This window comes from Callithrix jacchus, chromosome Y (genome assembly GCF_049354715.1).
Source record: "Callithrix jacchus isolate 240 chromosome Y, calJac240_pri, whole genome shotgun sequence".
Classification (NCBI taxonomy): Eukaryota; Metazoa; Chordata; class Mammalia; order Primates; family Cebidae; genus Callithrix; species Callithrix jacchus.
Window position 1 is genome coordinate 11930949 of NC_133525.1, and position 144179 is coordinate 12075127.

The 144179-nt window shown below is 41.3% G+C and overlaps 3 pseudogenes; 2 read left to right on the top strand and 1 right to left on the bottom strand.

Annotated features, from left to right (window-relative positions):
- Nucleotides 1–6658: 6658 nt before the first annotated feature.
- On the top strand, nucleotides 6659–7322 carry LOC118150881 (testis-specific chromodomain protein Y 1-like; annotated as a pseudogene).
- Nucleotides 7323–12489: 5167 nt separating this feature from the next.
- On the bottom strand, nucleotides 12490–107842 carry LOC118150882 (tyrosine-protein phosphatase non-receptor type 18-like; annotated as a pseudogene).
- A 3787-nt stretch (nucleotides 107843–111629) lies between these two features.
- LOC144581300 (vacuolar ATPase assembly protein VMA22-like) lies at nucleotides 111630–120873 on the top strand (annotated as a pseudogene).
- Nucleotides 120874–144179: the final 23306 nt, after the last annotated feature.

Below are 144179 nucleotides of genomic sequence, written 5' to 3' on the forward strand. Positions count from 1 at the left end.
TCCTCAAGAAGAGCAACCCCAAGGCACATAATCGTCAGATTCAACAGGGTTGAAATAAAGGAGAGAATACTAAGGGCAGCCAGAGAGAAAGGTTGGGTCACCCACAAAGGGAAGCCCATCAGACTCACAGCAGATCTCTCGGCAGAAACACTACAAGCCAGAAGAGAGTGGGGGCCAATATTCAACATTCTTAAAGAAAACAACTTTCAACCTAGAATTTCATATCCAGCACAACTGAGCTTCAGAAGTGAAGGAAAAATAAAATCCTTTGCAAACAAGAAAGTACTCAGAGACTTTGTCACCACCAGGCCTGCTTTACAAGAGCTCCTAAAAGAGGCACTACACATAGAAAGGATCAACCAGTACCAGCTATTCCAAAATCACACTGAATGCTAAAGAGCTTCAACATAATGAGGAATCTACAACAACTAACAGGCAAAACAGCCACTTAGCATCAAAATGGCCGTATCAAATTCACAAATAACAATATTAACCCTAAATGTAAATGGACTAAATGCACCAATCAAAAGACACAGACTGGCAAATTGGATAAAAATCCAAAACCCATCAGTGTGCTGTATTCAGGAAACCCATCTCACATGCAAGGATACACAAAGGCTCAAAATAAAAAGATGGAGGCAGATTTACCAAGCAAATGGAGAGCAAAAAAAAGCAGGAGTTGCAATTCTCATCTCTGATAAAATAGACTTCAAAGCAACAAAGATCAAAAGAGACAAAGAAGGCCATTACATAATGGTAAAAGGATCGATACAACAAGAAGAGCTAACGATCCTGAACATATATGGACCCAATGCAGGAGCACCAAGATACATAAGGCAAGTTCTTAATGACTTACAAAGAGACTTAGACTCCCACACAATAATAGTGGGAGACTTTAACACTCCACTGTCAATACTAGACAGATCAACCAGACGGAAAATCAACAAGGATATCCAGGGCTTGAACTCAGACCGGGAGCAAGCAAACCTGATAGACATTTACAAAACTCTCCACCCCAAATCCACAGAATACACATTATTCTCCGCACCACATCACACCTACTCAAAAATTGACCACATAATTGAAAGTAAAGCACTGCTCAACAAATAAAAAACAACTGAAATCATAGCAAACAGCATCTCAGACCATAGTGCAATCAAGTTAGAACTCAGAATTCAGAAACCGACCCAGAACCGCACAGCTTCATGGAAACTGTACAACTGGCTCTTGAATGTTGACTGGGTAAACAACGAAATGAAGGCAGAAATAAAGATGTTCTTCAAAACCAAAGAGAACGAAGACACAATGTGCCAGAACCTCTGGGACACATTTAAAGCAGTCTCTAGAGGAAAGTATATAGCAATAAGTGCCCATATGAGGAGAACGGAGAGATCCAAAATTGACACTCTATCATCAAAATTGAAAGAGCTGGAGGAGAAAGATCAAAAAAATTCAAAACCTAGCAGAAGACAAGAAATAACTAAGATCAGAGCTGAGCTGAAGGAGATTGAGACACGAAAAACCCTTCAAAAAATCAATAAATCCAAGAGCTGGTTTTTTGAAAAGATCAACAAAATAGACAGACTACTAGCCAGATTGATTAAAAATATAAGAGAGAACAACAAAATAGATTCAATAAAAAATGATAAACGGGAAATCACCACAGATTCCACAGAAATTCAAACCATCATCAGAGAATATTACAAACAACTCTATGCGCATAAACTAGTAAACCTGAAAGAAATGGATAAATTCCTGGACTCCTGTGTCCTCCCAAGCCTAAACCAGGAAGAAACAGAAACTATGATTAGACCAATAACAAGGTCTGAAGTTGAGGCAGCAATTAAGAGCCTACCACACAAAAAAAGCCCAGGTCCAGACGAGTTCACAGCCTAATTCTACCAGACACAAAGGAGGAGCTGGTACCATTCCTTCTAAAACTATTTCAAACAATCCAAAAAGAGGGAATACTTCCCAAATCATTTTATGAGACCAACATCATCCTGATACCAAAACCCGGCAGAGACCCAACGAGAAAAGAAAACTTCAGGCCAATATGCATGATGAACATAGATGCAAAAATCTTCAATAAAATATTGGCAAGCCGATTGCAACAGCAAATCAAAAAACTTATTCATCATGATCAAGTAGGATTCATCCCGGGGATGCAAGGCTGGTTCAACATACGCAAGTCTATCAACGTAATTCACCACATAAACAGAACCGAAAACAAAAACCACATGATTATCTCAATTGACGCAGAGAAGTCATTTCACAAAATTCAACAGCCCTTTATGCTAAAAATCCTCAGTAAACTCGGTATCGATGGAACGTATCTCAAAGTAATAAAAGCTATTTATGACAAACCAACACCCAATATCATACTGAATGGGCAAAAACTGGAAGCATTCTCTTTGAAATCTGGCACTAGACAAGGATGCCCTCTCTCACCACTCCTATTCAATATAGTACTGGAAGTTCTAGCCAGAGCAATCAGGCAAGAAAAAGAAATAAAGGGTATTCAAATAGGAAAGGTGGAAGCCAAATTGTCTCTATTTGCAGACGACATGATAATATACCTAGAAGACTGCATCGCCTCAGCCTAAAAACTCCTGAACCTGATAAGCAACTTCAGCAAAGTCTCAGGATATAAAATCAATGTGCAAAAATCACAAGCATTCGTCTACACCAATAACAGACTTAAAGAGAGCCAAATCAAGAACGAACTGCCATTCACAATTGCTACAAAAAGAATAAAATACCTAGGAATACAACTCACAAGGAACGTAAGGGATCTCTTCAGGGAAAACTACAAACCACTGCTCAACGAAATCAGAGAGGACACAAACAGATGGAGAAACATTTCATGTTCATGGTTAGGAAGAATTAACATCCTAAAAATGGCGATACTGCCCAAAGTAATTTACAGAATCAACGCTATCCCCATCAAGCTACCATTGACTTTCTTCACAGAACTGGAAAAAAACACCATGAACTTCATATGGAACCAAAAGAGAGCCCGCATAGCCAAGTCGATTCTAATCAAAAAAACACAGCAGGCGTCATCACACTACCGGATTTGAAACTATACTACAAGGCTACAGTAATCAAAACAGCATGGTATTGGTACCAAAACAGAGATATAGACCAATGGAACAAAACAGAGGCACCGGAGGCAACACAACATATCTACAACCATACAATCTTTGATAAACCTGACAAAAACCACAAATGGGGAAAGGATTCCCTGTTTAACAAATGGTGTTGGGAAAACTGGTTAGCCATGTGCAGAAAGCAGAAACTTGACCCCTTCTTGACACCTTACACTAAAATTAACTCCAGATGGATTAAAGACTTAAACATAAGACCTGACACCATAAAAACCCTAGAAGGAAATCTAGGCAAAACTATCCAGGACATAGGAGTAGGCAAGGACTTCATGAACAAAACACCAAAAGCATTGGCAACAAAAGCCAAAATGGACAAATGGGACCTAATCAAACTCCACAGCTTCTGCACGGCTAAAGAAACAGTCACTAGAGTGGATCGGCAACCAACAGAATGGGAAAAAATTTATGCAGTTTACCCATCTGACAAAGGGCCGATATCCAGAATTTACAAAGAACTCAAACGGATTAACAGAAAAAAAAACAAACAAGCCCAGTCAAAGTGGGCAAAGGATATGAACAGAAACTTTACGAAAGAAGACATATATGAGGCCAACAATCATATAAAAAATGCTCATCGTCACTGGTCATCAGAGAGATGCAAATCAAAACCACATTGACATACCATCTCACGCCAGTTAGAATCGCGATCATTAAAAAATCTGGAGACAACAGATGCTGGAGAGGATGTGGAGAAAAAGGAACACTTTTACACTGTTGGTGGGAGTGTAAATTAGTTCAACCATTGTGGAAGACAGTGTGGCGATTCCTCAAGGCCTTAGAAATAGAAATTCCATTTGACCCAGCAATCCCATTACTGGGTATATATCCAAAAGACTATAAATCGTTCTACTACAAGGACACATGTACACGAATGTTCATTGCAGCACTGTTTACAATAGCAAAGACCTGGAATCAACCCAAATGCCCATTGATAATAGACTGGATTGGAAAAATGTGACACATATACACCATGGAATATTATGCAGCAATCAGAAATGATGAGTTCGTGTCATTTGTAGGGACATGGATGAGTCTGGAGAACATCATTTTCAGCAACCTGACACAAGAACAGAAAATAAAACACCGCATATTCTCACTCATAGGCGGGTGATGAAAAATGAGAACACATGGACACAGAAAGGGGAGTACTAAACACTGGGGTCTATTGGGGGGGAAAGGGGATGGCCAGTGGGAGGGGGAGGTGGGGAGGGATAGCCTGGGGAGAAATGCCAAATGTGGGTGAAGGCGAGAAGGAAAGAAAAGCACACTTCCATGTGTGTTCCTACGCAACTGTCTTGCATGCTCTGCTCATGTACCCCAAAACCTAAAATTCAATAAAAAATTTTTTTAAATAAAATAAAATAAAAATAAAGGCAACAGCATTTAAAAATTTAATTGCCCTTGATAACCATTAATAAAATCACAGAACAGAAAGTGAAAAAGAAAACTGCAGTGCATTCCCCAAACAAAAAATAATATCAACCACAAGGTTCTCCTAGACAGCCCACATAACAAGTTTACTAAAAAAAATTTTTGCAAATTAATGTTCATACAAATATAACAGAATAAGCTAAAGAAGCACAGAATATTCATTAACATAATAATTATTAATAAAGTGTGTAAAATTATTGTAATGATTTCACAATCATAGAGCAAAAATTACAGCAACTGAAATAAAAATTCGATATAGAAAATTAGAAGTAGTCTTGAGTAGAGAAAAGACCAAAATATCAGCAAAGCTAAAAAACAATTAATTGAAATTATTATGTCAGGAAAGAAAAGGGAAGGGTTGAAAATAAATGAACACTGTTTAGCAAACTGTGGGAAGGCATCAGGCGGCCATACTCGCACATTTTGGAGGTTCTAAAAAAGAGACAGATAAACAGAAAAAGTATTTAAGAAGCAGTGGTAAAAAATGTCACAAATGTGGGCAAATAAATGAACATCCCAATGCTCAACAAACTTCCAATGTGATAAACTCAAAGACACACACATAAACTTACATGATAATTTATCCATTTTGAACAAAAACAAAGAGAACCCTGAAAGCAGCAAAAGAAATGACTAGGTATGTACAAACACCTTTCAAATATAATCAATTATTTTTGTGTCTGAAAACTCAGAGACCATAAAGCAGTAGACTAGCACATTTGAAGTGATGAAAGAAAAAATTTCCAACAGAAAATTTTGTGCAAATATTGTCCATCAAAAGTGAGGGAGAAATCATGATATACCCAGACGAAATCTGGGGCCTTTTCTAGTAGACGGCCATTTAAGAAATGCTGTATAGGACACTTTATGGTAAAACAAACAGACACTGAATAACAGTATAAATAAATACAAATTAAAATAAAGATGAACTTATAAACAATTATATTAGACAAAAAAATTGACAATGTGTAGCTCCACCTTCGATTCTACACATAATTTGGAAAACTGATACATTTAATAAAAAGTTATCACTAGAAGTTTGCATGTGTTGTTGACATACAATAATTACAGATATAATTTTGAGAACTGTATAGGTAAAATAACAATGACCAACATAAAATATATAAGTTTTAATGCTGTTTCAGGTAAGCTCGTATGACTAAAAATGTTATAACTATAAAACATTCAATATAATTGCCATGGCAATGACAAAAGAGAGTAACAGACATGTAGAATGCTTTGTGCACTATATAAGAGTCAAAGCTGTGGATTTAGCTAATCTTACCTAAAGCTACCTAGCCAGCTTTCTTGGCATCATAAGCCCAAGTCCAAGCTGCCCCTCAAAGATTAAGTGTGAAGAGGCTAAGGCTTTTTGACTGCTTCTTCAAACATCTTTTACTACAACAGTGTCCACGAATGTAAGAGACTAATCCATACATAGCAGCTGGTGAAGCACTGGAGGCGGAAAGAAGCGGCTATGAAGACACAACACTGAAGAGAGTTTGGCACAGCAACTGCCTCAATTCTGTCTCTTTCTTCATGGCTTTTCAGGAGTTTGAGGTTGAAGCTATTATTGACAAAAGACAACATAAAATCGGGACAACAGAGTATTTGGTTTGGTGGAAAGGTTAAGACAAACACGATGACACTTGGGAAGCAGAGCCGCACCTCACAAACTGTGGAAAATTTATTTGTGACTTTAACAGACGACAGATGCAAAAGCAAAAATATCGACATGGATCAGAACAAGGACGACTTCCTCAAACAATGTCAGGAAACGAACTTCCAGAACTTCCACATCCAGCTTCCCGAAAAACTTTACTAACAGGCCATCGACTGGCAACCACCATAAATCCAAAAACAACCAGTTGTCTCCTGCCAGATAGAACATTAGAATAAACATTTCTGCACTTCTCATTGACTCAAAACATTTGGAGCAAATAAATTCAACCATCAAGACACCTGTCCCTCAGAGCCCAGTTACCGGCCAGAACACGATTAGTGCCATTTTGAAACCTGAGAAACTAGATCTTGTTGCACCAGTTCAGGAGGACAAGATGGTGTTTAAAACGGCAGCAGAGGAACCCATCAGATTTTCATCAGATCATGACACAGAAAAGGATAAAATGAAAGACAGGACCCACACACAATGACCAGTGTCTCAGACGTTTGACTCAGTTACTGCTCCCATGGCCACAGAGTCAGATAACAAAGAAGGTATAGTGGTATTGATGGACCGTTCAACAGCCAAAAAATCACCAAACAAGCATGCATCTGTTCCAAGAGTGAAAGCTGAAGAAAGGGAGATTATTGATGATAGTAGAGACCAGCCTTCTATCAAGAGGATGTATGTCACCATAAGCTTAAAAGAAACTGCCAACAGACACAAAGTCATTGTAGTCAAGAAAGACAAGGGATTCACCCACATATTGCTATCCACTATATCAACAGAGAAAAATGCACTAAGCATGAAAGGTATTAAGGAAATCATGAATGCTCTGGAAAGGGCTGCTGTGGATGACAGAAAGCTTGTGTTGTTCAGCACCGCTGGCAGTGTCTTTTGCTCTGGTCTTAATTTTGAGTACATTGTGAAGAATTTAAGGAATGACAGAAACAGAATGAGCACTGAAATGGTGGACACCATTAAGAGCTTTGTGAATGTTTTCATTCATTTTAAAAAACGTATCTTTGTATCTGTCAATGGAGCAGCCACTGGGCTAGGTGCATCCCTACTACCTCTTTGTGACTTGATTTGGGCAAATAAAAAGGCTTGGATTCAAACTTCATATATGACTTTTGGACAGAGTCCATATTGCTGTGCTACTGTTATATTTCCAAGAATCATGAGTGAAGTATGGGCCAATGAAATGTTGACTGGTGGGCGAAAGCTGACAGCACGGGAGGCGTCTGCAAAAGGCCTAGTCTCTCAGGTGTTCTTGATATCAACTTTCACCCGAGAGGTGATGATTCAAATTAAGAGGCTCGCCTCCTGTAATCCTGTTATACTTGAAAAGTGTGAGGCCCTTGAGTGCTGTAATATGAAGATGGACTTGGAACAGGCCAATGAGAGAGAGTGTGAAATGCTGAAGAAAATCTGGAGCACAGCAGAAGGGATAGAATCCATGTTAAAGTATGTTCAAACAAAAGTTGATGAGTTTTAATAACCAGTCTGTCTGCTTAGGACACAAAAATAGAGCGTAGCAGAATATATTATTACCAAAACATGCCCTAATTTATTTTCATAGCCCACATAACTTCAATAAGTGCTACAACTTAAAGGAACAATTGAAAATATCTGAGCTTTTTATTTAATATTATCAAGAAATTGTTAAACACTCTAAATTTAAAATAAACAATAAAACGACTTCTTTCCTCCAATATCCTTATTTTATGCACACAAGAGCCGAAATTTCAAAGCGGACTGGTGAGCACGAAATTGTTTTTTGAAGCTTGAATTGTTGTCACTACTAGAAGTAAGGTGAGAATGGTGCCCTATTTGATTTTAGTAACATGAAAATCTATGCTAATGTTTGCTTTTCTTATTTTTGTATCCTAGAATGCAGAGTTAATTGAAGTAAGTGTCAGCTTCTGCTTCTCTCACCCAAATAATATTGGAGATATAGCCTTTGACTTTAGAGTGCACAAATACCTCAGAGACACAAAATTCCAAATTAAAAAGACATAGGTATGTGTCAGAATAAGAATTTCCAACAAAAATTACACTCGTGATAATTACTCCAAACTAAACATATGTTTAGAATTTATGCTGAGATAATAATTAAGATTTATACCTGTCTAGTTATTACTCAGTTACCATAAATAAAGCTTTCTTTTTCTAAAGTGAAATGTCCTGTACATTATTAGTAAATCATGGATTCATTTAGGTAGAAGTATCCAAGTTGTTTGATGTGTAGCTTTTTATTTCCCCCAGAGCAAATCCACTTTTTTTAAGAAAGTAAAGTGGTAATGAAAGAAAAGCTGTTTCATAGACAGAGTATGACATTACTCAAAGTAAGAAGAGGAATGCATCCACCCTATGTACGGTGGTTATATGTATGGGGTGATGTGGTCTGCTGCAGGGTTTTGTGGTAAAGGATTAATTTTATTAAAAATTTTCCAAGAATCAACATTATCTTTTATTTTTTGGAAGTGTTTTTGTTTATTTTTGTCTAATGCTATATAAAGTTAGTGAGAGAAACTCAGTTCCTGGAAGCATATCATTTTCATCTACTGCAAATAAGCTTATAATACAGTGCCCTTTGCATACAGCTTTGAAGTTGGGCTCTGACTTTAGGGTGTTTAGCAGTGTTCTCCCACAGTCACCCAGAGAAAACTTACAGAAGAGGTCATAGCTAGGACACTATTAACGAAAACCCGTCTTGTTAGAAGTAGAGAGTAACAACCATTTCTCAACTCTCTTCTTTTAAATACTTAAACGCACATATTTTACAGTTTTGCTTTCGTGCACAGCTGTTAACTCCCTGTCTCTGGAGAAATAAAAGTAATTGACCTCAGAAAGTCACCCTGTATTAGGCTTGTTGGATATTGAGGGGAAATTGATTCTTCTTTGTAATTGCACTTTAGCTTTTGGGGTACATGTGAAGAATATGTAATATTGCTGCACAGGTACACCCATGGTAGTGTGATTTGCTTTCCTTTTATTAGTTGCCAGAGGTATTTTCAGGAGGACGTCTGAATCATGTAAAAATCAGGAATGTAACCCAAAGATGGGCTCCAGCCTGTACTGATAACATGCATTTCCAAGGCTTTCAAGGGTAATGCATAGCAGACATGCTGGAAACCAAAATGAGAGTGACCTTCCCAGTCTATGGACCTCATTATGACCCAGTCATTGGTGTCAGAAAGCTGCCTAAAAAAAGGCTTACAGTCTTTGCTATTTTATTTACTTTTCACCCTTTTTGCCATGCAGAAGTGAAAATAGGAAGGAGGTGGAGTCAGATAAATGGAATGCCTCCATTTGAGAATTTTGCCTTTCATTTTTTATAGGACGTTCTTACTCTCACCTTCACCCTTTCTGTCAGGGTTTTCTCGTGAGACATAGTGCTTCCAGTTTATGTAATAGGAATGAGTTGTTGTTTCTTGTTTGTTTCTTTGTCGGTTTCTTTGATTTTCAAAATGCAACAGTTATAGATTGTTTTTAACTATGTGAAGAACCAAGGGCATTAAGCAGGGAAGCAATATGCATGCTTCTATTATAAGTGACACATTATGTCAAAAGTCTTGTGTCCTCCTACTTCAGGAAACCAATTCCAAAACATTGATTCAGAGTCAAAACAATTAGACACCTACACAGATATATGTACCAGTTCTCTCATGTTCTTCACAAATTTTCACCATCTTACCCTGATCCTGGTTATTTATTTGCAGAAAACAGTTGGTAAATTTGAATGTTTTACACTCCCCTCTTATAGCTGCTAATAAGTAATCTAAACGCAGTCGCTTTTGTACATGGCATTTCTTTTCTTGTTCTCTTGTCATGTCAGAGTAGCTGGAGCCTGGCCAGTTATGTTGGCCAGGATTTTTAGGACAGTTTTCAACCAAATTTTTCAATTCAGCAAATATAGCAGAAAACACTAGCCCTGGAAGCCATTTACTGACATCTTGCTGGCACAAAATATTGTATCTCTACCAGGGGCCGTTTATTGTTTGTTTTAGTTACCTATACCTAGGCTTTTCTTGTCTCCCAAAGAGTAGACAGAAATACCTATCAAATCCTCACTACTTATGACTAACAGAAAGAAACAGAGTATGATATTGCCAAGGACAAAACTGCCTCTACACTATGCACTTGTCTGGCAGTTTGGTTTAGGTTCTGTGCCCACATAACCAGTACAACACATAAGGCATTACCCAGTCCTGGTGGAGTTCTGGGTGCCTCTGAGAACTGTTGGAAAGTTTTTGTCTCAGTCGTATTTAAACTCCACCACGGATTGTTTCACTGCCTCCATTATATAACTTCTGTCACAAACATTCCAGATTTACTACCAGGATCATTAAATGCTTTTCTATTCCAGTGAGGTAACATTGTTTAATAATGAAAGTTTCTGAGATTCAGAAGCTGTTATTCAGGTTCTTTTGCACATAAGTCTAATTAAGGAAAGGGTCAGCAGGTACAGGCTTCTGTGTTTCCCATGGCCACCAGTCCCCCATATTATTTCCACCACACATAGCAAAAATGTATTTTCAAAGCTTGGCCACATTCACAGCTAACTGAAAGAACAAGTTTCTTTATTTCTGGGAGAGTTCTGAAAGTGGTTCATTTAATATATCATAAGAAGGCTGAAACACTGGGTAGGGTGATTGTCTCTGGATACTTGAACGAATGAGAGTGGCAACTCAGGAGTCCAGTCCTGTTTTACTAATTTCCATTATTACATATTCGCCTTTCCTCTAACAAGGATCCAGGGGATTACAAAGGCCAGAGGTGCAGGAGGAGTCACTTCTCCTCTTTTGGAGATGAACTGACTTATTTTTATTATTTCTACAGTGGCCCAGATGACACATGTCAACTTGCCAGAATGACTGGTGCATGGAAAATATTCATGGCAGATGTACTGATGCTCTGTCCTATAGCCTCTTTATCAACTGATATAACCACACCATCCACCTGTATTGGTGACTGTAAAAGCATCACATTTTAAGGTGATTTTCTTGGGAGTCCCCTTCTTCTCAGTTCTGGAATGTACATTTTTCATATTACCAGAAAGACGTCCAGTCCTCAGCGTTATTTTGAACATTGTGGGAATGTTAGTCTCATATGTGTTAAAACACACATCAGGTTGGTTGTTCCTTCAGTTGCACAGCCAGCACTGGGTAGCACTACATCAAGAAGTTCCTTTGAGCATTCTAGTGCATTCATGGTAAGTGTAAAACAAGAGAACTCTAGTAACCCTTTTTCCTACCTTAGTAATCTTGCATATTAACCAGAAACAAATTTCGGATGGGAGGTTTACATCTACTGGGTTAGCAAAGATACAAGTTCACAGTACTAAAAAAAGAAATCCTCCACGGGGTAGTCCTCATGCTTTGGCCATGCATAAACCAGTCGGCTTCTGGGATGTGACTGGAGCAGGGCTTTTTTCCGTTACTTTTAAGGTGGTTTTACTTGGGTTACAGAGATCTGGCTTTACTTCCCAAGTGTCTGATGCTGCCTGTTTTGCATGGATGTGATGAACCCATGCAAGACACTGGATATTCACGACAGTTGCAGTTATAATAAAGAGAGTTTGAAGTGCTTTCTCCCTTGGCCATGGGGGATCTGCATTTTTAGTCCCTGAATTAATCTTGGTCATTTGTTGAAAATTGTGAACTGGCAAAAACAATCTACCAGGGCATTTTTCATTCACAACTTCAGACACTTTCTTTGTCTCCTTTTCCATAGCTTGTAATTGCTAACATAATTCAGTTTTCCCTAATATCTGGGGAGTCCCTGGGTTGCCAGAGAATGGGAAAACCTGTTATGGGATATGATATGTGAAATGTCCAGTTTTCTTAAAGGTGTACAACGAATCTTAAACAAAACCACACAAAAAAAAACCTTTAACTTCTTTAACGCTGTTTCTTGGCACAGTTTTCCTAAACTACTTTCAAAAGTTTTGTTCATTCACTCCACTTTGCCTGAACTCTGAGACTTATAGGTGACATGTAGTTTCCAGTGTATTCCTAATATTGTTGCTCTACACTGCACCAGGTTGGATGTAAATTCAGGTCCATTTTCTGAGCATACTCACAAAGGCAGTCTCAATCTGGGGATGATGTTTCTTAAGAGAGCATGAGTCATTTCATGGGCCTTCTCAATTCTTGTTGAGTAGTCTTCTACCCACACAGAGTAAGTACATACCAGAACTAATCGATACTAATTACTTTCTCACTTAGGCATCTCGGTGAGATCCACTTGCAAGCCTTTAAAAGAAGCGATTTTATAAGCCTGAATTCCTGGAAGAATCGTCAGTCCGTGTCTGGCATTGAGCTCTCTGCATGTTAAACACCGTTGTGTCATTGTTTCTGTTAGTGAAGATCAATGGAGATGTAAAAATTGTGGCCTAACAATTTTTTAAGAGTTTCTTTACCAAGGTGGGAGGCTTCCAAAACAGCCAAGAACAGTCCAGGTCCTAGCAGGTGGGGTACTGCTATCTATCCATCCGGCAAATGTATCCATTCTCCCTTTACTTTAATACCACCTTTAGTTTAAAGAAAGTCTTTTTTTTTACCCCAGATTTAAATAGGTACTTTTCTTTTGCAGTGTCCTGCGTACTTGGAGAGTGAGGAATGCACAGTGTGAGTTAGGAAAGATATTAACAGTTTTACATTTTCTTAATTCCAAGGTACACATTAAGGCTATTAATTTTATTCTCTGTGCTTAGCTGCCTTGAGGTATTGTATTGGCCTTTAGATATGATTCCATAGAAATCACAGCGTATTGAACACATCTTTCCCCCACAGAGTTAACACAAATGCTTCTGTCCATGTATAGTTGCCAGTCACCTTGACACTATAGCTTGTCCTACATATCCAGCCAACTGGAATAAACTGAGTGAGGAGCTTATAAGCAATTATATGTTACCGGGTCGCAGACACAGGGAGTAACATAACGGAGCTTAAATTGTTGCAAACTTTATGATTATTTACAGACTCTCATACAGTTTTCTCTAGTACACAGTTAAATAGGCATTGGTTAGCCAGTGATGCCACTTCATGTTTCTTCAGGTTACCATGGCATGGAAAGAAGCTTTTATCAGTAAACTCTGTTGCAAAGTTAGCTTGTCAAATTGATGTGCCAGTAGGCCAGTGGTTTCCATGGCTGGTAGACATTGGGAGCATCCCTTGGGAATGCCATTCGGTTGTTAGAAAATTATGTGCCAGGTCATGAGCCCACATGCTGAGTCAGGGCTCACTCTGCTATTTTATTTCTCTCAGACACATACAGCATAACAGATTTTGCTAAGTCCAGCCGCCCCAATCTCAGGACAGACATCATCTTGTCTTTTAATTGTGAGAAGGCCCCCTGCCACTCTGAGCTCCACTCAAATGCCGTTCATTCCCCATAGCTGCCTTGAATCCTTAGGTACCAGTAGGTTTCTGTTAACCTGCTATCTTTCTATTACTAGGCTTCATAGTCCCTGCTAGATGGTAAATTCTAGATAGTGAGACTGTTTTTGGTAAACGTGAGCATTCCTTTTAGAGACTTTGTATTTACAAGTCTCCAGGTATTTGAGTAACAAGTCAATTTACCTGGCACATTCAGCTTCCACTGGTCATTCACATGCTGAAGCAGCACACAGCCTAAGGCCCTTAACACAGAACCTCTGGACGTCCTGGTTCTATGCTTCTCTGAAGATGGTTGGAGAGTTTCTGAACCCCTGTAGAAGGCAAGTCCAGGTGTGCTTTGTTGTTACACATGACTCTGGATCCTCCCACTGAAAATAAGCTATGGGTTTTCAGGAGCTGACCTGATACTGAAGAAAGCATGTTTTCAGTTTCAGCCAGTAAAGCAGCTCAGATTAGCTGGCAACAGTTCTAGCAACATATAAAGATTGAACACGTTGGAGTGCAAGGTCACAGTTACCTGTTTGACCAAGCAATTATTCTCCACCAAACAATAGTCTTTCATCCCTGGCAAGGGGAAAAGCGGGAGATGTGTGTTCCATAGAGACTGGCAAGAAACTATAAGGCCATAAATATTCAGATGTCTGAGTTGGACCTAGATGCCTTCAAGAAAATCGCTCAGTGTTGGCCTGGACACCTTCAAGAGCTTGTCTTGGTACTGGCTTCTGCCTCCCTCAAAGTGGTAGTGCCCTTGACTTTACTTTGATGACAACCTACATTGGTTTACAGCCAACCCTGGGGGTTTGTCTTGCGCCCAGACCAGTGGCCATCAGTTTACTAGTGCAGTGGCTGGTTCTCATTCAGTCAGAAAGAGTCTCCCCTTTTTCTCCTGTGAAAGCCACAGTCACTGCTGCCTATGGCAGTAATTGAGCTGCAGGGATCCCTATCAGCAAACATGATAGTAGCTCTCAGTTCACTCAGCAAGCCTCTACACAAAAGGAGTAGGGGAAATCTGGCATGTACAAAAGTGACCGTAATCTTGTGGGCTTCCACACAGCAGGTGAATAGTAGGTGAAAATTCTATGTTTCTAATACTCCAGTTGCCCCAAATAGTTCTACTGCCTTTCTGTACAAAGGGGTCACAGATTGAGTTACCAAGAATTGCTCCACCCTTGTGTTAATTAAGAAATTAATGTTCTTGCTCTCCACCTTCATTCTGACCATGGGTTCTTTGGGGACATCAGAGCTCAGTCCCCTTCAGGTTATTGGCCATTCTGACCGAGTAAAGAGGGCTGATCCATTCTTGCTTGAGTCTTTCTGCTTGGGTTAACCTTGGTTCCCTGTGAAATGTGAACAGCTATTATTCCAGTGCCCTACTTTTTACAATAAATCCATTGGTTGTGCTGTAGGCCGGGTCGGACATACTGGGTATTTTTTCCAGGACCTCCCTTGCCCTGCTCCTTTGAAGCAGTTCCTGTGATAGGTGTGCTAAACAGGTTAGCATTTCACCAGTTGTGTCACTCCTTCTCTCAGCAGCTTACCGTATCTCTCTATTCAAATACTTGACGAGCTATTTTCAGTAACTTCATGGTGCTCATGTCTGCAGACCCAACCTATTTCTGTATCTTTTCTTGATGTCGTTGGTCCTCTGAGAAATTAGTCAGATTTACCTTATCCTGATTTTCTAGGTTTTCAGGATAAAAAGGAGCATACATGTGGTAGACTAATATAATCTTTTGTAAAACTGTGCTGGACCTTCATCTTACCCTGCATAATTTGGGTAATCTTGTGTATATTTGCGACCTTCTGTTCTCCTTTTCTTATTCCTCAAGTAAGACTTTTCTGTATCCAGTCAACCTCTTCATACTTTCAGTGAAATTTGGATCACACTGGGATCAGTTTCTAGTAACTGGGCCTTCACATATCTTTGAGAATTCTGGTAATCAACTGGAACATGCTCTTCTAGCCATTTAGACTCTTGTTGTAGCACCCTCCATCTTTCATCTCTACTAAAAAAATACGTGACCAACAAGTGACAATCAACCCAACAGGGATTATGAGTTAGGATGACGGGTGGAATTCGGCCACCTGAAGCATGTGTGCTTTCAGTGTAGGATGGGTTTTTAGTCTTTCAGTTCTTAAAAAGAGATGAGGTTAAATGTATGTATGTGAAGAAACCGTTTTCTAAAATATGCCTGTTTTTATCTACTCCCTCTTATAGCTGCTCTGTCAGGGGCACTAACATTCCAGCCTTTGTCCACAGACAAGCCCCCAGAGGAGAGGATCCTCCTGAGATGTGGACTGTGATGGAAGGGATGCCAACGGAGGCCACACTTTCTTTTATTTTTATTCTGGGTAGTCTAGGAATGTTCAGACCCTGTGAAGGCATTCAGATCTCTGGCTTTGGAGTTGGGGCCATGCCTTTGGGAAAGGAGAGGGTAATATTGGATGGAGTCTTTTGGTGCTGAGTCAGCCAAAATCTTAGGAGCCAGCACGTATTGGCTGGTGGAGGAAAATATTGCCCTAACTGCCTGTTTGTTTGCTAACGTGGCTGCTGCTTGTCCCATTTATCATTGTGGGCTGTGGGTTAAACTAACCATAACCAAAGATCTATGTATGCAAATTGGTTAAGGTGCCTTGACTTGCCTTTAAACTTGTGCTCTATTTTGAAAATAAGAGACCTGTCTATGCTCCCTTCTATGAGCCAATATGCTTTTAATGCAAGCCAGGCTATGTCACCCAGAGTTCTGAGTCTCTCTAGTGTCGTGCCATAATCTCCACTAGATTCCTTTTGAATTTCTTTTGCATGGTCTTCAGTGGAGTGGATTTACTTTGGGTCTTACCTATCTACCTCTGTTAGATTAAGAACAACCTCTGAAAAAGGGAGAGGGACTGCTCACTGACTCTGCCTAATGTTACAGTTTTGGAATCAGCACTCCAACCTCATTCCGCAGCCCTTATGGTGCAACACACTCTCTCGGCACTTTTGCTTCAGACTGATAGGACCGTTTCTGTTTCAGAAGCTTCTTGGCATTGGAGAGTTTGTTATTCCCCCAACATTCCTTAGAAAATTCCTATAGTCTTAGGCAGATTGCCCCTGGTCTTAGCTGGCTTCTGGATTTTCTCGGCATAAAGGGTGCAGTGTAATTTACTTACAGATCCCACACGTTATAACCATTGAGAACAATTGGGCTCTTTCACACTTGCTCACATGCATACACATCCCACCATCCAAGTTCTGAGAAAACAAGATTACTGAGACCAGTTACAGAAAGGCAAAAATTAAATTCGAAGTTCCAAAATAAAATGGCATGTCATGGTTGATCAGATCAGGCTTCCACACGAAGAGAGGGCAAGTCAAGCTTTCCAAAATTAATGCTAATTGGTTACTGGCATCTGGACTACAAGCACTGGTTCATTCTCAGTGTTCATTGATTGAGCAAATCTGCTGCGGAATTTTGCCTGGCTGTGCTGTGGTGAAGAATTACATCGTGCTAATGTCTACGTGGGAGTGTTCTTAGGATCTGGGTAACTGAAGAAGGCTGGAGTTTCCTGTTTGGATGCATTGTCTCTAAAATTAATAAACTGCTATTTAATACCAAAAATAAAAAAAGACCAAGCTGTTTTTGTATGCTTAATATAGGAAGAAAGAGCAATGCAACTCAGACACATTCTTTGAGTAACGCACACAATGTGAAATCAGAGAATTGGCAGATATTAAGTGTTGTACAGAAGCCTGCACTATTTGTACAAACACAGACATTCAGGCCAAACTGGCAGCCAAAGAGGTATATTTATTGAAGTTCGTTGTTGGATTACTAAATTTTTGAAGTGCTGGCAGAGTTTTTTTATTGGTTACAGTGTTTCACTGAGAAAATTAGCCTTTGTAGATTACTTACATTTAAACCTAGCTTATATGACTACATATATAAAATAATTACAGAGCCAATATTTTCTTAATATTTGTTAAAGTTTAAAATTTCATTTACTAAAAAGGCAAAATGCATCTGTATTATTTTTTAACAAGTGATACCTATTAATTGACCACCATTAATGAAGCAGCTCTTCTGTTGTTGATTTTGCAGCATTGGCAGTAGCTAAACAGAAAAATATAGTACTTTTGGAGTGATTGTTTGACAAAGATCTTTATGAATTATTTATACATGCAAACACACACATGCATGTAGATATATGTATATTGGTATAGAATTAGTTTATTATATCTCTGTGAAATGAGATCACATATTTTTATTTACTTATTTTTCTTTAAGTTACAAGGTACCTAGGCAGATTGTGCAGATTTCCTACAAATTTACACATGTGCCATGGTACTGGTTTTCTGGATTTGTAGGCCTGTCATCTATATTAGGTATTTCTTCTAATGCTATGTCTCTTCAATTTCTACACTCCCATTTATCTCTTCCTAATTCTTCACACAAAGACCCCAATGGGTGATGTTCCCATTCATATATCCATGTGTTCCTTTTGTTAAACACGGACTTATGAGTGAGGACATGCTGTGTTTGGTTTTGCATTCTTCTGCAAGCTTGCTTACAATCATAGTTTCATTTGTTTCTGTGCAGATAACATGAACTCATGTTTTTTTAATGACTGCAAAATATTCCATCATTTATATGTGCTATATAAACACAAGTGTTCGTTCAATGATTCAGAGAGATTGAAGCACGTTCCTTCTAGGAGCTGTGTTTTCATATTCCCGTGTGAATGGCAGTAAATGCTGCATTGGAAAATATCTGCTTCTAAAACCAAAACGGAGCTACCAAACAGAACGGTCTTCAATGTGTGCATTCAACTTACAGAGTTAAACTGATGGGGGTTTTCAGAAGTTTTAAACTATTTTTGTGAAGAAGCCGAAAGCGCATTTCCAGAGCCAAATCCAAGCATTTAAGAAATAGCGGTAAATCTCCGCCTGAAACACAAAAGAAACGTATCTGCAAAACTAATTTGTTTTCTGTTTTTTCAACTAAAAGAGTTGAATCTGTGTTTAGATTCAGAAAGTTTGAAGCACGTTCCTTCTAAAAGCTGCGTTTTGATATTCCCGAGTGAATGGCAGTAAACGCTGCATTGAGAAATATCTGCTTCTAAAACCATAACGGAGCTACCTAACAGAACGGTCTTCAATGTGTGCATTCAACTTACAGAGTTAAACTGATGTGTGTTTGCAGACGTTTGTAAACCGTTTCTGTGAAGAATCCGAAAACAGATTTCGGGAGCCAAATCCAAGGATTTAAGAAATAGGGGTAAATCTCCATCTGAAACACAAAGCCACGTATCTGGAAAACTGCTCTGTTGGGTGTTCGTTCAACTAAAAGAGTTCAATCTGTGTTCAGATTCAGAGAGTTGAAGCACGTTCTTCTAGGAGCTGCGTTTCGAAATTCCCGAGTGAATGGCAGTGAACGCTGCTTTGAGAATTATCTGCTTCTAAAACCAATACAGGGCTACCTAACAGAAAGGTCTTTAATGTGTGCATTCAACTTACAGAGTCAAACTGATGTGTGTTTGCAGAAGATTGTAAACCCTTTCTGTGAAGAAGCTGAAAACTTATTTGCAGAGCCAAATCCAAGCATTTAAGAAATAGCGGTAAATCTCCGTCTGAAACACAAAAAAAACGTATCGGGCAAACTGCTTCGTTGTGTGTTCGTTCAACTAAGAGTTGAATCTGTGTTTAGATTCAGAGAGTTTGAATCACGTCCCTTCCAGGAGCTGCGTTTTGATATTCCCCAGTGAATGGCAGTAAACGCTGCATTAAGAAATATCTGCTTCTTAAACAAAAACAGAGCTACCTAACAGAACAGTCTTCAATGTGTGCATTACACTTACAAACTAAAACTGATGTGGGTTTCCAGAAGTTTGTAAACACTTTTTGTGAAGTAGCAGAAAACTCATTTGCAGAGACTAATCCAAGCATTTAACAAATAGAAGTAAATCTTTGTCTGAAACACAAAACAAATGTACCTGGCAAACTGCTTTGTTGTGTATTCGTTCAACTAAGAGAGTTGAATCTGAGTTTAGATTCAGAAAGTTTAAGAACGTTTCTTCTACGAGCTTCCTTTTGATATTCCCGAGTAAAATGCAGTAAACGCTGCATTGAGAAATATCTGCTTCTAAAACCAAAACGGAGCTACCTAACAGAGCAGTCTTCAAGGTGTGCATTCAACTTACAGAGTTAAACTGATGTGTGTTTGCAGAAGTTTGTAAACTGTTTCTGTGAAGAAGCCGAAAACGCATTCCCAGAGCCAAATCTAAGCATTTAAGAAATAGCGTTAAATCTCCGTCTGAAACACAAAAAAAAGTATCTGGCAAACTGCTCCGTTGTGTGTCCTTTTAACTAAAAGAGTTGAATCTGTGTTTGGATTCAGAGTTTGAAGCACATTTTTTCCAGGAGCTGCGTTTTGATATTTCCGAGTGAATGGCAGTGAACATTGCATTAAGAAATACCTACTCTAAAACCAAAAGAAAGCTACCAAACAGAACGGTCTTCAATGTGTGCATTACACTTAAAGAGTAAAACTGATGTATGTTTGCAGAAGTTTGTACCCCTTTCTGTGAAGAAGCCGAAAACGCATTTGCAGAGCCAACTCCAAGCGTTAAACAAATAGGAATAAATCTCCGTCTGAAACACAAAAAAAAGTACCTGGCAAACTTCTTTGTTGTGTGTTCCTTCAACTAAAAGAGTTCAATCTGTTTTTAGATACAGAGAGTTTGAAGAATGTTTTTTCTAGAAGCTGCATTTAGATATTCCCGAGTGAATGGCAGTAAACGCTGCATTGAGAAACATCTGCTTCTAAAACCAAAACGGAGCTACCTAACATAACGGTCTTCAATGTGTGTATTCAACTTACAGACTTGAACAGATGTGTGTTTGCAGAAGTTTGTAAACCCTTTCTGTGAAGAAACCGAAAACGCATTTCCAGAGACAAATTTATGCACTTAAGAAAGAGCGGTAAATCTATGTCTGAAAAAAAAACAAAACAAAAGTATCTTTTAAACTGTTTCGTACTGTTTTCGCTTAACAGAAAGTGTTGAATCTGTGTTTAAATTCAGAGAGTTTGAAGCGCATTTTTTTCTAGGTGCTGCGTTTTGATATTCCCGAGTGAATGGCAGTAAACGCTGCATTGAGAAATGCCTGCTTCTAAAACCAAAACGGAGCTACCTAACAGAATGGTCTTCAATGTGTGCATTCAGCTGCACAGTTAAACTGATGTGTGTTTGCAGAAAGGTGTAAACCTTTTCTGTGAAGAAGCCGAGAACGAATTTCCAGAGTCAAATTCAAGCATTTAACAAATAGCTGTAAATCTCCGTCTGAAACAAGAAACAAACGTGTCTTTCAAACTGTTTCATACTGTTTTCGCTTAACTGAAAGAGTTGAATCTGTGTTTAGATTGAGAGAGTTTGAAGCACGTTTTTTCTAGGAGCTCCGTTTTGATACTCCCGAGTGAATGGCAATAAACGCTGCATTCAGAAATATCTGCTTCTAAAACCAAAACGGAGCTACCTAAAAGAACGGTCTTCAATGTGTGCCTTCAACTTACAGAGTTAAACGGATGTGTGTTTGCAGAAGTTTGTAAAATCTTTCTGTTAAGAATTCGAAAGCGCATTTCGAGAGCCAAATCCAAGCATTTAAGAAAGAGCGGTAAATCTCAGTCTGAATCAGACAACAAAGGTATATTTCAAACTGCTCCATTGTGTGTTTGTTCAACTAAGAGATTTGAATCTGTGTTTAGATTCAGAGTTTGAAGCACGTTCCTTCTAATAGCTGCGTTTTGACATTCCCGAGTGAATGGCAGTGAACGCTGCATTGAGCAATATATCTGCTTCTAAAACAAAAACAGAGCTACCAATCAGAACGGTCTTCAATATGTGTTTTCAACTTACAGATTTAAACGGATGTGTGTTTGTAGATGTTTGTAAACCCTTTCTGTGAAGAGGCAGAGAACGCCTTTCCACAGCCAGATCCAAGCATCTAAGAAATAGAGGTAAATCTCTGTCCTAAACTCAAAACAAAAGTATCTTTGAAACTGCTTCTTTGTGTGTTCGTTCAACTAACAGAGATAAATCTGTGTTTAAATTAAGAAAGTTTGAAGCACGTTCAATCTCGGAGTTCCATTTTGATATTCCCGAGTGAATGGCAGTAAACGCTGCATTGAGAAATCTCTGCTTCTAAAACCAAAACGGAGCTACCTAACAGAACGGTCTTCAATGTGTGCATTAAACTTACAGAGTAAAACTGATGTGTGTTTTCAGAAGTTTGTAAACCGTTTCTGTGAAAAAGCCGAAAACGAATTTCCAGAGCCAAATCAAAGCATTTAAGAAATAGCGGTAAATCTCCGTCTGAAACAAAAAACAAACGTATCCAGCAAACTGCTTCGTCTTGTGTTCGTTCAACTAAGAGCGTTGAATATGTGTTTTCATTCAGAGTTTGAAGCACGTTCTTTCTAGGAGCTGCGTGTGGATATATTCGAGTGAATGGCAGGAAAAGCTGCATTGAGAAATATCTGCTTCTAAAACCAAAACGAAGCTGCCTAACAGAACGATCTTGAATGTGTGCATTAAACTTACATAGGTAAACTGATGTGTGTTTGCAGACGTTTGTAAACTTTTTCTGTGAAGAAGCCGAAAACTTATTTCCAGAGCCAAATCCAAACATTTAAGAAATAGCGGAAATCTCTGTTCTAAACTCAAAACAAACGTATCTTTCAAGCTGATCCAGTGTGTTCGTTCAAATAAGAAAGATGAATCTGTGTAAAGATTAAAAGAGTTCGAAGCACGTTCCTTCTAGAAGCTGTGTTTTGATATTCCCGAGTGAATGGCAGTACACGCTGCTTTGAGAAATATCTGCTTCTTAAACCAAAACGCAGCTACCTAACAGAAAAATCTTCAATGTGTGCATTCAACTTACAGAGTTAAACTGATGTGGGTTTGCAGAAGTTTGTAAACCCTTTCTGTGAAGAAGCCCAAAATGCATTTCCATAGCCAAATCCAAGCAGTTTTACTCTGTAAGTTGAATGCACACATTGAAGACCATTCTGTCAGATAGCTCCGTTTTGGTTTTAGAAGCACATATTTCTCAATGCAGCGTTTACTGCCATTCACTAGGGAATATCAAAACGCAGCTCCTAGAAGGAACGTGCTTAAAACTCTCCGAATCTAAACACATAGTCAACTTTCGTAGTTGAACGTACACAAATTAGAGCAGTTGGCCAGATACGTTTATATTGTGTTTCAGACGGAGATTTACCGCTATTTCTTAAATGCTCTGATTTGACTCTGAAAATGCATTTCGGTTTCTTCGAATAAGGGTTTACAAACTTCTGCAAAAACACATAAGTTTAACTCCGGAAGTTGAATGCACACATTGAAGACTGTTATGTTACGTAGCTCCGTTATGGTTTTAGAAGCAGATATTTCTCAATACAGGGTTTACTGCCATTCACTCGGGAATATGTAAACGCAGCTCCTAAAAAAAACGTGCTTCAAACCCTCTGAATCTAAACACAAATTCAACACTCTTAGTTGAAGGAACACACAACGGATTGGCCAGATACATTTGTTCTGTGTTTCAGACGGAAATTTACCACTATTTCTTAAATGCTTGGATTTGGCTCTGGAATTGCATTTTCGGCTTCTTCACAGAAAGAATTTACAAACGTCTGCAAACACACATCAGTTTAACTCGGTAAGTTGAATGCACACATTTAAGACCGTTCTGTTAGGTAGCTCCGTTTTGGTTTTAGAAGCAGATATCTCTCAATGCAGCTTTTCCTGCCATTCACTCGAGTATATCCACACGCAGCTCCTAGAAAGAACGTGCTTAAAACTCTCTGAATGAAAACACACATTCATCTCTCTTAGATGAACGAACACACAACGGAGCAGTTTAAAAGATACGTTTGTTTTTCTTTTCAGACATAAATTTACCGCTATTTCTTAAATTCTTGGATTGGGTTCTGGAAATGCGTTTTCAGCTTCTTCACAGAAAGGGTTTAAAAACTTCTGAAAACACACATCAGTTTAACTCTTTAAGTTGAATGCACGCATTGAAGATCCTTATTTGTGGTAGCTCCGTTTTGGTTTCAGAAGCAGATATTTTTCAATGCAGCATTTACTGACATTCACTCGGGAATATCAAAACACAGCTCTTAGAAGGAACGTGATTCAAACTCTGCGAATCTAAACACAGATTCACCTCTCTTAGATGAATGAACACACAACGGAGCATTTTGAAAGATACATTTGTTTCATGTTTCAGACTGAGGTTTACGGTTATTTCTTAAATTTTGGATTTGGCTCTAATAATTCGTTTTCGGCTTTTTCACAGAAATGGTTCACAAACATCTGCAAACCCACATCAGTTTTACTCTGTAAGTTTAATGCACACATTGAAGACCGTTCTGTTAGGTAGCTCCGTTTTGGTTTTAGAAGCAGATATTTCTCAATGCATTGTTAGCGGCCATTCACTCGGGAATATCAAAACGCAGCTCCTAGATTGAACGTGCTTCAAACTTAATTAAAAAACAGATTTATCTCTGTTAGTTGAACGAACACACAAAGAAGCAGCTTGACAGATGTTTGTTTTGAGTTTAGGACAAAGATTTACCTCTATTTCTTAGATGCTTGGAACTGGCTGTGGAAATGCGTTCTCGGGTTCTTCACAAAAACGGTTTACAAACATCTGCAAACACACATCAGTTTATCTTTGTGAGATGAATTAACACATTGAAGACCGTTCTGGTAGGTAGCTCCGTTTCTGATTCACAAGAATATATTTCTCAATGCAGCGTTTACTGCCATTCACTCGGGAATATCAAAACGCAGCTTTTAGAATGAACGTGCTTCAAACTCTCTGAATCTAAACACTGATTCAACTCTGTTAGTTGAACGAACACACAACGGAGCAGGTTGACAGATACGATTGTTTTGAGTTTCAGACAGAGATTTACGGCTATTTCTTAAATGCTTGGATTTCGCTCTGGAAATGCGTTTTTGGCTTCTTCACAGAAACCGTTTACAATCTTATGAAAACACACATCAGTTTAACTCTGTAAGTTGAATGCACATTTTGCAGACCTTTCTGTTAGGTAGCTCCGTTTTGGTTTTAGAAGCAGATATTTCTCAATACAGCATTTACTGCCATTCACTCGGGAATATCAAAACGAAACTCCTAGAAGGAACATGCTTCAATCTCTCTGAATCTAAACACAGATTGATCTTCCTTAGTTGAAGGAACACACAACGGAACAGTTTGAATGATTTTCTTGGTGTTTCAGAAAAAGATTTACCGCTATTTCTTAAATGCTTGGATTTGGCTCTGGAAATGCGTTTTCGGTGTCTTCAAAAAAAAGGGTTTACAAACTTTCGCAAACACACATCGGTTTAACTGTAAGTTGAATGCACACATTGTAGATTGTTCTGTTCGGTAGCTCCGTTTTGGTTTTAGAAGCAGATATTTCTCTATGCAGCGTTTACTGCCATTCACACAGGAATATTAAAACGCAGCTCCTAGAAGAAACCTGCTTCAAACACTCTGAATCTAAACAGAGATTCCACTCTCTTAGTTGAACGAACACACAACAAAGCAGTTTGACAGATACGTTTGTTTTGAGTTTAGAATAGAGATTTCCGCTATTTCTTAAATGCTTGGATTTGGCTCTGGAGATGCGTTTTCGGCTTCTTCACAGAAAGGGTTTACAAACTTCTGCAAACACACATCAGTTTAACTCTGTAAGTTGAATGCACACATTGAAGACCGTTCTGTTAGGTAGCTCCGTTTTGGTTTTAGAAACAGATATTTTTCAATGCAGCGTTTACTGCCATTGACTCAGGAATATCAAAACGCAGCTCCTAGAAGAAACGTGCTTCAAACTCTCTGAATCTAAACACAGATTAATTTCTATTAGTTGAATGAACGCACAACGGAGCAGTTTTAAAGATACGTTTGTTTTGCGTTTCAGAGGGAAATTTACCGCTATTTCTTAAATGCTTGGATTTGGCTCTGGAAATGCGTTTTCGGCTTCTTCACAGAAAGGGTTTAAAAACTTCTGTAAACACACATCAGTTTAGCTATGTAGGTTGAATGAACACATTGAAGACCGTTCTGTTAGGTAGCTCCGTTTTGGTTTTAGAAGCAGATGTTTCTCAATGCAGCATTTACTGCCATTCACTCGGGAATATCAAAACGCAGCTTCTAGAAAAAACGTGCTTCAAACTCTCTGAATCTAAAAACAGATTGAACTCTTTTAGTTGAACGAAAACAACACAAAGTAGTTTTCCAGGTACGTTTTTTTTGTGTTTCAGACGGAGATTTATTCCTATTTGTTTAATGCTTGGTGCATGCTCTGCAAATGCGTTTTCGGCTTCTTCACAGAAAGGGGTTACAAACTTCTGCCAAAACTCATCAGTTTTACTCTTTAAGTGTAATGCACACATTGAAGACCGTTCTGTTTGTTATCTCCTATTTGGTTTTAGAAGTAGATATTTCTTAATGCAGTGTTTACTGCCGTTCACTCGGGAATATCAAAACGCAGCTCCTAGATGAAACGTGCTTCAAATTCTGTGAATTTAATTACAGATTCAACTCTCTTAGTTGAACGAACACACCACAGAGCAGTTTGAAAAATACGTTTGTTTTGTGTTTCAGATGGAGATTTACCCTATTTCATAGATGCTTGGATTTGGCTCTGGAAATGCGTTTTCGGCTTCTTCAAAAAAAGGTTTTATAAACTTCTGCAAACACACATCAATTTAACTCTGTACGTTGAATGTATACATTAAAGATTGTTCTTTAAAATAGCTCCGTTTTGGTTTTAGAAGCACATATTTCTCAATGCAGCATTTAATTCCATTCACTTGTGAATATCAAAACGCAGCTCCTAGATGAAACGTGCTTCAAATTCTGTGAATTTAATTACAGATTCAACTCTCTTAGTTGAACCAACACACAACTGAGTAGTTTGAAATATACGTTTGTTTTGTGTTTCAGGCGTTAAACCAATGTGTTCGCGAAAGTTTGTAAACCCTTTCTGTGAAGACGCCGAAAACGCATTTCCAGAGCCAAATCCAAGCATTTAAGAAATAGCGGGAAATCTTTGTCTGAAACATAACACAAAAGTATCTTTCAAACTGTTCCGTTGTGTGTTCGTTCAACTAAGGAAGATGAACCTGTGTTTAGATCCAGAGAGTTTGAAGCACGTTCCTTCTGAAGCTGCGTTTTGATATTTTCGAGTTAATGGCAGTACACGCTGCATTCAGAAATATCTACTTCTAAAACCAAAACGGAGCTACCAATCAAAACGGTCTTCAATTTGTGCATTTTACTTACAGAGTTAAACTGATGTGTGTTTGCTGAAGTTTGTAAACCCTTTCTGGGAAGAAGCCGAAAAAGCATTTCCAGAGCCAAATCCAAACACTTAAGAAATAGCGGTAAATCTCCGTCTGAAATACAAAAGAAACGTATCTGGCAAACTACTTTGTTTTGTGTTTGTTCAACTAAGAGAGTCTTATCTGTGTTTAGATTCAGAGAGTTTGAAGCACATTCCTTCTATGAGCTGCGTTTTGATATTACCTAGTGAATGGCAGTAAACGCTGCATTAAGAAATATCTGCATGTAAAATCAAAACAAAGCTGCCTAACAGAACGGTCTTCAATGTGTGCATTCAACTTACAGAGTTAAACTTATGTGTGTTTGCAGAAGTTTGTAAACACTTTCTGTGAAGAATTGGAAAACGTATTTTCAGAGCCATATTCAAGCATTTGATAAATAGCGGTAAATCTCCGTAAGACACACAAAAAAGGGTATCTTTCAAAAAGCTCCGTTGTGTGTTCGTTCAACTAAGAGAGTTGAATCTCTGTTTATATTCACAGAGTTTTATGCAGGTTCGTTCTAGGAGCTGCGTATTGATATTCCCGAGTGAATGGCAGTAAACGCTGCATTGAGAAATATCTGTTTCTATAACCAAAACAGAGCTACCTAACAGAACTGTCTTCAATGCATGCATTCAACTTACAGAATTAAACTGATGTGTGTTTGCAGAAGTTTGTAAACCCTTTCTATGAAGAAGGCGAAAGCGCATTTCCAGAGCAAAATCCAAGCGTTTAAGAAATAGCAGTAAATCTTCGTCTGAAACACAAAATTAACGTATCTGGCCAACTGCTCCATTGTGTGTTCATTCAACTAAGAGAGGTGAATCTGTGTTTAGATTCAAAGATTGAAGCACGTTTTTCTCTAGGAGATGCGTTTTGATATTTTCGAGTGAATGGCAGTAAACGCTGCATTGAGAAATATCTGCTTCTAAAACCAAAACGGAGCTACCCAACACAAGGGTCTTCAATGTGCGCATTCAACCTACAGAGTTAAACTGATGCGTGTTTGCAGAAGTTTGTAAATCCTTTCTGTGAAGTAGCCGAATACGCACTTTCAGAGCCAAATCCAAGTATTTAAAACATAGCCATAAATCTTTGTCTGAAACACAAAACAAACCTATCTGGCCGACTTCTTCGTTCTGTGTTCGGTGAACTAAGAGAGTTGAATCTGTGTTTACATTCAGAGAGTTTGATGCACGTTAATTCTTAAAGCTGCGCTTTGATATTCCCGAGAGAATGGCAGTAAACGCTGCATTGAGAAATATCTGCTTGTAAGATTAAATCGGAGCTGCCTAGCAGAACGCTCTTCAATGTGCGCATTCAACTTAATAAGTTAAACTGCTGTGTGTTTGCAGAAGTTTGTAAACCTTTTCTGTGAAGAAGTTGAAAACGCATTTTCAGAGCCAAATCCAAGCATTTAAGAAATACCGGAACATCTCCGTCTGAAAAACAAAACAGAAGTATCTGGCCAACTGCTTTGTTGTGTGTTTGTTCAATTAAGAGAGTTGAATCTTTTCATAGATTCAGAGAGTTTGAGTCACGTTCCTTCTAAAAGCTGGGTTTTGATATTCCCGAGTGAATGGCAGTAAACGCTGCATTGAGAAATATCTGCTTCTAAAACCAAAACAGACTTACCTAACAGAACAATCTTCAATGTGTGTATTAAACTTAAATAGTTAACCTGATGTGTGTTTGCAGAAGACTGTAAACCCTTTCTGTGAAGATGCCGAAAATGCATTTCCATAGCCAAATCCAAGCATTTAAGAAATAGCGGAAATCTCTATTCTAAACTCAAACCAAACGTATCTGTCAAACTGCTTTGTTGTGTGTTCGTTCAAATAAGAGAGCTGAATCTCTGTTTAGATTCAGAGTGTTTGAAGAAGATTTCTTCTAGAAGCTGCGTTTGAATATTCCCGTGTGAATCGCATTAAACGCTGCATTGAGAAATATCTTCTTCTAAAACCAAAACGGAGCTACCTAACAGAACGTTCTTCAAGGTGTGCATTCAACTTAAATTGTAAAACTAATGTGTGTTTGTAGAAGTTTGTAAACTCTTTCTGTGAAGAAGCCGAAAACGCATTCCCAGAGCCAAATCTAAGCATTTTATAAACAGCAGAAAATCTCCGTCAGAAACACACAAAAAAACGTATCTGGCAAACTGCTCCGTTGTGTGTTCTTTCAACGAAAAGGGTTGAAACTGTGTTTAGATTCAGAGAGGTGGAAGCACATTTCTTCTAAAAGCTGCGTTTTGATATTCCCAAGTGAAAGGCAGTAAATGCTGGATTGAGAAATATCTGCTTCTAAAACCAAAACGGAGCTACCTAACAGAACGGTCTGCAATGTGTGCATTCAACTTACAGAGTTAAACTGATGTAGGTTTGAAGAAGTCTGTAAACTCTTCTGTGAAGAACCCAAAAACATAATTTCCAGAGCCAAATACAAGCATTTAACACACCACGGAGCAATTTGGAAGATACGTTTATTTTGTGTTTCAGACGAATATTTACCGCTATTTCTTAAATGCTTGGATTTCGCTCTGGAAATGCATTTTCGGCTTCTTCACAGAAAGGGTTTACAATCTTCTGCAAACACACTTCAGTTTACCTCTGCAACTTTAATGCCCACGTTTAAAACCGTTCTGTTAGGAAGCTTTGTTTTGGTCTTAGAAACAGGTATGTCTCAATGAAGCGTTTAACTGCCATTCACTCGAAAATATAAAAACGCACCTCCTAGTAAGAACGTGCCTCAAACGTTCTGAATCTAAACACAGATTCAACTCTCTTAGTTGAGCGAACACACAACGGAGCAGTTTGAAACATCCGTCTGCTTTCTGTTTCAGATAGAATTTTACCGCTATATCTTCAATGCTTTGATTTGACTCTGAAAATGCGTTTTCGGCTTCTTCACAGAAAGGGTTTAAAAACTTCTGCAAAAACACATCAATTAAACTCTGTAAGTTCAATACACACATTGAAGACCGCTCGGTTAGGTAGCTATCTTTTGGTTTTAGATGCAGATATTTCTGAATGCAGCGTTTACTGCCATTCACTCGGGAATATCAAAACGAAGCTTCTAGAAAAAACGTGCTTCAAACGCTCTGAATATAAGAACAAATTCAACTCTCTTAGTTTAATGAACATAAAACGGAGTAGTTTGAAGGAGACGTTTGTTTTGTGTTTCAGACGAAGATTTACCGCTTTTTATTAAATGATAGGATTTGGCTCTGGGAATGCGTTTTTGACTTTTTCACAGAAACGGTTATAAACTTCTGCAAACACACATCAGTTAAACTCTGTAAGGTGAATGCACCCATTGAAGACCGTTCTGTTAGGTAGCTCCGTTTTCGTTTTAGAAGCAGATATTTCTCAATGCAGCGTTTACTGCCATTCACTTGGGAATATCAAAACGCAGCTTCTATAATAAACCTGCCTCAAACTCTGAATCATTGAACGAACACACAAAAAAGTAGTTTGCCAGATACGTTTCTTTAGTGTTTCAGGCGAATATTTACTGCAATTCTTTAAATGATTAGATTTTGCTCTGGAAATGCACTTTCGGCTTCCTCACAGAAAGGGTTTTAAAGCTTGTGCAAACACACATTAGTTTAACTTTGTAAGTTGAAGGCACACATTGAATAACGTTCTGTTACGTAGCTCCGTTTTGGTTTCAAAAAAAGATTTTTCTCAATGCAGCGTTTACTGCCATTCACTCGGGAATATGAAAATGCAGCTCCTAGGAAGAACGTGCTTCAAAATCTCTGAATCTAAACACAGATTCAACTCTCTTAGATGAAGATAAGAGAACGGAGCAGTTTGCCAGATACATTTCTTTTTTGTTTAAGGCAAAGATTTACCGCAATTTCTTAAATGCTTGTGTTTGGCTCGGGAATGGGTTTTCTGTCTTTTAGAGAAAGGGTTTACAAACGTCTAAAAACACACATCAGCTTAAGGCTGTACGCTGAATGGACACATCGAAGACCGTTCTGTTATGTATCTCCGTTTTGGTTTCAGACGCAGATAATTCTTAATGCAAAATTTACTGCCATTCACTCGGGAATATCTAAACGACACTCTTAGAAGTAACGTGCTTCCAACTCTCTGAATCTACACACAGATTCAACTATCTTAGTAAAGCGATAACAGTACGAAACAGGTTGAAAGATACGTTTGTTTTTTGTTTCAGACGGAGATTTTCAGCTCTCTGATAAATGCTTGGATTTGGCTCTGGAAATGCGTTTTCGGCTTCTTCACGGAAACCGTTTACAATCTTATGAGAACACACATCAGTTTAACTGTTTAAGTTTAATGCACACATTGAAAACCGCTCTGTTAGGTAGCTTCGTTTTGGTCTTAGAAACAGGTATTTCTCAATGAAGCGTTTACTGCCATTCACTCGGAAATATCAAAACGCAGCTCCTAGAAGAAACCGGCTTCAAACTCTCTGAATCTAAACACGGATTCAACTCTTTTAGTCGAACGAACACACAACGGAGCAGGTTGACAGATACGATTGTTTTGAGTTTCAGATTTACGGCTATTTCTTAAATGCTTAGATTTGGCTCTGGAAATGCGTTTTCGGCTTCTTCACAGAAACCGTTTACAATCTTATGAAAACACACCGCAGTTTAACTCTTTAACTTCAATGCACACATTGAAAAGCGCTCGGTCAGGTAGCTTCGTTTCGGTCTTAGAAGCAGGTATTTCTCAGTGCAGCGTTTACAGCCATTCACTCAAGAATATCAAAACGCAGCTACTAGAAAAGCGCGCTTCAAAGTGTGAATTTAAACACAGATCCAACTCTTTCTGTTAAGCGAAAACAGTACGAAACAGGTGAAAAGATAGGTTTGTGTTCTCTTTCAGACATACATTTACAGCTATTTCTTAAATGCTTGGATTTGGCTCTGGAAATGCATTTTCGGCTTCTTCACAGAAAGGGTTTACAAACGTCTGCAAACACACATCAGTTTAACTGTGCAGCTGAATGCACACATTGAAGACCGTTCTGTTAGGTTGCTCCGTTTTGGCTTTAGAAGCAGATATTTCTCAATGCAGCGTTTACCGCCATTCACTCGGGAATATCAAAACGCAGCTCCTAGAAGAAACGCGCTTCTCACTCTCTGAATCTAAACACAGATTCAACTCAGTTGAACAAACACACAACGGAGCAGTTTGCCAGATAGATTTCTATTATGTTTCAGGCGGAGATTTGCCGCAGTTTTTTAAATGCATGAATTTGGCTCCGCAAATGCGTTTTCGGCATTTTCACAGAAAGGGTTGACAAACTTCTGCAAACACACATCACTTCATCTCTGTAAGTGGAATGCACACGTTGAAGAGCGTTCTGTTAGGTAGCTCCGTTTTTGTTTTAGAAGCAGATATCTCTGAATGCAGCGTTTATTGCCATTCATTCATTCGGGAATGACAAAATGAAACCCCTAGAAGGAACGTACTTCAAACTCTCTGAATCTAAACCAAATTAAACATTTCTAGTTGAACGAACACACAACGGAGTAGGTTGACAGATACGTTTTCTTTGTGTTTCAGACGGAGATTTACCGCTATATATTTAATGCTCGGATTCGGTTCTGGAAATGCGTTTCCGGCTTCTTCACAGAAAGGGTTTACAAACGTCTGCAAACACACATCAGTTTAACTGTGCCGCTGAATGCACACATTGAAGACCGTTCTGTTAGGTAGCTCCGTTTTGGTTGTAGGAGCAGATATTTCTCAATGCAGCGTTTACCGCCATTCACTCGGGAATATCAAAACGCAGCTCCTAGAAGGAACGTGCTTCAAACTCTCTGAATCTAAACACAGATTGAACTCAGTTGAACAAACACACAACGGAGCAGTTTGCCAGATACGTTTCTATTAGGTTTCAGGCGGAGATTTACCGCAGTTTTATAAATGCATGAATTTGGCTCTGGAAATGCGTTGTCGGCATCTTCACAGAAAGGGTTGACAAACTTCTGCATACACACATCTCTTATTTAGTGTTTCAGGCGGAGATTTACCGCAATTCTTTAAATGCTTGGATTTTGCTCTGGAAATGCACTTTCGGCTTCCTCACAGAAAGGGTTTTCAAACTTCTGCAAACACACATCAGTTTAACTTTGTACGTTGAAGGCACACATTGAAGACCGTTCTGGTAGGTAGCTCCCTTTTGGTTTCAAAAGAAGATTCTTCGCAATGCAGCGTTTACTGCCATTCACTCGGGAATATCAAAACGCAGCTCCTAGAAGAAACGGGCTTCAAACTCTCTGAATCTAAACACAGATTCAACTCAGTTGAACAAACACACAACGGAGCAGTTTGCCAGATAGATTTCTATTATGTTTCAGGCGGAGATTTGCCGCAGTTTTTTAAATGCATGAATTTGGCTCCGCAAATGCGTTTTCGGCATTTTCACAGAAAGGGTTGACAAACTTCTGCAAACACACATCACTTCATCTCTGTAAGTGGAATGCACACGTTGAAGAGCGTTCTGTTAGGTAGCTCCGTTTTTGTTTTAGAAGCAGATATCTCTGAATGCAGCGTTTATTGCCATTCATTCATTCGGGAATGACAAAATGAAACCCCTAGAAGGAACGTACTTCAAACTCTCTGAATCTAAACCAAATTAAACATTTCTAGTTGAACGAACACACAACGGAGTAGGTTGACAGATACGTTTCCTTTGTGTTTCAGACGGAGATTTACCGCCATATATTAAATGCTCGGCTTCGCTTCTGGAAATGCGTTTCCGGCTTCTTCACAGAAAGGGTTTACAAACGTCTGCAAACACACATCAGTTTAACTGTGCCGCTGAATGCACACATTGAAGACCGTTCTGTTAGGTAGCTCCGTTTTGGTTGTAGGAGCAGATATTTCTCAATGCAGCGTTTACCGCCATTCACTCGGGAATATCAAAACGCAGCTCCTAGAAGGAACGTGCTTCAAACTCTCTCAATTTAAACAAAGATTCAACTTATTCAACAAACACACAACGGAGCAGTTTGAAAAATACGTTTATTTTGTGTTTTAGACAAAGATTTACCGATATTCCTTAAATGCTTGGATTTGGCTCTTTTTGAAATCTGTTTTTGGATTCTTTACAGGAAGGGTTTACAAACTTCTGCAAACACATCATTTTAACTCTGCAAGTTTAATGCACACATTGAAGTCCGGTCTGTTAGGTTGCTCCGTTTTGGTTTTAGAAGCAGATATTTCTCAATGCAACGTTCAGTGCCATTCACTCGGGAATATCAAAACGCAGCTTCTAGAAAGGACGTGCTTTAACCTCTGAATCTAAACACAGATTTACCTTTTTTAGTTGAAGAAACGCACAAAGGAGAATATTGAAAGATACGTTTGTTTTGTGTTTCAGACGGAGATTTACCGCTATTTCTAAATGCTTCGATTTGGCTCTGAAAATATATTTTCGGCTTCTTTACAGAAAATGTTTACAAACTTCTGAAAACACACATCAGTTTAACTCTGTAAGTTGAATGCACACATTGAAGACCGTACTGTTAGGTAGCTCCGTTTTGGTTTTACAAGCAGATATTTCTCAATGTAGCATTTTCTGCCAGTCACTGAGGAATATCAAAATACAGCTCCTAGATGGAACGTGCTTCAAACTCTGTGAATCTAAACACAGACTCAACTCTCTTAGTTGAACGAACACACAACGGAGCAGTTTAAACAATACGTTTTTTTTTTCAGAGTGAAATTTACCGCTATTTCTTAAATTCTAAATTTGGCTCTGGAAATGCGTTATCAGCTTCTTCACAGAACGGGTTTACAAACTTCTGCAAACACACATCAGTTTAATTCGGTAAGTTGAATGCACACATTAAAGACCATTTTGTTAGGTAAGTCTGTTTTGGTATTAGAAGCAGATATTACTCAATGCAGCGTTCACATCCATTCACTCAGGAATATCAAAACGCAGCTCCTAGAAGAAACGTGCTTCAAACTCTCTTAATCTAAACACAAATGTCACTTAGTTGAACGAACACACAACGAAGCAGTTTGAAAGATACGTTTGTTTTGTGTTTCAGACGGAGATTTAACGCTATTTCTTATATGCTTGTATTTGGCTCTGGAAATGCATTTTCGGCTTCTTTATAGAAAAAGTTTACAAACTTCTACAAACACACATCACTTTAACTCTGTAAAATAAATGGAAAAATTGAAGACCGTTCTGTTAGGTAGCTCCGTTTTGGTTTTGGAAGCAGATATTTCTCAATGAAGCGTTTACTGCCATTCACTCGGGAAGATCAAAACGCAGCTCCTAGAAGAAACGGGCTTGAAACTCTCTGAATCTAAACACAGATTCAACTCTGTTAGTTGAACGAACACACAACGGAGCAGGTTGACAGATACGATTGTTTTGAGTTTCAGATTTACGGCTATTTCTTAAATGCTTGGATTTGGCTCTGGAAATGCGTTTTCGGCTTCTTCACAGAAACCGTTTACAATCTTATGAAAACACACCGCAGTTTAACTCTTTAACTTCAATGCACACATTGAAAAGCGCTCGGTCAGGTAGCTTCGTTTCGGTCTTAGAAGCAGGTATTTCTCAGTGCAGCGTTTACAGCCATTCACTCAAGAATATCAAAACGCAGCTACTAGAAAAGCGCGCTTCAAAGTGTGAATTTAAACACAGATCCAACTCTTTCTGTTAAGCGAAAACAGTACGAAACAGGTGAAAAGATAGGTTTGTGTTCTCTTTCAGACATACATTTACAGCTATTTCTTAAATGCTTGGATTTGGCTCCAGAAATGCATTTTCCGCTTCTTCACACAAATGGTTTTCAAACTTCTGCAAACACACCTTTGTTTAAGTCTGTAAGTGGAATGCACACATTGAAGACCGTTCTGTTAGGTAGCTCCGTTTTGGTTTTAGAAGCAGAGATTTCTCATTGCAACGTTTTCTGCAATTCACATGGGAATATCAAAGCAGAGCTTCTAGAAGTAACGTGCTTCAGTCTCTGAACCTAAACACAGATTCAACTGTCTTAGTTAAATGAACGCACAACGGAGCAGTTTGAAAGATCGCTTTGTTTTGGTTTCAGAAGCAGATACTTCTCAATGCAGCTTTTCCTGCCATTCACTCGAGTATATCCACACGCAGCTCCTAGAAAGAATGTGCTTCAAACTTTCTGAATGAAAACACATATTCAACGCTCTTAGTTGAACGAACAGAATACGAAGCAGTTTGCCGGATACGTTTGTTTTTTGTTTCAGACGGAGATTTACCGCTATTTCTTAAATGCTTGGATTTGGCTCTGGAAATGCGTTTTCGGCTTCTACACAGATACGGTTTACAACCTTCTGCAAACACACATCAGTTTACCTCTGTAACTTTAATGTCCACCTTGGAAACCGTTCTGTTAGGAAGCTCCGTTTGGTTTTAGAAGCAGATATTTCTCAATGCAGCGTTTACTGCCATTCACTCGGGAATATAAAAACGCAGCTCCTAGAAGGAAAGTGCTTCAAACTCTCTGAATCTAAACACAGATTCAACTCTCCTAGTTGAGCGAACACAAAACGGAGCAGTTTGAAAGATACGTTTGCTTTTTGTTTCAAAGGAAGATTTACCGCTATTTCTTAAATGCTTTGATTTGGCTCTGGAAATGCGTTTTTGGCTTCTTCACAGAAAGGGTTTACAAACTCCTGCAAACACACATCAGTTTAACTCTGTACGTTGAATGCACACATTGAAGACCGTTCTGTTAGGTAGCTTCGTTTTGGTTTTAGAAGCAGATATTTCTCAATGCAGCGTTTACTGCCATTCACTTGGGAATATCAAAACGCAGCTCCTAGAAGAAACGTACTTGAAACTCTCTGAATCTAAACCCAGAATCAACTCTCTTAGTTGAGAGAACACACAACGGAGCAGTTTGAGAGATACGTTTGTATTTTGTTTCAGATGGGGATTTACCACTATTTCTTAAATGCTTGGATTTGGCTCTGGAAATGCGTTTTCGGCTTCTTCACAGAAAGGGTTTACAAACTTCTGCAAACACACATCAGTTTAACTCTTTAAGTTGAATTACACATTGAAGATTTTTCTGTTAGTTAGCTCCCTTTTAGTTTCAGATGCAGATCTGTCTCAATGCAGCGTTTACTGCCATTCACTCGAGTATATCAAAACGCAGCTTCCTGAAGTAACGTGCTTCCAACTCTCCGAATCTAAACACAGATTCATCTCTTTTCGTTGAAAGAATGCACAACGGCGCAGTTTGAAAGATACGTTTGTTTTGTGTTTCAGAGAAAGATTTACCGCTATTTTTTAAATGCTTCGATTTGGCTCTGGAAATGCGTTTTCGGCTTCTTCAGAGAAACCGTTTTCAAACTCCTGCAAACCCACATCAGTTTAACTCTGTAAGCTAAATGCACACATTGAAGACCGTTCTGTTAGGTAGCTCCGTTTTGGTTATATAAGCAGATATTTCTCAATGCAGCGTTTGCTGCCATTCACTCGGGAATATCAAAACGCAGCTCCTAGAAGAAACGTGCTTCAAACTCTCTGAATCTAAAAGTAGATTCAATTCTCTTAGTTAAACGACCACAAAACAGAGCAGTTTGAAAGATACGTTTGTTTTTTGTTTCAGAAAAAGATTTACCGCTATTTATTAAATGCTTGCATTTGGTCTAGAAATGCTATTTTGGGTTCTTCACAGAAAGGGTTTACAAACTTCTCCATACACACATCAGTTAAACTCTGTAAGTTGAATGCACATATTGAAGACCGTACTGTTAGGTAGCTCCGTTTTAGTTTTAGAAGCAGATATTTCTCAATTCAGCGTTTACTGCCATTCACTCGGAATATCAAAACGCAGCTTCTAGACGGAACGTGCTTAAAATTTTCTTAATCTAAACAAAAATTAACTCTTCTAGTTGAACGAACGCACAACGGAACAGTTTACCAGATATGTTTGTTTTGTGTTCTAGACGGAGATTTTCCGCTATTGCTTTTTTTTTTATAATTTTTTATTGGATTATAGGTTTTGGGGTACATGAGCAGAGCATGCAAGACAGTTGTGTAGGTACACACATGGCAGTGTGCTTTGCTTTTCTCCTCCCCTTCATCCACATTTGGCATTTCTCCCCAGGCAATCCCTCCCCACCTCCCCCTCCCACTGGCCCTCCCCTTTCCCCCCAATAGACCCCAGTGTTTAGTACTCCCCTCTCTGTGTCCATGTGTTCTCATTTTTCATCACCCGCCTATGAGTGAGAATATGCGGTGTTTCATTTTCTGTCCTTGTGTCAGTTTGCTGAGGATGATGTTCTCCAGATTCATCCATGTCTCTACAAATGAGATAAACTCATCATTTTTGATTGCTGCATAATATTCCATATTGTATATGGCCACGTTTTCCAATACAGTCTATTATCAATGGGCATTTGGGTTGATTCCATGTCTTTGCTATTATAAACAGTGCTGCAATGAACATTCATGTACATGTGTCCTTATAGTAGAATGATTTATAGTCTTTTGGATATATACCCAGTAATGGGATTGCTGGGTCAAATGGAATTTCTATTTCTAAGGCCTTGAGGAATCGCCACACCGTCTTCCACAATGGTTGAACTAATTTACACTCCCACCAACAGTGTAAAAATGTTCCTTTTTCTCCACATCCTCTCCAGCATCTGTTGTCTCCAGATTTTTCAATGATTGCCATTCTAACTGGCGTGAGATGGTATCTCAATGTGGTTTTGACTTGCATCTATCTGATGACCAGTGACGATGAGCATTTTTTCATATGATTGTTGGCCTCATATATGTCTTCTTTCGTAAAGTATCTGTTCATATCCTTTGCCCACTTTTGAATGGGCTTGTTTGTTTTTTTCCTGTAAATCTGTTTGAGTTCTTTGTAAATTCTGGATATCAGCCCTTTGTCAGATGGGTATACTGCAAAAATTTTTTCCCATTCTGTTGGTTGCCGATCCACTCTAGTGACTGTTTCTTTTGCCGTGCAGAAGCTGTGGAGTTTCATTAGGTCCCATTTGTCTATTTTGGCTTTTGTTGCCAATGCTCTTGGTGTTTTGTTGATGAAGTCCTTGCCTACTCCTATGTCCTGGATAGTTTTGCCTAGATTTCCTTCTAGGGTTTTTATGGTGCCAGGTCTTATGTTTAAGTCTTTAATCCATCTGGGTCCAGTTTCTGCTTTCTGCACATGGCTAGCCAGTTTTTCCAACACCATTTGTTGAACAGGGAATCCTTTCCCCATTGCTTGTTTTTGTCGGGTTTATCAAAGATTGTATGGTTGTAGATATGTTGTGTTGATTCCGATGCCTCTGTTTTGTTCCATTGCTCTATATCTATGTTTTGGTACCAGTACCATGCTGTTTTGATTATTGTAGCCTTGTAGTATAATTTGATATCAGGTAGTGTGATGCCCCCCGCTGTGTTCTTTTTGCTTAGAATTGACTTGGCTATGCGGGCTCTTTTTTGGTTCCATATGAAGTTCATGGTGGATTTTTCCAGTTTTGTGAAGAAAGTCAATGGTAGCTTGATGGGTATAGCATTGATTCTGTAAATTACTTTGGGCAGTATAGTCATTTTTATGAAATTAATTCTTTCTAACCATGAACATGAAATGTTTCTCCATCTGTTTGTGTCCTCTCTGATTTCGTTGAGCAGTGGTTGGTAGTTCTCCTTGAAGAGGTCTCTTACGTTCCTTGTGAGTTGTATTCCAAGGTATTTTATTCTTTTTGTAGCAATTGTGAATGGCAGTTCGTTCTTGATTTGGCTTTCTTTATGTCTGTTATTGGTGTAGACGAATGCTTGTGATTTTTGCACATTGATTTTATATCCTGAGACTTTGCTGAAGTTGCTTATCAGTTTCAGGAGTTGTTGGGCTGAGGCAATGGGGTCTTCTAGATATACTAACATGTCGTCTGCAAATAGAGACAACTTGGCTTCCACCTTTCCTATTTGAATACCCTTTATTTCTTTTTCTTGCCTGATTGCTCTGGCTAGAACTTCCAGTACTATATTGAATAGGAGTGGTGAAAGAGGGCATCCTTGTCTAGTGCCAGATTTCAAAGGGAATGCTTCCAGTTTTTGCCCATTCTGCATGATATTGGCTGTTTGTTTGTCATAAATAGCTTTTATTACTTTGAGATACATTCCATCGATGCCGAGTTTATTGAGTGTCTTTAGCATAAACGGCTGTTGAATATTGTCGAGTGCCTTCTCTGTGTCAATTGACATAATTCTGTGGTTTTTGTTTTTGGTTCTGTTTATGTGGTGAATTACATGTATAGACTTGCCTACGTTGAAACAGCCTTGCATCCCCAGGATGAATCCTACTTGATCATGATGAATAAGTTTTTTGATTTGCTGTTGCAATCGGCTTGCCAATATTTCATTGAAGATTTTTGCATCTATGTTCATCATGGATATTGGCCTGAAGTTTTCTTTTCTTGTTGGGTCTCTGCCGGGTTTTGGTATAAGGATGATATTGGTCTCATAGAAGAATTGGGAAGGATTCCTTTTTGGATTATGTGGAATAGTTTCAGAAGGAATGGTACCAGCTCCTCTTTGTGTGTCTGGTAGAATTCGGCTGCGAACCCGTCTGGACCTGGGCTTTTTGTGTGTGGTAGGCTCTTAATTGCTGCCTCGACTTCTGTCCTTGTTATTGGTCTATTCATAGTTTCAGCTTCCTCCTGGTGTAGGCTTGGGAGGACACAGGAGTCCAGGAATTTATCCATTTCTTCCAGGTTTACTAGTTGATGTGTATAGAGTTGTTTGTAATATTCTCTGATGATGGTTTGAATTTCTCTGGAATCTGTGGTGATTTCCCCTTTATCATTTTTATTGCATCTATTTGGTTGTTCTCTCTTTTCTTTTTTATCAGTCTGGCTAGTGGTCTGTCTATTTTGTTGTTCTTTTCAAAAAACCAGCTCTTGGATTTATTAATTTTTTGGAGGGTTTTTTGTGTTTCAGTCTCCTTCAGTTCAGCTCTGATTCTAGTTATTTTTTGTCTTCTGCTGGGTTTTGAGTTTTTTTATCTTGCTCCTCTAGCTCTTTTAATTTTGACGATAGTGTGTCAATTTTGGATCTCTCCATCCTCCTCATATGGGCACTTATTGCTATATACTTTCCTCTAGAGACTCCTTTAAATATGTCCCAACGATTCTGGCATGTTGTGTCTTCGTTCTCATTGGTTTCAAATAACTTCTTTATTTATGCCTTCATTTCGTTGTTTATCCAGTCAACTTCCAAGAGCCAGTTGTTCAGTTTCCATGAAGCTGTGCGGTTCTGGGTTGGTTTCTGAATTCTGAGTTCTAACTTGATTGCACTATGGTCCGAGAGGCTGTTTGTTATGATTTCAGTTGTTTTGCATTTGTTGAGCAGTGCTTTACTTCCAATTATGTGGTCAATTTTAGAGTAGGTGTGATGTGGTGCTGAGAAGAATGTATATTCTGTGGATTTGGGGTGGAGAGTTCTGTAAATGTCTATCAGGTTTGCTTGCTCCAAATATGAGTTCAAGCCCTGGATATCCTTGTTGATTTTTTGTCTGGTTGATCTGTCTAATATTGACAGTGGAGTGTTAAAGTCTCCCACTATTACTGTGTGGGAGTCTAAGTCTTTTTGTAAGTCGTTAAGAATTTGCCTTATGTATCTGGGTGCTCCTGTATTGGGTCCATATATGTTTAGGATCGTTAGCTCTTCTTGTTGTATCCATCCTTCTACCATTATGTAATGGCCTTCTTTGTCTCTTTTGATCTTTGTTGCTTTAAAATCTATTTTATCAGAGATGAAATTTGCAACTCCTGCTTTTTTTTTTTTTGCTCTCCATTTGCTTGGTAAACCTTCCTCCATCCCTTTATTTTGAGCCTTTGTGTATCCTTGCATGTGAGATGGGTTTCCTGGATACAGCACACTGATGGGTTTTGGATTTTTATCCAATTTGCCAGTCTGTGTCTTTTGATTGGTGCATTTAGTACATTTACATTTAGGGTTAATATTGTTATGTGTGAATTTGATACTGCCATTTTGATGCTAGCTGGCTGTTTTACCCGTTAGTTGTTTTAGATTCTTCATTATATTGATGCTCTTTAGCATTTAGTGTGATTTTGGAATGGTTGGTACTGGTTGTTCCTTTCTATGTGTAGTGCCTCTTTCAGGAGCTCTTGTAAAGCAGGCCTGGTGGTGACAAAATCTCTGAGTACTTGCTTGTTCACAAAGGATTTAATTTTTCCTTCACTTTTGAAGCTCAGCTTGGCTGGATATGAAATTCTGGGTTGAAAGTTCTTTTCTTTAAGGATGTTGAATATTGGCCCCCACTCTCTTCTGGCTTGTAGAGTTTCTGCTGAGAGATCTGCTGTGAGTCTGATGGGCTTCCCTTTGTGGGTGACCCGACCTTTCTCTCTGGCTGCCCTTAGTATTTTCTCCTTTATTTCAACCTTGTTGAATCTAACGATTATGTGCCTTGGGGTTTCTCTTCTTGCGGAATATCTTTGTGGTGTTCTCTGTATTTCCTGCAATTGAGTGTTGGCCTGTTTTGCTAGGTGGGGAAAGTTTTCCTGGATAATGTCCTGAAGAGTATTTTACAGCTTGGGTTCATTCTCTTCGTCCCCTTCTGGTATGCCTATCAAACATAGGTTAGGTCTATTCACATAGTCCCACATTTCTTGGAGACTTTGTTCATTTCTTTTTGCGCTATTTTCCTTGATCTTGATTTCTCATTTTATTTCATTGAGTTGGTCTTCGACTTCAGATATTCTTTCTTCTGCTTGGTCAATTTGGCTATTGAAACTTGTGCATGCTTCACGAAGTTCTCGTATTGTGTTTTTCAGCTCCTTTAATTCATTCATATTCCTCTCTTAGTTATCCATTCTTGTTATCATTTCCTTGAATCTTTTTTCATATATTTCTCAAGGTTCTTAGTTTCTTTGCATTGATTTAAAACATGCTCTTTTAGCTCACAAAAGATTCTCATATTCCACTTTCTGAAGTCTAATTCCGTCATTTCATTACAGTCATTCTCCGTGCAGTTTTTTTCCCTTGGTGGTGAGGAGTTTTGGTTCTTTCTAGGCGGCGAGGTGTTTTGGTTTCGGGTGTTTTCCTCCTTTTTGCACTGGTTTCTTCCCATCTTTGTGGATTTATCCTCCTGTCGTCTGTGTAGTTGCTGACTTTTCGATTGGGTCTCTGAGTGGACACCCAGATTGTCGATGATGAAGTATTTCTGTTACTTGGTTTTCCTTCTACAAGTCTAGCCCCTTCACTGTACGACTGCTGAGGTCCACTCCAGGCCCTGCTTGTCTGGGGTGCACCTATAGCAGCTTTGGAACAGTAAGGGATGCTACCAATTTCTTTTTCTGCTATCTTTGTCCCAGAATGATGCCTGCCAAGTGTCAGTCTTTTGGATATAGAGGGGTCAGGGAGCTGCTTGAGGCGACAGTCTGTACTTTATAGAAGCTCAAGTGCTTACCTGTGAGCTCTGTTGTTCATTCAGGGCTGTTAGGCTGCTATGTTTAATTCTGCTGCAACAGAATTCATAAAAAACCCCTTTTTTTCTCAGATGCTCTGTCTGGGGTGGGTTGGGGCTTTTTTGTGAGTGTCCACCGCACTGTCCTGCCCAGGTAGGAGGCAGTCTAGTCACTATTTGCCTGCCGAGGCTCCACCCTGCTGGTGTGAGGTTTGCCCTGTTGCTGCAGGCTCTACCCTTCTGCTGTGGTCTCCGCCCTGCTGCCATGGGCTATGCCCTGCAGTAGAGTCTTTCTGTTGTAGCGGGTTGCCTCAGCAATGGCAGGTTGCGTCAGCAATGGGAGTGTACTTCAGTAGGGGCGGTTTGCCTTGGTAATGGCGGACGCCCCTCCTCCACGGAGCTGTGGCTTCAGGGAACCCCTCCATGGGGAGCATTTGGAATCACCGTTTTGTTTGTCCCACTGTGCTACCCCAAATGCTGTGACCCTGGAATCTCCTGGGCTGGCTCACTGTCCAAGTCCCGTTCAGTCTCAAGTTCAGCCCTCCCACATCTCAGGTTGCCAGCCCAACAGGGCACTCGGATGAGCTTGCTTTGTGCAGAGTGCTGTGTAGTGCCACCACAACGTTAGCCGCCACTGCACTGGCTGCTGGCTGCACCAGGCAAAACTTCTGCCTGGCATCCTGTGTCTCCTCTATATCTAGGAATTTCTCCGTTCTGTGGGCAACAAAGATCCGTCTGGAAATGAGGCCCTGACTCACCCCCTCCATGTATTGACCACGAGCTTCAATCCTGGTTTGTTCTCACAGCGCCATCTTGAGTCCTCCCCGGAAAGCAAATTTATTAAGAGACACAATAAAATTACACATAGTTGAAATCTAGAATTTACAGAAAATATTTTTGAAATGCTAACACATATTGCTATGGAAAGCAAATCTATTTCTACAGTTGTTTGCAATTTTAGGTCAAATTTTATAGAGTTAAATTCAGTAAGTCATAAAGGTAATATTTGATAGAGAAATGGATGCATCCATGTAACCTACATTTATTCAATGTGCACAGATTTTACTTATTTCAGAAACTTCTCATTTCTCTTCTCTTAATTTCTTCACCTGGAGGCAAGCAGACTTCTATATTTCTTTTTTGTGATACGGTTTGGCTGTGTCCCCTCAAATCTCACCTTGAATTGTAATAATCCCAACATGTCAAGGCCAGGGCAAATTGGAGATAATGGAAGTATTGAGGCAGTTTTTACTATACTGTTGCTGTGGTAGTGAATAAGTTTCACAAGATCTGATGGCTTTATAAATGGGAGTTTCCTTGCACAAGCTCTCTTGCCTGCCACCATGTAAGATGTGATTTTGCTCCTCATTCACCTTGAGCCATAATTTTGGGGCCACCCCAGCAATGTGGAACTGTGAATAAGTTAAACTTCTTTCCTTTATAAATTACCTAGTCTCATGTATGTCTTTATCAGCAGCATGAGAACAGACTAATACATTTTGTATCCCTATGAAACATTTTTTACAAAAATTTAATTTACAAGGTTTTTTTGTCTTACTTCTTAGACTTAGTGTATATCATAATATTTATCCATGCTATTAAATGTAAAAATTGTTCACTATTTTTAGAAAAATTATTGCTAAGTAAAATACATTTTTCTTTCTTCTTGTGGATTAATCAAACATTTTTCCTTTTACACTGTATTTTATCTATTGGCATTATAGCTACTATACCTTCTTAGTGTTTATTTGTTATTTAAATATAAGAATCCCATACTATTCAAGATATATATACATATATGTCTCAGAAAAGTATATATAAACATATACAAAACAATAATAAACTCCTTATTATGGCTGCTCTAAATATTTTATGAGAAGTTAATATGTTAAATAAAAAATATTTTGTTGTTGATAAAATTATTAGCTTTAAAACATCAAAAATGTTGAACTAATGTGAATTCTATTAAACAAAAATAGCAATATTATTTTTACAGTTTCAGCAAAAAATACATTAAAGTTTCTGTTGCTATAGGCAAAGTTTAACTTCCATTAATCAAAATCACATATTTTTGCTGACCTTATTAAAAAGATTTTGTGAATGGTTCTGCAGGAAGTAGATTAGTTTTATATGGGATTTTGAAAGCAGAATAACGTTGAAAAAATTTAAAGCAGATGAATGAAGAAAGATTCTAGATTAAGAGTAAGCTGTTTATTTTTGTTTCTGTTTTTGGTTTTTTTTGAGACAGTCTTGCTTTGTCACCAGGTGCCAGGCTGGATTGCTGTGGTGCAATCTCAGCTCACTGCACCCTCTGCCTCCCAGGTTCAAGCAATTCTCCTGCCTCAGTCTCCCGAGTAGCTGGAACTACAGGCATGTGCCACCGTGCCCAGCTAATTTTTGTATTTTTAGGAGAGACAGGGTTTCACCATGTTGGCCAGGATGGTCTCGATCTCTTGACCTAGTGACCCTCCTGCCTCAGCCTCCCAAAGTGCTGGAATTACAGACATGAGCCAGCTCGCCTGGCCAGGAGTAAGCTGTTTGTTCTCCAGTTGTTATTTTAAAATATGCTCCAAAACTACATGTAAGAAAAGTTAAAATAATTTTTTCTATATTTATTATTTTCTTTTTTAACCTTATTTAACTTTTTAGAACCACTATCTCTGAATAAGTGTTTATGCTGATAATCTCGCAATATACATTCCGCTATTTTGTTCAACACATTTTCCTGAATTATATAGTAAAACTAGTTGTGTCCAAAAATGAGACAATCAATTCACTCAAACATGATAAAATATAAAATTTCATTTTCTTTTCAAAAGTTGGAATCTCATAAAAGGCCTTAGTCCTGATTTTGGAGCAAATGTCCCTATGAGATAATTACTTCAAAGTAGAGTAACAGTGGTCTAAGACATACTTGTCTCCTATTTTGTAAATTGCTTTAGGCTTTCAAAAAATGAAATCTGTGGAAATTGCAACATGCATGATTTTCAACATCTAAAATAATTACTCTTCCTAATTTTTAGATAAGACAAGATAATCCTTCATGACTCTCTAGGAAGATCCTATTTAAATCCCATTCATTTTTATGATGAATTCTTATTATTATACTCAATACACTGATAAATTAGATACTAGTTTGTAAATAAAAAATATTTTTCCCTATTACTGATATTTTTGTACTGTGAAGAGAGATACATGAGTAACTCTGAGCAACTTTCAAATTTTGTTGTTCTCACTCCACCACTGAGGAACTAGATGGTCTTGTTTAATTGCTAATTTAGACAGAATAAGTAAACATGTGTGAAGATTTTATTATTATTTTTGTTTTCCATTCTCTCCCTGTGTTGAAATTGTGTATTCATACTTTTTGATGCATGTGTTCTGTTTTTTTTCTTTCTGGAGATTGAATTTCACTCTTGTGGCCCAGGCTGGAGTACAATGGTGCCATCTTGGCTCACTGCAACCTCCACCTCCTGGGTTCAAGTGGTTCTCCTGTCTCAGACTCCCTAGTAGCTGGGATTACAAGCATATGCCACCACGCCTGGCTAATTTTGTTGTTGTTGTTTTTTTTAATAGAGATGGAGTTTCCCCATTTTGGTCAGGCAGGCCTCAAACTCCCAGTCTCAGGTGATCTCCCAGGTGCTGGGATTATAGATGTGAGCCACTGTGCCAGCTTGATGCATGCATTTTTAATGACCCCACAGTTTATATTATATACTTTCCAATCTCACTGATTTATCTGTACTCACATGAGCTGCTTTGGAAAAATGAATATTGGCAGAATTAACAACAGGACAATTTGAGCTCAGTATTGATGTGGCATTCTTTGTTTCCAGTCCACCATTTGTGGTTCAATGATGGCAATGAGAAAAACTTACTCAGCTAGGTGTTGAGCCAGAGAGAATGCAGAGACACAGGGACAGGCCTCAGCCCACAGCAGCCTGATACCCAGTTGGCTCATGGTCCTGAATCAGAGCCACCCCACTGATACACAGACATGTGATAGAGAAAAATAAATGGTTGTTGTTTTAAATTACTGAATTTTGGGCTGGTTTGTTACAAAGCATCATTGCAGCAATAGTGAAGCAACACAACATAATTGATCTGAGATACTTCTGCATAGAAGTTAGTTCCTGAGAGGTGGCAACTATAAACCCTTTTTTACACTGAGCCCTCTCCTGTCTAGAACTGTTTGTAACTGGATGGCTAGGTTTGCCTAATGCTGAAGTTGATTTAGTAGGTCCGTTTGGCTCTCAGGCTAAGTGAAATCCTCCAACTTATTCTTTAATAAAGATAATAGTGGTCTTCCATACTTGCTCTTTAATTTATTCTCAGATTTTTAAAAAATAAATGTGGGAAGATGCTAAATATTTTGAGACTTTCTTGAAGCACCAGTATAACACACATACTTGTAAAACCTGTTTCCCACAGACATGTCACATAATCTAAGAGGGATAATTATGTCCATAGGCATTTAGCAGATTTCCTAGGAATCCATTTACAGACAAGCTCGTTGTGTGTGTACCCATGTAAATTCAGTTACATAATTTGTCTTTTAACAGTTGATTCACACATTTAATAACAAAGAACCATGTTGTTACAAATTTTTTGTGCTGTGATGTTTACTAACAATTTAGTGACTTTTTTTTTGAGATGGACTAGTCTAGCTCTGTCACCATGCTGGAGTGCAGTGCTGCAATCTTGTCTCACTGCAACTTCCACCTCCCAGGTTCAAGTAATTCTCCTGCCTCAGTTTCTGAGCAGCTGGGACTGTAGGTGCACTCCACCACACGCAGCTAACTTTTGCATTTTTAGTAGAGACCGGGTTTCACCATGTTGGCCAGGATGGTCTCTATCTATTAACCTCATGGTCCACCCACCTTGGCCTCCCAAGTGCTGGGATTACAGGTGTGAGTCATCACACCCAGTGATCTTTCTGCTGAAGTAGCAAATTTTTGAGTCATTGTTTAATATCACCTGAAATGTTGGCTAACCATCTACAATCTAAAGAAGAGTCAGGAGGCATAATGCCAATTAGAGATGACAATCCTTGCTTATATAAATTTAAAACCACCTTGCTAATTGCTTAGAAAGTGTTTTTACCACTATATTCAACATTCACAAAGTGCACAACTATTTCAATAACACATGGAATATTTTCAAAACGCACACAAAATAGTTTATATGAAGCACCATAGAACAAGTTTTTCTACATACCCATAAATTTAAGTCAAATATCATATATTCTTTTACCATAATAAAATTAGACTAGAAAGCAAAGATATAAGATAACTTGAAAGTTTACAAATGTGTGAGGACTAAGAAACACATTTTTTAAAAATGAAATGGGAATTAATATATTTTGGAGTGAAAATAATGAAAACAAATAATATCATATTTTGTGGAATGTCAGCTAAAGCAGTGTTTCATGAGTTACACGTCCAGCTTTAAAGAAAATACTAAGAGAAAAAAGTATAAAATAATAATCTATACATTGATTGCAAAAGAGTTAAACCCAATAGAAAAGACATAATAATATAAAATCAAAAATAAAATATTAAGCATACGTTCAAGAAAAAAATATGATTAAGTCCAAAGATGGCATGTGAATTTTAATGAAATTAGCAAACATTGAAAATCAGGTCAAGAAAAGAATGCAAACAACAAATATTGGCGTACAGATTGTCCTGTTCTAAATAATATAAAATAATAATATACAAAATTTTGTAGGAATGAATTTGAGAATCTAAGTGAAACATATCAAATATCTGGGAAAGAGAAATGCACTTGCCAAAGCACAAATAAGAAAATATATAAACCAATTATTTTTATATGTTGACAAAATAATTGAGCCCACATATTACAACTTCAAAATAGAAACCAAATTAGTGTAAAGGCAATGTCTTCAATTTAAATTGATGTAAAACTATACAAACCAATACTACAGCATGATTTTGTAGAAAATTTTTATTCTAACAATTCAAATTAGTTTAACATATAAATATCATTAAAATATTTTAGTATTTTAAAATAATAAAAAAGGAAATTGATGAAATATTTTGCTATATACATATATTAAAATACTTGACAAAAATAAGCATGGAAAATGGTTAAGTGAAATCTCAAAAATTGAGAAACTTTTAAGTCAGTAAAGATATCAAAACGTGCAACTAATATACAACTTAAAAGAGATAAATCAACTGAGTATGGAAAGAAAAAAGAATATCTTCTCCCACATTTTCTCTATGTTGTATTAAAAGTCACTTATGCAATAAAGCAAAACCTAAAGAAATAAAATAACATGTTAAAAAATTAACACTGTTATTATTATTTCTTTTTTGAGACTGGGTCTCACTCTGTCACAGAGGTTGGAGTGCAATGGTATTATTTCAGCTCACTGCAGCCTCGATCACCTAGGCTCAAGTGATCTTTCCACCTCACCCTCCTTAGTAGCCTCCATGACTGGCTAATTTTAGTATTTTTGTAGAGATGGAGTTTTGTCATGTTCTCCAGGCTGGTTCTATACTCCTGAAATCAAGGAACCCACCTTCATTGGCATCCCTAAGTGCGAGATTACAGTGTGAGCCACTGCTCCTAGCTGTCATTATTACTAAATAACAAAATTATATACAAAGAATTACCTACTTATCGGAACTATCAAAAAATAAATTAACTAAATGAATAACATTTAAAGACCAGAATATAAATAATTTTGTAGCTTCACTATAAAAATACATACTGAAAAGATACATATATATCCATATATATATGGAGAGACAGCAAGAGAGAGAAATTGCCATTTTATTTTCAAATCACAGCAAAGCTTTGCTGTGTCCTCTAGATTATTCAGATTGTAAAAAAGCCAACATTTTAGATGATTTAAAGTTGACCCACATATTTTAAATGAACAGATGTAAATCATTGTACTATTGTTAAACATTCTATAGGCCTAGAAATATATCCAGTAAAAGCTATGCAAAAGAAATTACCTAAAAACTACAAAACAATGAAGTTAAGGAAGAACTAGGTACATAGAAAAACATTCATAATTTATGAATTGGAAGAATTTAAAATATTAAGATATCAATTCTGACAAAATTTGTTTAGAAATCCAAAGTGAGCCCAAGCAAACACAGTAGTTATTTTGTAGAATTTATTTTTAATTGTTGGTCTAAACATTATGTGAAAATGCAGAGTACCTAGTTTCAAGATAAGGTTGAGAAGAGCAAAATTATAAGATTTAGACTATCAAATTAAAGATATACCCTAAAACTAGCACTTGAGAAAATTTTCAGTTTTGTCATCAATATTATTAAAATAGCCATATTGTCTGAAGCAATTTATTGATTCAATGTTATTTAATTTAAACACAAATAAAATTCTTTACAGAACTGGGAAAAACTGTTTTAAAATTATAGAACAAAAGAGAGCCTTAAGAGCCAAGGCAATCCTAAGTAAAAGGAACAAAGCTAAAGGCATCACACCACCTGACTTCAAACTAATCTATAGGGCTATGGTGAACAAAACACGATGATACTGGTACAAAAACAGACACAGGAAACAAGGGAATATTAAAGAAAATAAAAATTCCAGCCCATATTATTTTAAACACTGATGCAAAAATCGCTAACCAAATCCAGGAACACATCAAAAAACTAATCCACCATGATCAGGTAGGCTTTATCCCTGGAATGATGCAAGGGTGCCTTAACCTATGCAAATCAATAAATGGGATTCATCACACAAACGGAACTAAAGACAGAAAATACATTATAATCTCAATAGATGCAGAAAAAGCTTTCATTAAAATTTAATGTTCCTTCATGTTCAAACTCTCCACAAACTAGATAATAAAGGAACTTAACTCAAAATTTAAAAAGTCATCTATTACACCCTGGCGGCCTACATCATACTGAATGGGCAAAAGCTGGAAGCATTTCTCTTGAAAACCATCACAAGACAAAGATGCTTTCTTTCACTACTTCTTTTCAATGTAGTATATAGGCAAGCCTGGTCAAAGCAATCAGGCAGGATAAATAAAATACACTCAAATATGTAGAGAGAAAGTCAAACTATCCCCGTTTGCAAAGAATATAATTCCATATCCAGAAGACCCCATAGTCTCTGTTCAAAAGCTATTTGAGCTGACAGGCAACTTCAGCAAAGGGGTGGAATACAAAATCAATGTAAAATATCACTAGCAGTCTTATACACCAGCAATAGACAAGTCAGGAGCCAAATTAGGAACACAATCTCATTCACAATTTTCACAAAAAAGAATAAAATATCTAGAAATAAAACTTGCCAGAGAAGCAAAAGATCTCTACAGTGATAATTACCAAACAGTGCTCCAAGAAATCAGAGATGATACAAATGTGAAAACGTTCCATGCTCATGGATGGAAAGAATCAATATACTTCAAATGGCCATAATATTCAGAGTAATTTACAGATTCATTGCTATTTCTATCAAACTACCAATAACATTCTTCACAAAACTAGAAAAAAAATTTTTTAATTCTTATGTAATTAGAAAAGAGTCCAAATAGCCAAGGAGATCCTAAGCAAAAAGAATAAAGTTGGAGGAAGCACATTATGTGACTTCAAAATACATTACAAAGCTACAGTTACCAAAACAACATGACACTGGTACCAAAACAGACACATAGAACAATGGAACAGAATACAGAGCTCAGAAGTTAGGCTGAGCCTTATCTGTACGTTAATACAGTTGACAAAAACAAGCAATGAGAAAACGACTCCCTATTAAATAAAGAGTGCTGGAATAACAAGATAGTCCTTTGCAGAAAATTAAAACTTGATGCCTTACTTATGCCATATACAAAAATAAACTCAAGATTGATTAAAGTCTTACATGTAAAATCCAAAACTGTGAAAAACCTGGAATACAATCTTGGCAATCCCTTTCTGAACATAGGAACTGGCAAAGGCTTCATGACAAAAATACCAAATGCAATTGCAACAAAACAAAAAATTGATATATGGGATTCAATTAAACTAAGGAGCTTCTAGTCTACAAATGACACTATCAGCAAAGTAAACAGACAACCTACAGAATGGTAGAAAATTTTTGTAAACAATGCATCTGACAAAGGTCTAATACCCAGCATCTTTAACAAACTTGAACAAATTTACCAAAAAAACACAAACAGCCCCATTAAAAAGTGGGCAAAAATTATGAGCAGACACTTTTGAAAAAATATACATGTAGCCAACAATCAAATGGAAAAAAGCTCAATATCACTGAACATTAGAGAAATTCAAATAATAATCACAAATGAGATACCTTGTCACACTAATCAGAACAGCTATTATTAAAAAGTCAGAAAAAATCAGGTGCTGGTGAGGTTGCAGATAAACAGGAATGCTTATATACTGTTTGTGGAAATGTAAATTTTTTTATGTACAAGATGCACCAACTTCTTTTTTTCATTGCATTTTAGGGTTGGGGGTACATGTGCAGAACATGCAAGACATTTGCATAGGTACACACATGGCAGTGTGTTTTGCTGCCTTCCTCCCCTTCACCCACATTTGACATTTCTCCCCAGGCTATCCCTCCTGCACTGTCCCTCCCCTCTTACCCCCAACAGACCCCAGTGTTTGGTACTCTCTTCCCTGTGTCTATGTGTCCTCATTTTTCATCACCCACCTATGAGTGAGAATATGTGGTATTTCATTTTCTGTTCTTGTGTCAGTTTGCTGACAATGATGTTCTCCAGATTCATTCATGTCCCTACAAATGACACAAACTCATCATTTTTGATTGCTGCATAATATTCCACAGTGTATATGTGCCACATATTCCCAATACAGTCTATAATCAATGGGTATTTGGGTTGGTTCCTGGTCTTTGCTATTGTAAACAGTGCTGCAATGAACATTCGTGTGCATATGTCTTTATAGTAGAATGATTTATAGTCCTTTGGATATATACCCAGTAATGGGATTGCTGGGTCAAATGGGATTTCTATTTCTAAGTCCTTGAGGAATCGCCACACTGTCTTCCACAATGGTTGAACTAATTTACACTCCCAGCAACAGTGTAAAAGTGTTCCCATTTCTCCACATCCTCTTTAGCATCTGTTCTCTCCAGACTTTTTAATGATCGCCATTCTAACTGGTGGGAGATGGTATCTCAATGTGGTTTGATTTGCATCTCTCTAATTACCAGTGATGAAGAGCATTTTTTCATATGTTTGTTGGCCTCATGTATGTAAAGTGTCTGTTCATAACCATTGACCAGTTTTGAATGGGCTTGTTTGTTTTTTCCTGTAAATCTGTTTGAGTTCTTTGTAAATTCTGGATATCAGCCCTTTGTCAGATGGGTAAACTGCAAAAATTTTTTCCCATTCTGTTGGTTGCCGATTCACTCTAGTGACTGTTTCTTTTACAGTTCAGAAGCTGTGGAGTTTTATTAAATCCCATTTGTCTATTTTGGCTTTTGTTGCCAATGGTTTTGGTGTTTTGTTCATGAAGTCCTTGCCTACTTCTATGTCCTGAATGGTTTTGCCTAGATTTTCTTCTAGAGTTTTGATGGTGCCCGGTCTTATGTCTAAGTCTTTAATCCATCTGGAGTTAATTTTTGGTGTAAGGTGTCAGGAAGGGGTCCAATTTCTGCTTTCTGCACATGGCTAGCCAGTTTTCCCAACACCATTTGTTAAACATGGAATCCTTTCCCCATTGCTTGTTTTTATCAGGTTTATCAAAGATTGTATGGTTGTAGATAGGTTGTGTTGCCTCCAATGCCTCTGTTTTGTTCGGTTGGTCTATATCTCTGTTTTGATAAGAGTACCATGCTGTTTTTATTACTGTAGCCTTGTAGTATTGTTTGAAATCCGGTAGTGTGATGCTCCCTGCTGTGTTCTTTTTGCTTAGAATTGACTTGACCATGAGGGCTCTCCTTTGGTTCTATATGAAGTTTATGGTAATTTTTTGCAGTTCTATGAAGAAAGTCAATGGTAGCTTAATGGGGATAGCATTGAATCTGTAAATTACCTTTGGCAATATGGCCATTTTCATGGTATTGATTCTTCCTAACCATGAACATGGAATGTTTCTCCATCTGTTTGTGTTCTCTCTTATTTCATTGAGCAGTGGTTTGTAGTTTTCCTTGAAGAGTTCCCTTACATTCCATGTGAGTTGTATTCCTAGGTATTCTATTCTTTTTGTAGCAATTCTGAATGGCAGTTTATTCTTGATTTGGCTCTCTTGATTCCTATACACCAATAAGTCTGTTATTGGTGTATAGGAATGCTTGTGATTTTTGCACATTGATTTTATATCCTGAGATTTTGCTGAAGTTGCTTATCAGTTTCAGGAGTGTTTGGGCTGAGGTGATGGGGTCTTCTAGGTATACTATCATGTCGTCTGCAAATAGAGACAATTTGGCTTCCACATTTTTTATTTTAATACCCTTTATTTTATTTTCTTGCCTGATTTCTCTGGCTAGAACTTCCAGTACTATATTGAATAAAATGGTGAAAGAGGGCATCCTTGTCTAGTGCCGTATTTCAAAGGGAATGCTTCCAGTTTTTGCCCATTCAGTATGATATTGGCTGTTGGTTTTTCGTAAATAGATTTTATTACTGTGAGATACGTTCCATCGATACCGAGTTTATTGAGGGTTTTTAGGATAAAGGGTTGTTGAATTTTGTCGAATGCCTTCTCTGCGTCAATTGAGATAATCATGTGGTTTTTGTTTTTTGTTCTGTTTATGTGGTGAATTATGTTTATAGACTTGCATATGTTGAACCAGCCTTGCATCCCCGGGATGAATCTTACTTGATCATGATGGATACGTTTTTTGATTTGCTGTTGCAATCGGCTTGCCAGTATTTTATTAAAGATCTTTGCATCTATGTTCATCATGGATATTGGCCTGAAGTTTTCTTTTCTTGTCGGGTCTCTGCCGGGTTTTGATAACAGGATGATGTTGGTCTCATTAAATGATTTGGGAAGGATTCCCTCTTTTGTATTATTTGGAATAGTTTCAGAAGGAATGGTACCAGCTCCTATTGTGTATCTGGTAGAATTCGGCTGTGAATTTATCTGGACCTGAACTTTTTTGTGTGGTAGGCTCTTAATTGCTGCCTCGACTTCAGACCTTGTTATCCGTCTATTCATAGTTTCAACTTCCTCCTGGTTTAGGCATGGGAGGTCACAGGTGTTTAGGAATATATCCATTTCTTCCAGGATTACTAGTCTCTGTGCATAGAGTTGCTTGTAATATTCTCTGATGATTTATTTGGAGTTCTGTGGAATCTGTGGTGATTTCCCCTTATTGTTTTTTATTGCATCTATTTGGTTTTTCTCTCTTTCTTTTTTATCAGTCTGGCTAGTGGTCTGTCTATTTTGTTGATCTTTTCGAAAAACCAGCTCTTGGATTTATTAATTTTTTGAAGGGTTTTTTGTGTCTCTATCTCCTTCAGTTCTGCTCTAATCATAGTAATTTTCTGCCTTCTGCTGGGTTTTGAGTTTTTTTTATCTTGCTCCTCTAGCTCTTTCAATTTTGGAAATAGGGTGTCAATTTTGGATTTTTCCACTCTTCTCATATGGGCACTAATTGCTGTGTATTTTTTTCTAGAGACTGCTTTAAATGTGTCCCAGAGATTCTGATATGTTGTGTCTTCGTTCTCATTAGTTTCAAACAACTTCTTTATTTCTGCCTTCATTTTATTGTTTATCCAGTCAACATTCAAGAATCAGTTGTTCAGTTTCCATGAAGCTATGCAATTATGGGTTAGTTTCTGAATTCTGAGTTCTAACTTGATTGCACTATGGTATGAGAGACTGTTTGTTATAATTTCATTTTTTTTGCATTTGCTGAGGAGTGCTTTACTTACACTCATGTGGTCAATTTTAGCGTAGATGTGTTCTGGTGCTGAGAATAATGTATATTCTGTAAATATGGGGTGGAGAGTTCTGTAAATATCTATCAAATTTGCTTGTTCCAGGTCTGAGTTCAAGTCCTGGATATCCTCGTTAATTTTCTCTCTGGTTGATCTGTCTAATATTGACAGTGGAGTGTTAAAGTCTCCCACTATTATTGTGTGGGAGTCTAAGTCTCTTTGTGAGTCATTAAGAACTTGCCTTATATATCTGGGTGCTCCTGTATTGGGTCCATATATATTTAAGATCGTTAGCTCTTTTTGTTGTATCGATCCTTCTACCAATATGTAATGACCGTCTTTGTCTCTTTTGATCTTTCTTGCTTTAAAGTCTATTTTATCAGAGATGAGAATTGCAACTCCTTTCTTTTGCTCTCTATTTGCTTGGTAAATCTTTCTCCATCCCTTTATTTTGAGCCTTTGTGTATTTTTGCATGTAAGATGGGTTTCCTGGATACAGCACACTGATGGGTTTTGGATATTTATCCAATTTGCCCATCTGTGTTTTTTGATTGGTGCATTTAGCCCATTTACATTTAGGGTTAATATTGTTATGTGTGAATTTGATACTGTCATTTTGATGCTAGATGGCTGTTTTGCCCATTAGTTGATGAAGATTCTTCATTTTGTTGATGCTCTTTAGCATTTAGTGTGTTGGTACTGGTTGTTCCTTTCTATGTGTAGTGCTGCTTTCAGGAGCTCTTGTAAAGCAGGCCTGGTGGTGACAAAATCTCTGAGTACTTGCTTGTTCACAAAGGATTCTATTATTCCTTCACTTCTGAAGCTCAGTTTGGCTGGATATGTAATTCTGGGTTGAAAGTTCTTTTCTTTAAGGATGTTGAATATTGGCCCCCACTCTCTTCTGGCTTGTAGAGTTTCTGCTGAGAGATCTGCTGTGAGTCTGATGGGCTTCCCTTTGTGGGTGACCTGACCTTTCTCTCTGGCTGCCCTTAGCATTTTCTCCTTCATTTCAACCCTGGCGAGTCTGATGATTATGTGCCTTGGGGTTACTCTTCTTGCGGAGTATCTTTGTGGTGTTCTCTGTATTTCCTGGATTTGAGTGTTGGCCTGTCTTGCTAGGTTGGGGAAATTTTTCTGGATAGTATCCTGAAGAGTATTTTCCAGCTTGAATTCGTTCTCTTCCTCCCATTGTGGTACACCTATCAAATGTAGGTTAGGTCTTTTCACATAGTCCCACATTTCTTGGAGACTTTGTTCATTTCTTTCTGCGCTTTTTTATTTAATCTTGGTTTCTCATTTTATTTCATTGAGTTGATCTTTGACTACTGATATTCTTTCTTCTGCTTGGTCAATTCGGATGTTGAAACTTGTGCATGCTTTGTGAAGTTCTCATGTTGTTTTTCAGCTCCTTCAATTTATTCATATTTCTAAGTTTCCATTCTTGTTATCATTTCCTTGAATCATTTTTCAAATCTTTTTTCAAGGTTCTTAGTTTCTTTGCATTTATTTAGAACATGTTCTTTTAGCTCACAGAAGTTTCTCATTATCCACCTTCTGAAGTCTGATTCCATTATTTCGTCACAGTCATTCTCCGTCCAGCTTCGTTTCCTTGCTGGTGAGGAGTTTTGATCCTTTTTAGGAGGCGAGGCGTTCTGGTTTTGGGTGTTTTCCTTCTTTTTGCACTCGTTTCTTCCCATCTTTGTGGATTTATCCACCTGTCGCCTGAGTAGTTGCTTACTTTTTTATTGGGTCTCTGAGTGGATGCCCCGGTTGTTGATGAAGGTATTTGTTACTTGGTTTTCCTTCTACTAGTCTTGCCCCTCTCTGTACGACTGCTAAGGTCCACTCCAGGCCCTGCTTGTCTGGGGTACACCTGTAGCAGCTGCAGAATCGTGAGGGATGCTACCACTTTCTTCTTCTGCTATCTTTGTCCCAGAATGATGCCCACCTAATGTCAGTCTGATCAGTCCTTTTTGAGGTGAATCTGGATATAAAGGGGTCAGGGAGCTGCTGGAGGAGATGGTTTGTACTTTATAGGAGCTCAAGTTCTGAGCTGTGAGCTCTGTTCTTCATTCAGGGTTGTTAGGCTTCTACGTTTGTGTCTGCTGCAGCAGAACTCTTAAAACCCGTTTTTTTCCTCAGATGCTCTGTCTCAGGGAGTTGGGGCTTTCTTTATTAGTGTCCTTTGCACTATCCTGCCCAGCTAGGAGGCAGTCTAGTCACTATTTGCCTTCTGAGGCTCCACCATGCTTATGTGGGGTCCACCTTGTTGCTGCAGACTCTGCCCTGCAGCCATGGGTTCCACCCTGTGTCCGAGTCTCTCTGTTATGGCGGGTTGCCTCAGCAATGGCAGGCTGCATCAGCAATGAGAGTGTACATCAGTAGGTGCGGATTGCCTCGGTAATGGCGGATGCTTCTCCTTCACTTAGCTGCAACATCATGGGTTCATCTGTGCCAGCAGTGAAACTCTCCACCTGGAGCTTTTCAAATTGCCATTTTGTTTGTCCCTGTGGGGGTGAAACCCACCAAGTCTGCTCTCCTGGCTCCCTGCCTCAGAGTGCCTTTTTTTCTTTAAATTGAATGGATGGCTCTCTCTCCCAGGTGTTTCAGTCGCCTGCTGTTAGGGCACTGGGATCTGTGTAATTTCCCATGTGGCGTGCCACTGCACTAGCTCAAACACCACTTCCCAGAAATCTCCTGGTCTGGTTTACTGTCCAAGTCCCATTTAATTAGATGAATATGCTAATCTGCCCTCCCAAATCTCAGATTATTGGTTTAATAGGGCACCCGGATCACTGTGTTTTGTGCAGTGTTGCAGAGTGCTGCTGTGCTGCAGTGCCAGCTGAAGTGGCTGCAACAGCCAAAACGGCTGCACTTGTGTCCTGTGTCTCTCCTACACCTGGGAATTTCCCCTTTGGGCAACAAAGATCCATCTGGTAATGCGGCTTTGACTCACCCTCTTTGCATTCACTGAGAGCTGTGATCCTGAGTTGTTCTTATTGCACCATCTTGAATCCTCGACGGGAATGTAAATTAGTTCAAGTTGTGGAAAACAGTATGGCACTTCTCAAAGACCTAAAAACAAAACTGCTATACAACCCCAGCAATTCTACTAAGGGGTGTATACCCACCCAAAATGTTAATTATTCTGTCATAAAGACACACAGGTGTATATTTTCATTGTAGTTATTCACAATAACCAAGGCATATAATCAACCTAAATACCATCAAGAATTTACTGGATAAGGAAAATGTGGTATATATACACCATGGAATACTATGGGGCAATACAAAGAACAAAATAATGTTATTTTCAGGAACATGGATGGAGCTGGAGGTTATTATCCTAAGCAAACTAATGCAGAAACAGAAAATCATATGCTGCATGTTCTTTCTTAAAAGCTGGAGGTAAGTAATGAGACCACATGGAAACTTAGAGAAAAATAACAGATAATGGGACCTATCAAAGTGGAGAATGGGAGGAGGAAGAAGGTCACAAAAAATAGCTAATGGGTATTAGGCTTACTATACTGGTGATTAAATAATCTGTAACGCAAATGGCCATGACATTAGTTTACCTATATAACAAACCTACACACATACCCCTGTAACCAAAATGAAAGTTAAATAAAAAATAAAAACTATGTCTCAGCAATAAATGAAACAGAATTGAGACTCAAAAATCCATAGAAATGTAAGCCTCACTGTATTTATTTTGAATAGGATAATTATGCCAAAGAGGAAACTAACACAGGTAACTATATAAAAGTGTTATTATCATATTTATTAATCTATATTCTTATGAATTTCTAGTGAAATATTAAAAGAGGCACAGTGTCATAATTTACTAGCAAATAAATTTGAATTTAGAGGTAATAAGACAAATACCAACAGATAGATAAATATAAATAGCTAAATATATGTTAGATTGACAGATAAATAGCTTGATAAAGATGAATAAATAGAGGTGGAAAAACAAATATGATAAAATGTGAACAATTTTCAATCTGGGTGAAGCATGTGACATACTTTCAGATTTTCTGTTAATTTAAGTTAAAGTGCAGATGTTTGTTCTTTGAAAGAAATGTATATATGGGGAGACTCGAAGATGGCTGAATAGGAGTAGCTCTGGAGTGCAGTTCTCAGCAAGAACAACACAAAGGGTGAGTGCTCACCACATTTCCAACAAGTTTTCACTTCCCACAGACCAGGGGATTCCTAAGCTGAAAGTTCCATGAGTTTTCAGCATGGCTGGTGCCATAGGTTGGCGCATAGAAACTCATGCAAATCTGCATGGCTGTTTCAACTAGCACCTGGAATGCCTGGGAGACAGAGCTGCCCATTCAACTGAAAGGGAGTGGGCTGAGACAGGGAACCAGGCAACCTTCCTTAGTGGGTACCACGCCCAGAAAACAAGCAATCTGAAACCTCTGGATTGAGAGCTTTGTAGCAAGAGCAGCTGGACCCAGGACCATCTAGCACAGTTGGGGGAGGGCATCCTTCACTACTGAGACAGTCTGCCAATACTGAGGCAGATCACATAACAGCTGAGCAGAGCCTGCTGCAGTTCAGCAATGCCTCTGCTGGCAGACTGTGACTAGACTACTCCATGTGGGACAGGGCATCATTGAAAAAAGGCAGCAGCACATCAGAAACTTGTAACTGAGGCCGACCTTCCTATGTCAGAGCACTTGGGAAAAGAGGTGGTTATGAGTTCCACTGCAGCAGACATAAAGGTACTGTCCCAGCTGCTCTGCATGGAGCAACAGAGCTCCTAGCACAGCACTTGAGCTCCTATAAGGGACAGACTGTCTCCTCAAGCAGCTCCCTGAACCTGTATACCCAAAGAGACACCTCATAATGGAGAGTTTAGGCTGACATCAGATGGGTACCCTTCTGAGATGAAGATAACACAAGAAGAAACTGGCAACAACTGTTACTGTTCTGCAGCCTCTGCGGGTGATTCCCAGGCAAGCAGGGTCAGGAGTGGATCTCCAGCAGTCCTGCAGCAGATGGTCCTTACTGTTAGAAGAAAAACTAAGAAACAAAAAGAAATAGCTTCAACATCAACAAAACAGACGTCCACTCATAGACCCCATCCAAAAGTCACCAACTACAAAGACCACAGCTGGATAAAGTCACTAAGATGGAAAGAAACCAGCACAAAAATGATGAAAACAACAAAAACCAGAATGTCTATCCTGCTCCAAGGGATCACAACTCCTCACAAGCTAGGGATCAAAGATGGATGAAGAATAAATCTGATGAAATGACAGAAACAGGTTTCAGAGGTGGGTAATAACAAACGTCTCAGAGCTAAAAGAACATGTGCTAACCCAATGTAAGAAAACTAAGAACATAGAAAAAGGTTAGATCAGATGCTAACTAGAAAAAATACCTTAGAGAAGCATATAAACGACTTGATGGAGATGAAAAACATAGCACAAGAACTTTGCAAAGAATACACAAGTTTCAATGCTGAATCAACAAAGCAGAAGAAAGATATCAGAGATTGAAGATCAACTCAATGAAATAAAACGAGAAGTCATGAATAGAGGAAAAAGAGTGAAAATAAATGAACAAAACCTCCAAAACATATGAGATTATGTGAAAAGACCAAACTTACATTTGATAGGTGTACCCGAATGTGATGGAGAGAATGAATCTGAGGTGGAAAACACTCTTCAGGATATTATCCAGGAGAACTTCCCCAACCTAGCAAGCCAGGTCACCATTCAAGTCCAGGAAATACCAAGAACAACACAAAGATATTCCTCAAGAAAAGCAACCCCAAGGCATATAATTTCAGATTCAACAGGTTGAAATGAGAAGAAAATGCTAAGGGGAGCCAGAGAGAAAGATCAGGCTACCCACAAAGGGAAGCCCATCAGACTCTCAGCTGATCTCTCCACAGAAACCCTACAAGCCAGAAGAAAGTGGGGACCAATATTAAACATCCTTAAAGAAAAGAACTTGCAACCTGCAATTTCATATCCAGCCAAATTAAGCTTCAGTAAAATCCTTTATGGACAAGCAATTGCTGAGAGATTTCATCACCACAAGGCCAGCTTTACAAGAGCTCCTGAAAGAAGCACTAAACAAGGAAAGGAACAACCAATACAAGCCACTCCAAAAATGTACAAAATGGTAAAGACCATAGACACAATGAAGAAAATGAATCAATTCATGGGCAAAACATTCAGCTAGCATCAAAATGACAGGATCAAATTCACACATAACGATATTAACCTTAAATGTAAATGTGCTAAATGCCCCAATCAAAAGACACAGACTGGCAAATTGGATAAAAAGTCATGACCCATTGGTGTGCTGTATTCAGGAAACCCATCTCACATGCAAGGACACACATAGGCTCAAAATAAAGGGATGGAGAAAGATTCATCAAGTAAATGGAGAGGAAAGGAAAGCAGGAGTTGTAATCCTAGCCTCTGATAAAATAGACTTTAAACCAACAAAAATCAAAAGAGACAAAGAAAGGCATCACATAATGGGAAAAGGATCAATGCATCAAGAAGAGCTAACAACATTAAAAATATAGACACCAAATACAGGAGCACCCAGGTAATAAAGCATGTTCTTTACAACCTACAAAAAGACTTAGGCTCCCACACAATAATAGTGAAAGACTTTAACACTCCACTCTCAATATTATACAGATCAATGAGGCAGAAAATTAACAAACATATTCAGGACTTGAACTCAGATCTGGACCAAGCAGACCTAATAGAAATTTACAGAAATCTCCACCCCAAATCCACAGAATATACATTCTTCTCAGCACCACATGGCACCTACTCTAAAATTGACCACATAATTGTAAGTAATTCACTACTCATCAAATGCAAATGAACAGAACTCATAACAAACAGTCTATCAGACCACAGGGAAATCAAATTGGAACTCAGTATTAAGAAACTAACTCAGAACTGCACGACTTCATGGAAACCGAGCAACCTGCTCCTGAATGTCAACTGGATAAACAATGAGATAAAGGCAGAAATAAAGATGTTATTTGAAACCAACAAGAACACAGGCACAAAGTACCAGAATCTCTGGGACACATTTTAAGCAGTGTCTAGAGGGAAATTTAGAGCAATAAATGCCCATCTGAGAAGCGAGGAAAGATCTAAAATCGACACTTTATTCTCAAAATTGAAAAAGCAGGCCGGGCGCGGTGGCTCAAGCCTGTAATCCCAGCACTTTGGGAGGCCAAGGCAGGTGGATCATGAGGTCAAGAGATAGAGACCATCCTGGTCAACATAGTGAAAACCCGTCTCTACTAAAAATACAAAAAGTTGGCTGGGCACAGTGGCGCGTGCCTGTAGTCCCAGTTGCAGAGGAGGCTGAGGCAGGAGAATTGCCTGAACCCTGGGGGCAGAGGTTGCGGTGAGCCGAGATCGTGTCATTGCACTCCAGCCTGGGTAACAAGAGCAAAACTCCGTCTCAAAAAAAAAAAAGAAAAAAAAGAAAGAAAGAGCAAGAGGAGAAAGATAAAAAAAATCTCAAAAGCTAGCAGAAGACAATAAGTAACTAAAATCAGAGCAGAACTGAAGGCGATAGAGACACAAAAACCCTTCAAATAATCAATAAATTCAGGAGCTGGATTTTTGAAAAGATAACAAAATAGACTGCTAGCCAGATTAATAAAAAAAGAAAAGGGAGAAGAATCAAATAGAAGCAACAGAAAATGAAAAAGGGGATATCATCACTGATTCTACTGAAGTAAAAACTACCATCAGAGATCACTGCAAACCACTCTATCCAGTAAACCTGGAAGAAATGGATAAATTCCTGAACACTTGCATCCTCCCAAGCCTAAACAAAAAAGAAGTTGAAACCTTGAACAGACCAATAACAAGGGCTGAAGTTGAGGCAGCAATTACTAGCCTACCAACCAAAAAAAAATCCAGTCCAGATGGGTTCACAGTTGAATACTGCCAGATGTAAAGAGGAGCTGGTATCATTCCTTCCGAAACTATTCCAAACAATAGAAAAATTCTTCCCAAATCATTTTATGAGATCAACACCGTCCTGATACCAAAACCTGCAGAGACTCAACAAAATAAAAAAACTTCATGTCAATATCCATGATGAACTTCTGTGCAAAAACCTTCAATAAAATCCTGTCAAATTGATTGCAACAGCACATCAGAAAGTTTATCCATCGTGATCAAGTAGGCTTCATCCTAGTGATGCAAGGCTGGTTCAACATATGTAGGTCTATAAACATAATCCACCACATAAACAGAACCAAAGACAAAGACCACATGATTATCTAATTAGATGCAGATAAGGCCTTTGATAAAACTCAACAGCCTTTTATGCTAAAAATTCTCAATAAAATAGGTATGGAAAAAACATATCTCAAAATTATAAAAAGCTATTTATGACAAACCTACAGCCAATATCATACTGATGGGCAAAAAATTGGAAGCATTCCCTTTGAAATCCAGCACTAGACAAGGATGCCCTCTCTCACCACTACTATTCAATATAGTATTGGAAGTTCTAACCAGAGCAATTAGGCAAGAAAAAAATTATAAAGTGTATTCAATTAGGAAAGGAGGAAGTCAAATTGTCTCTAATGCGGATGACATGATTATATATTTAGAAGACCCTATCATCTCCGCCCAAAATCTTCTGAAACTGATAAGCAACATCAGCAAAGTCTTAGGATATAAAATCAATGTGCAAAAATCACAAGCATTTCTCTACACCAATAACAGACTAACAGAGAGCCAAATCATGAGCGAACTCCCATTCATAATTGCTACAAAGAAAATAAAATACCTAGGAATATAACTTTAAAAGGATGTAAAGGACCCCTTAACAGAGAACCAAAAACCACTGCTTGAGAAAATAAAAGAGAATACAAACAGATGGAGAAATAGTCCGTGCTCATGGTTAGGAAGAATCAATATGGTGAAAAGGACCATACTGCCCAACATAATTTATATATTCAATGCTATCCCTATCAAGCTACCAATGACTTTTACAGATCTGGAATAAAACCACCTTAAACTTTATATGGAAAAAAGAGAGACTGCATAGCCAAGACAATCCTTAGAAAAAAGAACAAAGCTGAAGGCGTCATGCTACCTGATTTCAAAAAATATTATAAGGCTACAGTAATCAAAACAGCATGGTACTGGTACAAAACAGAGATATAGACCAATGGAACAGAACAAAGGCCTTGGAGACAATGCCACACATCTACAACCATCTTATCTTTGACAAACCTGACCAAAAAAAAGCAATGGGGAAAGAATTCTCTGTTTAATAAAAGGTGTTGGGAAAACTGACTAGCAGTGTGCAGAAAACAGAAACTGGACCTCTTCCTGACACTTTACACTAAAATTAACTCCAGATGTATTAAAGACTTAAACATAAAACCTAAAACCATAAAAGTTCTAGAAGAAAACCTAGGCAATACCATTCAGGACATAGGCATAGGCAAGAACTTCATGACTAAAACACCAAAATCATTGGCAACAAAAGCCAAAATAGATAAATTGGATGGAATTAAACTCCAGAGCTTCTGTAAAGCAAAAGAAACTATTATTATAACATAGCAGCAACCAACAGGATAGGAAAAATTTTTTGTGATCTAATCATCTGACAAAGGGCTAATATCCAGCATTTACAAAGAACTAAAACAGAGTTACAAGAAATAAACAAAAAAAACCCATCCATAAGTGAGTGAAGGATATGGACAGACACTTTTTAAAAAAAGACATATATGAGACCAACAAACATGAAAAAATGCTCATCATCCCTGATTATTAGAGAAATGCAAATCAAAACCACATTGAGATACCACCTCACGCTGGTTAGAATGGTGATCACTAAAAACTCTGGAGAGGATATGGAGAAATAGGAACACTTTTCCACTGTTGGTGGGAGTGTAAACTGGTTCAAACATTGTGGAAGACAGTGTGGCGATTCCTCAAGGACCCAGAAATAGAAATTTCATTTGACCCAGCAATCCCATTAGTGGGTATATACCCAAAGAATTTTAAATTGTTCTGTTATGAAGACACACGCACAAAGATATTCATACTGGCACTGTTTACAATAGCAATGAACTGGAATCAACGCAAATGCCTATCAATGATGGACTGGACAAGGAAAATGTCCATATACACGATGGAATTCTATGCAGCCATAAAAAATGATGAGTTTGAGTCCTTTGTAGGGACATGGATGAACCTGGAAACCATCAGTCTCAGCAAACTGATACAAAAACAGAAAATCAAACACTGCATGTTCTCATTCATAGATGGGTGTTGAACGTTGAGAACACAGGAACACAGGGAGGGTAGCATCACACACTGGGGTCTGTTGGTGAGGGGCCAAGGGAGAGACAGCAGGAGGATGGGGAGGCCGGGGAGAAATAACACGGGGAGAAATGCCACAAGTAGGTGACAAGGAAGATGGAGGCAGCAAATCACATTGCCATGTGTGTACTTATACGACAGTCCTACATAATCTGCACTTGTACCCCACAATCTAAAGTACAATAGAAAAATATAAATAAGAAAATAAGGTAGAGCTAAAAATAAACAAAAAAAGAAATGTATATATGAAGATGAAATAGCCACAAACTAGAATAAGGTATTTTCAAGATAATTATCTTGAATCATAGCCATATCAAAAATTATATTGCATATAGAATTATCTAAGTATTATATAATTTATTATAAGATTGTGTTTAATTATTTCTTTTCTTCCTCATCTTTATTTTCTAAAACAAAATACAGCATATCTTATAAATGAGAATCTTTAAATTCATTTGAAAAAAAGAGTGCCTGTCAAGAATTTGTAAAATTTATCAAAATTACTTTCAAAATAGTATTGCCTTTGAATGCATATTGGATATTTCCCTAAACCATGATGCAACAAATGAGGTCAGAACTGCATAATATTTCAAAGGCAGGGAAAACAAAGTTATTTAAAATATTAATTAAAAATTTGACAAAGATAGCAAAAATGCCGAAAGATAAAATTGCTTCAGCAATTAATATAAATGAGGAAAGCTTTCATAAAAGAGGAGAAAAATAAATCCACTCAGAGAAAGAGAACATTTATACACAGTCGCTAATATTTAATTTTAGAAATGGAAGAATGATTTAATTTAGAAACATAGGATTAGCACAATATTTAATATAAAATGACATTTTTAGCAGTTGAATAGTTAACAATACACATTACCCATTTCTGACATGAGAAAAGTGATTAAAATAAATAGATATGCATTTAATATTTTTGTTTTTTAATATTATAAGAACTATTTCTGAAATGAAAGAAATACATGTAAAATTTTAAACTGTTTAAAGTAAAATTTAGAAAAAGGCAATAGTTAATATTGTTATTAGTAAAAACTATTGGTAATAGTATTATATTTAGTAAACTATATTAATTAATTAATATAATAATTACTAATTAACATTAGTAATATTTTCTCAAATATCTAGCACTGAAATGATAGTGACAGAAATCATTTACATGTATTTATAGTTAATATGTTTTATTCTAAGGAAATCTTTATAAATAAATAGAGAAAATGTAAGATTAATAAAGAAGTTCAGGGAATGGCTAATCACACAGATATAATGAAACCATAGTTAACTTTTATAGTAGTATTGAGTTAAATCTTCCAAGTTAAATTTATTCCACCTAATAACAATATGAAAATAAAAAGAAACTTTTGTGATTCTGCAGTTACATAAATCACGTTAAGGAGGGCTGCAAATTATTCTCCTAGATATTAATGACTTTGTTAATGAAAAGATATATTACCTGATTTAAAAAATCTAATGTTGAAAATAAAATTTTTTATGAATAATATCATAGTTTAAACTGTATTAATAAAAATCTATACTCTTACTCAAAAATCTTGAGTAAGATTTGATGATTGATATATTTGATGATTCTATGTATTAGATGATTCAAGTATTATGATTCGTATGTATTTGATGATTCAAGTTTGTTGATTCTATGTATTATCTGTAGACTCATAAGCACAAATAACTAAAAATTCATGTGAAAATTATTTCCTTTTTTCTGACTTCAGAAAGTCTATTGAAAAAGTAATTATAATATATTTTAGAAAAAGCAAACAAGCTGAAGTAAGGTTAATAATTAGAAATAAAATGTGTAACCATAAATAATTATTGTCTTATTCAAATGGCAAAGTGAGTTTGTGTAAAATATGTCCCATTCATGCATCCCATCCCATAAAAATATAGAATTTAAGAAAAACGTTTTAAAATTTAAATATAAGAACAAATTTACAATAAAGATGTTGCCACCCATAGGTCTAGAGAAATTACTACTCCAAATTTGATTAGGATATTGAGATTAATTCACATATGTGTGCATACACAAAAACACACATAAACACCAAGGTGTGAAAGGTATGTTATCCACATGAGTGGCATTTTGGTGAGAGCAGGGTGGATGTCAAGCAGGTAAATAAACAAATCAAAACAAATAAGCAGAGAATTCAAGACAGCCAACTAGAGAAGGTCAGGAGGAACATCTGCCACTGAAAGACAGGACAGTGGGAAGACTGGGATACTCTGAGCAGATCTTCAGCTGGAAAGCATTGAGAGTGGATGGAAGAAAGACACAGGCACTAGGCTCAATGGGGAGTTAGCTGGGAACTTTGCAGAGGGTTGCCTCACACTAGGACTCACACTATCCTCCAACATCTACTAGGGAAGGGGTGAGTTGAACAGAAGAAGAGCAACCCACTCTCATCACAGACCTCTGAAATCGTGGTAGTAGGAGACCCCAAAAACCCCACAGACACTTAAGCTGGTAGGGAAAGCTGCCTTGAGAGCTGCCTTTTCACAGGGGGAGAAAACTCCAGCCTGAGAAGAGCCCAGAGGGTTTGGTATGGGAATATCTGTAGTAGAGCTTAGCCAGGGATGCTCATTACCCTGCTACCCTAAGAGACGTTAGCTTTAGGGAGAATTTCAGACCTGGAAAGAGCATGGAGGCTTTTCTTGAGAGATGGGGTCAGTCTGATATGACCACCCCCTGACTGCTAGCCTCATTTGGTGTCCCAACCTGACCATGCCTACTTGCAGTGCAGCCTCACATGCCCAACTGGGGCACTTTCTGGGGACCTTCATCACAGTTCCTTATCCAGCAGTCCATGCCTGATCATTGGAGAGCTCCAGCAAAGTATCACCTGCTAACAAACACCAGCCCATCTGCACCCTCACTTGCACCACTTTGCTGGAAGGCAATCACCCTTGGTTATTCTCCCAATGCTTTACCAGTACAAATGCATGCACAGAAGCCAACAACCCCACCTTCACGCTTATGCAGTCAGTGCTTCCAGTGTGAATGCATGTATGGAGGCCAGGAACCCAGCCTGCTATATGCCAATGCCACTGTCTCTGTAAAGGCATGCATGGACTCTGGCAGCCCCACACCCACCAGCACCCTGTTTCCCACCTCCACCAGCAACAGTGTGAGCACTTGCAGAAATGCTGCAGCCCTGCTCCTACTGGAACTCCACACCAGCTTATGTGTGCATCATGTTGCACTGCCATTACTGCAAGTATGCATGAACAAGCACAAATCCCATTGCCACTGCCACTGCCCCAATAAGGACTTTGGCCTGTCCTACCCATACAGATAAGAAATAATCAGCATAATAACTCTGGCAATTCAAAAAGCTAGAGTGTCTTCTTACCTCAAAATTGTTGCACTAGTTTCCAAGCAATGATTCTTAACTAGGCTGAAGTGGTTGAAATGACAGAAATATAATTCAGAGTATGGACAGGAATAAAGATCATTGAGGTTCTTTGGAGAAATTAATCACCCAATTAGAGGATTCAAAGTAATACAATAGAACAATACAGGAGATGAAAGACAAAATGGTCATTTTAAGAAAGAAGCAAACATATGATAGAGCTGACAAACCCACTTCAAGAACTTCAGAACACAATCACAAATATTAATAGCAAAATTGACCAAGCTGAGAAAAGAATCTCAGAGCCTGAAAACTTGTTCTCTGAAATAACTCAGTCAGACAAAAATAAAGAAAAAGTGATTTTAAAGAAAGAGCAAAACCTCTGAGAAACATGTGATTTACAAAGAGACTAAATCTATGTCATTAATGTCCCTGAGAGAAAGAGAGAGAGAGAGAGAGAGAGAGAGAGAGAGAGAGAGAGAGAGAGAGAGAGAGAGGAGAGGGAGAGCAAGTAAGCAACTTGGAAAACATATTTCAGGATATTTTGTATGAAAAACTTCCCCAATATCAGTGGAGAGGCCAACATTCAAATTTAAAAAATGTGGAAAACCCCTGCAAGATAATACACTAGATAGCCATCACCAAGACACATAGTCATCAGATTATACATTGTTGAAAGAAGAAGTTTAAAGGCAACTAGAAAACAGGGACATGCCACTTACAAAGGGAACTCCATCAGGCTAACAGTACAGATTAGAAGCTGATATTGAGCATTCTTTAAAAAAAGGAATTTCAGTCAACCATTTTATATTCAGCCAAACTTAGTGTCATAAGTGAAGGACTAATAAAATCTGTTTCAAATAAGCAAATGCTAAGGGAGATTGTTACTGCCATTTCTGCCACACAAGAGGCCCTGGAGGGAATGCTAAATATAGAAAAAAAATGACCATTACTTACCATTACCTACCATAGAGCACACTTAAGAGCAAAGACCATTGACACTATAATCCAACCACATAATTAAGTCTGCATGATAACCAGCTAACAACATAATGACAGGATCAAATCCACACATATCAACATTAACCTTTAACACAAATGAGCTAAAGGCCCCAATTTAAAGATGAGGAATGGCAAGCTGGATAAAGAAGCAAGAACTTAGGGTATACTATCTGCAAGAGACCTATCTTACATGCAAAGATATATAGGCTCAAAGTAAAGAAATGGAGAAAATCTAACAAGCAATCAGAAAACAGAAAAAAAGCTGGAGGGGTTGTTATTCTAATATCAGACAAAACAGACTTTAAATCAACAAAGAGCAAAAAAGACAAAGAATGGTAATTAGATAATGGTAAAGGGTTCAATTCAACAGAAAGACCAAACTGTCTTAATACATAATGCACCCAACACAGGAGCACTCAAATTCATAAAACCAGTTCTTAGAGACCTATGAAGGGACTTAGCTGATCGCATAATAATAGTGGGAGATTTCAACACCCTACTATCAGTTTTAGACAGATTATTGAGGCAGAAATCTAACAATAATATTTGGGATCTGAACTCAGCACTTTACCAAATGGTTGTAATAGATGTCAACAGACCCCTCAACCCCATTACAACTAAATATACATTCTCCCCAGATACACATGGCACATATTCTAAAATCAACCACACAATTAACCATAAAAAATTCTTAGTAAATTAAAAAAAACTCAAAATCATATGAATCACAAAGACCACAGTGCAGTAAAAATAAATACTAAGAAAATAACTCAAAGCCATAGAATTACATGGAAATTAAACAACCTGCTTTGAAACAACTATTGGGGAAGCAATGAAATTAATGTAGAAATCAAAAAATTCTTTGAAAATAATGAGAACAAAGACAAAACATTCCAGAATCTCTAGGACACAGCTGAAGCACTGTTATAGGCAAACTTTACAGCACTAAACACCCACATCAAAAAGTTAGAATCTTAAATTAGCAACCTAACATCACACCTAGAGGAACTAGAGAAAAAAGAGCAAACCAACCCCAAAGCTAGAGAAGACAAGAAATAACCAAAATCAAGGTGGAACTAAAGGAAATTGAGATGTGAAAAATCATACAAAACATTAACGAGTTCAAGAGTTGTTTAAAGAATAAAGATTGATAGAGCACTAGTTAGACTAAAAAGAAAAAAGAGACAAGATCCAAATAAACACAATCAGAAAAAAACAAAGGGGACATTTTCACTGACTTCACAAAAATACAAAAACCCTCACAGACTATTACAAACACTTTTATGCACACCAGCTAGAAAACTTAGGAGAAATTTCTTGAATATACAACCTCCCAAGGGTGAACCAGGTAGAAATGAATTCCTGAATAGACAAATAGTGAGTTACAGAATTCATCAGTAATAAATCCCCTATCAATTAGAAAAGCTCAACGCCAGATAGATTTTCAATGAAATTTCTCTATATACATAAAGAAGACCTGGTACCATTTCTATTGAAACTATTTCAAAAAATTGAAGATGAAGGAGTCTTTTCTAACTTATTTTATGGGACCACCATCATTGTAATACAAAATATATCAAAAACAACAAAAAAGGGCTTTAGATAGATATCCTTGATTAAATAAAAAGATGCAAAAATACTCACAAAATACTAGAAAATCAAATCTAGCAGCACTTTTAAAAGCTTAACCACCATGATCACGCAGGTTTTATCCCTGGGATTTAAGGTTGGTTCGGTATACACTAATCAATAAATGTGATTCATCACATAAACAGAATAAAAAACTCCCATGATCATCTAAAAAGATGCAGAAAAAGCTTTCAGTAAAATGCAACATCTCTTCAGGTCGAAAAAGCCATCAAAAAACAACATTTAAACAATCTACTTCAAAATATTCAAAGCCATCTATGACATATGCAACAGCCAAGCTCATACTGAATGGGAAAAAGCTGGAAGCATTTCCCGTAGTGACTAGAACAAGGCCAGAATGCTCTCTATTACCTTTCCTCTACAAAAATTTTTCTGGAAGTGCTGACCAGAGGAATTAGGCCAGAAAAATAAATAACAGGCATTCATTGTATGAGTCCATTTTCACACTGTTATAAAGAACCACCTGAGACTGGGTAATTTAGAAATAAAAGAGCTTTACTTGAATCACAGTTCTGCATGGCTGGGAAAGCCTCAGGAAACTTAGAATCATGACAGAAGCTGGGAAGCAAGGCACATCTTACTTTTCAGTAGGAGAGTGGTAGGAGTGAGGTACCACACTTTAAAACCATCAGATCTGTAATAACTCACTCACTATTATGAGAGAAGCAAGGAGGAAATTCTCCTTTATGATTCAGTCACCTCCCATAAGGACCTTCCTCTGACATGTGTGTATTAAAATTTGAGATGAGATTTGGGTGGGGACACAGAATCAAACCATATAGGATCCATGTAGGAAGAGAGGAAGTCAGATGATCTCTGCTTGCAGAAAATATAATTTTATATCAAAAAAATTTTATAGTCCCTGCCCAAAAGCTTTTTGGTTTTAGAAACAACTTGAGCAAACTTTCAGAATATAACACATAAAATTGGTAACATTTCTATACAGCAACAACTTCCAAGCTGAGCGCCAAATCAAGAATATAATCCCATTTACAGTAGCCACAAAGGATAAAATGACTACAAATATAACTAACCAGGTATGGGAAATATATCTACAATGAAAATGACAAAACATTGCTCAAAGAAATCAGAAATGACACAAGCAAGTGGAAAAATATTTATGCTCATGGATAGAAAGAACTGATATTGTTAAAATGAGCATACTGTCCAAAGCAATTTATAGATTCAATGTTATTCCTATGAGACTACCAATAATATTTTGCTCAGAATTAGAAAAACCTATTTTAAAATTCATATGGAAGTGAAGAAAAGACTGAACAGCTAAGGCAACCCTAAGATATAAATGACAAAGCTGGAAGTATTACGTTACCTGACTTCATACTATGCTACAAGACTACAGTAACCTAAACAGCATGGTACCAGTATAAAAATGGACACATAGACCAATGGAATAAAATAGCTCAGAAATGTCACACATCTACCACTCTCTTATCTTTGGCAAAGATGACAAAACAAGAGATTTTTTTGAATAGGTAAAATAACTTTCTATTCAATAAATGATGCTGGGATAACCAGCTAATCATATGCAGAAGATTGAAACTGGACATCTTTCTTACACCATATTCAAAAATCAAGTATGATGGATTAAAGACTGAAATGTAAAATCCGAAGTTATAAAACACAGAAGATAACCTAGGAAATACCATTCTGGATATAGGTCTGGCAAGTACTTGTGATGAAGGTGCAAAAAACAATTGCAGCAAAAACAAAAAATGACAAATGAGATCTAATTAAACTAAAGTGTTTCTGCAGATAAACTAACAACAGAGCAAATAAACATCCTATAGAATTGGAGAAAATATTTACAAATTATGCATCTGAAAAAGGTTTACTAGCAAATACCTATAGAAAACGTAAACAAATTAACAAGTGAAAAATAAACAACCCTATCCAAGAGTGGCCAAAAACATGAACAGACACTTTTCAAAAGATGACATGCACACAGTCCACAGGCAGCTGAAGAAATGCTCAACATCACTAATCATTACAGACATGAAAGTCAAAACCACAATGACATGCCCTCTAACACAATGTCAGAATGGCTATTATCAAAAAGACAAGAAATAACAGATGCTGACAACGTTGTGGAGAAAAGGGAATGGCTATATACTGTTGATAGGAATGTAAATTAATTCAGCCATTGTGAAATTTAGTATGGCAGTTTCTCAGAGAACTTACAACATAATTACCATTTGACCCAGCAATACCATTGCTGGGCATATACCCAAACATGATAAATCATTCTTCTATAAAGACATGTGCACCTGTATGTATGTATATTCATTGTGTCTCTATTCACAATAGCAAAGACATGGAATCAAATGAGATATATCTAGCCTAACACTGATCGACATTTAGGTACACACACACACACACACACAATGAAACAGTATGCAGTCATAAAAAAGAACAAGATCATGTCCTTTGCAGCAACATATAAGGAGCTAGAGGCTATTACCTGAAGCTAACACAGGAACAGAAAACCAAATATCACTTGTTCTCACTTAAAAATTGAGTACATATAAACACAAAGAAGTGAACGAGAGACACTAGAGACTAGTTGAGTTTGGAGGGTGGGAGGAGAGTGATTATAGAAAAACTACCTATCAGGTACTATGCTTATTTTCTGGGTGAAGAAATAATCTGTACACCAAGCCCCTTAGGATGTGCAATTTACCTGTGTAACAAATCTGCACATGTACCCCTGTACCTAATACAAACGTCAACAAAACAAGTAGAGGGATGGAGAGAGCAGAAAAAATAAAGGAGCTTGAGATTTTAATGATGGTTTGGGAGTAGGGCCAGAGTGGTTTTCCCCTGCTCAGGAATGTTTAAACTCCTGCTGAGGAGTTACCCAGGCTTTCTTACTATCTTGTCTAAATGAAGCACAGAAGGGAAAGCAGAGGAGGTAAGGCAAGGCTTAAAGGTGTCAAATGTCAGAAACTGAAGCCAGATAGTTTGTTACAGATATACATTATAATAGTCTAGAGAAGATAGTCCAGAAACCCTGTGAGCTTGTCATAGTTCAGCAAGGGTCTGGGCCTGGGAGTGAGCTCAGGCAGGATTTCAACCTTTGCAGGGTACTAGCATAGAAGAGCAATTCATGTGATTTGAAAGTCTGAGCTGGCAACAAGACTTGAGACAGGAGGCTGTAGGAGGATCCTCTGTGAAGAAAGATACTAGAAACACTAAACTGACCACTTCCTGGGGCTTGTATTGAGAGAGAAATCTACAGTAAGGGCCTGGGCCAGCCTTAATGTTAGCTTCAGAACTGGATCTGAGATCTATTAGCAAAGCACAAACCACATGCTGCCAATATTTGACTTGATTCTGAGCCGAATCATGTGGTGACCAAGCGGAGTTTATGCTTACAATAATGTATTCTATTAGAGAAAAAGAATTCCTCTGAAGAATATTTCAAACTTAAGATTTGAAAAATAATTTTTTTACAGATAGCCAATGAGTCTAACAAATTAGGAAAAAAACCTCTGATTTATTAGATTTGAATCTGAAATGGACATATTAGCATTTAAGATTATTAAACAGATAAATATTAATATATACAAAATAATACAAAGGTATAGAACCAAAATAATTATAATGCAAAGGTATAAAAAAGAGTCAATTAAAAACATGGCAGATATGAATATATACACATATATACACAAAAATATATATATTTTTGTATATGTACAAACATGACATATAACTATAAAATTATTAAATATATATTTATTAACTATAGTTCCATAAAGATAAGAAAGAAAGACTGGGACAGGAACAAATATTTTAACTGGTAATGTGTAAGAATTTATCAAAATTAAATCAAGTCTTGAAAATACCGAAGAAAAAAATCCCAGTGATCCTGTAATTTATGAACAGAGTAGATAAGAATATGCACATTTCATTATGTCATAGGGAAAACAAAAAGCAAACTCAAAGAAAATATTTACAATAGTTTATACTACCAATGAAATAGAATAAAAGTGCCACATCAAAAAAAGCAATGAAAGATGGGGCACAATGAAATCATAAACTCAATTTTCTAACAGAAAATAGCTTTGATCTAGAATTATATGCCTAGTAAAAAAATACATTTGAAATGAAGACATTAGATTATTTTCAAGTGAGATACTACAGAGCATTTTCCACTGACAGAATCTCAATAAAAAATCATAAAAGGTCCGGGTACTGTGGCTCATGCCTTTAATCCCAGCACTTTGAGAGGCCAAGGAGGGTGGATACCAACCTGACCAACATGATAAAACCCGCATGTCTACTAAAAATACAAAAACTAGCTGTGTGTAGTGGCACGTGCCTGTAGTCCTAGCTATTCAGGAGTTTGAGGCTGGAGAACCTCTTGAACCTGGGAGGTTGCAGTGAGCAGAGACCACATTATTGCACTCCAGCCTGGGCAACAGAGCCAGACCCCATTTCAAAATAAAATCATAAAAATATAATTCAGGATACAGATGTTTTCAAAAGAGTCTAAAAAAAAACAAAACAAAAAAGAAGCTTTGTCAGGGAACGTAGTCATTGTATAGGTAAATCTAAAGAAGCATAATTTATAAAACAATAGTGACATTATGTCACTATGAAAAAGCAAACTAGAAATAAAATGTGTACCAGGATGACCAAGTTGACATGTACTATTTTTTTCACATTTTTTATTGCATTTTAGGTTTTGGGGTACATGTGCAGATCATGCAAGATAGTTGCATAGGTACACACATGGCAGTGTGTTTTGCTGCCGTCTTCTCCTTCACCCACATTTGGCATTTCTCCCTAGGCTATTCCTCCCCACTTCCCCCCACCCACTGTCCCTCCCCTTTTTTCCCCAGTAGACCCCAGTGTGTAGTGCTCTTCCCTGTGTTTATGTGTTCTCTTTTTTCATCACCCGCCTATGAGCGAGAATGTGCGGTATTTCATTTTCTGTTCTTGTGTCAGTTTGCTGAGGATGATGTTCTCCAGATTCATCCATGTCCCAACAAACGACACAAACTCATCATTTTTGATTGCTGTATAATATTCCATGGTGTTTATGTGCCACATTTTCCCAATCCAGTCTATCATCGATGGGCATTTGGGTTGGTTCCAGGTCTTTGCTATTGTAAACAGTGCTGCAATGAACATTCGTGTTCATGTGTCCTTATAGTAGAACGATTTATAGTCCTTCGGATATATACCCAGTAATGGGATTGTGGGTCAAATGGAATTTCTATTTCTAAGACCTTGAGGAATCGCCACACTGTCTTCCACAATGGTTGAACTAATTTACACTCCCACCAATAGTGTAAAAGTGTTCCTATTTCTCCACATCCTCTCCAGCATCTGTTGTCTCCAGATTTTTTAATGATCGCCATTCTAACTTGCATGAGATGGTATCTCAATGTGTTTTTGATTTACATCTCTCTAATGACCAGTGATGATGAGCATTTTTTCATATGTTTTTTGGCCACATGTATGTCTTCTTTTGAAAAGTATCTGTTCATATCCTTTGCCCACTTTTGAATGGGCTTGTTTTTTTCCTGTAAATCTGTTTGAGTTCTTTGTAAATTCTGGATATCAGCCCTTTGTCAGATGGGTAGATTGCAAAATTTTTCCCCATTCTGTTGGTTGCCAATTCACTCTAGTGACTATTTCTTTTGCTGTGCAGAAGCTGTGGAGTTTGATTAGGTCCCATTTGTCTATTTTTGCTTTTGTTGCCAACGCTTTTGGTGTTTTGGTCATGAAGTCCTTGACTACTTTTATGTCCTGAATGGTTTTGCCTAGATTTTCCTCTAGAGTTTTTATGGTGCCAGGTCTTATATTTAAGTCTTTAATCCATCTGGAGTTAATTTCAGTGTAAGGTGTCAGGAAGGGGTCCAGTTTCTGCTTTTTGCATATAATTAGCCAGTTATCCCAACATCATTTATTAAACAGGGAGTCCTTTCCCCATTGCTTGTTTTTGTCAGGTTTATCAAATATTGTATGGTTGTAGATATGCCATGTTGCCTCCGATGCCTCTGTTCTGTTCCATTGGTCTATATCTGTTTTGGTACCAGTACCATGCTGTTTTGATTACTGTAGCCTTGTAGTATAGTTTGAAACCCGATAGTGTGATGCCCCCTGCTGTGTTCTTTTTGCTTAGAATTTATTTGGCTACGCAGGCTCTCTTTTGGTTCCATATGAAGTTCATGATGGTTTTTTCCAGTTTTGTGAAGAAAGTCAATGGTAGCTTGATGGGGATAGTGTTGAATCTGTAAATTACTTTGGGCAGTATAGCCATTTTCACGATATTGATTCTTCCTATCTTCCTATTTTTAATAGACATGTAAACATAATTATACATGAAATGCCCTTTTGTCTGAAATTGTTTTTTTACTTAGAACAAGTCTTTTCAATTTCATTCATGTTGTCTGTATCAAGAGTTTGTTCCTTTTTATAATTGAGTTTTTCAAATTTACGAGCACATCAGAATCTGGTTATTCATTCGCTGGTTGATGGATTTTTTTCACTTGTGGTTATAAATGGCACTCCAATGAACATGATTGTTCAGCTCCTCCTTACAACTATGTTTTCTTTATGTTAGTAAAATTACTGTAATTAGAATGAATGCATATATACTTAACTTCAAGAAAACTGCCTAAGCAATTTCCAACTGTTATTAAGGCAATGCATTCCATCCAATAATGTTTAAGCACATTGTGGCCGACATTTGGTAATTTTCATGTAAACATTTTAAATCTAAGAAATGAATTCAAACTGAAAAATATTAGACACTATTGAGGAGGTCTTTGATGATACCACACTAAAATTTTGATTAGCATTTACTTGATAACCATTGATGTTGAATATGTGTTTGCTTTGTTCACTGGCATTTCATATACCTTTTTAGAGAAGTATTTTCACAAGACTTTAGCACTTTTATTCACAGCATATCATATAATTTTTACTTGAAAAAAAAGGAACCAATAGAAAAATTATCATTACCTTGCCTTAGGTATCTAGTTCAAGTATCCTCAAAAATAATTGAAGTAAATTTTTCATTCGAAAGACAAAATAGAGAGTGTAGAGAGTTTGGTGTAATCAAGAAAATTCCTAGCAAATTTAAGAATTTTGGAAGTCTTGTATCACCATGATATTGACAACTACCCATTACCATGAAATTTCCTAATGAGATTTGTGATCATATCAAAGTAAGTTTTCACATTGCACAATGGCATGCATTAATATTTAGAAGATCTGCACAAAACAGTGAAACATAATCATTGTAACAACATTTTGCAGGGCTGAAAATTTATATAATATACAAGATAACCAAAAAGTTTTGATGTGACAGATTATGAAAAGCTCCTTGAAACAGTTTTGGATTCTACATTTCAATTAATGTAAAATTAAAACATTGAGTTTGGATATCACATCAAATAAGAATATCCAAAAATATCTGAAAACACCATTCAAATATATTCCTGTTTATAGACACACATATTTGTGAAGCAAAATTTCCTTCATACAATTCAACCCAAACAACATATTGCTACAAAATTAATACAGATGGTAGGTAGGAACATAGACAAAAAATAAATTGTGTTCTAATAAATTAAAGATTAAAGTGAATTAAAAATGATATTACACTGCCTTACTCCTCAGTATATATTTTGGAAAATATTGTTCATGTTAATATTTACTGGGTTTATTATTGTTACTTAAATAAATAAACAAATAAATAGAAAACTCCTGGTATTATTTCTAATGCTATAGAAATTGATAGGTATGAATAAACACAAGGTACTTGGGGTTCTCAATATTTTTAAGATTTAATATTGTGCCTGAAATAAAAAGGTTTATAAAACATTTCCTGTAGAGGTATGAGAATAAATAAACAACTGATGTATGAGAAGCATGAATGAATCTCACACTATAATAAAGAAAAGAAATCCAGGCATACGAGAATATATACTATAATATGTATATTTATACATAACCAGGAAAAACTTGCTTTACAATGTTTGTCAAAAAGTAATGAACGGAGGGAGGACTCAAGATGGCGCTGTGAGAACAACCCAGGATTGAAGCTCTCGCTGGATGCAGGGAGAGGGTGAGTCGGGGAAGCATTTCCAGACGGATCTTAGTTGCCCACAGAACGGGGAAATTCCCAGGTATAAAAGAGAGGTGGGATGCCAGGCAGAGGTCTTCGCTGGCATAGCCGGCAGCTGGTGCGGCTCCGGCCTGCGCCAGAGTGCAGAGGCGCTCCACAGCACTCCATACAAAAGCGCACTGTTACGGGTGCCCTGTTGAACCGGCAAACTGAGACCCGAGAGGGCTGAACTTGAGACTGAACGGGTCTTGAACTGTGACCCAGCTCAGGAAATCCCAGGGACTCAGCGTTTGGGGGAGCGCAGTGCGACAAACAAAATGGCAATTCCAAACGCTCCCCGTGAATAGGTTTTTTTTAAGCGCAGCTCCGCGGGGGAGGGGCGTCAGCCATCACCGAGGCAATCAGCCCCTACTGAGGTACACGCCCATTGCTGATGCAGCCTGCCACTGCCAAGGCAACCAGGTACAACAGAGAGACTCCGCTGCAGGGTGTAGCCCATGGCAACAGGGCGGAGACCACAGCAGAAGGGCGGAGCCTGCAGGAAAATGGTGAACCTCACACCAGCAGGGCAGAGCCTCGGCAGGCAAAAAGTGACTAGACTGCCTCCTAGCTGGGCAGGACAGTGAGGCGGACACTCACAAGGAAAGCCCCAACCCCCCCCAGACAGAGCATCTGAGGAATAAAAAGGGGTTTTCTTAAGAGTTAGGTTGCAGCAGAACTAAACATAGCAGCCTAGCAGCCCTGAATGAACAACAGAGCTCACAGATCAGCACTTGAGCTCCTGCAGACTATCTCCTCAAGCAACTCCCTGACCCCTCTATATCCATAAGACTGACATTCGGCAGACATCATCCTGGGACAAAGATAGCAGAAAAAGAAACTGGTAGCATCCCTCGCTGTTCTGCAGCTGCTACAGGTGCACCCCAGACAAGCAGGGCCTGGAGTGGACCTCAGCAGTCGTACAGCGAAGGGGCTAGACTGGTAGAAGGAAAACCAAGTAACAGAAATACTCCATCATCAACAATCTGGGTGTCCACTCAGAGATCCAATCAAAAAGTCAGCAACTACACAGACGACAGGTGGATAAATCCACAAATATGGGAAGAAACGAGCGCAAAAAGGAGGAAAAAACCCGAAACCAGAACACCTCGCCACCTAGAAAGGACCAAAACTCCTCACCAGCAAGGGAACAAAGCTGGACGGAGAATGACTGTGACGAAATGATGGAATTAGACTTCAGAAGGTGGATAATGAGAAACTTTTGTGAGCTCAAAGAACATGTTTTAAATCAATGCAAAGAAACTAAGAACCTTGAAAAAAGATTTGAGAAAATGATAACAAGAATGGATACCTTAGAGAGGAATATGAATAACTTAAAAGAGCTGAAAACCACAATACGAGAACTTCGTGAAACATGCACAAGTTTCAATAGCCGAATTGACCAAGCAGAAGAAAGAATATCAGAAGTCGAGGATCAACTCAATGAAATAAAACGAGAAAACAAGATCAGAGAAAAAAGCGCAAAAAGGAATGAACAAGTTACCAAGAAATATGGGACTATGTGAAGAGACCTAACCTACGTTTGATAGGCGTACCAGAATGTGATGAAGAGAATGAATCCAAGCTGGAAAATACTCTGCAGGACAATATCCAGGAAAATTTCCCCCACCTAGCAAGACAGGCCAACACTCTATTGCAGGAAATACAGAGAACACCACAGAGATATTCCGCAAGAAGAGCAACCCCAAGGCACATAATCGTCAGATTCAACAAGGTTGAAATAAAGGAGAAAATACTAAAGGCAGCCAGAGAGAAAGGTCGGGTCACCCACAAAGGGAAGCCCATCAGACTCACAGCAGATCTCTCAGCAGAAACTCTACAAGCCAGAAGAGAGTGGGGGCCAATATTGAACATCCTTAAAGAAAAGAACTTTCAACCCAGAATTTCATATCCAGCCAAACTGAGCTTCAGAAGTGAAGGAAAAATAAAATCCTTTGCGAACAAGCAAGTACTCAGAGATTTTGTCACCACCAGGCCTGCTTTACAAGAGCTCCTGAAAGAGGCACTACACATAGAAAGGAACAACCAGTACCAGCCATTCCAAAATCACACTAAATGCTAAAGAGCATCAACATAATGAAGAATCTACAACAACTAATGGGCAAAACAGCCAGCTGGCATCAAAATGGCAGGGTCAAATTCAAACATAACAATATTAACCCTAAATGTAAATGTACTAAATGCACCAATCAAAAGACACAGACTGGCAAATTGGTTAAAAAGCCAAAACCCATCAGTGTGCTGTATACAGGAAACCCATCTCACATGCAAGGATACACAAAGGCTCAAAATAAAGGGATGGAGGAAGATTTACCAAGCAAATGGAGAGCAAAAGAAAGCAGGAGTTGCAATCCTCATCTCTGATAAAATAGACTTTAAAGCAACAAAGATCAAAAGAGACAAAGAAGGCCATTACATAATGATAAAAGGATTGATACAACAAGAAGAGCTAACGATCCTAAACATATATGGACCCAATACAGGAGCACCCAGATACATAAGGCAAGTTCTTAATGACTTACAAAGAGACTTAGACTCCCACACAATAATAGTGGGAGAATTTAACACTCCACTGTCAATATTAGACAGATCAACCAGACAGAAAATCAACAAAAATATCCAGGGCTTGAACTCAGACCTGGAGCAAGCAAACCTGATAGACATTTACAGAACTCTCCACCCCAAATCCACAGAATACACATTCTTCTCAGCACCACATCACACCTACTCTAAAATTGACCACATAATTGGAAGTAAAGCACTGCTCAGCAAAAGCAAAACAACTGAAATCATAACAAACAGCATCTCAGACAATAGTGCAATCAAGTTAGAACTCAGAATTCAGAAACCAACCCAGAACCACACAGCTTCATGGAAACTGAACAACTGGCTTCTGAATGTTGACTGGATAAACAACGAAATGAAGGCAGAAATAAAGAAGTTCTTCGAAACCAATGAGAACGAAGACACAACATGCCAGAATCTCTGGGACACATTTAAAGCAGTCTCTAGAGAAAAGTATATAGCAATACGTGCCCATATGAGGAGAATGGAGAGATCCAAAATTGACACCCTATCGTCAAAATTGAAAGAGCTAGAGGAGCAAGATCAAAAAAACTCAAAACCCAGCAGAAGACAAGAAATAACTAAGATCAGAGCTGAACTGAAGGAGATTGAGACACGAAAAACCCTCCAAAAAACAATAAATCCAAGAGCTGGTTTTTTGAAAAGATCAGCAAAATAGACAGACCGCTAGCCAGATTGATTAAAAATAAAAGAGAGAACAACCAAATAGATGCAATAAAAAATGATAATGGGGAAATCACCACAGATTTCACAGAAATTCAAACCATCATCAGAGAATATTACAAACAACTCTATGCACATCAACTAGTAAACCTGGAAGAAATGGATAAATTCCTGGACTCCTGTGTCCTCCCAATTCTAAACCAGGAGGAAGCTGAAACTATGAATAGACCAATAACAAGGGCAGAAGTCGAGGCAGCAATTAAGAGCCTACCACACAAAGAAAGCCCAGGTCCAGACGGGTTCACAGCCGAATTCTACCAGACACACAAAGAGGAGCTGGTACCATTCCTTCTGAAACTATTCCAAATAATCCAAAAAGAAGGAATCCTACCCAAATCATTCTACGAGACCAATATCATCCTGATACCAAAACCCAACAGAGACCCAACAAGAAAAGAAAACTTCAGGCCAATATCCATGATGAACATAGATGCAAAAATCTTCAATAAAATATTGGCAAGCCCATTGCAACAGCAAATCGAAAAACTTATTCATCATGATCAAGTAGGATTCATCCTAGGGATGCAAGGCTGGTTCAACATACACAGGTCTATCAACATAATTCACCACATAAACAGAACCAAAAACAAAAACCACATGATTATCTCAATTGATGCAGAGAAGGCATTTGACAAAATTCAAAACAACCCTTTATGCTATAAACCCTCAATAAACTCGGGATCGATGGAACGTATCTCAAAGTAATAAAAGCTATTTATGACAAACCAACAGCCAATATACTGAATGGGCAAAAACTGGAAGCATTCCCTTTGAAATCCGGCACTAGACAAGGATGCCCTCTCTCACCACTCCTATTCAATATAGTACTGGAAGTTCTAGCCAGAGCAATCAGGCAAGAAAAAGAAATAAAGGGTATTTAAATAGGAAAGGTGGAAGCCACATTGTCTCTATTTGCAGACGACATAATAGTATACCTAGAAGACCCCATCACCTCAGCCCAACAACTCCTGAAACTGATAAGCAACTTCAGCAAAGTCTCAGGATATAAAATCAATGTCCAAAAATCACAAGCCTTCCTCTACACCAATAACCGACTTAAAGAGAGCCAAATCAAGAACGAACTGCCATTCACAATTGCTACAAAAAGAATAAAATACCTTGGAATACAACTCACAAGGAACGTAAGGGACCTCTTCAAGGAGAACTACAAACCACTGCTCAACGAAATCAGAGAGGACACAAACAGATGGAGAAACATTCCATGTTCATGGTTAGGAAGAATTAATATCGTGAAAATGGCTATACTGCCCAAAGTAATTTACAAAATCAACGCTATCCCCATCAAGCTACCATTGACTTTCTTCACAGTACTGGAAAAAACCACCTTGAACTTCATATGAAACCAAAAGAGAGCCTGCATAGCAGAGTCAATTCTAAGCAAAAAGAACACAGCAGGGGGCATCACACTACCAAATTTCAAAGTATACTACAAGGCTACAGTAATCAAAACAGCATGGTACTGGTACCAAAACAGAGATATAGATCAGTGGAACAGAACAGAGGCATCAGAGGCAACACAGCATAGCTACAACCATGCAATCTTTGATAAACTTGACAAAAACAAGTAATGGGGAAAGGATTCCCTGTTCAACAAATGGTGCTGGGAAAACTGGCTAGCCATGTGTAGAAAGCAGAAACTGGACCCCTTCCTGACACCTTACACCAAAATAAACTCCAGATGGATTAAAGATTTAAACATAAGACCCGGCACCATAAAAACCCTAGAAGGAAATCTAGGCAAAACCATCCAGGACATAGGAGTAGGCAAGGACTTCATCAACAAAACACCAAAAGCATTGGCAACAAAAGCCAAAATAGACAAATGGGACCTAATCAAACTCCCCAGCTTCTGCACAGCAAAAGAAACAGTCTCTAGTGTGAATCGGCAACCAACAGAATGGGAAAAAATTTTTGCAGTTTACCCATCTGACAAAGGGTTGATATCCAGAATTTACAAAGAACTCAAACGGATTTACAGGAAAAAAACAAACAAGCCCATTCAAAAGTGGGCAAAGGATATGAACAGACACTTTACGAAAGAAGACATATATGAGGCCAACAATCATATGAAAAAATGCTCATCGTCACTGGTCATCAGAGAGATGCAAATCAAAACCACATTGAGATACCATCTCACGCCAGTTAGAATGGCGATCATTAAAAAATCTGGAGACAACAGATGCTGGAGAGGATGTGGAGAAAAAGGAACACTCTTACGCTGTTGGTGGGAGTGTAAATTAGTCCAACCATTGTGGAAGACAGTGTGGCGATTCCTCAAGGCCTTAGAAATAGAAATCCCATTTGACCCAGCAATCCCATTACTGGGCATATATCCAAAGGTCTATAAGTCGTTCTACTACAAGGACACATGCATACGAATGTTCATTGCAGCACTGTTTACAATAGCAAAGACCTGGAATCAACCCAAATGCCCATCGATGATAGACTGGATTGGGAAAATGTGGCACATATACACCATGGAATATTATGCAGCAATCAGAAATGATGAGTTCGTGTCATTTGTAGGGACATGGATGAATCTGGAGAACATCATTCTCAGCAAACTGACACAAGAACAGAAAATGAAACACTGCATATTCTCACTCATAGGCGGGTGATGAAAAATGAGAACACATGACACAGAGAGGGGAGTACTAAACACTGGGGTCTATAGGGGGAAAAGGGGAGGGCCAATGGAAGGGGGAGGTGGGGAGGGATTGCCAGGGGAGAAATACCAAATGTGGGTGAAGGGGAGAAATCAAACAAAACACACTGCAATGTGTGTACCTATGCAACTGTATTGCATGCTCTGCACATGTACCCCAAAACCTAAAATGCAATAAAAATAAATAAATAAATAAATAAATAAAAAGTAATGAACAGGCAAGGCTTAGTGGTCCATGCCTATAATCTCAGCAGTTTAGGAGGCTGAGGCAGGTAGATCACCATGAGGTCAGGAGTTCTAGAACAGCCTAGCCAAGACGGTGAAACTCTGTCTCTACTACAAATTCAATAAAAAATAATTAACTGGGTTTGCTGGCAAATGCCTATACCCCCAGCTACTCTGGTGGCTGAGGCTGAGAAATCTCAGTGAGCTGAGATTGTGCCAATGCATTCCAGACTGGGCAACAGAGCAAGTCTCTGTTTAAAAATAAAAATTAAAAAAAAGTAGTGTACAAAATAGATGAAAACTTATGCCCTTGTATAGTTCGAATTTTAGTTGGGAGAATACAGACAATACAATAAACAAAGATAGAGGGCTAGATTACCATAAATTGCTTTTATTTAAAAAATATAAGTTGATAGAGTGAAAGAGTTTAGCACAGAAATAAGTTTCTTTCATTATTTTCTCAGGTTTGAATATCCAGTCAGTGTTTGTCTTACTAAAATAGCATATGTGCTTTTCTCAAACACTGAACTAGTTTACATTCAATATTGCCTTCCCTAGAATTTTTGTTAGTTCTGTTATTATGAGGATTGTGGAACATATGCTTATCCTTTTGGGAACACTTTTTTTCTTTTTTAAATTTTGTATTTATTAATTTTTATTATACTTTGAGTTCTAAGATACATGTGCAGAACATGGAGGGTTGTTACATCGATATACATGTGCCATGGTGGTTTGCTGCACCTATCAATTCCTCAACTACATAAGGTATTTCTCCTAATGCTATCCCTCTTCAGTCCCCACCCTCCAACAAGCCTTGGGGTGTGACATTTCCCTCCCTGTGTCCATGTGTTCTCATTGTTCAACTCCCATTTATGAGTGCAAACACATGATGTTTGGTTTTTTGTTCCTGTGTTAGTTTGCTGACAATGATGGGTTTCCAGCTTCTCTCCTCCAGAGGTCCTGTGGGTAAAACATCCTGGGATGAAGGTTTCTGTCCTGGGCACTCTCTGTCTTCCCTTTGCTGTTCCATTGTCCTTGCAAAGCTTGTCTGTGTCCCTTGCTGAGAAGGCCCAGTCATGCAGGAACACAAGAGGTCTAGAAAGGCTTATCTTTCAAAAGTGGGCAGTGTGAAATCAGGCGGCAAGAGCATCCCAGGAGGTGAGGCTAGACAGGGGCCATGGGGACCATGGCAGAGTCGATTCTGAGCAACAGGGGAACCAGAGGAGGGTTCTGAGCAGAAGACCATCAGAGCTTGCCTGCAGTTAGATGAGACTTCAGGGAAGCAAGGGTGGGAGCAAGGAGGCCATGAGAAAGCCTAACCTGGTGGGGCATGAGAGTGGTGGGGCAGAGGAGGCAGTCAGATCCTGGGACTGTTTTGAAGGCAGAACTGATAGGATTTGCCAACAGATTACTGGAGAGAAAAAGATCAGAGGAGGGTGGGTGACCGCAAGGTTTCTGTTGGAGTGGCTGGAAAAAGGGAACTGCCATTGCCTTCTTTCCCATTTCAGGGGAGTCAGTCTGGGAGGGAACATCATGACTTCAGTTTTGGAAAGGTTAAGTCTGAGATGTTCAAGAAAAGATGCTGAGATTTGGAATTCGGTGGTCTGTGCTTGCGGGAGAGATAGAGAATTTGGAGTTGTCAGTGTTTAGAAGGAATCCACAGCCTTGAGACTGGAACAGTCAATAAAGGAGTGAGGAGAAGAGATGGCTGAGGGCCAAGCACTGGGTGATAAAGCGGAGAGCAAACAGCAAGAGACAAGAAGAGTGGCTGGGAGGTGAAGAGGGAGGTGAATACGGGGTCCAAACTTCCAAAGAAACCTAGAGGGAGGTCAGATGCTGCTGGCTGATGGTATGAGGCCTGACGTCAGAGACACAGAGGTTAGTGCCAATCTCACCAACAGCCGGCTCACAGGAGTGGCAGGGGCACTGGGAGAGTGGGAGACAGCACAGGGTCAGCTCTTTTAAGAAAACAGAGAAATGGTGCAGCTCTAGGGTGGGAAGTAGGGGCCCAGAGTGAGACCAGGAAAGAAAGGCAGCCCGCGAAGGTATGATATCACACCAGCTCCCACTGTGGGCATCCAAACTCAAGCGTCCTGGGAAAGTCGGGGAACTGTTAAAAACCCACACCTCCTCATCATTACCCTGCTGAGGGGTGTGGTGGGGCATGTACACATCCCCCATCATTCTCTGATTGAAGGCTCAGGAGTAGAGTTTATGCCAAGGCACTTGAGATCAACCAAGGATTCAGCCAAGTAGAGGCAGGAGAAGGCCAGTCCTCACCCAGAGAGGGGCAGGACAGGGGTGGACATGGGGCCAAGGGCACTGCGGCAGTGCAGACAGGGACCTGGGAAGGAACAAACAGTGTCAGTCAGAGGTCTAGAGACCTGAAGGTGAGGTGCTGGTCCTTTCAGGTTCCAGGAGAGAGCATCTTAAACTTTTTCCGTTTTGCAATGACTTGGAGATTTGTCCACAGAAGTGCATCCTCCTTCCTCTCTTTTTTTTTTTTTTTTTTTTTTTGAGACGGAGTTTCGCTCTTGTTACCCAGGCTGGAGTGCAATGGCGCAATCTCGGCTCACCGCAACCTCCGCCTCCTGGGTTCAGGCAATTCTCCTGCCTCAGCCTCCTGAGTAGCTGGGATTACAGGCACGCGCCACCGTGCCCAGCTAATTTTTTTTGTATTTTTAGTAGAGACGGGTTTCACCATGTTGACCAGGATGGTCTCGATCTGTTGACCTCGTGATCCACCCGCCTCGGCCTCCCAAAGTGCTGGGATTACAGGCTTGAGCCACCACGCCCGGCCTTCCTTTCTTTTTTTTTTAAACAACTGCATAATGTTTCATCCTAGCAGGAACCCTACCACGGATGATTTAAAGTGTTTTGAATCTTAGGGGGCTAGGCCTGGTGGCTTACGCCTGTAATCTCAGCACTTTGGGAGGCTGAGGCAGGGGGATTGCTTGAAGTCAGGGTTTCAAGAACAGCCTGGGCAACATGGTAAAAAAACCATGTCTATAAAAAAAAATTAGATCTGTAGTTCCAGCTATTTGGGAGGCTGTATAGACAGCAAGGGATCAGTCTGGTTGGGTGTCTTTCTGGCTGCGGTTCGTCTAGATAGGGCCTGATTTGCTGGGGGTCCATCTGTCTGAATAGCTAAAGATGTGTACTTATTTGGGGGACTTGTCTGTCAATCTGAAGAATTGTATCTGATCAACTGGGTTCCATCTATCAAGATGCGAGTCTTGCCAGTTGGAAGGGATGTCAGGATTCTGACTGATGTCTGTCTGTCTGTCTGGCAGTCCATCTACCTGTCTGGCAGTCCATCTGCCTAGTCAGGAGTTTGTCTGACCAGAAGGTCTGTCAACCAGCCAGACCACCTAGGGGTGGGGTGGGGGTCTGAGAAGTCTGTGTGTCTGTTCAGCTGGGGATCTGTTTATCTGTCTAGTAATCTGTCTAACATAGGGGTCCACCTGGCTGTCCAACTGGCAGAAATGTCTATCTTTCGGAGGTTCTATTTGGTGGTCTCTCTGGCTGGACTGGTCTGTCAAGCTGTTGGCTGGTCTGTCCCTCTGTCCACCTGTGGACTGTATCTCTGAAGGTTTGGCTATCTGTCCAGGTTGGTGATCCATCTGTTTGTCTGCCTATCTGGAGGTCCTTTTTTTTTTTTTTTTTAAGATGGAGTTACACCATCATAGCGAGGCTGGTCTTGAACTCCTGACCTCAGGTGATCCATCCACCTCGGCCTCCGAAAGTACTAGGATTACAGGTGTGAGCCACCATGACTGGCTATCTGGAGGTCTTTTTATCGGTCTGCCTGGGATTAGTCTGTTTGGCTGTCTTTACGCCTGGCTTGGATATGGGTGGGTGGCTAGGGGTCATCCATTTCTCTGTGTGGTCACCTGAGTGTCCGAGTGAGGGAGGCTTAGGTGCTGATGATGGACTAGTGCGTTATGTGGTGAGGGCAGCAGTCTCTGGCAGCCCATCTGCCCATTCTCTGCCTCACAACTCAGGGGCCATGCCCCTTCCCAATGTTCTTTCTTGAATCTGCTGTCACCAACCATTATACCCTGCCTATCTCCTCCAGCCTCAAGCCTTGAATGCTACAGTCACTGGGGCAAAGCCCCCACATTTCCCACCCTGAGAAACTTATATTTTGATCCAGGCCCACTGTTTCTAATTGGCACATGGCACTCAGCAGCACTAGGGCATCAGTAGTCTTAGCTCACACAAGGCAACAGGCAGGAACTGGTGCAGACTCACACCCGGGTCCACTCAGCAGTTGGGTCCTAGGGCCCCTTCGACTTCCAAAGGCACAGGTTGAAGCCAGGGAGAGGAAGGATGCTGTGGGTCTCACGGAGAAGCTGAGGTGTGCGGAGGCAGGCAAACATGAAGAAGGCCAAGCCCCAACTCCAGGTCCTCGCGGTTAACTGCAGCCACATCCACAGGACTGAGCTCCAGGCCCCATTAGTCAGCCAGCCCCAAACTCGTGGGGTTCACTCAAAGTAGCAAAGTACTAGCAACCCAGGCTCTACGTGACTTACCCAGCCCACTGGTGTGAGCTCCACCAGCCACGTCCTTGTAGGCGCCAGATCTGGCAGAGCTTTGGTCAGCAGGAACTGAGGGCAGAAGACCCCCACGGGTCAGCTCCAGAAGCCCCAGGGAATACCACGATCCCACCCAGGGCAGGCCGCTTCCCCCGAGGCATGGCCTCGAGCCTTTGGGGCCTGGCTGTTTTCTCCCGGATCGCAGCCCCGGGGGCCGCAACGGCCTGGGGGGGTTCTGGGGCGTGGCCAGAGCATCAGGACGTCAGCATCGGGGCGTGGCCGGGCTGGCGTCTGGGGTCCCCTGCACCGCCAAGGGCCCTGTGGACCAGAAGGGGAGGGTGCCCTGAGAAGGAACGCCCTGAGAAGGAACAAGTGAGCACCAGCATCCCCCACCCCGCGCCTGCCTCGACTCGCCGCTGCCAGGCAGCGTCCCCCGAGCGTTCTCCGCCTGCGCCCCGGACCGCGTAGGTGTCAGCCATGGCATGGTCCGGGAACCCGGGCAACGAGATGTTTCTGCAGGCAGGGAGGGTCGGGAGGAAGTGAAACGGCGGCGCTGGGCAGGGCTGGAGTGGGGAGCCTGCTGACGCAAAAACCACTGGCTTTCTTCCCGCTGAGGTGGCGCGCTCGAAGGAGGGAGGGTGCCTTGGGCAGGGGCCTCACTCCTGTATCCCTAGCGCCCCACAAGTTAGGCGGATGGAGGAGGAACGGGGACAGCCCGGCAGGTAAATGCGGCAGGCTGTTGATTTGAGGGGTGGGCATTTCTGTGTCTATGTCTGTTGAATAAAGAATGCGGAAGTGGCACGGACGCTGGAAGGGATGATGGCAAGGCGCACGCATGAAGTCTTCACTGTGAAGGCGGCTCAGTCCCGTGCCCGCAGCACCCAATGTGGGGTCTGAAAAGTGTGCACCAACTAGAGATATTTGCTGAATTGTTTGTTTTTTTGAGACAGGGTCTCGCTCTGTTGCCCCGGCTGGAATACAGTGGCGCGATCTCGGTTCACTGCAACCTCCCACCTCCTGGGCTCAAGCGACTCTCCTGCCTCAGCCTCCAGAGTAGCCAGGACTACAGGCTCCCACCACCACGTTTGGCTAATTTTTGTATTTTTAGTAGAGATGGTGTTTCACCATGTTAACCGCTGGTCTCCAACTGGCCTCAAGTGATCCGCACTCCTTGGCCTCGCAAAGTGCTGGGATTATAGGCATGAGCCACCTGAATTAAGTTTTGATTAGAGGAACCAGGAAAGGCCTAACCTCAAAAGGCAGGGTCACCCTTAGAGGCAGAAGCAATGTGACGATTGGGATAAATGAATCATCCTGGAGAGGGTTCCCAGAACTGAATTCAAAGAAACAGCCAGCAAACAAGGTGAAGTGAACATAAGAACAAACTGGTGTTCCAAAAATGAGGAAGGGGTTAGCCTGAGAAATTGGGCAGGGAAAAATGCGGGGATAGAGCGGAGTACCTGAGGATGCCTCGTGGTGGGTGGGGTATGGCGAGAAGTGCTTGCGGAGTCCAGAGGAAGAGGGCATCATTGTACACTGGGGCACAATTCTGGGGGGAAACAGGAGGGAGGCTCCTGAGGGAGGAAACTACCCAGGGCTCTCGCAGGGCTGTGGGAGAAAGCTTAACAGGAAACAGCCCGATAAGTGTGCCCGGAGGAGGGCACAGGTGGATGTCATGGTCAGTGAGTGCTCTCAGGAGTGCTGGGTGCTGGACCTTGCTTGGCGTTTTGGTCTCTGAGGGTGATAATGGTTGATGGGAGAGTGGGAAAGGAGCCTCTGTACCTCTTTGAGGTTCTGAAGTGCGGAGCAGAACATCTGAGCCACCGTGTGGTACAGGAACCTGTATTGCTCCTGTTGGGATGAGAGGCCATGAGGAAGAGAAGGCATGGGTGTAATGACAGCAGTGGGCCACTGTCCTTGAAGATTAGGAGACCCAGGGCTCACCTCTGTCTGCATGGCTGCAGGGCACTGCTTCCACATCCCAAAGACCACATCGAAGAAGCTGAAGTTGGGTGGGATCATCTGGGACAGATACACAAGGCACTTGAGCAGGACACATGGTCATGGGTGGCACATTGCACACACAGGATGCCTACGTCCTACCTGTGTCAAGAGCAGCTGCCTCACATAATTCACAGTGCACAGGATGCCTGTTTGCTTGCAGCCCATGCTGACAAGGGATTCAGAGCAGGCCTAGTCAGCCTGAACAAGGGCAACCTTTTTAATCACTTACATTTTGTTGAGCAGCAGCTGTGTGCTTACTCGCCAGCTGTGTCTGTGCTGAACAAGTGCTCACAATTATAGTCTATGCCAGTGAGCAAGATTTCTCAAAATAGGCACTCAGACTGCAAGACCAGCCCCAGGTCCGGCACTCCCCTCCCTGCCCTGTCGCCTCCCTCACCAGACTCTCATGAAGCTCATTACCAAAACATGCAGTGGACAGAGAGGTTCAGAGCCAGATTCCTGGAGGCGATGGGCTTTCTCCACCATGGTGAGCATGTGGTCAGGACTTCTCGGGACCCTGTGGTCTGGCCAGGACATATATTGTACCTGGTATATAGAACGGGACTCCTGAAACACAGAAAAAGACTAGCAAAAGACTTAGAAAAAAAACACCATTAATTGAGCATCAGCTATACACCAGGCCAGTCTAGGCATCTTCCATTTATATCTATCAGATAATAACTGAGGAGGTAGGTACTAGTATGGGGTATATTTTTACAGGGGAGAAAAATGTTTGGAAAACTCTGTCCCTGTCGTGAAAGCCCTCCCCCTCCCACACAAAGGTACTCCCTTATCTTTTACTCTACATACTGTCCTGGCCTTCCCGCCCGGCCACAGCCACCTCCCGCCCGGCAACTGGCCGACCAATCACCACCCGCCTCATCAGCTCTCCCCAGCTTCCTGCCTCCAGGCTTCCCACCTCCCAGTTTCCGCAGCCCGGCTTGCCCGCCCAGCGGTTTAAACTGACCAACCGTTGCCCGCCACCTCGGCTCTCTCGGCTTCCCCACTCCCTCAGCCCTTCAGCCCACTATGAAAGAGCTCTGCTCCTCTGAGCCGAGGGGCCATTTCTTGTTTTTCCCCGCTGGTCCACCCGGAGGCTCTTTCCTCTCAATAAAGCCTGAACTTAAGACTTTTTGCTAACCTGCTGCCCGGTTTTTTCTGAACTAGCTCTGTCTTCCCTAGAGAGTAGGTCGGACAAAAAACCTCTCCCCTTGCAGGAGCCCCTTTACCTCTTCCTTCCCTGTAAGTACCTTCTGAAATGACCTTGACGGTCCTCAGCACAATGTCCTCATTCAGCAGCTTCTCCTTAACCTACGGGGAGGGGGTGGAGGGGGGGCGGGGCAGGTAACAAAAGGGAAGACAAATATTACAGGTACCAAAAGTCATTTATACAAAGCAAAGCATTCCTGATTATAAAATCAAATACAGAAAACATTTAAAAAAATTCATATAGCCCAAACTTTCCCCAAACCTTTCATTAAGGAAACATTTGGCAGGAGAAAAAGAGGAACTATGATAAAAACACAAGCTCTTTGCAAAAACATATTTCTTTTATTCTAAAATGAAACTTTTATTGTATTAAGTACTGACTATATGTATGACTTGAGAGATTTCCCCAAGCTCCTTGGAAATGGTAAGAAAAGTATTTCAAGAACCCAATCAGGCACATTTACGTGACAGAGATAACTGATTTCAGCCAAAAAAAAAAATGCAAAGGTTATGCATACATACAACTCTTTGCAGGCTAACACCAAGGAGTTTCTTACAGTGTGAATAGACTGTCGGAGAAATTATTAATCCTTTTAGGCCCAACCCAAAGACTTTCCATCCTGGGAATCTTCCTTAAAACCTCCCACAGCTTACCAGGGTGATGCAGAAAAGCCTGGTCTGCAGTGGCTCCTGCCCTTGGGCCCAGTACCACTCACATCTTTTCTGCAAAAGGTAAAGGACAAAAGGCAGGGAGTGAACAGACGGAGTCAGCTTCAGAACTACCTCAATCCTGCCACAAGACACCCCAAGTGCTGCCGGTGGAAGCACGGACAGCCTATAATAGAGGCCAGCCAGCAGAGCCAGCAGATTTTTTTCTTTTTTTTTTTAAGAAATAAAAAAAGGAATGAAGGAGAGGAATAAAGACAAAGAAAAAGAGGGAGAGAGAATGGGAATGTAGCTTTATTATAAAAATGGTTATTAATAATGGCTGATCAATATTTTATGTATTTAAGGTGGAGAATGTATAGTTTGTGTATTTAAAGTGGAGAGCTCTATAAATATTTATTGAGTTTACTTGTCCTGGATCTTAGTTCAAGTCCTGGATATCCTTATTAATTTTCTGTCTCGTTGAGTCTAATGCATCTGGGTGTAAGGATCGTTAGCTCTTATTGTTGGAGCCAGCAGATTAAACACATGCATACTCAGTGGAGGTGTGTTGCAGACCATGCAAAGGAAAGACAATCCAGGATACCCTTGCACCGGAAGCTACCAGAAACTCGACAAAATACATGAGCCAGTATTTTCAGAGACTGGATGACAGGTATTGCAGTACTGTGGTCATCGAACAGACCACTCTGGCTTATTGTGTGGAAGTGTCACCAGGTAAGACATGAGTCTAATGATCCCACTGAGCTGAGCCAGAGATCATGGCTCAAGGAGGCCAAGGCAGGTAGAATTTGCAGAGCAGAGTCCTGGAAGGAATAGAGCTATGCAAATAAACAAAAACAAAACAACCCACATAGAAGTCCCCTCCTCGATTTTTTGGTTAAATAGTGATCTGAATATATACAGCATGAATCCTCAAGAAGCTGGACAAGAATAACTTCCCATGAAAAAATAGTAGGATTCTGTAGGATGAATATTTCCTTGAGCTCACAATGAGAAAGAATTCACATCCCCTCTAGCTAGAATGTAGAGGGCTTATCAACTAAATGGGGCATTCAGTAGGGAACCTAGTATGACCACACATTAGAAGCATGGCCAAATTAATTCTAGAACAAAGGCTACTTGATCAACCATCCAAAAGTTCCTGAAAATGGCCAAATTAATTCTAGAACAAAGGCTACTTGATCAACCATCCAAAAATTCCTGAAAATGGAAAACAATCTAAAGAAAACAGATTCCAAAACTTTCCTGTGCCAAATTCAAAATATCAAGCATCCAATAAAATTTTACCAGACATACAAAGAAGCAGGAAATTGTGACCTATAATTAGGAGAAAAATTAGTCAATAGAAAAGGGCCCAGAAATAACAGAGTTCAGAAAAAGAAGCAAAAGCCTTAAAGTAACTAGTTGTTATACATATACTGGAAAAGGAAACATGAACATGATGAAGAATGGAATGAAAGACACAAAAAATACCTAAATAGGATTTCTAAAAAGGAAAAAATTGTGAAATGAAAAATCCACTAACAGCAGAGTAGACATTAGAAGAAAAGATCAATAGACATGAAAACATAATAATAGAAACAATTCACAATGAAATGAAAAAAATGAAGAGAATCAGTTTTCTGTAGAAATATACCAAACAATCTAGTTTACATGCATCTGGAGTCCAGAAGTAAAGGAGAAAGGAGGATAAGAGTGAGTATATGTAAAGAAATAATAGGTGAAAAAATTCCCAGCTTGATGAAACTATGAACCCATAAATCCAAGAAAGTCAATGAACCACAGGGAGAAAAGACCTAAAGAAAGTCACACCAAGGCAGATCACAATCAAATGACTGAAAAAGAAAAAGAAGAGGAGAAAATTTTTTTTGAGACAGCTTCCTGAGTAGCTGAGACTACAGACACATGCCACAACGCCTGGCTAATTTTTGTATTTTTAGTAGAGAAGGGGTTTCACCAGGTTGGCCAGGCTGATCTCAAACTCCTGACCATAATTGATTAGCCTCCCAAAGTGCTAGAATTACAGGCATGAGCCACTACAGGCCCCAGAAGAGAAAATCTTAAAAGCATCCCATACAAAAAGGTACATCACATGCTGAGGAACATAAGAATTATAGCAAAACTTTGTCAGAAACTGCCAGTCAATGATATAATATCCTAAAAATATGAAAACCTTTTCAGACAAATAAAAGTTGAGGGAATTCATCACAAACAAATCTGCACTATGAGAAATATTAGAATAAGCTCTTCAGATGCTTATCGTCAGTGGCTGCTGCCTGTAATCCCAGCTATTTGAGAGGCTAAAGCAGAAGGACTGCTTAAGGCCACTTCAACACCAACCTGAGCAATATAGCTAGCCTGTATCTAACAAAAAGAAAGTTTTAAAATTAGCTAGGTGAGTTGGAAATATAGCTAGCCTTATCTAAATATATATATATATTTTTTTTTAAATTAGCTGAGTGCAGGCCAGGTGTGGTAGCTCATGCCTGCAATCCAAGCACTTTGGAGGCTGAGGTGGGTGGATCACTTGAGGTCAGGGGTTCAAGACCAGCCTGACCATCTTCAAATGGTGAAACCCATCTTCAAATAAATAAATAATAAATTAGCTGAGTGAGGTGTCACACTGTACTCCCAACTATTTGGGAGGATGAGGTAGGAGGATTGCTTAAGCCCATGAGTTTGATGCTGCATACAAAAGGAACATGATACAAATGGAAATACAGGTCTACACAAAATAATAGAATAAGGAGAAAAGAGACTAAATGTAAAAGATATTTCTCTCATTTTAAATGTCTTTAAAAGATAGTCTAGTGAATTTTATCAAACAAGGAGGAATTAATACCAACCTCTCACAAACTCTTACAAAACACTGAAGAGGAACCATTTCTCAACATACTGTATGAGGCAAGTATTAGCCTGCCACCGAAACCAAAGACCTCACAAGAAAACAAAAAACTACTAACCAATAAGCTCACAAACATAGACACAAAAATTCTGAACAAAATACTAGCAAAGTATTAGACACCATAACTAAGTGGGATTAATCCCAGGAATGCAAGATTGGTTCCCCATATGAAAGTCAGGGTCATACATCATATTAGTAGAATACAAAACAAAACACATGATTATCTGAATAGATGCAAAAAACAAAATGTGACAAAACCAACAGTCTCTCACAATAAAGTTCCTTAGAAACTCAGTGCCCAGGATTTTTATCAGGCACCTTCTGCACAGCATGTAGACACACTCTGCGCAGCCTGTACCAAAATGTAAAAGTCCCAGCAGGAGAGCAGGTGTTCTGCATAAACCATGTTGTTTGTATTAACAGTTTAGGCATAGTAAGCCACCCTGATCAGAAACCTAGGTTTCTAGAGGCCACCCAAGACTTAACCTTACAGGAAGGCCTTTCCAAGCATAAACAGTTATGCTTGCTATGTTTAACTGTTTTCTGACATCAAGGGACCCACCCAAAATAGCCAAACTAATCTTGAAAAAAAACAAATTTGGAAGACTCATACTTCTGATTTCAGAACTTCTACAAAGCTATAATGATCAAAACTATGTTATACTGGCACAAGGATAAACGTATCCCTTAATAAAACTGAGAGTTCAGACATAAACTCATATTTATGGCCAATTAATTTTCAACAAAGGGCCAAGACCGTTAAATTGGCAAAGCAGAGTCTTTTCAACAAATGGTGCTGGAATAATTGGATAGCCACATGCAAAGGAGTGACTGTGGACCCCTATCTCATATCACACAAGATTTAACTCAAAGTAAATCAGAGACCTAAATGTAAGGAAGAAAACTGCAAACACTTAGAAGATAAAACAGGAGTAAGTACTTATGACGTCTGATTAGATGACAACTTCTTAGATACAGCAAAAAAAGCAACAACAGTGGATTGGAATTAAAATTTAGCAAAATGTTTGTGCTTCAAAACAATCATCAAGAAAGTAAAATGACAACCCACAGAATGGGAAAGACAATTCCATTGTAAGAGTCATTCTGGATACAAGTCCCTTATCAGTACATGATTATATTACATGAATATAATTATATGAATATATTACATGAATATATTGAATATATGAATACATTACATGAACATAATTATATGAATATGTTACATTACATGAATATATTGATATATGAATATATTACATGAACATAATCATGTACTGATAAGGGACTTGTATCCAGAATAACTCTTACAACTCAATAAAAAGACAAAGAACCTCAAATAACCCAATTTTAAAATGAATAAATGACCTGAATAGACATTTGTCCAGAGAAGATATACAAATGGACAAATAAGCACATGAAAAGCAAAACCATCACGCCTGTAATCCCAGCACTTTGGGAGGCTGAGGCGGGCGGATCACGAGGTCAGGAGATGAACACCATCCTGGCCACGGTGAAACCCCATCTCTACTAAAATACAAAAAATAGCAAAAAATTAGCATGGTGGCGCATGCCTGTAATCCCAGCTACTTGGGAGGCTGAGGCAGGGGAATCGCTTGAACCTGGGAGACAGAGATTGCAGTGAGCTGAGATCATGCCACTGCACTCCGGCCTGGTGACAGAGCAAGACTCCATCTCCAAAAAAAAAGAAGAAAAACAAAACCAAAACCACAATGAGATACCCCTTCCCACTCATTAGGATGGCACATATATGCTTGTCATATGCCGTGTAATGATGTTTTAATCAACAACAAACCACATATACAGCAGTAGTGCCATAGTTTATAATGGAGCACATGTAGAAGAAATCTGATACATGGCACTTGATATTGACATTGCATATTAAGTTGGAAAAATTATTTATACTTGGTAATGGTGCTGAGACATTTACTTTTCCATGTGAGAAATATATATAAATAAAAATGTATATACCATCTATGTTTGTTTAACTATGCTCTATGATGTTTACACATGACAAAATAGTCTAACAAAGCAGAACATATACCTGTCATTAAACTACACATGTTCCTCCCTCTATCCCTGTCTCTCTGCTGATAGAAATGTAAAATGGTACAGCCACTGTGGAAAACAGTTACCATATAATCCAGCAATTCCACTCGAGGGTGTACTCAAGGTACTGAAAACAGGAATTCAAACAGTTATGAATATTTTACCACACCATTTATGTATGTTTATGTGTATTTTACCACACCAGTTAAAAAAGACACAAAGTATACCATTTACATCCTCAAGTATGGCTACACTACTAAGCAAAAAAAGACAGTAACAAGCATCAGTGAGAAGAAATGGGGACCCTCATACATTGCTGTGGAAATATAAAAGGGTGCTGCCACTGTGGAAAACAGTTTGGCAGTTCTTAAAGTGTTTAAAACAGAGTTTCCATATGGCCCAGCAATACCAGCAATACTTAAGAGATATGAAAACATACATCTACGAGATCCTTGTATATCAATGTTGAGAGCAGCATTGTTCATAATTGCCAGAAAGCAGGAAGAACTTAAATTTTATCAACTGATAAGTAAAATGTGGTAGAGCCATTCAATGGAATGTCATTCACAAAAAAAAACATGCTTAACAAAAAAAGGCTACATATTATACGATTCCATTTATATGAAATATCCAGAGTAAGCTAATCTATAAAGACAAAGGGTAGGTTAGGGATTGTCTCAGGCTGTAGAGGTTGGTGGGAAATGGGGATGACTGCAAATGGATATAGAATATTTTTATGGAATGATGAAAATATTCAAAAACTTATTGTGGTAATATTTTCACAACTCAGGACTATATGAAAAGTGATGGAATTGTACACTTTAAATGACTAATTGTATGTCAATAAAGCTGTTTAAAAAAGACATTCTAAAGCAAAAATTATAGCAGTGTATTGTGGAGTTTGTTTTATATATTTAAAATTAAAATATGCAGTAACAATAGCACAAAGCAAGGAAAGGGGAAATGGAAACACTATAAAAGATCTGACATTTTACATGAAATGTGTAATATTATTTTACTATAGACTATAAGTGAAAGATATATATAGTATAAACCCTAAAGTCACCACTAAATATTTAAAATAAAGAGGTACAGCTAATAAGGGAATAATTACTAGGCAATAAATTCATAAAAAATTCTCACTCTGAAAGAAGACAGAAAAAAAAGAACAAACAGAAAATAGAAAACAAACAGCAAGAAATGTAGGTTTAAACCCAACATTATTGAAAATTACATTAAAGGCTAACTATTCCAATTAATGACAGAGGCTGTCAGATTAGATTTAAAAAGTAAATCCTGGCTAGATGAAGTGGCTCATGCATATAATCTTGGCACTTGGGGAGGCTGAGGTAGAAGCATAGCTTGAGGCCAGGAGTTCGAAACGAGCCTGGATTATACAGTGAGACCTCATCTGTATAAGAAATAAAAACAATCAGGTGTGGTACATGCCTGTATTCCCAACTCCTTAGGGAGGCTGAGCTAGGATGATCACTTGAGCCCAGGAGTTTGAGGTTACAGTGAGCTATGATTGCTACACAGCACTCCCTCACTCTTAAAAAAAAAAATAAGTCCCTACAAAAAACACACTAAAAAATAAAGATGGGGCTGGGCACAGTAGCTCACACCTGTAATCCCAGCACTTTGGGAGGCTGAGGTGGGAGAATCATAAGGTCAAGAAATCAAGACCATCCTGGACAATGTGGTAAAACCCCATCTCTCTTAAAAATACAAAAATTAGCTGGCCATGGTGGTGGGCATCTATAGTCCAAGCTACTTTGGAGGCTGAGTCAGGAGAATTGCTTGAACCTGGGAGGAAGAGGTTGCAGTGAGCTGAGATTGCACCACTGTACAACAGCCTGGTGACAGAGTGAGACTCTGTCTTAATAAATAAAAATAAATAAATAAGAACATAGATATAAACTAAAAGAATGGGAAAAGATGTATGCAAACTCAGTAAATTTAAGCCTGAGTGTGGTTGCTCATGCCTGCAATCCCAGCACTTTGGGAGGCTGAGGCAGATGGATCACCTGAAGTTAGGAGTTCGAGAGCAGCCTGGCCAACATGATGAAACCCCCTTCTCTACTAAAAATGCAAAAATTAGCTGGGGATGGTGGCGGACATCTGTAATCCCAGCTACTTGGGAGGCTGAGGCAGGAGAATCACTTGAATACGGGAGGCGGAGGTTGCAGTGAGTTAATATTGTGCCATCGTACTCCAGCCTGGGTGACAAGAGTGAAAATACATCTAAAAAAAAAAGAAATTTAAACGGCTATATTAATATCAAAGTACACTTCAGATAAAAATATTAGCAAAAATAGAGTCATTACATATTAGAAAAGGGATTGAATCATTAGGAAGATACAATCCTACATGTATCTGTACTCAATCGCAAAGTTTTAAAACATTCTTTTCATGTACACTTGCAATTAAAGTAGTATATTAGCCAGGAATGGTGGCATGTGCCTGTACTCCTAGCTACTCAGGAGGCTGAGGCAGGAGAATCGCTTGAACTTGGGAGGCAGAGGTTGCAGTGAGCCGACATTGAACGACTGCACTCCAGTCTGGGCAACAGAACAAGATCCCATCTCAAAGAAAAAAAAATAGAAAATGAAAAAATCAATAGAGAAAACGGATACAACCCAAAGCAGGTTCTTTGAGAAATTAATATAATGATAAACCTCTAGTCCAAGGATTGGCTGATATTTTCTATAAAGGGTCAGATAAATATTTTAGAATTTACAGGCCACATAATTTATTCAACTTGCAACTACTCAACTCTGCCACTGTAGCATAAAAGCAGGCAAAGACAACATGTAAATAAATGAGTATGGTTGTGTTTTAATACATTGTTTATAAAAAGCAAGCACGGGCCAGGCGAGGTGGCTCACGCCTGTAATCTTAGCACTTTGGGAGGCCAAGGTGGGTTGATCACCTGAGGTCAGGAGTTCAAGACCACCCTGGCCATGATGGTGAAACCCCATCTTTCAAAGGAAAAAAGAAGCAAACAGGAGCCTGGAGATGGAGACAGAGAGATGAGGCAGACACAGAAAGAGAGAGAACACAAATTACCAAAATCAGGAATGAGAAAGGGACATGACTACAGATCATACACCCATCATGATCAGCTAGTCACCCCACCCCATCCATGGAGCAGCAGGATTGTAGAAGCCACATGAAGGGTTGTACCTTCAGCCTTCAATGCTGGCAAGCATTTATTTATTTAGTAATTACTTTATGCAAACAGGCAAAACAAAAATCCCTTGCCTTGTGGATCTTACCTTCTGAATTGGAGAGATTAAGAATAAACAATGTACATAATATATTTGTAGATTATCCAGTGTGTTAGGAGTTCATAAGGATTGTGAGGAAAAAATGAAAGGCAGGACAAGGGAGGGAGAGTGGAAGTGCTGACAGTTTAAAATGGTTTTAAGACCCACCCAGGAAGGTCTTATTGAGGAATTAACATTTGAGCAAAGATGTGAAGGAGGTGATAGAGCAAGCCACACACCGGAAAGGCACAGAGCCTGAGGCAGAGCCATCCCTGGAACATCTGGGGAACAGCATAGGCCAAAGTTGTTAGGGGAGAGAATAAAGGGGAGATAAGTGGAAAGACGGATCAGAACCTAAGGGGAAGCAGTCAGAAAAGGGCCTTATGGTCTAAGGCGTGAAATGGGTGGGAAGCCCAGCAGGAGTGGGGTTGCCAACACTGGGGGGATGAATAAATGGAAAAAAATCAACAAAAACTTAGAGGAACAATGGGACTCCCCAAATCCCCACAGTAAAGTGACTCTAAGAGCTGGACCCTCAGGTCCTGTGGTCAAGGAGAAGATAGCCAGATCTTCCTCCCTCCGCCTTGCACAAGGACATGCAACCTGGGGACAGAGGACAACTACCCGACCATTCTCTATCTCTCAACAGGCCATCAGGATGACCTAGACAAGAAGGTTAAAGGATAGGAAGGTAATTTGGGTTAGGGGGCAAGGGAAACCACCGAGGGGGTACTTAGATGTTTACTCCACCATCCTGCCCCACCCCCAAGTGCTGACCTTGACCCCAAACTCCCAGATCAGTCGCCAGAAGTCTAGCAGGGTGTGAGGCAAGGGTCCTTGTGTGGCTAAGTAGGCCCAGCTTCCGTCTGTGCCCTGGTGAAGGCCACATTTACTACTGAGATTCTGCTGCCCACCCCTGGCCACCCACAATCCACCTCCTCCACCTCCTTCCAAGACCCCAAACCTCACCCGGATGAAGTTGCCATTAATGTAGTCACTGTGTCCCTCTTCCTGGAGCAGGGAGAGGATCACTCACGTCTGATTATCTGTCAGCAGACAAGGTAAGAAACGTGGAGTTTGGGGAGGATAGGGTGGCCAAGGCTCAGACAGCCCCCTGGCCAAAAGCCAGCAGGGACCACACACCTACAGAGACCCCACTGAGGTGCCCTCGTGGGCTGCTGAGCAGTGCAGAGGGTGAGGGTTTGGGAGGGGAGCACAGCAGGTAACTCCAGTGCACAGTGATGCCTGGACTGCAGCGGGGTCCGCACCGCTGCACCCACTCCCCGCAGAACACCGAACTCATAAGGCAGCACGTCTTTGTAGTGGTTCTTCCTGATGTTCCCCGGCTGACTGCTGGCCTCGGTGGAGCACACACTGTCAGCCTTCCAGGTGGCCGAGTGGGCCTGAATATCCTGGTGGAGTATCATGAGTGGGCCGGGGAGGGGAAAAGACAGGAGAGGAGCCAGGTCAGAGTCCCGGGCCACCTAGGCGCATGCAGGATACAAGGCCAGTGGCCTGTGGAGGTGAGTGCAGACTCCAAAAGCACCGGGCCTGCCTAATAAAAATGATGCAATAATGACGACCCAGAGCACCTTCTCTCTGCCAGTCTCTGCACTAAGGGCATGTAATCATCACAGGTTCCTACCAGGTGGGTACTGACTTCCCCATTGTGCAGGCAGGAAAGTTTCTGCACTACGTGGTTGAGTGACTTGTAGAAGGTCCCAACTAGGAAGTCTCATAGTGAGGGTGGAACTTAGACCTCTTGGCACCCACCCCTTGCACACTCACTCTATGACGTTGTCATGTAAGCAATAACTGCGATGAAATATGTCTTATATAACTAAACATACAAGACAATGTACAGTGCATTGACATTATAATGGATAACATGTACTGTATGTACTGTGTTACACCTTGTGTTAGTATCTTGTACAGTGCTAGATACTATAGGTACTGTGTTACTGGGAGATTATAATAATAATCAGTGAATAGTGTAGTACCATCCCTGTTAGGTATTTATAATCTCAATGATAGTAAGTAACACCTACTATGCCACCAACGTGTGCCAGCCACCATTCTAAGTGCTTTACTTATGTCCATTGGTTAATTTAAGCCCTCATGATGCCCTTGTGTAGTAGGTACACCTATAAAAGCCCAGGGATTCCTGCACATGTGGGAGGCAGGCTCGGGAAGCAAGGGTTCTCTCAACACCCAGTCTTCTGCATGTGAGGCCCTCAGTGCTGTGCACAGTTCAGAATCCAACCAGTCACATGATGTCATATATCAAATGGGTATTATGTTTATGATTGTCACATACTTTTTTTTTTGAGACAGAGTCTTGGTCTCCTGCCCAGACTAGAGTGCAGTGGTGTGGTCTCAGCTTACTGCAATCTCCACCTCCCAGATTCAAGCAATTCTCCTGCCTCAGCCTCCCTAGTAGCTGGGATTAGAGGCATGAGCCACCATGCTCAGCTAATTTTTTTGTATTTTTAGTAGAGACAGGTTCTCACCATATTGGCCAGGCTGGTCTCAAACTGCTGGCCTTGTAATCTGCCCACCTCAGCCTCCCAAAGTGCTGGGACTACAGGTGTGAGCCACCGTGCCCAGTCTATATTTTTATATTGTATAATAATATATTTTACATTTATTATGCATTTCTTAGATATAACATTTCTACATGTGTGCAAATTACTTGTTTGTAATTATCTGTTACATATTTTATATTTGTTATATTTGTTGTACTCTTTTATGCAGTTATACAATGTTTATTGTATAAATGGCCATTTACAATATTTTTATATATTATTTTTTCTTTTTTTTCCTTTTGTGGTTCTATGAGAAAACATGTTATTTCTAAATTTGATATGCATCACCATATATTAGTTTACAGTTTGTATGGTATGTTTCTATGTCTGGTACATAAGCTATTACACTTTAAGCATGTCATTGACTGTAGTGTACAGTGCCTAGGAAGCTGTGTGAACCTTCCTGATGCTGGGCTTGCACTGTACATATTGTAACATTTAGGTTTTTTTGAGATGGGGCCTTGCTCTGTTACCCAGGCTGGGGTGCAATGGCCCACCCAGCTCAGCTCACTGCAACCTCTGTCCCCCTGGCTCAAGTGATTCCTTTGCCTCTGTCTCCCTAGTAGCTGGGATTACAGCCGTCTGCTACCAAGGCCAGCTAATTTTTCTATTTTTAGTAGAGACAGGGCTTTGATGTGTTGCCCAGGCTGGTCTCGAACTTCTGAACTCAAGTGATTCTTCTGCCTCGGCCTCCCAAAGTGCTGGGATTACAGCAACTGTGCTGGGCGCACGTTTAGAATCTTTATAGGCCGTGACAAATGCCCCTATGAAGTGCGCGCGCAATATGTGCTAAGCGCTTTTCACCCTCCACATTTAATCCTTAAGCCACTTTGGTCATTCATGTTCCAATTTTACCAAGGGAGAAGCCGAGGTCGCAGGGGCCAGGTAAACCTCCCGGACCACAGCCGAATAGCCCTGGGTAGATTCAAGGCGGGCGTTCACACCCTCACTGCGCCAGGGCCTCCGGGTTCCTCTTGGTCCTTCGTCCCTGTGGTCACAGGGGATAGTCAGGTCGCCAAGATCGGCGGGACCGGGGCTGTCCAGCATGTCCAGAGTACCGGGGGACACGAGGCCTCCCCTGGGGAGCCCACCCCGCCTGTCCTGCCCGCAGCCGGGTTGTTCCGGGAGTGCGACCAGGACACCGGGAGCAGGGGTGTGCATGGTCCCTACCTACCCAAATATGGAAGTCATACTCTGGGGCAGAGACTGAAGACGGAGACAGGGAGAGCGACAGAGAAGTGTTGGGGGGAAATACAGGGAGAGACTCCAGAAGCGGGGAGACCCCCGGGACACCGAAACAGAGAGGCAGAGCCCGCAGGGCGCGGAGGACAGGAGTATGCGGGGCCAGGGCCGGGGTGCGCAGCTCCCAGACACCCCGCGCCACTCAGGCTAAACTCGCCAGCGAGGACCGACACCTCCCGGTCACCGCGCGCTTCCAGACGCTCCAGGAAGCTTTGCACCGCATCCAGGCTGCGGCTCATGGCGCTGCGGGCCAGCCGGGTCTAGCCCGGCCGCTGCGCTCCACGACCACAGCGAGTGTGGACTCCGCGGGAGGCGGAGGCCAGCGGCTGAGCCTCCGCCCTGGCCTCGGCAGCCAATGGAAGGGCGCAGCGACGGGGAAGGCGACCCGGCCAGGGTGTTCTGAGTCCGCGCAGCCCCGCTCCTGGCGATCCGGGCGTTCCAGCCGGTGTGGTGGGAGCCCTTGGTCCTCACGGGCTGCGGGAGCAGAGCCCAGCTCCGGGGCTTTCCTTTTCTGTGTGGCTGCTGCGCCCACAGGTGGGACTGCACAGTTTCAAAACCACTCCCTCCGACTTGGACCCGCCCCCAGTCAGGGATCCGCTCTAGGGGCCGATGTCCGGGGGCCGATATCCGGGTGCCGGCTCTGGGTGGAAAGGCGCGCGGTCTCGCCGGGTCCTCCCGCCAGTCTCATGGGAGCCAGGCCACGCGGAGTCCGAGCTGAGGCGGGCGGCAGTCGTGGGTGGAGATGATCGCCGAGATCAGACTAGTTTTCCTGCTGGGGGACCCCGGGTCGGGGGCGGCCGGCGCTGTGCGCTCCAACCCCGCCCTAGGGAGGCCGGGGCTGAGGCAACAGCGCCGTGGAAAAGGCCAACTGGCAGCCGGGTCTTCTCTGCGTACTTCCCGAGGAATCTGTGGTTGCTCCTTTTCCCGTATGGGCTGGGCGGCGACGGGGCACCCGGGTCAGTCCTGTGTGAGCATCTTCACCTGCATAAGCCTGCTAGGAAACAGAACTGATGCAGTGGGAGTTGTTTCTGGGGAACGAATAGCTTCTCTTTTTTGCCTGCCAGGGCACTCCCATTTGTGGAGACATCAGAGGAGAACTGCTGTGCCAGCTTCTGGGGTCACCGAAGGGAGGCTGGAGAGAATGGACTGGGACCTGCGGTCCTACAACTACCGGCCTAGATTAGTCCCCTTCTCACCGAGGTTGGAAGAATTAAGACGGGTGTCACCAAAAGGGGCGTCAGGTAGGGGTAGAAAGGTAGGTTTCAGGTCATTGAGGGGTGGAAAGGTAGGACTGTGGCCTGGATGTGTGCCTGAGTCACTGAATGGGAATAATGTCAGGGGGTCAGTTTAATTCACTTGGGGTAATCAGAGTATTATTTGAGGGCACACGTTTTTCCTTTGTTTTTGAGATAGAATTTCGTTCTTGTTACTCAGGCTGGAGTGCAATGGCGTGATCTAAGCTCATCACAACCTCCACCTCCTGGGTTCAGGCAATTCTCCTGCCTCAGCCTCCTGAGAAGCTGAGACTACAGGCATGCGTTAAGAGCAAACTATCTTAAAGGGCAATGTAGGAAGTAATTTTGCCTTTACCAGCTCTGCCCCAGATTCTTCACAGTGTGGCTGTGTCCTAATGAAACTTTATGTACAAAGAAATGAGAATGTCATGTAATTTTCATGTGTCATGACTTATTCTAGTGTTTGCGTGTCTGTGTGTGTGTCCTGCAGGCTGTTGTTTGCTGACCTTGGCTTAAGTGATAGAGAAATCAAAGTTGGAGATCACTAGCTAGGGCGGTTTCATTTATTGTGTGGTCACAAGGGGTCTCTATGAAATCCATGTTCATCATTTATCAGTTTCATCTTTGAGCATTCTAAGGGAAGTGAGTAGGGATTGTTTAGGATGGTAGTGATAGGGAATTCATTAGAAGTCAGTCAGGGTCCCTTGGATGTTCATGGGGACTGTCAGTCATTGGGTGGCCCAGTGAATACTTGGGACGAGAAGTGAAAGTAATTGGGCTATTGGGATTTGCAGTGTAACTGAAGGGTCAGAAGAGATAGGGAAGTCATGGAGACCTTCTGCTCAGTTCACAATTGTGACTCTCAGTGTAATCACTGAGGTTTTTTGGGTGGTCAGGGAGTTCCAGGGAGGTAGAAAACAGAAGTCTCAGTGAGCTTTCAGAAAAGAAAGACTTTTCTGGGGAAGTTATAAAGGCTGAGCCCCTGAGCACTCATGGTTGTGAAGAATGGTCATTAAGGGCTAGCAGATACCAGAGCACATGGGATGGTGGTGGTCATAGATGCCACTGGAGGTCAATGGCCACTGAAGACTGGCAGTAGTGAGGGGTAAATGAACCATCCATGGTTCTAAGTAGGGGACAAGGAGGCTGACTCAGTGACTAGAGTCTCTGCCTGGCTAGCTGAGGTTCTTCTCTCTAACTAGGGGGTGGAAACTCCTTCCATCTGATCTGGGAGGGGGTATATCTGTCCAGCTAGCTTGACGGTTTATCTATTCAGCTGGCTGGCAGAATCTCTGTCCAGCAGCAGGGATCCTGCTGAGGGTCTGTTCCCATAGGCTAAGGTCTGTCTCTCTAGCTGAAGTTGTAGTTGACTGGGTGGTCAGGGTGTTCTCTCCTCTGGAGTAATATCTCTTTGTCCATTTTGGGGAAGCAGCTTGTCCTTGAGGGATTCTGATGTTTGTCTGGCTTGGAGGGACTAGCTGTCTCTCTGACCACAGGTCTGTTTGACTGGGGGTCTTCCCATCTGTCAATCTGTGTTTGTCTGTCCAGGTGGGAGTGTTTTCCTGGGCATCTGTCTATCTGGAATCTGTCTGGGCAGGTGTGTGTGTGTGTGTGTGTGTGTGTGTGTATGTGTGTGTGTTTGGTGGTTTGTGTACTACAGGATCTGAGTGACTAGCCACATGCTGCCCTGTGACCTGTGAACATTAAGTGGCTGAGGTTGTGGTCTGTCATTTTTACTTCCAGCTGCCATAACTGTCTTTCTGCTCTCATGTTTAGCTTCACTCCAAGCACCCCCCTTGTTGTTTTCTTTTGAGACGAAGTCTTGCTCTTGTTCCCCAGACTGGGGGCAATGGTGGTGGTCATGGATGTCATTGGAGGTCAATGTCCACCAAAGACTGGGTGGTACCTGGCCTTTGGCAGCAGTTAGGGGTAAATGGGCATGTTGGATCACTGCAACCTCTGCCTTCTAACTTCAACCCATTCTCCTGCCTTAGCCTTCCAAGTAGCTGGGATTACAGGCACCTGCCACCACACCCACCTAATTTTTATATTTTTAGTAGAGACGGGGTTTCATCATGTTGGTTAGCCTGGTCTTGAACTCCTGACCTCAGGTGATCCACCAGCCTCAGCCTCCCAAAGTGCTGGGATTACAGGTGTGAGCCACCATGCCCAGCACCCCTCCTTGTTGTTTAACACCCCTGCCCTCCTGACATCTGACTGTCCCTCATGTCTCTCCAAACATCCAGATTCTTAGATTGCCCTCTGTTCAGCTCAGTTTAGGTGTGGGGGATGGGAGGACCCCACAACCTCCAGAGGCCCTGGCCCACCCCAGCTCTTCTGTCCTGGAGGACATCTAGTTGTGTCCTTGCAATGAGAGTCGCTGCTCCTGGTGGCCCTCCTGTTCATTCTGCCAGCAGCAGTCTCGCACAGTGGGAGCAGCTGGCACTGCTGCAGAGCCCCCAAACATGCTGCATGCCAAAGCCCACATGCCACATGCCAGTCTGTCAGTGTGGCCACACAGGCCACTCCACAGAGCCAATGGGACGGGGTGCTGGAAGATGCACAGGGACACGCAAACAAGGCTGTGAGTTCAGCCTGCGCTGAGGCTGCATAGGGAAAAGAAACTATAGTGGAGACATCTGGCAGACGACCCTTCTCCCTGGAGGCTCCTGGGAACTCCATAGAGACTGCTGGCATCACCAGGGTATGATTCTTCTCCAGCTTCATTTTTGCTTAGTTTAAAAAGGTCAGAAGACTGGAACCGAAATGTTTAAGTTAGAATTTTGGCACCATGACTCAGTGTGACCTTGGGTGAGTCACTGAATTTCTCTGTGTCTCAATTCCCTCCTCTGTAGTATGGGAACAATAATAGTCTCTCTTCTTGTTGCCTTATTGTGAGAATTTAAGGAAATCATTGTACATAAAGCATGTAGATAGAACAGCCCTTGACTTGCAGTAAACACTTGCTGCCACCCACCTCCTCACTCCCTCCTCTAAGTTAAAACAAAAGTTGGGGTGGGGGCCATACATCTGAAAACATTTTCCCATCGCTTCATTCTGTTAAAAACCTTCAAGCTGGGCGAGCTGTACTGTTGGCCTATCCACAAGTCTGGCATTTAGTAAACAGGAAAAAGGCACCCTCTTCAGTGCAAGAGGAAGCTTGTGGCAGCGTCCCCCTCCTGTCCCTGAGAGCTGTAAGGCCTCTAGGACACCTTTGTTCCTGTCTTATTTAACTCTCCTCAGGTGTGCCAGGTTTCAGTGTTCTGAATCAGAGACTCCTCCTGGTCACTCCCTGGGAAAGGGTCAGCAGCTCAGAGCTGGGTAAACACAGGCCCAGGAGAAAGCCACCCTTCCTTTTTTCAGCCCTCCCAGCAAACCCTACAATCTCCAGCTTTCTGTGGCGGCTGATCTGCTGCCCACGGGACTGCCCTGCAATTCTGCTTCAGAAAGTAGGAAAAACCATTGGGAATAGAGGTGAAAGTCCTGTTCTCCATTTTTAAAATGCTCGTACCAACTTTTCCCCCACCTCGACAGGGCAGAGCCTGGGTACCTGCACTGCCCAGAGCAGGCCCCTGATATGCCCCTAGAGGAAATAAACTCAGGCAGACAAGTGCTCCAACAGCAACAGCATTCACGGACTTCTGTGACTGACAGGCCTGGTCAGGCTGCTTCCTCCACAACTGGCAGTTTCTACACGTGATGCCAGCCCAGGCTCAGCACGTTTCCTTTGTATGAGGTGCTTTGTTTAGAAAAGACCAACTGGCCATGTTATTTTCAACAGATGCTGGTTGGGGCCCTGATCACACAGCCCATGTATCATGGCTGAGTGCAGTTCCCAGGACACCCAAAGGGATGAATAGATCCATGGGCACAGCTTCTGCCCCTCAGTTATAACACCAGAGAGAAATGAGTGTGTGTACACAACTCTGGAAGAAGTCCTGTAACAAGAGGCACCCTCACTTCTGCTGCTGACCAGGGTGTTTGGAAGTCCTAGGCAATGCAAGGTGGCAAGGAGAAAGGAGGAGGGAGGAGCCCATTAGAAATGCTGATTGGCTTATGCCATAACCAGCTACAAAGTTCTAGAAACTTTCATGAAAACCGGTGAGGAATTACAAGAAAATTTAATAAGGTAGCTAGTTAAAATACACTAAGTAGGCTAGGTGTGGTGACTCAGAACAGTAATCCCAGCACTCTGGGAGGCAAAGGTGGTAGGATCATGAGATCAAGAAATCAAGACCATCCTGGACAACATAGTGAAACCCTGACTGTATTAAAAATACAAAAATTAGCTGGCCATAGTGGTGCACACCCAGCTACTCAGGAGGCTGAGGCAGGAGAATGGCTTGAACCTGGGAGGCAGAGGTTGCAGTGAGCTGAGACTGTGCCACTGCACTCCAGCCTGGGCAACAGAGGGAGACTCCATTTCAGAAAAGAGAAAAAAAATACACGACTTTCATACATAATTTTAATGAATTTGAAGCTATAATGTGAAAAACTTTCACATTAATTTCTTGAGAAACAGGCACCTAGTTTGCACACCTAATAAATGAATGCAGTTAAGCAATAATACTGCCTACTGACATCATAAAAACAACTCCCAGACAGGCAGCAAGACTCCTAATGAAAGAACACAACATCCCCATCAAGTATTCCTGCTAAAAATATTTGAATGTATATCTGATTGAGCCTCTAGATCTCAGTGTTAATTCAGAGGAAACAGCACACAAAAATGTTAAATGACACCACAGTGTTAAGATCAGCAGCATCCAGACTGTGAAAGGTCTATTAAGACACACCAGCTCTCCATGGTCAAGAAGTGGATAAGATGTTCACCCACTGACATTATAGTAAAGAACCTCCCTCCTCCCTGAGTGCCCAGTGCACCAGCAAGGTGTCTAGCCTTCCAGATATGATGAGGCACATACATGCAAGCGCAGGGCCCTCCCTCCTGCCTCTTCTGCACACTGACAGCGCATTACACATGGCATTTCACACCATGCTACTTTTTTCTTTGTTTTTTTTTTTTTTGAGATGGAGTCTTGCTCTGTCACCAGGCTGAAGTGCAGTGGCACAATCTCGGCTCACTGCAACCTCCACCTCCTGGGTTCAGGCAATTCTTCTACCTCAGCCTCCTGAGTGGCTGGGACTACAGCTGTGCACCACCATGCCCAGCTATTTCTTTTTTATTTTTAGTAGAGATGGGATTTCACCATGTAGGCCAGGATGGTCTCAATCTCTTGACCTTGTGATCCGCCCACCTCGGTCTGCTACTTTTTATTTAACATCTATCTTAAGAAGCTTCTCAATGGCTGCATCTACAGAATGGGAAAAACTGTTTGCAAACCGTGTATCTGATAAAGGATTGCTATATGTCTCAGTTTGGGCTGCTGTAACAAAATACCAGAGTGGGCAGCTTAAACAACAGCCATTTATTTCTCACAGCTCTGGAGGCTGGGAAGACCAAGATGGTGGCCCCAGCAGATTCTGTATCTGGTAAGGGGGGCTTCCTGATTCACATATGGCCACCTCTAACTGTGTCCTCACATGACAGGAGGGGCACAAGAGCTCCCCGGGGCCTCTTTTATAAGGGCACTAATCCTATGCACAAGGGCAGAGTCCTCATGACCTAATCATCTCCCTCAACTGTCGACCTTAGGAATGAGATTTCAATATATAAATTTTCGGGGAAAACAAACATTCAAGCCACAGCAGTAACCAAAATATATAAGGGACTCAAGTCAAGTATGCAAACATGCTCAATATCGCTGTTAGGGAAATGCAAACAAAACCGCAATAAGAGATCACCTCTTACCTGGCAGGAAGGCTATTAGTAAAAAGCAAAAGGTAACAAATGTTGGCAAGGCTACAGAGAAATGGGAAGCCTAGAAAACTGTTGGTGGGAATAGAAATTAGTATGGCCTTCATGGAAAACAGTATGGAAGTTCCTCAAAAAACTAACAATAGAACTACCATTTGATGCAGCAATCTCACTCTGGGAATACACATAAAAAGGAGATGAGGCTGGGCGTGGTGGCTCAAGCCTGTAATGCCAGCACTTTGGGAGGCCAAGACAAGCAGATCGCGAAGTCAAGAGATCGAGACCATCCTGGCCAACATGGTGAAACACCGTCTCTACTAAAAATACAAAAATTAGCTGGGTGTGGTGGCATGTGCCTGTAGTCCCAGCTATTTGGGAGGCTGAGGCAGGAGAACTGCTTGAACCTGGGAGGCAGAGATGGCAGTGAGCCAAGACTGTGCCACTGCACTTCAGCCTGGTACCTGGCAACAGAATGAGACTCTGTCTCAAAATAAGAAATAAAAAAAGGAGATCAAATCATTATCCTGAAGAGATAGCTATACTCCCATGTTTGTCAAAGCATTTTCCACAACGGCCAAACTATGAAAATGATCTCAGTGTTTGTTAATGGATGTAGAGGTAACAAAATGTGGTATATATATTTTTCACAAAGAAAGAAATCTTGTAATTTGCAATAACATGGAGGAACCTGGAAGGCATCATGTTAGCAGAAATAAGCCAGATGCAGAAGGACAAATACCACATGATGCCACTTACATGAGGAATCGAAAATAGTTAAACTCCTAGAAGCTGAGTAGAATGGTGGTTGCCAGGGGCTAGGGAGAGGAAAATGGGGAGATACTGGTGAAAGGGTACATAGTTTGTTATATAAAGTAAGTCCATCCTGGAGTGTGACACAGTGCCTACTATACTTACTAATACTGTTAGCTATACTTAACGCTTTGATAAAGATATATTTTATGTGCGGTGTTCTTATCACAAAATAACACAGAATAATCATCCTCGTCATCATAATAGGCGAGAGAAAACTGTGGAGGTCATGGATGTTTATGGCAGATTGTGGTGATTTCAGGAGTGTATTATACCCCAAACTCGTCAAGTGGCATACAATATGCACAGCTTTTTCCATGTTTCAGAAAAAGCTATGTCAGCAGCTGCAGTACCTGGCTCTGTGGTGCACCCGAATTTTTGCAGTTGCAGCCCTGCCGATGGGCATCTAGGATGTTTTTTTTTTTTTTTTGCTGCTACAAATAAAGGTCACCCCTGTACCCCCAAGAGAGTGCCCATTGGACATTCCTAGAAGTCTGTCTCCTGAATCAAGGACTAGTGTATAGGATTACTTTTAGGGCTACTCAAAAATTCCCTCTGAAGTTCTGTACCTATTACAACCTCATCTTTATACCTTTACCAACCTTATTTAGACTTTTTCATCCTTGCCAATTAGAGAGAGAGAAACACAGTTTCATGCTAAAAACTTCCTGGTAGTTCAAAAGGCTTAGATGTGTGCATCTCTTTGGATCTGAAATTCCACTTCTAGGAATGTTGACTGCAGCCCACTAGTGCTGTGCTTTAATTTTTACTTTTTTGGGGTTTAAGTAACAATATATTCTCACTACAAAAACTTTGAAATACACAGAGGTAGAACACACTCCATCCTCCCTTGGCTTACCACTTAGTGGCTTCCAACCACCATTACGGTTGGCAGGGCTCCACTGGGAACTTCTTGAGTATTTTAAATAATTAGAAACAAAAATATTAAATATCAAATAAAAATTAAATCCTTAATTATCTCCTTTTAATTTACTATTATGAAAACTTTAAAATACACATAGGGATAGAAACAACCTTCCTGTATGAGTCACCTGAGTCTGACAGTATTTTGCTTCAGCTACTTTCCACCAATCTGCAGAAGCATTTTCAAGCAAGTAACAAGCTGATACTTCACGCCCAAATACTTCAGTATATGTCTCTAAAAATGGAAGATTTTCTAACGTAAACCACAGTAAAGCCATAATATTATGCAACAATATTCACAGTCCTTCCTCAAATTTTTTATAGTCCCCATTCATTCATGGAGGATAAGTTCCAAGATCCTCCAAGGATGCCTGAAACTGCAGATAGCAGCAATCCCCATATACAGCTTTTTTTTGTACATAAATACCTATGGTAAAGTTCAATTTATAAATGAGGCACAGGAAGAGATTAACAGTAATAGAGTAGAACAATTCTAACAATATGGTGTAATAAGTGACTTAAATAGGGTCTCTTTCTCCAAGTATCCTGTTGTATTGTACTCACCCTTTCTCTTTTTGTGGGTATACAGCACATATGGCCACTGAAGGTGGTTATGCAGATAAATGGTAAGGCAGATAAGAGCCTGTGAATGTGACATTTGGAAAAAGGGTCTTTGTGGAGGTAATCAAGTTCAGAATCTTGAAATAGAGTTTATTCTGGATTATCCCACAGCCCTACATCCAGTGAGAAGAGTCTGTTAGGAGACACACAGAGGTGATCTGGCAGATGGAAGAGGAGGCAGAACACGAAGGCAAAAGTCCAAGATGTGGGATCAAACCCATAAGTAGATCACAGACTTTGGCCTCCAGAATTGTGAGAATCATTTTCTGTTGTTTAAGCCACACAGTCTGGGGTAACTGATTGCAGCCACAGGCAACACAGGACATATAATTCTACTTTTGTATGTATCTTGAAATGTTCACAATTCACAGAAAACCTAATGGCACATTTGTTACAGGTGAAGTGAGATGTTAAGATTGTGACAGCGTGGGGTAAGGTGGGGAGGGGGCATCACAAGGCGATTGGCCATTCTGGCAGCGTGTGCTCCTTGGCAACCAATAGACTGGATACAGAATGTCATCACGTGGCTTATGACTGCAGCTTTACCACCACCCCTGTGCAGAATGCAGTTCTGAGATGCTGAACCGCTAAAACAATCATAATTGACAGCTTGAAACAGTTAATGAACTGGAGGTTGCTTGTTGGCTCTTTCCCAAGTTAACTTTAAAACTACTCTTCCCTTAACCAAAATGGTTGCTGTACAGCTTCGCCTATCTTCCATCGTCACAGGAGTAGCCCAACTTCTGTGATTCCGCAGTTTCTGGAAGCGACTCAGAACCACCTGTAACCCTATGTGACAGTCCAGCTGGCTGATCCACCTAGGGGCTACTTGGAGAAACCCATTGATCTGTTGCTCCCGTAATGCTTCTCTAAGGCCGCTTGCCCTTAAACGAGCAGAACGGGACGCCTCAGTGCGGCAGGCATCAGGGTCCCCGGCTGGGAACGCTCCTTGAGAACATGCCAATTGGCTGTCTGACAAACTGGTGGCGTTGATTAGGGGACTAGGACGAAGGTGGCTCCAGACAGAAATGTGTCGCAATGGCGGCACCTGACCTGTGAGTGGAGCTTCTTGGGGACCTGGAGGCGATGGGAAGGGAGCCCTGGTGGAGCAGGTAGGTGGCTGGGTGGGCAGGAGGGCACACAGTCATAAACTGAGTCTCACTGCTCTTCTCTCTCTGCAGGGCTGGCTCTCGCTGGCCAAGGCTTGCTACATGATGGGCACCAAGTCGGTGAGGCCCCTGCAGTATGCTTCCCACATGGAACCCCAGGTCTGCCTCCACACCAGGTGTGGAAGTTGACATGCTGGGCAGGAGGGCGGGTTTGCTTCAGGCCCAGGCTCCCAGAGTTCCATCCTCCCTTCTTGTCCTTCAGCTAGGCCCAGGAGGGATTCCAGAAGTTCAAGGTGGTGAGAGCTGGTGTCCACACCTCAGAGGAGGTGGGGCCTGGCCAAGCAGGTGAGCCCCAACCTCCTTCTGCAGCACCCCTTCTCAGTGTCAAAGGCAAAGTGCAAATATTTGAGGTGATAATTTTCATTAGGTTTTTGTGAAGAAGAGAGCACACCAGAGATGAAGAACAGAATATTCATCTATGTGCTTAGCTAGTTTCAGAGAGACAAACTTCTAATCCCAGTTAATGATTCGTGAGACAAAGAAGGGGGGACTTGGAGGGTCTGTGACTGGCCTATCAGCATGTTCAGGTACAGCGGGTAAGGTCAGTGTGTGGCCTTGTCACAGGAAAACAGGGTCACCCATGTGTCTCACAGGAGTCACAAGAAAGAGTGAACAGTCTCATCTGAATCACAAAGGGAAGGGCTGTGCTTTGTGGTAAGCTGATTCCTGGAATCTAGAACCATGAGCTCAGCTCAAGCTCAGCGTTGTCACCAAGATGATAAAGGCAGGGAGTAAGAAAGATCCCAACCTCTTTCAGCCTTTCTTTCCTCAGCTCTGTGCAGGCACAAGGGCCCCACTAAGACCCCAGAGCTGCAGTCTGCTGAGGCCCCTCATGGATCCCCTGAACTGGTTTGGAATCCTGGTTCCTCACAGTCTACACCAGACTCAAGCAAGGTTCTGAGATGGTGAGTGCACCCTGCCATTTGGCTGTGTGGCCCTGGGCTAAATTCAGATCCTTTATCCACAGGAAGCACGTGCGCACTGCTGCCATGGCTGCAGTTAATCTCTGAAAGTCTTTGCAGGTTTTTTTTTTCATTGCAAACTTCTGTTGTATACCTATTGTTTTTTTCCAAAAAGCATTTACTGGCTGTTGGCTGCATTCAGGTTTATGCTAGCTTCAGGGGTTATACAGCAGGGAACAAAAAGAAAAACACCTTCCATGTAATGTTTAGGAACAGAGAGAGGCAATGTACAAATAAGTAAGTAGGCTCTTAACGTAAGTCAGGCTGTGAAAATTGTTACAAAAAACACAGAATGGAGTGGGACAGGGGAGGTTCCTCTGAGGAGGTGAATGAAAAGCTCTGTGGGTGATTTTGGGCAACAGTGCTCTAGATGGAGGGGTCAGTCACGATGAAAGCCTTGAAGCCAGATAGATCTGGTATGTGCCGCAACCAGTCGGCTAGAGTGGAGTCAGGTGATGTAGGCCTTGATGAAGACTTCGGGAGCTACAGGGAGGGCCTGAGCAGAGGACAGTATAACTGGATGCACAGGGTCACAGGAATCGTTGGGTGCTGAGTGGGGACACAGAAAAGAGGGAGGAATCAGTGGTCAGGAAGCAGCCAGTGTGAAAACCAGGCAGAGTCACCAGAGGAGGGGGTAAGTGGTGGTAACCTGCACAAGTTTTAAGAGTAGAAGCCCCAGAATTTACTGACAGCTAAGATGGAAGTAAGGGAAGGAAAGGAGAGTCCAGGAGAGCCAGTGGTCTCCACCCCAGAACCCCTGTGAGAACGAAACAACCCTTACCTGCTGTGGGCAGCTAAAGACGTGGTGGAAGGCAGGAGTCAATGTGCTCTGTGTACTATACAGCGACGCCCTACTGGACAGTCTGAGTGGCCACTTGGGCACATAAATCTATAGTCTTGGAGAGGCCTGGGCTGGAGAGAAATTTGGGAGTCCACTGCATAGCACTGTTGTTTAAATTTTAAAGATGTTGAGACAAACACTGATTCAAAGCTGAGATTGGATGATCAGAAGAGGGCCTGGGGAGTATGGATGGGAGGTGGGGGAGAGGATGGGAGAAGCCAGTCAAGGAAACTAAGGAGCAACACTCAGGGGGCAGGTGTCATGGAGGCCAAGAAGAGAAAGTGTTTCCTGGAGTAGTGGTCAGCCCTGCTGCTGAACAGGAGGCTGAAGACTGAAGGCTGCCCAGAGGCCTGGGCAGCAGCTGTTCCAGTAGAGATATCAGGCATAAGCCACCCAGAGGTGGACCCAGCATGTGGACCACTCTTGGGGCAAAGAAAGTAAGTGGAGGGAGAGCAGGTGAGGGCAGCAAGGGGCTGTAATAATGGGGGCATGGAGGAAATGAGGGCATGAGATGCTATTACTCTCTGAATTTTTAGTTCCTGGTGGGTGATATAATGGGTTCAGGAAGTCTGAGGTGACATTTTATCAAAGACCTGAAGGGGGTGTAATGCTATGGAGGTTCTGAAGCAGCCAGTGCAGAGCTGTACCTGGAATGTTTTGGACAAGTGTGGGGATCAGAGAGGCCTGGAGACTTTCTAGTTTCCTTTGATGTCCAGATTCTCCTGGGTCATGTCTTACACCACAGATGCCATGGTGACCTTTCTTCCTTTCCTCCAGGCCTGCAGCTGGCTGCAGACATAGCCAGCCTCCAGAACCACATCGACTGGGGTCAAAACCAGCTCTGGGGACTCCAAGAGAAACTCAACCAGCTCGAGCCTGGTGCTGCCTGACATGCTTGATCTCAGGCCTTCTGTTTTCACAAATAACTCTTGCCCCTACCCCATGCCAGATAATACCCCCTCCATCCCCCTGCTTTTCACCTTTTCATCTTCTGGCAGGGTCTAAGCCAGAAAGTGAAAATGACCTGGCCTAGAATTTTAAGGAAACTAGAGGAAGAAAACTAAGTTTTTAAAATCCTGCCTCTGTCTTACCATAAGAAGTTTGAAGAGGCAAACTAATTTTGAAAGCCACTACACTTTGAAACAATTCTGAGGTCTGGGTGCCTATAGGACACAATCACATGGGCAGGTACATGTTAGTCAACAATTGGAATTGCCTGTTGAATCACTCAGCTGTGTGTTCATGGCTGGATGATAGGACACTGTGAGAAGAGAGGTGAGAGAGGACAGAAAGTAACGCTTCCTGTTTACTACACCCTCCAGATTGACTTTCCAGGAGGAGAAAACCATATTCAGCTGAAGGATAAGGGCAGTATGACTTGAATCAACAAAGATACAAATGCCTGAGTAGATGGGCAGCCCTTGGCAGGGTCTAAGCCAGAAAGTGAAAATGACCTGGCCTAGAATTTTAAGGAAACTAGAGGAAGAGACCTAAGTTTTTAAAATCCTGCCTCTTTGTCTTACCATAAGAGGCTGAGCCTCTCTTTATTTTTTTGAAGAGCCACTTGTGTTTTCTATTCTGGAAACTTCATTCATTTTTCGACTGGGTTGTTTATCTCTGCAATAGTTTCTAGGAGCTGTTTATGTTTGGTGGGGAATTAGTGCTTTGTTTATATATGTGAGATGTAAATCTTTTTTTTCCAGTTTACTTTTTTGCGTATAACTTTTTGACTTTTTATTGTGAAATAAAATATGCTACATCCAACTGCACAAAACAGTTGAATAGCTTAATGAATAACTATGGTAAAAGCATGCTAACCACTACCCAACTCTTGTGGTTTTTTTTATCAGTGTATATATGTAGAGTTGAATGTATCCAGCTGTCACATGACTTCTGAATTTGGGGTTGCTTGATAAGGCAAAAAGGGAATTCTTTAGTGTTAAAAATAGATGCTCAGTGCTGCAAAGGAAAATTAGCACTGAGACAAGGAATCTTTCAGTGATGCAATTTTTGCTTCCTGGACTGCAGGAAAGGTACTCCCAGTATCCATTTTACCACAAGAATACGAACAACAAAGAAGAACAGACATATTTCTTTCTTACACATTTGGGGTTGTCCTTACTGCTGTATCTGATCTCCGTTGGCTAGAAGCAGACCTCACCATCTAAACTAAGACCCAATTGGCTAATAACATAAAACTTTTCAAAACAGGTAAAAGCAATGGGAAGCTGAGGCAAGCCTGTGAGCACATCCAGCACAGATATCTTGGTTAAAGTACAAAGACATAGAATATACTACGTGACTGTAAGCATGGCATGTTAAACACCTACATAGGATAGGGCTTAACAGAAAAGCGATTTTAAAAAGGAAATTTTCTACTTCCCATAATTCCCTCCTTTTACTTTATAATTTTCATTTTTAAATCCTTTTTTTTTAACATGTCTTGGCTTAGTTATTCTGCATAAGTTTCAAATAGAAAAAGTTTCTCTCTTTTCTCTTTACATTATTTCTTTGGTTTTACTTCCTGTCTTGCTCTCTTTCATACATTCTGTTACAATTTTCTGACACAACTTAACCCTTTTCTAACATCTTGCTGGCCAGAGTGGGAAAGTTATTGGCACACTTATCTTTTAACAACAAAGGAAACTTCAAAAAGAAACTTTTCTACTTCCCACATCCAGCATTTCAAGAACCTCTGGTTTCAATTGAAATGTCCAGTGAGTCCTGTCCAGCTTTTCCACCATCCACCCACATGCTGTGTGTCAATTAATCTTAGTTTTGCCAACTCCCAGTGTAAACCCAATGTAATTTGGTGGTTTTCATTCTGTTTTGTGGACCTTACTATCAATACACCAGTGCACTGTTTCATATTGTGAACCGTGAACATAATCTCCATAGGGCACATTTTTCATTGGGTTTAGGGGTCGTTTATTGGCTCTGTTGGCCTTGAGTTGCCAGGGAAAAGACTAATGGGGAAGCGCAGATGGAACCCCCGTGACTGCAGGAAAAACATATCTGCCTCAAACCCTCACCAAAGTTTGCCTTTCATGAGATGCTATCCACGAGGTGTCAGTTAGTGAGATTCTGAAGCCAAAGTAAGGAAAAAGGTAAATCAATTTTGCTTGAACCACAAATTCTTCCCCAAGGAGGTGCGACGCCATGAAGCACACCCTTTGCTGCTGGTGCCAGGTGGGCACCAGGGTCGGCACGCACCTCCCACCACTGGCTTGGGGCTGGGATCTCAGGTGGCTGTGCTCCTATCAGGGTGAGGTCACTGGCTCTGTAAATAGGGTTGATGAAGACAGCAAATCTTCAGCAAAGCCTCCTTGACTCACTACCCTGACCTGCTCTGACTGCAGCTCTCCAGGAGACCATCAGGAAAGTGGGTTCTGTCTGCAAAGGGAAGGTGGCTTGTCACACCAAGGCTAAGTCAGGAGGGGTCCAGGCAGTGGATCTGGTGCAGCTGCAGTCACACAGGTTTCCATAGGGACAGCAGGAGCCTAGGGCTGTGCAGCAGCAGCAGCAGCGAGGGGCTGGTGCAAAGCTGATGCATGTCACGTATATAAAGATTGGTTTTCACCCAGGTGGCCCGGGTTCGACTCCCGGTATGGGAACAAGAGAGACTTTTTGCGGGTGAATACATTTTCTTTCAACTTGAAAGTTCACCAGAATTTTGGCTTCTAACCACTAGGACGCCCCAGGCCAGACTGGATATTTCCTCTTCATCTGAACTTGGAGAAACAGCTACAGAGAGATCAGGATCCCAAAGCTGTGTGTTTTGATGGCAGTGACCATTTTCATTACAGCATCAGCTAGTTGTTTTGACCATGAACAGCTTAATGAGTATATTAGATGTCATATGCATCACAGGTGTGAATATTAGAAATAGTAAAATACCCAATAACTTTGAAATTATTCAAAATGTGTTGCTGTGGAACCCTGCATAAGGCAGGCTCCACTGGCCTCCATCACCTCAGCACACCCGCCTAGTTTGGCAGGGGCTGCTTTGAGTCCATAAGCCAACTCTGTGAGGTGGAAATAGAAAGTCCTAGGAAGTCTACGGGGAGCAAACACTCTGGAATGTTTTACATTTTTCTCTAGCTGCTGGTTTGGTCCAGTTGCAGGGTTCCTGTTTTCTCACTGGGAAAGTGGAGGTTTTCTGCTTGCCTCCACTCCCCCAGCTGAAAACCAAACTCCAGTGATGTCTCTGTGCCAGTACACACACACACACACACACACACACACACACACACTCCATGGAAAGGAGAACCCAGCTGGGTGAGGCAGGTTCCCAACTGCTCGGGAGGCTGAGGCTAGAGGATCACTTGAGCCTGGGAGGTTGAGGCTGCAGTGAGCTGAGAATGCGCCAGTACCCTCCAGCCTGGGCCACAGACTCAGAACCCTTATCTATAAAAGACATTGTCTTTTGGCTTGCTTGCTTGATTAATCTAGAGATGTTATATGCAGGGTTGGGGTCCTGTCTTCAGGGATTACTGCCACACTCATTCATTCATTCATATCTTTGCTGTTTTAATAAATTATTTCTATAATTATTGGTATTAAGCATACCAATGAAAGTTTTTTTTCTGGCACATAAAGAGCTTCAAAATCATTGCTTCCTTTCTTAAAACAAGAATAAAGCTGAACGAACTGGAAAATCAACAACTCTTAGATCCTTCAGAAAACTGAGGTCATGGGGCAAACCACTCCCCTAAAAATTAGAAGGAAAAGCAAATGCAGAGACACAGATTACCTGGCACAGAAGCTGCTGCTGCAGCCAGCAACTACTAGGGAAACTTACAAGGTAATTGACTACCTGCTGGAACCTGGTGTGTGAGCATAAGAGAGAATAACTGCTAGGAACCTAGCCTTAAGGGGCTCCCACACTCTGATGGGTTTTATCTCCAGGAATTTTATTAGGTTTTTGGGTGAAAAGCAGAGAAAATTTTGATGGAGCTTCTGACAAGGGGAGGGAAGAGTAACCACTTTGAATTGCACACAGAGTGTTCTGTTCTCCTTAACAAAGGCTTACAGTCAGAGCAACTACCAGAGCATACTCAACCCAAGGGAAGGAAAATATCCCCCTCCAGCCCACTCTAATCTCCCAATCTCACATAAAAAAGTTGAGAACCACTTGTGAGGGGCACAGCCTAGAGATCAGTGGTTCATAAAAACACTAATCATGGGTTCTTAGACCACTAACTGCTGTTCCCCCATCTTACTGCCACATCACTTAGGACTCCTATATATTAACAGGGGATTACAGCTGAAAGAACTCCAAGGCCCAGAATTTATGTAAGAAGCAAGCCTAGGGAAACCCAAAGGCAACAGGGGATGCAAAAACAAGGACACTGGAGGAAATTTCAGCCTCTGACATTTACATCTACAGCAAAAAAGAAACCAAGCCTTGCTCCTTAGAACTTAGCCTATTTACCTCAGTTCCTCTCACCTTATGATTATGTTTGGCTTTCAACAAAAAATTACAAGATGGAAGATAAAACGTTCCTGCAGCAGAGTGCCTCCATCAGCCAGTTTCCTGCCTGTAGAGTTTTGGAAGCCCCAGGGCCTTCCTTTTTTCCATTCCATCCCTGTCTCTTAGAGTCCAGGTTGCCATGTTTGTACTGCTGGAAGAGTCTCAAAATCTTTGACTCCTGCATAATTGATGAGGTTTCCGCCAACAGATGAATGGGTCCTCCACAGATCTTTCCTGGGTAACCCCATCTCTATTTCTGGTTTCTGCTGAGATGGTGGAATGGTTCCATGACTCACATGTCCAATCTCTTTAGCAATATGTTATCTGACCACACCCTTGGTCCTCTTTCCAGAGTACTTTCTAACAGTGAGTTTCCTAACTTTTGTATCCTTTGTAATCTGGACATACCAAGACCCCTAAATCTTCAAGTGTCAACTTCTTTCTGCTTGACTCTTCTTCACTCAATGTACCTCTTTCCTCTCACATTTTTTATTAGTATCAAGCAGGCTGTATTTTCAACAGTTCACTTAGAAATCTCCTCAACTAAATATCTGAGCTCATTACTTATCATGTTTTGTTTCCATATGACAACAGAATACAATTTAGTCCAGTTCTCTACCACTTTATGACAAAGATATTTTACTCAAATGTCAAAGAACATGTTCCTCATTTCTTTCTAAGACCTCACCAGAAGTACCTTTAACATTATGTTTCTACTTAACATTCTGTTCATGACAATATATGTATTCTCTAAGGGCAGCAGTCCCCAACCTTCTTGGCACCAGGAACCAGGGGTAGGGGGATTGCAGGGATGGTGAAATGGCTTCAGGATGACTGGTCCACCTCAGATCATCAGGCATTAGTTAAAATTGTCATAATGAGTGCACAGCCTAGATCCCTGGTATGAGCAGTTCACAATAGGGTTCGTACTCCTATGAAAATCTAATGCCCCTGCTGATCTGACAGAAGGAGGAGCTCAGGCAGTAACGCTGGATTGCTGGCTGCTCACTCCTGCTATGTGGCCTGGTTCCTAACAGGCCAGGGACCTGTACCAGTCCTTGGCCTGGGGGTGGGAAACCCCTGCTAAGAGGATAGAAGCCTCTACAGCTCTTCTCACTTCCTTCTGAGCTTTAATTAGAATTACTGTCCACATTTCCACCAACTCTTTCCTCAATGGATTCTAGGCTTTTTCTGTCATGTGGCTCAAACTTCTTCCAGCCTCTCCCTGATTCCAAAGCTCCTTCTACATTTTAAGTATTTGTTACAGAAACATCCTACTTCCTGGAACCAATGACTGCATTAGTTTCCTAGGGTGCCACAGTAATTTAACACAAACCTAGTAATTTATCCTCTCATGGTTCTGAAAGAAGTCTGGAATCTAGGTGCTGGCAGACCCGTGTTTCCTCTGAAGGCTCCAGGGAAGAAAGAATGCTCTCTGCTCATCCTAGCTTCTGATGGTTCTGACAGTCCTTCATGTTTCTTGAGTGGTTGGTACATCACTCTGATCTCTGGCCCCATCCTTCCACCCTTCACATGGGTTTCTTCTCCATATGTATCCATGCATCCTCTCCTCCTGCAAGAACAGCAGTCACTGGACACAGAACCTAATCTAACCCAGTACAAATCACCACAACTTAATTACATCAGCAAGATTCCATTTCCAAATAACATCATGTTCTGAGGTTGTGAGTAGACATGATTTTTTTCCTTTTTGATGGGGACACACTGTTCAACCCAAGAAAGAGTGCTCAGAGGGACAAACCACAAAACCATGGATTCTTATAATTTCAAAAATGCTGTCCTTAGCCAATTTTGAGGCCCTGACTAGGGGCCAGTTTGCCTTCCTGAGCAGCCAATTAAGTTCATATGGCAACCACTGGGCTGCCTCACTCTGGGCTCTACACATCTGACCCAATCAACCTCTCCCTGACCCATCACACGTGCCCTTTCGAGATCGGTGAGCAAAATGTTTCAATGTCACTCATGTGCTATCTTTTCAATACCATTCATTTCCTTATCCAAATAATGTTACCTAAATAATAACAAAGCCCATTGAAGCAGTGGGCCAGCAAGCAGGATGGTTTGGCCAGCTGCAATGACAACCTATAAGCCACCTTGGTTACCAACTGGCCCCACCAGGTGGCAGCACCAGTCTGGGGCAGCAGCTTCTTTTCGCTGTCTGCGGGGTGTCTGGTGAATCCTATCCACAAATTGTGAAACTTTGAGTTCTCTGGAGTTTCTCCTAAACCAAGATATCTAGTACTGCTGGCAGCTCAAATTAATTGGCTACTTCTCCTTGTCAAAAGACTCATCGAAACAGACAAGGGGCGAGGAGGGAGTATGGCTCCCCTCCAGATGCCATGGAGTCCTCTGAGTGGCTAATCAGGCAAGGCAGACACGTGGCTGGCAACACAGTCACTTTCTGCAGCCCATTACACAGTACAGTGGGAGACTGCACTGCCATGATGGCCCTGGGGCTGGTTGCTCACAGGGTAGGTGCACCCGCAGCCTTTTCTGGGAGGGACCCAGCTAGTCCTTGCTAGGATTTGTAGACTGCTATGGTGTTGTCTGCCTTGAGGCTGTCACAGTTTGTCCCCTGGAGCCTATGGAGCACAAGTACTCAAACCCATGGAGACTCCTGGTACAGTGATTAATAAAAAATGAAGAAGGAGGGAACACTTTCTTCCTGCCCTGCCCAAGACTCTCAAGGAGGTCATGCAGTTGATTCACGAATGGGAAGCCCTGGACACTAGCCTGGCAGAGCAGTGTTAGTTGGGTTAGGTGGGTGAAAGTAGAAATGAAGAAATTTGGGTGAGTTCAAGAGATACTCACGGAGTGTAATTAGTGTGTCTTTGCAATATTTTGTATGTGAGGAGTGAAAGAGCAACTAAAGCTGTTTTCTAGATTTCTGCCTCATGCAACTGTAGAACTGTTTGTGCCTTTTACTGCAGAAACTGGAAAGTGGGTAGTTTTTTTATTGTACTTTAAGTTCTTGAATATAGGTGCAGATCTTGCAGGATTGTTGCATATGTACATACATGCCATGGTGGTTTGCTGCCTCCATCCCCTATCACCTATATCAGGCATTTCTTCCAATGTTATCCTGCCCCAATGTCCCCATCCATCTCTGTCCCTCCCTTAGGCCCCCACCCTCAAGAAACCATAGTTTCTTGACCATATGATGTTCCCCTCCCTGTGTCAATGTGTTCTCATTGTTTAACACCCACCTATGAGTGAGAACATGTGTGTTTAGTTTTCTGTTCTTGTTTCAGTTTTCTGAGAATGACAGTTTCCAGATTCATCCATATCCCTACAAAGGACACGAACTCATCATTTTTGATTGCTGCATAATATTCCATGGTGTATATGTGCCACGTTTTTTTTGGCCAGTCTATCATCGATGGGCATTTTGGTTGGCTACAGGTCTTTGGTATTGTAAAGTGTGCTACAATGAAAATACATGTGCATGTGTCTTTATAACGAATGATTTATAATCCTTGGATATATAACCAGTAATGGGATTGCTGGGTCAAATGGAATCTCTATTTCTAGATCCTTGAGGAATTGCCACAGTCTTCCACAATGGATAAAATAATTTACACTATCACCAGCAGTGTAAAAGTGTTCCTATTTCTCCACATCCTCTCCAGCATCTGTCTCCATATTTTTAATGGTCACCATTCTAACTGGCGTGAGGTGGTATCTCAATGTGGTTTTGATTTGCATTTCTCTAATGGCCAGTGATGATGAGCATTTTTTCATATGTTTGTTGGCTTCATATATGCCTTCTTTTGAAAAGTGTCTGTTCATATCCTTTGCCTACTTTTGGATGGGGCTGAGTTTTTTTTTTTTTTTTTGTAAAATCCACATTAGTTCTTTGTAGATTCTGGATATTAGCCCTTTGTCAGATGGGTAGCTTGCAAAAAATTTTTCCCATCCTGTTGGTTGCTGGTTCACTCTAATGATTGTTTTCTTTGCTGTACAGAATCTCTTAAGTTTAATTAGATCCCATTAGTCTATTTTGGCTTTTGTTGCCATTGCTTTCGGTGTTTTAGCCATGAAGTCCTTGCCCTTGCTTATGACCTGGTTGATATTGCCTAGGTTTTCTTCTAGGGTTTTTATGGTGTTAGGTCTTAACTTTAAATATTTAATCCATCTGGAGTTAATTTTAGTGTAAGGTGTCAGGAAGGGGTCTAGTTTCTGCTTTCTGCACATGGCTAGCCAGTTTTCCCAACACCACTTATTAAACAGGGAATCCTTTCTACATTGCTTGTTGTCAGGTTTGTCAAAGATCAGATGGTTGTAGATGTCTGATGTTGCCTCCGAGGCCTCTGTTCTGTTCCATTGGTCTGTATCTCTGTTTTGGTACCAGTACAATGCTGTTTTGATTACTGTAGCCATGTAGTATAGTTTGAAGTAAGGTAGCATGATGCCTTCAGCTTTGTTCTTTTTGCTTAGGATTGTCTTGGAAATCGGGTTCTTTTTTTGGTTTTCATAAGAAGTTTAAGGTAGTTTTTCCTAGTTCTGTGAAGAAGGTCAGTGGTAGCTTGATGAGGAGAGCATTGAATCTATAAATTACTTTAAGCAGTATGGCCATTTTCACAATATTGATTCTTGCTACCCATGAGCATGAAATGTTTTTCCATCTGTTTGTGTCCTCTCTTATTTCCTTGAGCAGTGGTTTGCAGTTCTCCTTGAAGAGGCCCTTCATATCCTTTGTTAGTTGTATTCCTAAATATTTTCAAACGTTCAATAAAATACTGGCAAACCGAATGAAACAGCACATCAAAAAGCTTATCCATCACGATCAAGTAGGCTTCACCCCAGGGATACAAGTCTGGTTCAACATACGCAAGTCTGTAAATGTAATTCACCACATAAACAGAACCAAAGAAAAAAAACCACATGAAGATCTCAATACATGCAGAAAAGACCTTTGAAAAAATTTAAAGACCTTTATGCTAAAAACCCTCAATAAACTAGGTATCAATGGAATATATCACAAATTAATAAAAGCTATTTACAACAAACCTACAGCCAATATCATATTGAATGGGCAAAAACTGGAAGCATTCCTTTTGAAATCTGGCACTAGACAAGGATGCCCTGTCTCACCACTCCTATTCAATATAGTATTGGAAGCTCTAGCCAGAGCAATCAGGCAAGAAAAATAAACAAAGGGTATTCAAATAGGAAAGGAGGAAGTCAAATTGTCTCTATTTGTAGAGGACATGATTGTATATTTATAAGACCCCATCGTCTCAGCCCAAAAACTCCTGAAACTGATAAGCAACTTCAGCAAAGTCTCAGGATACAAAATCAATATGCAGAAATCACAAGCATTCCTATACACCAATAACAGACTTAAAGAAAGCTAAATCATGAGTGAACTCCCATTCACAATTGCTCCAAAGAGATAGGGTTTTGCTATGCTTTCCATGCTGGACTTCAATTCATAGGCTCCTCCCATCTCAGCCTCCTGAGTAGCTGGGACTGCAGATGTGTGTGTGGCACTGCACCCAGTTCCATGAGTTTAGTTTTATAGATATTGAATTTGAGCCATCTTGGTTAAGGAATTTAAGGTAAAAATGGTTATGTGGGTCTGTAGGTCAGTGGAGAGGTTGGTTATGTGTTTCATCTGGATGTTGAAGTTACTGATCTTTTTTTATTTTTTTGAGATGAGAGTCTTGCTCTTATCGTGCAGGCTGGAGTGTGGTGGTGCAATCTCTACTCACTGCAACCTCCACCTTTCAGGTCCAAGCGATTCTCCTTCTTCAGCCTCCCAAGTAGCTGGGATTACAGTTGTGTGCCAGCACACCCTGCTAATTTTTATATATTCAGTAAAGATGGGGTTTTGCCATGTCAGCCAGGCTGCTCTCAAACTCCTGAACTCAGGGGATCCACCCACCTTGGCCTCCCAAAGTGCTGGGATTATAGGCTTGAGCCACCACACCCAGCCATTACTGATTCTTTCAAGGGAGGTCTTGGAATAAAGAGGAATTCTGAGCTAAGTACCAATGTCTCTAATCAATGAAGAATGTAATTAGGGTATGTGTTAGATGGCACAACAAAGCGTGCAAGAACTTTGGTTGAATGGTTTGGTCTTCACAGGAAGACTGCTTTCTATAAGAGGATGGGTTAGTAATAGTCTGTAAGTGGTGAAGGGTACAGAGAGCTCACCTTCTGAATGCTGATGGGTTGAGATGGGTATAGAAGTAGTCGAGGAAAAGGCACTGATGTGGGGAGATGACTGGAGATGAGGCACAGAGTGGCTGCAGGCAAACTTAACATGCCCAGACTCAGAGAAGCAGCAGCTTTGAGAAGGGAGTCTCCAACAGCAGTGAGACCTGTGGGCTCCAGAGCTGGCTCCCTGCAGTCATCATCATGCACAGGCGCTGTGCTGACATGTCCTTTCCATCCTGTGAGGTGGGTGTGGATTATCCTCTTTTGCCTGTGAGACTTTTAAGAGGCCCAGGGAGGCTTGGTCATCACATGGCCAGTGACAGGCAGGCAGGGAGCTGAGCCAGGGAAGTCTGCCTGAAGAATCGCTGCTCCCAACCCCAGGCACCCCACAGTTGCCTGGGCAGGAGGAGCCTTGCAGCATTGGGAGGAGGAAGACAGGTGGGGTGTGGGGTGATGTGCCACATGGACACAGTGTAGGGCCTGCAGGAGAACCGTCTTGGTAGAGCAGTAGTGGGTGCTGGGACAGGTGGTCCTGAGGTCAGCAGGTGGGCCGCAGTGACCCTGAAGGACTTGATGGAGCGAAAGGAACAGGGAAGTGGGATCCCGGTAATAGGATAGGGGAAAATATGCTCTCTGGAAGGAGAGACTGTAAAAGGCGGCTGTGGGGCAGGAGATAACGGGCTACAAGCTGGGGTGTGGGGGGTGCATCAAGGAATGGGGCATGGCCCTCACATATAAGAGTTGGGGTCTCCAGAGTGGAGTGGCACCTGGGCCTCCTCTCTCTCCTAATTGCTCCCTGTCCCTCCACAGGGCAAGCTGGGTGCTCCTGGTCTGCCTGGCTACCCTGGATGCCAGGACCCAGCGTGACACCGGGTGTGTGCCCCTCCTCTGTTTTACTTCCTGGACTTTGGATTCCAGGAAGCACAGACTAGCAGAGCAGTGGGAGGCCCTCAAGAACCTTTAGCCAGTCCCCAATCTACAGATGAAGACAGAGAGGCCCCGAGAGCAGCAGGGGTTTGTCCCCAACCTCCTCATTATGGGCAACACCTGGGCTTCCATGCTGCTGCCTCCATGGCCTCTGCCAGCGTCCTCTGCCCCTTCCTGAGTCACACTTCTCATAACTTCTCAATTTCCCCACTTTTCCATCCTCACAGGGGCTCCTGGGATTTCCTGGCTTTGCTGGAGTCAGTGGGGAGAATGGAGCCTTGGGAAGCTGGGGACAGGGAGAGGGTGTGGGGGTAAGGGTGGGAGGGGCTGGAGGGGCTCTGTGGGCAGTCGTACCCTAGGGGATGTCCACTCCCTTCCCACCACGGCCTGGAAAGAACAGGGCCTCATGGTAAGTGCAAGGGAGAGAAACGGGGCTTCAACTACCAAAGGAGTTTGGGTTTTTCTGACAACCCCACTCCCCAATCTAGGGTCCACAGGGTCAGCGGGGTCCCCAAGGTGCCACTGGGAAGTCTGGAGCTAAGGTGGGTGGTCTTTCTGCCTTCTGCCCACAGAGCCCCAGCTCTCCCTTAAGCCCCTGACCTTGGGGACAGCTGGGGAGAAGCTCCTCCCCCTCTGTTTTCCCCATAGGGAACATCGGGGGTGATGGTCCCTACGGGCCCCCCAGAGAGAGGAATTGTGTGGCTTGAGTGTCCTTTCTCTCCATGCTCCCAGGTAGTCTGGGTGATCCAGCTTTCTCCTCACCCCAGCGGGAAGCCCAGCCCCTACCCCACGCTCCTGACTCAGCCCACCTCTGTCCCTAGGGTCCTCCTGATTGATGTGTGTGGCCTTCGGCCTCCCTTTCCCCAAGTCATACACTCTAGTCTTTTCTAATGGGTCAAGAGAAGACATTTTCCCGGAAAGACCTCTGCTGTCTCATGGTGGTGACCCTGGAGCTCTTATCCCGGCCTCTGTCCTAAGCAATGACTTCTATTTCTGTGTCTCCTCCAGGGCTGCAAGGTGCCCTGGGAGGCATTGGGAATCTGGATTCCCCTGGAGAGATGGTCACTGGAAAGAGGTGAATGGATAAGTATTTTCGGTGAGGGATGAAAGTTGGATTTCTGCCAACTTTGGTTGGGGAGACAAGGAAAGAATGAGATGTGTGGAATACCAAAATTTTTTGAGAGCGGGAAAGAGGTTTCTGACCTCAATCTCTATGCAGGGGGAGCCAGGAGAGTCAGGATCTCCAGGGTGAACCAGGTGTCAAGGTGAGTGACAGCTCCTGGGCTCTACTTCCCCCCAATCCCCTTCATCCCCTCACTGCACCCCACTTTTCCTGTTCCAGACCTTCCCCTCTTACCTTTTCTTCTCTTACCTCCAAGGGAGGGGAAGGGTTAAGGAGGTGGGGTTTCTGTGAGGAGGCTCCGTGTGGCTAAAGGTCTGGGGTGCTGGGAAGCTGGGGATATGACAGGACCAGCAGGGAAATGGGACGATTGGCAGTTTTAGTGGTGATGTCAGCCAGGTTGGGGTATATCTGGGCTTGCTTCACCCCTGCAGTGCCAGGACAGTGCTAAGGGTGACTGTAGCCAGGACAATGAACCAGGGCAGCCTGTGAATGACCAGTGACCCTGCCACCCCCACTGAGACCCAGCCTTCAGCCCCCTACCCCTCTTTTGTGCCTCACTCCTGAGGGGTTTCTTGTCAAGAGGACAAACACTCACCCACCCCAATTCTGCTTTCCCAAGGGATCCCTTGGTCCTGCTGGGGAGAAGGTGGGGGTCCATTCTCCCACCTTGGCAGGTGGGTGAATGAGGCAGGCTGTGGAGTGAGGATGACCTCGGGAGGCCATCCCTAGGCCGTGTGCTAGAGAATGGGCAATGGCAGGTGAGATGGGCAAGGAGATGCCTGCCCATATCACATCGGGGCCTCTGCATCTGTGTGTGTGTGCAATGTGTCTACAGTGTGTGCATGTGTGCAGTGTGTGTGCCTGTGTGTGTGTGCATGTGTGTGTACCACAGGAAGGGGAAGTGTGGAGCCTGGCTCCCCAGTGCCTCATGCCCTCTCCCTTCCCATCCCACCTGTGGGGGCCCGCCGGCATTCTTGGATCCCAGGGGTGATGAGAAGTAAAGCCCAGGTGAGGGAGAGGCTGCTCCTGGGCGCTGGAGCCTCCCCTCTTCCTTCCTGCCCCTCAGGTGCCTCTGTCTCCAGATGTCCACCCATCCCCACCCACCTGTCTCATGCTGAGCCCCTTTGGCACAGGGTTTCATACAGCTGTTGGTGACCCTGGGGCTCCAGGATTCAAGCTCCTCCTCCCTGGTTCACCCCTTCCACCTTGAACACCTGCCTCAGTTCACATCCCCTCTGCTGCCCTCCAGACATTCCCTGTGTGTGTTTCAGGGCCTCTGGGTGCCATGCGTGCCCCAGGGAAGACAGGCCTGGTAGGAAGGCCTGGCACTAATGATCTGAGAGACTCTGGGGCTCAGTGTGAGTCACTGCAGGGAGGGCTGTGGCTGGAGAGGGCACTGAACAGCCCAGGAAGATTGCAGTGTGGGGGTGCTCCTCCCCAGCCCTCAGGTCCCCTGGAATCAACAGGGTCAGCAAGGCCGACCTGGAGCCACAGGCCAGGCTGGGCCTTCTGGTCCTGTGATGAGTGACTGGGATGGGGTGGTGAGGGGTGAGCCAATACCCTGAAGGAAGTAGGAGGTGATAGAAGAATGATTTCCACCTCTCCCTGGAGAGAGGGCCTTCCTGTCTCCCCAGAGGGACCCCATGGCTTGCTGGCCTAAGGGGCAATGCTGAGCTGAGGGAGAGAAGGGGAGTGATAGCCACACAGCCTGGTGTGTCTCCCATCACTCTCAACCCTGAAGGCTGTGGGACCTGGAGGGTTCTGCTCTGCTCCAGGCCCCTGGCCTTGGGGTTCCTGCTCAGGGACACCCACAGACCCTGTGCCTGGGGCATTCTCTGTGTCTTGGTCCTTCTCTGGTGTCCATGTGATGACATCACCCTGACCACCTGCTCCCAACTCTAGGGGCCATGCAGGTCTCACTGAACTGATTGGGCCCCCTGGGGGAGCAGGAAGAGAATAGGGATCAGGGCCTTCCTGGCCCTCGGGGCTCTCCTGGACAGAAGGGGAGAGGTGAGTGGAGGGCTTGGTCCTGAAGTGCCCTCCCTGTGGTACTGGAGGGGAGGGGGAGGGGGGATTAAGGTGGTGGTGGGGGTGGGGTTAAAACTCAGCTGTGGATGAGGAAGCAGATGGTTGGGAATGGAGATGGAGGAGGGCCCAGCTGAGCCAGGTGTCTCTTTAGGGACCTTCCCTAGGATACCCCAGGAGCAGTCAGCCCCATTGGTCCTTGAGGATTTCTGGACTCCCCGTGAGCATGGCCTCTGTTCCTCCACTAAATGCAGAAATCCACTGTTCCCTCATATGACCTCCAGCGTAACATACTGAGTCCTCAGGGTCACCATTTGTCCTCACGCCTCCAGTGCTTCCTCCCCACACTTCCAGGGCTCCAATGTCCCAGGGATTCCTCAGGCCTCCTCCTCCTGTAGGAACCAGGGCTGCTGTGGCCTCAGGACCCAGCCTCTGCACTCCTCTGAGTCTTGTCCTTCCCCTGTTGTGACCATCTCTTTCTTGTTCCTGGTGTCACAGGGACCTGCTGGCCCAAAAGAAACCTAAGGAGCTGCAGTGAGTGACCCCTGTTAGCACTGACCTTCATCCCCTCCCACTGGACTAGAAACTATCTCTCCAGAGCAAACAGACTCCCCCAAGGAGCCCCTGATTCCTAGGCAGAAGACTGACTTGGTCCTTCTGTGATGTTGATCTGATGTGTGACCTCTTGACCTCTGCATGACCTCATTTGTCCTCACCCAACAAGAGAAGACCAGGCTGACCCCAGCCAGGGCTGTGCTAGGGAAGCCTTCTGGGTTTTCTGCAATTTGTCAGCAGGAGGGGAGCTTGCTGCCTCTCTGGGATGATGTCACAGAGCTGTGATCTGGCCTCTGGCTTCCCCTTCCCTGCCAGTAGTGCACCCCCTCAGGCCCAGTGGGTTGGGGGTGATGGAAATGGAGGGAAGCATTTGGGAATTCCTACTGGAGGAAGGATAGACAGGTCTCAGTCTTGGGTCATTTAGGACACTTGGAGACAGGATGAGGAGACTCTCCCAGAGTGCTAGACTAATTCACGGATTAAAATACCAGCATCCAGCTCTGCCATGGTGGCTCATGCCTGGAATACCTTCATCTTGGGAGGCTGAGGCAGGAGGAGGGCCTGAGGCTGGAATTTGAGGCCAGCTTGGGGACACAGCCAGGAAAAGAAGTGGCTGCAGGGGGTGGGGGCACCAGACCACTGGGCCAAGGTCCTCAGGAGGGACCTGCAGGCAGGGAAAGGCATGTGACTGCCCCACGGGATGCCAGGTCTCACCCCCGCCTGCTTGTGCTTGCATTTCCTGGCCCCCTCATGTGCATATGCCGAGACCCTTCCCACGGAGTATTGCACAGGACACGGATGCCGAGGCCAGTGTGGTGGCTGCACCTGTGGTCCCAACTGCTCGGGTGACGCGGGAGGAGCATGGGAGCCTGGGAGGCAGAGGCTGCAGAGAGCTGAGATCCCACCACTGTGCTACAGCCTGGGCAACACAGTGAGAACCCGTCAAGGAAGGTGAAAGGAAAGGAAAGAAAAAATCGAGAGCTCACGGGCAAGAGGCCAGCGTATGGTGTCGGGCTGGCTCCGGTAGTGAGGATGCTCCGATTTGCCAGATCCTGGGCAGTTCCTAGCTTCTGCCTGGCTGCAGTGCCCTCCCTGTGGTCGGTGTCTGCCTGGACCCATACCCAGCCAACGCCTGTCCTGCCCTCTTCCCAGAGTGGCATGGAAACACTCGTGGAGGTACAGGAGGTCGGCCTCTGTATCTGCCTCATGCCCAAATACCTTGCCACTTAGGACCATGTTGCTTGAGACGTCCATTCCGTCTCTATCCTTAAAGCCTTCACCTTTTAACAGGTCTTACTGGAAACACGTTTAGGACTCTCACGTGGTCCTAAACTTTCGAGAGGGAGGGAGAGAAACTCTGCCCCCATCGCAGTGATGAGACTGCGCGTGGAGGTGACTTGGGAATCTCCGTGCCCAGCTCCGCCAAGCTCCGGGGAAAAGTACCTACAAAGGCCAGTAGGCGGAGCGCGAGCACCGGCGCGAACACCCTCAGGCTCGCTCCAGATCGCAGGCCGGGGAGAGCCACAGCCGCCACCGCATGCCACACGTCTGGGTCCACCACGAATCGCTGTCCCGGCACGGGCAGACAGAGGGAGCCAGGTGCTTCCCCGGAGTCCCAGCTTTGGAGCTCCCCGCTGCCACAGACTGGCACAGTGCGACCCCAGCAGCCTCCAGACGGGGCACTTGGACCATTTATTTGTTCACTGTTTGAGACCTCCGGTCTCACGAGGGTGGCTGCGGGAAGGAGACCGACTCCCGGTGCGGCTCCCGGGCCGCGCCTGCGGGGTCCGAGCTCTGAAGAGGACAGGGCCTTTCTCCAGGTGAGGAGGTCGGGACACCCCGCCACGACTTCCCCACCAGGCCCCTGGCAGGCATGGACCTGAAACCTGAAACCAAGAAACGACTGGGAGAGGATGTGCATGAGTCCCCTTTAACTTCACTATTTACGAGTGCAATTCTTTCTAAACCTTAAAACAAAGCCCAGAAGCCATCAAGGACATGACTGAGAAGCAGACGGCATGACCACACCAAATTTACCTTCACGTTTAGTGAAACCAAGCCAAAGGACAGCAAGTAGGTGTGGACCGCACTTGTGTAAATATCTGTATAAGAGCATTGATTTCAGGCGGGCTCAGGGGCTCACACCTGTAATCTCAGTGCTTTGGGAGGCCAGTGCTTTGGAGGCCAAGGCAGGAGGATCGTTTGAGGCCAGGAGTTGTAGACCAGACTGGGCAATATACCAAGATCCCATCTCTTAAAAAAATCTTGATTTCAGCATCATTTGTCAGAATACCAAGAAAAGAAGAAATAATACGCATTAGGGGCAAATTTAAATAAATCCCAGTACATCCATACAATACAATACTATGAGTTTGTGGAAAAAGCTGGTCAGGAGAAGTTCCAATGGGAAACATTCTAGGTAGACAGAATAGGGAAAGCAAAGGCTGAGACTGCAAGGAGTTCAACTTGTTGGAGGAACTATACAGGCCAAGTAGATGGAGTTTGGTGGCCGAGACCTTCAAAGAGAGTGGCTCAGATGATGCAAAAGAGACAGGGGAGGCCAGGGTGGCCACAGCAACAAGTCTAAACCTTATTCCAAGGCCAGTGGGAAGTCGTTGGAAGGTTTTCAGTGATGAAAACCTGATTTCTATTTTACAAGATCCTCCCATCTGTTGTGTGGAAATGGATGGTAGGGGTGTGGGACAGAAAGCAGAGCACTAGTGAGCACTGCAGCAGCTTGAAAGACAGACTATGTGGCTTGCATGGGTGAGGCTGCAGAAGAGTGGAGAGAAGGCACCAGGGTCAGGGGATGTTTTGAAGAAGAGTCAGTGGGACTTGTTGATGGATTAGCTATGCCAGGTGAGGGAAAAAGGAGGAGTTGAGGAAATCCAGTTCAGTGTTGGTCATGATTAAATTTATGCAATATTCAGAGAACTGGATAACAGTGGCAGGAGGATAGTAAATCTCTCAATGTAGTATCTAGGGAACTAATATGTCTGTGTGCTATTAGAGCTGTGGAGAAAATGTTATTAAATTGTGAAATAATGTGTATATATTAATGCTTTTGTCTGTCTGTGATGCTATGCAATAGAATACAAATATATTTTTTCTATTTTTATGGTTCAAAGCCAAGCAGCCACCTCTTGTTTTTACTGAGAGGTACTAATGAAGATTTGATTCTACCACTAACTCCTATGTGTATCTCCTCCTCCTTCCTGTAAGGCAAGGATGCTAAAGGGAGAAGTCTCATTGGGTGTGCACAGCTTCCAAACAGCGGGTCTGCCATCCCTGGCCCACTCTACTCATGAAACTGAGTATGTTTGTCTGTCCTTTGGCTAGACTAGCATCTTGCTACTCACCTGAGCATCTACTTAGACCAAAAAAAATTGAATATAAATATTTTAAAAATCTATAGTTTCCTAAATACCAGAAATAATTAGAAATAAAACCAAAAAATTATATTTACACCAGCATTAGGAAAACAGACTGTTAGGAATAATCTTTGTAAGAAATTTGTGTAACCTCTACTTAAAAAATACATACACTTTGTAAATGGACAGCAATATACAATAATATGAGGGTTTAAATTGTCTAATTCCGATTCCAAAATGATTTTCTTTGCAATTTGACAAAATAATTTCAAAGTTCATCTGGAAAAAGAAACAGTTGAGATTAGGGGAAAAAAAGAAGCCCAGTTGTGAATGCTCCCTATGAAATGCTAGGTATTTCATAACATTGTTTTGAATGCATTTCAAAACAATGTGTTTCTAGAAAACTGCACAGACCCTAGAATTCACACATAAATTGCTGAGTGTAATGATCTTAAAACAAACATGAATTTAACGTTTCACAGCGAAGCATTCTAAAGCTGTATAAGGTATAGGTTTTCCTACCAAAGAGTATTTGGAAAGTCATCCATTTCATTCAGGAAAGAAGTCTAGCTGGAGACTTAACTCATACCATGCACTGAAATAAGTTGTAGTATATTAAAGAGATAAATGTAAAAGCAATGTGGAAACACTCCAGAATTCTTTAAGGAAGGATGCTAAAATAAAATGGAGGCAAACATATTCTAATCTTGATTTAAAATTTTTTAAGAAAATAAAAAGCATTGAATGAAACCATATGGGAAAAAAGAGAACTGACAACATAAAGCTGTCTATATGTGTGTGTGTGTGTGTGTGTTTGCATGTGTGCGTGTGTGTGTGTCTGTGTTTAGGAGATTAAAAACTACTAGAGAAAAATCTTGTCTTTTCTACATGACATTTTACTAAGCAATTGAAATGTAGCTTATTAAAAAATATGTAAAAGATACAAGGAGGCAGTCATAAAGGAAGACAAAAAACTCATAACTATTTTTGAATGTCCAACTTCAAGAGCAATCAAAGAAATGCATGCTAAACACTTATATAATGCTATTTTTACCTCTGAGATTTATAAATATTAAAATATTTATAACCCCCAGAGATGTGAAAGGGTTGATAAGTATTCTCATATGCTATTGCTGGCCTATTCTTTTTTTTACTTAAAACTCTTTTTTTTGGGGTACAGGTGGTTTTTGGTGGAGAAGTTCTTTAGTGGTGATTGCTGAAATTTTAGTGCCCCCATTACTCAAGCAGTGTACACTGTGCTCAGTATGTAATCTATTATTCCTCACCCCACTCCCAACCTTCCTCCCAGACAAGTCCCCAGAGTCCATTATATTACTCTTATGTGGCTGGTCTATTCTTTGGCTCATTTCTGGAAAGCATTTTGATGATACAAAATTGAAAGGCTTATAAAATTCATTAAGACATCGTCCACCCTCCAATTAGTGAGAAGGACATTTAAGTATTGCCAAATTTAAACATATTTTCAGCTAAATTCTGGCAGTCAGGAAGTGTGCTGTAGAACTTTTAAGTTGTTTGTTTTTTTTTTTTTTGTTGTTGTTGTTGTTGAGATGGAGTCTTGCTCTGTAGTCCAGGCTGGAGTGCTGAAGTGCCATGGCACGATCTTGGCTCACTGCAACCTCTGCCTTTTGTGTCCCAGTTCAAGCAATTCTCCTGCCTCAGTCTCTGGAGTAGCTAGGATTATAAGCATGCACCACCATGCCGCTTTTTGGTGGAGATGGGGTTTCACCACATTGGCCTGGCCGGGCTGGTCTTGAACTTCTGACCTTGTGATCCACCCACCTCAGCCTCTGAAAGTGCTGGGATTACAGGTGTGAGCCACCTTGCCTTGCCAGAACATTTAAGTTCTAATGAATCATTTGACCATTTCTTGTAATCACCTCCACATTACTTTTACAGAAAACATTGGCCCTTCCTCAGTTCATCTTTGAGAGTTGGGGCAATCTTTAATTCATCAGTTTTTAGTCTTCCATTAAAGGGTATTAATTCAAGTCAATGAGCTATTGAAATCTTGAGGGTCTTCTCTTTACCAGCCATTGAATCTTTTGATTCTCATTCCTTCAAAATGCACATGCTTGGGCAAAACTACATTGTGTGTTCCACAAGCCTTTTGTCCAATTTTGGGGATTAGAATAAAATTCCTCGACCAGTGAATCTCAAGCTGTAGCATGACTTGGAACCATCTGAGACAGATGGTAAAACTGGTTGCTGGTTCCCCACTCCCGGAGTTTGAGATTCAGTAGATCTGGGGCAGGGCCTGGGAATTCACATTTCTAATTAGTTTCCAGGTGATGCTGATGTCGGTGGAAAACCACTGGCCTAGAGGAAAGTGTTTCTAAGGTGAGTGGGATGGGCAGTCATTTGGATTTTGAGGGAGCAAAAGTTTGATTTAAAAACATAAAACTATGATAGAACAATTTCTAGTAAGTATCAGCCAGTGTGTGAGAGATATCCTAGCCAGAATCAGACAGTCACTTACTACTTTTAAATGTAAATCAGCCATTGGTTTTCCAATTAGGCTTTATTTTTCTCAAGTGCAAATTCCCATCTTAAACACTTTTTGAATTCTCCATGGTTACTTGCACAAGTAAAGGATCACTAGAGATTTACTAATCGAACTAAACTCATAAATCAAACATATGCTGAGAAGAGAGAGTCCATAGAAAGTTCTGGACCTGTAACTGGGCTAAGCACTAAATCCTAAATAGGTAGAATTTAGGATTTAGTGCTTAGCCCAGCTAAAGACTGTCGCTAAATCCTTATGTTTCCATTATCCCAGTTATATGTGATAAGCTGAATAAACTTCGAGGTTGAAGATTTAAATGGTGATAAAGCTCCTCTAAGAGTCCCTAGATGGGCTTTATTTTGGGATGCCAAGAATAATGGTAATCATAGGACGAGGGTGGTATTATTCAGTTCATCCCAGTTCTTAATAAGGTTGCAGGGCAAGAGAAGGGGAGTGAGATAGATGAAAACAAAGGAATTTGCTCTTCCCAGAAAACAACTTTTTAAAGCCAACATTTCTCAAATATCGGCCTCAGGTTTTCTTTCTCTTTCTTTCTTCTTTCTTTCTTTCTTTCTTTCTTCTTTCTTTCTTTCTTCTTTTGTCCTTCCTTTCTTTTTTCCTTCCTTCCTTCCTTTTGGGAAGGTTTATTGGAAAAAGCTGTTTAGATTACGTATTAAATATTGTTTGTCTCCTTGTTTAAAAATATATTATTGTGGTTATATATGGATTTACTTTTATCCCAGACATTGGGCAATAACCTCTTTTACCCTGATGAACTTCGGACTGTGGTATCCTTTCCAATTATAGTAATAGTAATGGCTAACTTGTTCATAGCACTTACAAATCACAAAGCACTGTCCTAAGTATTTGACAATGTATTAATTTATTTAATTTATAACAGTCTTATTTTATTTTATTTTTTTATATTGAGAAAAGCACTGTCCTAAGTATTTGACAATGTATTAATTTATTTAATTTATAACAGTCTTATTTTATTTTATTTTTTTATATTGAGAAATCTGAAGCACAGAGAGATTAAGTAGCATTTCCAATGTCAGCCAGGAAGTGACACAGCTTGGATGTACGTTGGTCAGTTTTTAACCACTATGTGGAGCTGTTGCCTTAAAGCGATGCAGCTGAACTGCAGGGAAATGCCAGGAAGCCACCGGATTTCAAGTGAAACAATCCCTGTGAAATTCTAATTCAGTCTATTCTATAGACCTTTCTGAACCTGATTTTTCATTTATATATAATCAAGAATCCTGATAATGACTTCACAGATTTTTTTTTCTTTTTGGAAACACAGACTCACTCTGTGGCCAGGTGCCAGGCTGGAGTGCAGTGGTGCAATCTCTGGTCACTGCAACCTCTACCTCCCCAGCTCAAGCAATTCTCCTGCTTCAGCCTCCCAAGTAGTTTGGATTACAGGTACCTGACACCACACCCAGCTAATTATTTTTTGTATTTTTAGTAGAGATGGGGGTTTTATCATGTTGGCCAGGCTGGTCTCCTGACCTCCTGACCTCATGATCTGCCCGCCTCAGCCTCCCAAAGTGCTGAGATTACAGGTGTGAGCCACCATGCCCAGCTTGACTTTTTTTTTAAGAAAACTCTTCTCCAGTTTCCCTTTAAGCCACTGACATTCACACAACCCTGGTATCGCTGTAACCTCACAGCCCAGTAAGCCACATATCATGTGCTTTGGCTCTCACAGGTCACTCAGAGGCAGGGCAAGAACAGAAAAGCACTGGTTTCAGAGTAAAAGAAAACTCAGGTCCTATTCCCAGTACAGTCAGTCTCTAGATTTGTGAATTTCTTCATGATGTTCAATCTCTCTGGGTCTGTATTTCCATTGATTTCATAGAGTGGTTATGAGGATTCAGTGAAGTAATATATGCCAGGTGCTTATGCAAGGGTCAAACATACAGCCAATTGTAGCTGTTGCCAATTTTCTTCTTTTCTTTGCCTTTATCCTGGGGGATTTTAGTTTGGAAATTTTATAGCATCTTTGATGC